This window comes from Ictalurus furcatus, chromosome 7 (assembly GCF_023375685.1).
Source record: "Ictalurus furcatus strain D&B chromosome 7, Billie_1.0, whole genome shotgun sequence".
Classification (NCBI taxonomy): domain Eukaryota; kingdom Metazoa; phylum Chordata; class Actinopteri; order Siluriformes; family Ictaluridae; genus Ictalurus; species Ictalurus furcatus.
Window position 1 is genome coordinate 5,013,634 of NC_071261.1, and position 144,179 is coordinate 5,157,812.

At 40.8% G+C, this 144,179-nt stretch overlaps 3 protein-coding genes across 4 annotated transcripts in view; 1 reads left to right on the forward strand and 2 right to left on the reverse strand.

The window, feature by feature from the left end:
* Positions 1-1,531: 1,531 nt before the first annotated feature.
* pappa2 (pappalysin 2) lies at positions 1,532-98,987 on the reverse strand. The gene is made up of 23 exons (XM_053627979.1): positions 97,594-98,987; positions 95,472-96,531; positions 85,918-86,063; positions 79,731-80,024; positions 76,938-77,130; positions 65,471-65,592; positions 61,972-62,154; positions 61,148-61,451; positions 59,178-59,306; positions 58,183-58,268; positions 53,824-54,017; positions 51,401-51,520; positions 51,162-51,303; positions 44,956-45,130; positions 39,301-39,463; positions 27,305-27,482; positions 16,518-16,731; positions 15,357-15,525; positions 14,999-15,131; positions 13,797-13,906; positions 12,426-12,497; positions 5,842-5,940; positions 1,532-2,133 (listed from the first exon to the last, which is right to left on the reverse strand). Exons 1-23 carry the CDS (start codon positions 98,504-98,506, stop codon positions 2,026-2,028), a joined length of 5,307 nt encoding a protein of 1,768 aa, XP_053483954.1. The 5' UTR covers positions 98,507-98,987; the 3' UTR covers positions 1,532-2,025.
* Positions 33,770-34,914, reverse strand: LOC128609502 (uncharacterized). The gene is made up of 2 exons (XM_053627982.1): positions 34,337-34,914; positions 33,770-34,264 (listed from the first exon to the last, which is right to left on the reverse strand). Exons 1-2 carry the CDS (start codon positions 34,892-34,894, stop codon positions 34,124-34,126), a joined length of 699 nt encoding a protein of 232 aa, XP_053483957.1. The 5' UTR covers positions 34,895-34,914; the 3' UTR covers positions 33,770-34,123.
* A 32,094-nt stretch (positions 98,988-131,081) lies between the features above and the next one.
* Positions 131,082-144,179, forward strand: part of cop1 (COP1 E3 ubiquitin ligase) — a 22,485-nt gene continuing 9,387 nt past the window's right edge. Inside the window, exons 1-13 of one of the 2 annotated variants that reach the window (XM_053627980.1) lie at positions 131,082-131,729; positions 132,563-132,622; positions 132,733-132,830; positions 134,761-134,825; positions 135,028-135,147; positions 135,707-135,775; positions 135,866-135,925; positions 136,013-136,107; positions 138,039-138,099; positions 138,230-138,344; positions 140,842-140,977; positions 143,631-143,774; positions 143,874-143,982. In XM_053627980.1, the coding sequence (XP_053483955.1) occupies positions 131,449-131,729; positions 132,563-132,622; positions 132,733-132,830; positions 134,761-134,825; positions 135,028-135,147; positions 135,707-135,775; positions 135,866-135,925; positions 136,013-136,107; positions 138,039-138,099; positions 138,230-138,344; positions 140,842-140,977; positions 143,631-143,774; positions 143,874-143,982 (1,413 nt within the window). In that variant the 5' untranslated portion in view covers positions 131,082-131,448. The remainder of the gene's footprint in view (positions 131,730-132,562; positions 132,623-132,732; positions 132,831-134,760; positions 134,826-135,027; positions 135,148-135,706; positions 135,776-135,865; positions 135,926-136,012; positions 136,108-138,038; positions 138,100-138,229; positions 138,345-140,841; positions 140,978-143,630; positions 143,775-143,873; positions 143,983-144,179) is intronic. The other variant, XM_053627981.1, reaches the window with a different exon arrangement.

Consider the following 144,179-nt stretch of genomic DNA (forward strand, 5'->3'; position numbering starts at 1 on the left):
GCTGCAAACGACATAGCTTGTGGCAGCTTTCCTGAGGAATCTTATCCCGTTCCCGTTGGCCAGTTCATGAGCAATGGCCTCCAGTTCAGTAATATTCTTGGGTTTGCGTGCTGCAAACACCTTCTTCAAATCCCATCAGAGATTTTCTATGGGGTTCAAGTCAGGTGACTGTGATGGCCCTGTAGAATCTTTCTGAACTTCTTCTGCAGCCAAGCCTTAGTGGAATTTGAGGTATGTTTGGGATCATTGTCCTGTTGGAAGGTCTAATGAAGCCCAAGCTTCAGCTTCACAGACGACATGACGTTTTCTCCTAGGATTTCCTGATACTTCAATGAATCCATCTCGCCTTCCACACTCTGCAGGTTTCCAGTGCCAGAGGATGCAAAGCAGCCCCGAGGATCACCAAGCCACTGCCATGCTCGACTGTGGACAGAGTGTTCTTTCTTCATTCTTCTTCCTCCAGACATACCGCTGATCCATTGTGCTGAGAAGTTCCAGTTTTGTTTCATCGCTCCACAGAACAGAATCCCAAAACTTCTGTGGCTTATTTATATGATTTTGAGTGACTTTTCTTGTGTTTTTAGGTCAGTAGTGGTATACGTCTTGGAGTTCTGGCTTGGAAACCTTCAGCGTTTAGTATGCGCTTTACTGTGCTCACTGAAACCTCAGTGCCCGTTGCCACCAAGTCTTACTGCAGGTCTTTTGCCGTCATCCGAGGGTTTCTCACAACTTTCCTTCTCAGAAATCTGCTTGCAGCCGTTGATAGCTTCCTTTTTCTGCCCTGTCCAAGTTATTTCATGCATTTTCTACCCCTAGCCAGTTCAGGTATTTCAGGTATAACGAAGCCCTTGATTAGTTGTGGATCAGGTGTGCTTGAGACGACACCTGTTTTACATATTTGTTCTGTTGTGAGGGATTTGAATAATTTTGAGACTGGAGAAATCATTACAAGTTGCATTTTCAGTTGAATTTGGGGAAACCACTTGAAACATTCATTGTGTTGAACTATTTCAATTGTTTTTGTTTTCTTTTGTTCATTGCAAACAGTTGGAATTCTGTAAATTTTGACAATAAACCCGGGATAAATAAACATAGGGATTGAATCATTTTGATTGCAGCTGTAAATGTATGTCTGTAGTTTATATAGATATGAAACAATATTAATTATGTAACTGATGAGAAATCTATAGCAAATCTAGATGTTGACAAAGCAGACTAATTTACTGAGTGTAGTGTTGAAACAAAAACTGATGCATTTGACAAGCAGTGAGCACTGAGGAGCACTGCTTCTAACTGTTTAGAGTAAACTGTCTCATTAATGTTTCTAATTATTTTTGGAAGTAAAGGTTCTCCACACCTTTGTTATCTTGACTCTTAAACTAGATATGAAAAGTGCATGGAATCATAGCATTGTTGTTTGACCATCAACAGCAGAAATGTAAATTGCACTATTAGTTTATTCTGTATTATTAAGTTAACTGATGAAATGCTCTTAAAATCACTTACAATCTCTAAAAGAATTAACCCAGTATTGGATTTGTATGTTGATTTTATTTTCACTGATACATCAGTAAAACCGTACATTTACAGAATGTTGTGTAAGAGTATGTCAGTTGTAATTGAATCTGCTTCTTTTCAAAGCATTCATGCATACACTACACAGGTCAGTACCATAATATAGGGTGTCTTCAGAACAGAGCATGTGGCACAAAACAAGCTAACACTATCAGTACAATATTTGTATATATAACTTTTAGATAATCTAGATATGGAAAAAAAAAAAAAAACATTGAGAACTTTTGTTGGGAATAAATCAGACAAAATGTTAAAGTAGGTCATATCTACACCCACGTAAATGTCAGAATCTCCAAATATATATTTACAGATTAGTATAAGATTGATTAGTGTAGATTTCATAAGTTGATATGTTTCAATTGTGCTGGTTTTGATTGTTGTGTCCCCATTTTCCACATTCTGTTCTCATCCTTCTTGTCTCTTGATTTTATTTTTTCCCCATTTGTCCTGTTATGGTCCTTGTGTCTCAAACTCTCCCATTCTTCCCTTGTTTTCTTCAGCCTCAGGGTCACGACATGTGCATTCGTCAAGGTCACAGTCCACCCCAAACTGGATGACCTGTCTCACATTCAGATACACATTAAGGGTTGGCCATATCAGAAACTAGTGCAGAAGTACTAGAATACACTTTGAGACTATACTTTGGGCCTCATAATCACACAGACATGGAACAGGTTAAAACGGTGTTTGAAGGATAGACTGTGATAAGATGATTTGGTTGCTGCTGTGTATTACCACAATATAACTGTAATCAGTGAAATATGTCTAATGACATCCAAAACTACAATGTGACAATCAGTAAACTGGTAATGGACATACTTTTTTGGCCATTATTCTACACTATGGATGTAACCGAATATGAATAGATTATTTGGAATTAACAGATAATGTGTCCTACATAATATCTACACTGATTGTTGTTGGGTGGTGGTTCTTTTTTTCTCTTTTTTTTCTCTCCTGACAGCTTCGGACTAGGTGTGTGCATCAAGAGGTGGATCCTGCAAGACTTATTTAAAAAAAAAGCATGAGGTTTCACTCTTATGTGAAGCTTTAAAATTACAGCTTGTAGGAAAATTTCTTCTGTATTTCTGTACAAAAGAGATGGCCTTGATTTGGGCTGCTTTCAGAATTATAACACTTAATCTTTGTGGTATACTCTTAAAAACATATGGTATATAATAAAGACTGGTTGGTGGATTGCTGTCTTTCCAAGAAGACAGCAATCCAGTCAATCTGGATCCAGTCAATTGTGGAGATCCAGATGCCATGCTTTCCTTTGATTCCCTGGACAATAGCAAACTAAACAGGAAAAACTGTGCCACTCTGTTACTAGGTAAGAATGTAATGAGGTAATAATGTGAGTAAAAGTACAATATTTATAATAATCCATGTGCAATTTAATGTAAACTCCTCTGGTTCATTACGTTAGTATTTGTTGAGTGACACAGTGGCTAGAGCTCTTCTGCCTGTTATGCCTTCTATGAATAGGTTATTAATGATTATATCATATAACAGTATAATGGGTTTACATGTTGCATATTAATTGACATCATAGGTGTTAAAAGCATACGTTAGTGTGCAGTGGTTTAACCCCTTAAAACACACACATAATAGCAGTTATCAATACACCAAAAAAAATGCTTTGAATGTATACATTCACTCACAGTTATCCAATCAGCCAATCAGGTGGCAACAATGCCATGCATAAAACCATGCAGATACAGGTCAAGAGCTTCAGTTAATGTTCACATGAGATATCAGAATGGGATAAAGGTGTGATCTCTGTGACTTTAACCGTGGCATGGCTGTTGGTGCCAGGTGGACTGGTTTGAGTATTTCAGAAACTGTTGATCTCCTGGGAGTTTCATACACAACAGTTTACACAGATTGGTGCGAAAAACAAACGAACAAAAAAACATCTGCAGGCTGAAACACCTTGTTGATGAGAGAGCTCAGAGGAGAATGACCAGACTGGTGTGAGCTGTCAGGGAGTCAATAGTAGCTCAAATAAGCACTCTTTAAAACCATAGTGAGCAGAAAAGCATCTCAGAATACAGAGTTCACATTTTACCCATTCTGATGTTTGATGTGAATATTAATTGAAGAACTTCACCTGTATCTGCATGATTATATGCAGTGTGCTGCTGCCAGATGATTGGATTATTGCATAAATAAGCAGGTGTACAGGTGTTCCGATTAAAGTGGACAGTGGGTGTAGTTTGCTAAATAAAACACACAGATTCTGAAAAAGTAAAGTAGGCTTATAACCATAATAGAAATGCATTAACATTCAGCCTAATAACACCACCATATTCCACAATCAGTGGTTGTGTGTGCTTTTTGCAGTTCTTCTCAAAGCAAGGCGGCTGTTTAGAGATTGCCACCTTTGGTTCATTTTCACTGTTCAATTTAATCTGTATTTTATTTTGACTGAGGCAACAATGGGGTTTGTTCAACTTGTACACACTTGTACTGTTTATTCAACAGTCAGTGTTTGTTGACAACTCTGGTGTGTAACCATTATTTCCAATCTGCTATCTCCCCTTGTTAAACATAGAACTTCCCATTCCAGATTTAGTCCCCCTTTGCCGTTATAATAACCGCCACTCTTCTGGGAAGGCTTTGCAGATTATGAAGTGTGGCTGTAATGATGTGCTGATTCAGCCACAAAAGTGAGGTTAAGCAATGATGGTGGGTGAGGGGGCCTGAGGCGTAGTCAGCATTCCATTTCTTCCCAAAGATGTTCAGTGGAGTTGAGTTCAGTGCTCTGTGCAGGCCACTCAAGTTCTTCCACACCAACCTTGGCAAACCATATCTTCATGTTCCTCACTTTGTGCACAGGAACATCGCCATGCTTTCAATGTCATGCTGCTGAACATGTTGGCTCAACTGCTACGTAATTATCAGCCTGGACAAGTTTTCCAGATATGGATGTAGACAACATCCTTGTGCTCCTTAAAAGAGTACTAGGGAGTATGAGAGTAATCGAGCTTTAAGGAGGGCTCTGTTGAGGATATGAGCTGAGTCATGTCATGCTATTAATTTGCAGAAAATCATGGATTGCTTTCTGGATGGTCACTGACTGAAATTTGTGACCAACAAGCTGTTTAGGCTGCTGTGTCTGGATCAGATTTGAAATCAGGTCTAACTCTGCCAGCTAAACACTGTGCTGGATTCAGCATTTCTGCACAGTCAGCACAATTGATGTCTGAGCCAGTCACTGGATCTTTAAGACGGTCAATATGCCCATTAATTACACAACATTATGTAGCCATTGGACCACTAGTCAGTCAAATGGTGTATTGTGTAATACACCAAGCAGATAGCACAGAGGAAGAACCTCTTAGTTTAGTTTCTGACTTTTGGAAGATCTCTGCATGCATGCACCCATGCACAAGAATGTAACCTGGTGGTTCACAACAGTTGACACCATGAGACTGAGTCATGTGAACTTTATAAATATACATATACAGGACATATAAATGCTGGCCAATCTCCTATCATTCATGAAACCACACAGATAATTGGTGAAACATCAAAACACTCATTACATCTAGCTAAACTCTTTTTGTTTTGTTTTGTCTCTATTGCAGTCTCTACTACAATACCACAAACTGACCTGGTAATTAGACTGATTCCTATCTGCATCAAGATTCCACACTATAATTCATGTGTGTTGTCATACCCATAATACCCTGAGCAAGAAAGAAACTGCTGGTCTAGGACTAGGTCACTCTCTCCATTCTCCTGTTTCAGCCCTCACTTCTGGCACTGATCCTAGACGCTATTAAAATTGAGTGCTGCTATCAACACGTCCGGCACTTTTCCACTGCCTGTGTAAACATGCAAGCGTCAGTTCCTGCTGGACCCTCGGTGGCAGGATGCTTCCACTCACTGTTTATTTCACTTTCTCTGCAACTGCTCATTAAAAAGCAGTGTTTTACAGTCTCCCAGGACGACTGACACCTGGCCTGAGCCTAATAAAAGTCATTTAGGCTGGTCATTTATTTACACCAGTGCCGCTTTCCCCTGAGCTCACTGGTCTTTGTGGGGGAGACTGACATTTACCTGAGCAGATATGAAAAAGAATACTAAATTGACTTGTATGAAAAAGTGTAGCCATAAAGCTTGAACTGCACCATGACATTGAGGAAGACAGAGCAACAGAATATCATTGAATGCCCATTTCAGTGAGACACAAGGTTTATTACTTTCCCAGCATGATCACTGTGTTAAAATGCTTCTTTTAAAAGGGTTTAATTTTACCTTTTTGGTAGAAAGAGTGGATGGACAGCAATCTCCTCCATCGTATTGGCAGTAGGCTCGGTTGTTGATCGTATCACACCAGCCATCTCCACCAAATGGCTTAGAGGAAAGATAATTAGCTTTAGAGACTATCATCTTTAAAACACAATCATCTTTATCTCCAGCAATAGCATATTTCTGTAATTTCCTGCAGCATTTTCAGTAAACATTTGTGTGATGATAGGCCACAGCTATTCAACACATTTATTTAAATCACAAATAACTGTCACCTGGGCAACATAACTGACTACAATGTTGTTGTTGTTTTTTTTTTTTTTTTTTACTTTTAGAGTCAGGGTTGTACCTGATTCCACAGGAATCCCCAGGAATAGTTGCTGAAGACTGTCATATCACAGCAAACCAGTGACTACATTTCCCATCCTGCACTGCGGCCTACAAACATGGCCGCCATGGACTGCAATTCCCAGAACACTCATTCATTCTAATCACGCGCACCTGCATCCAATCTTACCACAGTTTAAAAGGACTCTCTAGGCATTCACTCTTTGCGAAGTATTTAGTGTTGTCACCATACCAAGCGTTTGTAATATGTTCCTCATTTTGTTTCATGTTCATTGATCTTGTTTCTTGTTCTCGTTTCTTGCCTTGCCTAGTTTATACCTGCTTGCAGATCATCTGACCCATTGCCTGTTGTTTGACCACGCTATTGTCTCATGATTTGGATTTGTCTGCCTGCTTCTCCTTATTAAAAGCTCTTATCTGCACTTGCATCCGTCCTAACCCTCATTACGTGGAATACGTGACAAGGACTTTTTTTTACATGAACCACTAGGGCTATCTATCCATCCATCCATCCGTCCATCTTCTATACCGCTTATCCTTCCTTCAGGGTCACGGGGAACCCTGGAGCCTATCATGCCAATCAGCCTACCATGCATGACTTTGGACTGGGGGAGGAAACCGGAGTAAGCCATATATAATAACCACAATATATTAGTGTACTGCTCAATATGTGCTTGATTCTTTGTCTTCTGATCTTTATATTAGTCAGAAGTATGAAACATTATATTTCATAATATTACATTTTAATTTAAATTGAATGAAACAGCTGATAGTACAGGCAGTGTGTTGGTGTAGTGGGTAGTGTTTCTCCCCTTGGCTGCATAAGCTTCCTCCGGGTTCTCCGGTTTCCTCCCACCGCCTAAAAACATGCCAGTAGGTGGACTGGCAAAGATAAATTGCTCCTACGTGTGTAAGAGTGTGTGAATGTGTGTGCATAGTTCTACAGTCATTTAAAATAAATAAGTACACCCCAATGAAATTGTTGGCTTTTTTGACGTATTTGGACAAGCAAATATTTGATAATCTTTGAAACAGTGCCTATTAATAAAGTTGATACTTGAACAAAACCACAAGGAAAAATGAGCTTTTCAATCGTTTATTCAACAGAAATATAAATAAGTGATATTTTTCTGTGGAAAAAGTAAGTAGACCCTTGGTCTCAGAAGCTAGTATTGCCCCCTTTAGCAGGAAGAATTTCTTGTAGGCGTTTTGCATAATTGTCCAAGATGTTTGAGGGTTTTCTTGCATGTACTGTCCATTTCAAATCCCCCCACAACATTTCAGTGGGATTCAAATCTGGATTTGATTAGGCCATTCCATAACCCTCCATTTCTTCTGTTTGAGCCATTCCTTGTTAGATTTGCTAGTGTGCTGAGGATCATTATCCTGTTGAAAGGTCCACTTCTGGTTCAACTTTAATTCAAATCTCTTTTATATGATGCAGAATTCATCAGTGAATGCAAGTTGTCCAGTCCCTGATGCAGCAAAGCAACCCCAAATGATGACATTTCCACCACTGTGCTTCACAGTTGGTATGAGGTGCTTCTCCTGAAAAGCTGTCTTTGGTCTGCACCAAACATGTCTGCTGTTACTGTGGCCAAACTACTCTATCTTTGATTTGTCTGTCCAGAGCACATTATTCCAAAAGGCCTGGTCTTTTGGCAAACTGTAGTCTTGTAAAGGCTTTTTCCTGGCACACCTCCCATGCAGGTCAAATTTGTTCGATCTCTTTCTGATTGTAGAAGTGTTCACTTTGACACCAACAGTTGCAAGACTTACTAGTAGTTCCTGTCATTAAATTTTGGGGGTTTTGGATGCTTCTTTTGGCATCAGACGGTCTGCTCTTGGGCTGAATTTGCTGGGACGGACAGTCCTGGACAAATTGGCAGGCGTTTGAAATCTGTGCCATTTGGAGATTATTTTTCTCACAGTGGAATGGCATATTTCAAATAATTTGGAGATCTTTTTAAATCCCTTGCCAAACTCATAGGCATCCACAACCTTTTTATGAAGGCCTTACAGAACTCTTTACATATTGGCATGATTACACTACACACCTCAATAACAAAGGGAACACCAGACACTAGATTTGAGATGGGTATACATAAGACAGGTTCCACCTGCACTCCCTAAGCAGGTTCAATCTTGAACATCTGATTCGAATTTTATGGATTTCAAGGTGTGATAAATGTAGGGGTGTACTTACTTTTTCCATGTGACTGATATGTTTTTTGTTAAATTAGATTGTGAAAATTAGATTGTATCACCTTTATTAATAGGCACTGTTTCAAAGAAGATCAAATATTTGTTTGTCCAAATATGCCAAAAAAGCCAACCATTTCCATGGGGTGTACTTATTTTTTCACATGACTATACGTGATGAACTGGCATACCATCCAGGGTATATCTGTACCTCATGCACATTGTTCCTACGATAACCTCCAGATCTACTGTAACCCTGACTAAGATAAAGCGATTACTAAAAGAGACTGAGTGAGTGAAACTGAAAGTACAGCAAGTAAGCCCTTTGATGTAGGTTTCCATATCATATAATTGGAGGTAAAGACCATTTCTTCATTACTAAACTGAGATATATGTTCTTGTTTACACTGGTTAATTATATGACTAAAAATTTTAATAAAAACGTGAACTCTAAGTCATTATGAAAATATCACCGTGCTGCACTGTGCTTACTCGGGTCTTAAAGAGCAGTTGATTCAACTGAATATTGTGGTAGAGTGCCTAACCCCACCTCTTACAACTACCTATAACAAGGTGTGCTATGATCATGAAAGCAAAGTTCCACTATACAGGGTGGCCAGTTCAGCCACTATCATCCCTGCTTCAAAAGCAAAATATTAGCAATAACTTATAATTGAATGCTACCCTTTTTTTAACCTCCCACCACTTTCCTGCTAGACACTTTTCAACAACAAATCAACTATGTCAACTCCTCATGTTACACCTTGTTTTCAGGAGGACAGCAAGAGAAGGAGAGAGAGTGAAGAGTGAGTGAGGGAGGTATGTGTCTTCTTCCCCCTGATGTGTCATTTCTTGAATGTGTGCATTTGAAAGATAAATGTGTATATTCCAAGGAAGGTGAAAGTTCCAGACCACAGGGATAGAGCAGAATCACTGAGAAAACTCTCGGAGGGGGGTCTTGTCTAAATCTGAACTACTCCCCAAGCTTGGACCAGTGCCCTCGCTGCATGCAGAATTTTTGGTAGTCATCCTTGGAGTTTTCCCCAAAAGGTTTTTAAGCTTACCGTCTTATTCTCATGAAATCTCTACAATGAGCTCTTATACTTTCTTAGTAAAAGGTCTCCACAATTAGACTGACAATACTTTTCTCTTTTATTTTTTTGTTTATTCCATTTGACAGAAAAAAAAGTGTAGGTTTATTAATGTGGGTGGACCAAAGATGTGTCTAACGAAATCATTCAGCTTGGAAATCCTTGGTGCATCATCCAAGTGAAGATACATAATGATACATGATATATAAATAATAAGTAAGATTTTACTAGAAAACTACTAGCATCTGTTTCTGAGCCAACTGAATGTCATAGGTGTAAGTCCATAGTCTGAATATATAGAAAATGACTTTACAACTAATACCTCAATTGCCAGATTCTTAATGGTCTTGAGAAAGCAGATCACAGGACAGCCTTTGTGCATTTTGTGATTTTACCAGGAACTTTCCACTACAAAATTTAATACTTGCTTTGTTTCAAGGCTCAAGTTTAATGCCTATGGTGGTGCTTTATTTAACAGCTAACACATGAAGCCATTCAAGATTCTTATTAAGCTATTCTATTTTGTTCCAAGAGAAAATCCTACAATTAAATTTGAATGTACTGTATGAACTTCAGGATGAGAAGTGTGGAAAGTATACTTAAAATCTAGTATTTATAGATGTGGGCACCTGGGTGGTCCTTCACTTATTACTTCAATAGTACCTGTCAAAAAATTATGGACTAATCTAGCTAGTTTCGCTTATCATGGTATATTAACTGCTCTGCCATAAGCTTGGGTGTTTTTGTACGTTCGTAACCTGTGCCATGATATATACATATATATATATATCATAATATACTTCTTGGACAATATCAGAAAGCTCAGTTTGTTCCTTGTTCACCAGGGGTTTATGATAATAGTTTTAAGACCCCAAAATATTTATGTAATTAATAGAATTTTCTTAATTTTAAGTGTTCTTGTGTGGTATGGCCTGGCAGTCAGTAGTGTGACTTCTTAAAGCAAATCAAGGCAAACAGGTTTAGTAGTTCAGGCTTAAACAAATTCCAATGATAAATAAATCCAGATAGTAAAGGGCAAGGCATTTCTCAACTAATGTATATAAAGCCAAGCACTGAAACTTTTCAATATTTTACAAAGAGTATGCAATAATCTCACAGTAAGTTCTAATATAGTCTTATTATCAACAGAACCTTGCTTACTGAAGTAGAAGGACGTGAACACAAGAAAACACATGGCACAGCTGGAAGGCTGACCTAGATTTTAAGCTGTAGGTCTAAAAAATGCTTTAAAAGTATGAACACTTTAGAGCAAAAATAAATCTGATTGAAAAGAATCTGCCACAACAGACCATGTTTCTCATTCATTGCCTCTGAAAAGATATAAAGCACTGTAACTCGGTATTTTCCATGCCTGGAAAACTGAACAGGTGCTAACTAGTTTCCTAAATAGTTCAAGACTACTTTCAAGAAAACACTGTCAATGGCAACACTTTTTGATTTGTAGAAAAACTGTCAGTTAACTTGGCAAACCAGTGTCATACTGTATCATATCCTAAACCAGGTTTTCACTCTACATATACTTTCCACTTCCATGTCAGTGGCCAGGAAAGTGAGAGGCAAAATTGCCATGAACTGTGTTACACTTAACAGACAAAATTACACATTACCATCTATTTCTTTCATCTTTTGTCATGGAAGCAGGCATGCTAATCTCATCATTGCATAGTGACGGAATTAATAAGGCCATTACAATAAGCCTGAACATTTGACCCACATGCATGCCATTCAGATCATATGTTTAACTTGGCATCTAAGCACTGAGCTTGTCAGTAGCCATCTAAAGGGTTAGTAATCAGAAAGGCTACAAATGGAATTCCATGGATTGTGGGTGGAAAGAGAGAGAAGGTGTTTATACTTACATATAAACCACATTTAGAGAACCACAATTGTTTTCATTGTTTCTGATGGAGTGGCCTCCTCTGACATGCAGTCAGTCTGGGAGCTAAGTATTACTGTCATTAGCACAGACTGCAGGAAAATAACCACTGAATGGTACCATTATATATGGACATATAAGATTCTATCTAATCTATTTTGCAAAAGTAAATTAATTTTATACATATATTATTTACATACCATAATATATGTGAAAATGTTAATGCCAAAATATTGCTTAAAGCATAAAAAATGTGAGGTTTTAACTGCTTGACCATATTGGGGACCAAAACCTATTAATAGCCACCTGAAGAACTGTTGCTGTTCTGTTTATACTTACAGTATAAGAGAAAATACCAGTAAGAACAAAAGAAGAACCTCTAATAAGAGATTTTTGTTTAGAGCAAAAGCAAGTGTTTTCTCCAGTTGTTTGAGTGGAAACTTTAATTTAAATTTAACTGCAATGTTTATTTTATACAATCATATTTGGTCCGTTTGGGGAGGTTTTACTCATTCTTTAGGGCAGTGTACATGAGGCACTATAAACCAACTATATACAGAATTGTAGCTGATGTCTGTGCACACGGTTTAACTTTCTCTGTCTTGGCCAAGTCCCACTGAACACATTATTGGCTCTCAAAAATAAAACAATCAACCCCAGCCTTATCGCTCACGACTGATGATGGAGTTCTCCAGGCCTCCACTTTGAGCTGGTAGAACTCAATCAAAGTACTTGTTCTTTTCCAGCTGAAAAGGAGCAGATGTGGACCCTAACATAGTTTATCAAATTTTCCGTGGCACACTTGACATATCGGGCCAGTAAACACTGAGATGAGATCCAACTGAAAATCTCTTCAAAATGAAACATCATGAAAACATGAATAACCGAGATAGGTATTTTGCTCGAAACTCATAACATCAGAACTCCGGAAAGAGTCATTATATAAATGATAACTGTTCTGGTGTTTTGCAGACCTTGCCTAACAAAGTTTGTTTACAGTAGGCAATGCGGATTGTGGCTCAATACTTAACAAAACTCTAAATAAGACTCACCTCACATGACTGAATGCAGTGGATCTGTTCAGGATTGGGATGCCATTTCATTGTGCCTGTACATACAACGCTCTACACATACAAACACACACAGATGCACATCCACAAAGATAAAAAGACAAAGATCATGTCATTATCCATTCTTGTTATTGTGACTTTATATAACTGTATGAACAGATTCAAATCATCTTTAGTAGTTTCCTTCCAGCTGAGGCCACCCTGTATTAACTGTACATAGCAAGGACATAAAATTCTAAAAAGAATGAAACTATAAAATATATAGAAAACACTATTTTAAATCACTGACATTCTGTTGTTTGGACAAACATTTTATTGACATGACACAGAACAGCCATTCATAGCCATGTATGGAAATCAGATCTGTTCCTAACATAGTTTTGACATCGAAATCCTGGAAATCAGTACCTTATCTTCTTATCTTAGCATGGCCTTTACTCCAACGCTCTTACCCAATCTGCAAAAGTTTTGGATAACGTTCCTGGAAAGCACACTTTATGTAAGGGTGCTGAAGTATGGATGTAAACAGTGGGGAAAAAGCCTGATACCTTGAGAGACTTGAGTGCTTGGTGTGTGGTATTTTAATTGTCTTCTGTATAAACATTTCCACCAAAATCATCAGTTACAAATTGGTATGGAGACAAGTAGATGAAATTGGCCTTTAAAAGAGGAATTGAGAAGTAATTTTAGAGTAAAAAAAAAAAAAAAGAAAACTGGGCCAACCTATCATTCAGCTATATTAATAATATGACAATTTGGTTCAGGTTGACTCAGACTGTGGTACAAGGTCAAATGTTCAAATTCATAACTTGCTTTCAATCCTGAACCATGTCGACTAATGTAGAAACCCCTCTTCTGGAAAAGCAGTTTTAAGTCGTTTAACATCTCAAATATTCAAAGTTTATTTGTCAAGGCTCAAACTTGATTGTGTGTGATGTGTTTTCCTTTCACAAGTGGAGAGCATGCAATGTTATCAGGCAGGAGAGTCAAGCTGAGGATGAAAAACCTGGTCCCAAATTATTGATATGGTGAGAGCCGATTCATGTGTTGTATACGTAGTGTTTGGCAGCCCTTGATTTGTTAATCAAATCAATTATTTGGTGGGAAAAAATGAGACTCCTGTGGTCATCAGCACCCCATCACACCTGGCTTCAATTCATAGATTGTTGCTTAGATGCTAGTTGTATTTGGCTCGCAATGCTAAGAAAATGTTGTCAAATGGTCAAAATAGTATGACCAAAAAGAAGTACAAAAAAGTTTACATAAAGGTTTACATGAAGGACATGAAGACTGCTACTGAAATTGGATTTCAGGGTAAAACAGCAAACGGTTCCAAAAAGCAAACTACTTCACCTGAATCCTGGTGGGAATGACCCAGTGTTTGAGTGTATCAGCTGTAGAGTTTTTGGGCAACAGCACAGGGTCACTCAAGGGTACGACACATACTGGATAGCAGACTGCACCTGCCATGACACAAAGCAAGGCTTCATTTTAATCTGTTGAAAATATTCATGTGAACACACTGGGACAAAAAAATAAACATGGCCAGAACCAGATTCGGACTGGATCTGTGCTATGAAAGCTTGGCTGTCATTTCTAACATGTGAGACCTGACCAGTAGATCATTTATTATCCTACAAGGTGTAGGAATGCTTAGCAGGTAGCACTGCCACATCACAGCTCTAGAGTATCCAGTTTGATCCTGAGCTCAGGTTACTGTCCGTGCAGAATTTTGTATGTTCTCCCCATGTCCGCAAAAGTTTCCTCTGGGTTCTCCAGTTTCCTCCTTAAATCATAATGGTATGTGGAATGGCTAAGTAAAAAATTGCCCCTAGTTGTGAATTAGCATAAAATTGTGTATTCATGTTGCCCTGTGATGGACTGGCATCCCATCCAGGGTGTATTGCCATCTTGCACCCAATGTTCCAACGAAAAGGTTCCGGATGCACTGTGGCATGTTACTGAAGACTATACTTACTTCCTGACTATACTACATGCTTCCTTTGAAATACTGAATTAAAGTTAGGCAACAAATTATACTGTCACAGTAATTATGTGAAACAATCTGGTTCAATTATTCATTCATTCATGTTCAGTAACCATTTTACTCTGGTAAGGGTGGATCCAGAACCTATCTTAGGAACACTGGGAACATGCACAAGAAATTCCACACAGGCCGTGACCTGAGCTCAGGATCGAATGGAGGCCCCTGCAGCTGTGAGGCGGCAGTCATACCAACTGCACCACCATGATTCATTGCTTCAATTATTAACATAAACACAAATAAACAGGTCACATACCTGATGCTATAATATGTTTAATATTGAGCTGTACTTTGTTGTAATATGTTACTACTGATACTAAATTACATACACTTGCAATTTGGAAATTTTATACATATACCTGTTTAAGTTTTTTATTGCACATCAAAATTAGAACTGCAACAGTAAAATGTAATAGTGGTAACTAGAATAAAACTGAAATGGTGATTTAAAAAAAATAATAATAATAATTAATCATATTGTGGCAACATGCAGACATGTTTAAATCCTCACCAATGCCATAACCCTCATCACAGGTATACTCCACCATGTTAAGCTCCAGAGGGACCTGGCACAATCCTCCCATTGTCTTACACATTGAGAAGTCTTCAGTCCACTGCCCATCTTTTGTGCAGCGAATCGAGTACTAAAGTGATAACACAAGAGGAATAGTTTGGAATTTATTATGTTCACTCATCAAGCTGAGCTGCAAAATACCCCAATAAATTCTAGTTCAATTTTATTGTATTGTCTACATTGTCTGTCTACTGTAATGTCTACTGATGTGCTACACCAGTAATGTGAAGTGTGCAAGAATTGTTTGACACAATGAGTGAAAGTGGGAAAAACTGCACTATTAAGACAATTTTACCCTCTCAGTAGGGACAGGGCAGTGTAGAGTGCACACACTATCATAGTCCTGGTGGTTGGTACACGTGTACATGCCCTCAAACATGGCAGGCAGAGCAGGGCATGAGACAGGGGAACAGCCACCCGTCTGCCATCTGCCACCATCTAAACACTCCAGCTTCAGAAACCTCCTACACACACACACACACACACACACACACGTTACAATGATAATGGACACTTTTCCACTGACCTGTGCAGGACTGCTTCTTTTGGCATTCTATTTGAACTTAACCCTAATCTGAATCTCTGAAGAGAAAATATTTTAGCCCTTAATTTAGCATTTAAAAGTACTTTATGGTTTTAAAGCATGTATGGAAACTAACACAATAGACTAAACATAAATCTACATATTTTCCTATTACTGTGGATCATTTGCAACATAACGTGCACACAGACAGGATTGCGTGTGGACTGTTATAATTTGCCATCTGCTTATATTCCAAACTACTCAACTCCCCAATTAAAATGCTTCCAACTCAATGAACAATGTACCCTTTACCACAATGAACATTATGGGATAGATTACAAGAGAGATTCAAATTCACACATCAAAAAAATTTGGTAGGGCTCACTAATCACCAAGTCCTGACTGTAGAACTGTTTAAAGGGTAGGAACACACAGAAGCAATAACATCAGCTATGATATACTCTCATAATGGAATGCCTTTTAGAGTAAATGTGTCAAAGGTATTAATAAACAAGAGCATTTAAAACCATTTATTAGACCTGCTGGCCATGACTTGCAGCATGAATGGGCAATTAAAAGGGCTTTAGAGGTGTTCACATATTTTAACAGCCAGTTTAATTAGCCATAAAGCCATGGCAGGTGTAAATACTGGCCTCCCCTGACCTTGTTAAATGGTGATAAGCTGCACTGTGTAATCCAATTGGTATATGATTAGCCAGTTTGTACAAAAATGATGTTACTGGAGATATACAGATAAGAGTCTTGATCATATTTAAACTAAATGGCCCACATAAATTAGGTAGAATGTCATTCAGTTTATACCATTTGCCAATCCAACAGCTTCAAAATCCAGTGTAGAATCCTTGTAGATCTGGAAAAGGTAGCACCTGCACAAACATGTGAATGTGAAAAATGCTACACAGAAGTACTCACTTCCTTGGCTTTTTGGTCAGGGTACCCGTAATGTAGTATCCGGGGTTGCATTTGTAGCGACACACGGTACCCACGTCATGCCTCCTGCCATCGCACTGTGGCACCAAGAGCTTAGCATTGGGTACAGCAGGTGGACCCAGACACTCAATCTTACAATATGCTTCAGGGAACGACCACAGTCCATCCTCAAGACAGGCCAATGTGTTGCTCTCACCTTTAGTAAAATTAAACATCACAACTGAATATCACATCTGGAAGCAGGGAAATTAAAAAGGTATACAGAAAACCTGGAATGTTATGCTAGAAATTCAACGTCAGACAAATAACAGATTAATTTCAGCATGAAATTGTTTACAACACTATTTTCTTCAAACATTAATAAATGCAGCGGAATCTAGTTTTGTACTTTAAATTAAAATATATTTGGGTTTTTACACCATAATGTGAACACGCAATGCAAGCACATCAGAAGGTGAGGAATATGACTTAATGAGAGATGGAAATCCAAATCTGTTTTCTCTAAAATTTAATGAAGGACAACAGAACCTCATGGTAACTTGTACCTTATGTGGGATACACGCCTGAAACATGCCTGAAGCCATATGATGCTGGTAAGGTAAAAAAACACAAACTAATTAGAATGTATGAAAAGTTCTAAAGCAATTTTACTGGTCAATAAAAATATAATGAATCTCTTGTTTCCAAAAAAAAAAAAAAAACCTTATAAGGTGTACAAAGCGGAAGCACACTATGTAGTTCTGACTGAATTCATCAGCACCAAACATGGGTGCTAATGGTCCAATTTACTTTTGCAACATATGCAAAAGCACCAGCTAGAAACCCAAAAACCATCAACCTGTTAATTTCTCAAAACAATTGACATTAATATCATAAACAGATTTCAAAACCCTAAGATAACTGGCGGAGCAAATGTTGTTTATAAACATTCAGAGCAGATTCTTTTCTGGGTTGAAGTAGTAACATCAGAAACACAACATAGTATAGTCCAGCAGTTCTAAGTATACTGTCATATTGGTTTAAACTAAAGCTGCACCAAAACTAAATTTCTCAGCCGATACTGATAACCGATTATTCAGAGTGATATCGGCCGATACCGATAGTTCTGCCTTTTATACCTTCTTTTAAATGAATAATAATTAATTCCACAATTCTGAAAGAAATGCAAATAAAAACTTTATTCTCTCCATTTCAACAAGTTGTTTCACAGTAACTGGTCTCATAAACATTAACACATTACTCTAATTAACATTAACACATGAACTCAATTCTGAAGATTAAAGTAAGATTATTAATTTATTGAATGTTATTAATTTATATTAACATTGACTGAATTGTAAAAAACCTCCTGTTAGTCTCACATTCACTCTCCACAAACACAAGCATTTCTACTTCATCACTGAATATCAAACTGGTAATATATAATATCAACTTTTTATATATTAACATTCACTGGATATGAAATATACTACCCTACAAATATATTTTTCTGTGCAATATATATTACTTTCTTGTCAACTCATCTTCATTTAAATCTTTCAGCGGTGTACTGGCCCTTTAATTCAGTGCGAGTAGCACAACAAAAACTAAAATTGGACTCGACGCTGAAACTCCCGCTTCACTGCTACAGCATCCGGTGTAAAATTTGATAAGTGCAGAGATTACAGAGATTACAAACTGCAGTTCTGTCGTCATTCCACACAAGAGACGTCTTCTTTACACACAGCACGAATCCGATGTGTTTTCCCGCCCTCTTTTGATTGACAGGATATAATCGGCCCTGATCATCGGATGTTTTTAAACTATCGGCCATAGCCTTTATTGGCCAATACCGATTATTGGCCGATACATCGGTGCATCTCGAGTTTAAACATTTGGTCCTTTCAGTATACCAGCCAAAAATTAAAAACACATTTAATCTATAAGAAAAGTAGTTTTAAAAGGCTACAATCTGAAAACACATATACTCAGCAAAAAAGAAACATCCCTTTTTCAGGAGACTGTATTTAAAATTTTGTAAAATCCAAATAAGCTTTACAGATCTTTATTGGAAAGGGTTTCAACAATGTTTTTCATGCTTGTTCAATGAAACATAAGCAAATATTGCACATGCCTCTGTGGAACTGTCCTTAAGACACAAACAATTTACAGGCGGTAGGCAATTAAGGTCACAGTTATAACTTCGGTCAACAAGTTAGGACACTAAAGAGACCTTTCTACTGACTCTGAAAAACACCAGCAGAAAGATGTCTAGGGTGCCTGCTCACCTGCGTGAACATGCCATAGACCTGCTGCAGGGAGGCATGAGGACTGCAGATGTGTTCAGAGCAATAAACTGCAATGTCTGTAATGTACGATGCCTAAGACAGTGCTACAGGGAGACAAGAAGGACAGCTGATCTTCCTTGCAGTGGAAAATTACATGTAAACATGTGTCCCTCCAGATGTGATCAAGAACTTGAAAATGCCTTGGTGGAAGAGTGGAGGAACATCTCACAGCAAGAACTGACAAATCTGGTGCAGTCCATGAGGATGAGATGCTCTGTAGTACTTAAAGCAGCTGATGGCCACCAGATACTGACTGTTAATTTTGATATTGACCCCCCCTTTGTTCAGGGACTCATTATTCCATTTCTGTTCATCAAATGTCTGTGAAACTTCAGTTTATGTCTCAGTTCTTGAATGTTTTAATATTAATGCAAATATTAAGAAATTTGCTGTAAATAAAAGCAGTTGAATGCAAGAGGACATTAAATTTTTTTTGCTGGGTATATATAGCAGTGCTCATTCTGCTAGCTATTACTGATCTAGGGTGAGCTTCCAGAACATTCATAAGCTTGGAGGATACCTTTCTCTTCCTGAAACCCTTTCTAACTAATGAATTACGTTCAGAAATTAATGAGTAACCTGATCCATTTGAATTTATTCACTAAATTCACTTCTTTATTTCAAACTTGCAAGCAGTTCTAACTCTAAATTGCAGAGGCTGCTAATTTCAGTATACTGATCCAAATTAAACAAAATTTATTCAGGCAATTAGTAATGCTTATTCTTATTGCCATAGCTTTTTGCACTCTTTTTAATTGTTGTACACACTACAGGCTGAACATATATTTGGTTAGTCAAGCTTTTTGTGAACAGTTTTTTTCTTAGGTAAAGGAGCAGACAGAGGGATCACAGGCATAGAGTGTTATGTTGAACTGGGATCATTGCATGCTGCCCCAACCCCCCCCCCCCCCCATTTATTGTAGCTTTAGGAATACAATTGCCACAAACAGTTTTGTCTCCATCAGTGAACAATGGAGAAGTTCAACCAAACAGACATCATGTAAAAACTGCAATCAATTTTCCTTGTGACACAACTGCACTATTTGACCATGTAGTATTAGCACATTTATAAAAGGGATTTATTTATAATTGTACTATCCGGTGGCACCCAGATTAGGATAGGTTCCCTTTTAAGTCTGGTTCCTCATATCGTCTCAAGAAGTCTTTCCTTGCAACCGTTGTCTCTGGCTTACTCATTAGGGATATATTCATACATTTAAAATCTATATCCTGAATTTATATATTTCTGTAAAGCTGCTTTGGGACAATGTCAATTGTTTAAAGCGCTATACAAATAAAAGTGAACATAATACATAAAATATAAAGGCATAAAACATTATTAGTCATTTGTATGATTTGATAAAGTTTGATTATGAGGAAGTACTGTTACGTCACCATGTGGGAGGCAAGCGCAGGCCGAGCAGTGACAGAAAGGTGAGGCTAGCGTGAAGCGCAAAGCACACAGTCCGAAGCAATAGAGAGAATCCAAGACGAGATCTGGGAATCGTAAGTCATAAACGAGGCTAGAGTCCTTAAACCAAGAAAGTCCGAAGTGTAGTAGGAAGCTTGGTAACTTGCTCACGTTTGGGGAAAACTGAGCGTTACTTCGTGCCACGCTGTCGTTAACAAGGTCTTAAATAACCTTGGGTGGGGCACAGGTGTTGGCACTCAGTACTCCGGCGAACTTGAGTGTGGGCGTGGCTGGGATATGTAGTCCACGCCGGCTCGGTGGCCGCGAGTTCGCCGTGGTGTAACAGAGCCCCCCCCCCAAAGGGCTCACTCCGGGAGCCGAACTCCTCCGAGGCCGTCCTGTCCTCCGGGGTGCCGGTCTTTCTGGATGAGCCACATGGAAGTTGTCGCGCAAGCTTGCGTCCAGAATATCCCGGGATGGGATCCAACACTGATCCTCTGGGCCGTAACCCTCGCAATCCACCAGATACTCAAGTCCCCCTCTCCTGCGTCTGGAGTCCATGATCTCCCGGATGGCCCTCGATCTCTAACGGGTCTGGTGGGGCTAAGGGGCCTGATGTCACCGGCTTGAGGAGGGAGACGTGGAATGAGGGGGCAATGCGGCTGTGTTTGGGGAGGTCTAGGCGGTAAGTGACCTCGTTTACCCGTTTCAGGATTCGGAAAGGCCCGGCATACTTTGGTCCTAGGTTGCTGCCCGAGAGAGGTGCCTTGAAGTTCCTCGTTGAAAGCCACACCCTGTCCCCGGGCTGATAATCGGGGTGAGTCCCGCGGCGCCTGTCCGCCTTTCGTTTGGCAGTGCGGTAGGCCCGTACCAGCTGTTGATGGGCGCATTCCCAGACCTGCTCGCTGCGGCGAAACCACTTGTCCACTGCCGGGGAGTCAGTGGTGGCGGCGTTCCAGGGGAATAGCTGTGGCTGATAACCCAAGACACACTGGAACGGGGTTAGCTGGGTGGCGGAATGTCGCAGTGAGTTCTGGGCTTACTCTGCCCACGGGAGGAAGTGACTCCAATCCTCTGGGCTGGTGGCGCAGAAGGTTCGGAGGAACCGGTGGATCTCCTGATTGGCCCTCTCTGCCTGTCCGTTGGCTTGCGGGTGGTAGCCGGAGGTGAGGTTAACGGAGACCCCTAGCTTCTCCATGAAGCTGGCCCAGACTCGAGATGTGAACTGGGGGCCCCTGTCGCTCACGATTTCTTCTGGGATGCCGAAGTAGCGGAACACATGCTGGAACAACAGGTCGGCCATGGCGAAGGCAGAGGGAAGGGCCGGCAGTGGAATCAGGTGCAGGGACTTAGAAAATCGGTCCATGACCACTAGTATAGCCGTGTTGCCTTGTGATTCCGGCAGGTCTGTTAGGAAGTCCAGGGCCAGATGGGACCACGGACGTGCGGGTATGGGAAGTGGTACCAATTTCCCGACGGGTAAGGCACGGAGCGTCATTGAGTGGGCACAGGTGGAGCAGGATGACACGATACGCTGTACCTCCCTGGGCATGTGGGGCCACCAATGTTATATTATATATTATTATAATAAAAGCATTTTATAAGTGCGTTGGGCCCCCGGGTGTCCCGTCGCTCGCGTCGTGTGAGCCCAGGTGACAAGCTCCACGCGGTAACGTTCTGGCACGAATTGCTTCCCTGGGGGACAAGCTGCTGGGATTCATGACCTGGGGAGGCGAGATAGGGCTTGGTCCAGGGCCCACTCGATGGTGCCCACAATGGAGGAGGGGGGTACGATGTACTTCTCCTGATCTGCCAAGCCCTCAGGAGAGTTGATGCGGGACAAAGCATCAGCCTTTGTGTTCTTAGTCCCTGGCCTGTATGACAAGGTGAATTGGAACTGGGAGAAGAACAAAGACCAGCGTGCTTGGCGGGGTGTGAGCTGCTTAGTCGTCCTCAGGTACTCGAGGTTCTTGTGATCAGTGTAGATCATGAATGGGTGGTCGGCACCCTCCAACCAGTGTCTCCACTCCTCAAGGGCCAATTTGACGGCCAGGAGCTCCCGGTTCCCCACATCATAATTACGCTCCGTCGGGGACAGTTTTCGCGGGAAGAAGGCCACAGGGTGCAGCTTGGGTCTGTCCCCGAACCTCTGAGACAGGATGGCCCCCACTCCCGTCTCAGATGCGTCGACCTCCACGACGAATGGTCTGGAGGGGTCCGGGTGTCGGAGGATGGGGGCAGTGGTAAACGCCCGCTTAAGCCTCTCCAGGGCCCCCTGGGCGTGAGAGGTCCAGGGGAGGCGCCGAGGTTTCCCCTTTAGGAGGGACATCAGGGGTTGTGCGATCTTGCTAAAATCTCGGATGAACCGCCGATAAAAGTTCACAAAGCCCAGGAAGCGTTGCAGCTCCTTGATGGTTCGGGGCGTGGGCCACTCGACCACCGCCCTCACCTTGCTTTGGTCCATGGCGACCCCCTCCGGACTGATGACATACCCCAAAAACGTGATAGTGCGTTGATGAAATTCGCACTTCTCGGCCTTCACGTACAGCTGGTGTTCCATCAAGCGGAACAGCACCTCTCGGACCTGTTTGATGTGTTCCTTCAGGGACGTTGAGTAGATCAGTATGTTTTCAATGTACAAGACGACGTAGTGCCCAATAGATCCCTTAGGACGTCGTTGATCAGATTTTGGAACACTGAGGGAGCGTTAGCAAGTCCATATGGCATGACCAAATATTCATAGTGCCCAGAAGTGGTGCTAAAGGCCGTTTTCCACTCGTCGCCCTCCCTGATGCGGATCAGATTGTACGCGCTGCGTAAGTCCAGCTTTGTGAAGAAGGACACGGACCTCAGCTGTTCAAGGGCTGCGGGCACTAGTGGCAGGGGCTAACGGTACTTAACGGTGACCTGGTTGAGACCCCTGTAGTCGATGCACGGTCGCAGCCCCCCTCCCCTCTTCTCCACGAAGAAGAACCCAGCAGACGCGGGTGACGTGGACGGCCAAATGTACTCCTGTTGGAGTGCCTCTTGAATGTATGCGTTCATGGCCCACTGTTCTGCTTGGGAAAGCGGGTATACTCGACACCATGGCGGGCTGGCTCCGGGGAGGAGGTCTATGGCACAATCATAGGCCCTGTGTGGAGGTAGGCCACTTGCTCGTTCCTTACTGAATACCTCACGGAGGTCATGATACTCTGATGGCACGGTGACAGGGACAGGGGATAGGGGGCTCTCCACTGTGGTGGCGGCTACTGGAGCTGTGGGGCCCGTCAGACAGTGACGTAGGCAGTTAGGGGACCACCTGGTTACCTGTTTGGCCGCCCATGATATCTGTGGGTCATGGTGCTCGAGCCATGGTAAGCCGAGAATGATGGGGTGACAAGTAGATACCGTGACATACAGGACGATGGTTTCATAATGGAGGGCACTGGCTTGCATGGTGATTGGGGCTGTACAATGTGAGATGACCCCGCCTCCTATTGGGGACCCGTCGATGGAGTACACCTCTCGTAGCTGGAGCAGGGCTTGGATGGAGAGGCCGAGGGTTCGCGCTGTCTGCTCATCTATGAAGTTCTCTGCTGCCCCCGAGTCGATGAGCGCTGAAAGCACAAAGGATTTCTCTGAACATTCGAGCAGCACAGGTAACACAAAAGAACCTGCTTTGAGTAATTGGAACGCACTCACCTGGGGACGACGGGGTTTGTTGGTCGTGCCCTCCTCGGTTGATCGTGGCCTTCTCTGCGGGCACTGGCGAATGACATGGGTGCTCTCCCCACAGTAGAAGCACCGTTCCTCTCTGCGTTGTCTCTGCCTCTCCTCCTCGTGGAACCGGGCCCGGTCGAGCTGCATGGGTTCCGCTGGAGGTAGTGGCTCGGTGGGTACGGGATTCCACAGCGCGGGGCAGTTAGTGCGGCGAAGGCGGTCCAGCCGTACCGCCAGGTTGATGGGCTCGTCCAGGGTCAGCTGTTCACCCCGACACGCTAAATCTCGAACCAGCTCGGGGTTGAGGCCACGACGGAAAGCAGTCTTTAGTGCCGGCTCATTCCACCCACTCCTTGCAGCAATGGCGTGGAACTCCAGGGCGTAATCCACCACGTCGCGGGGGCTCTGCGCGATCGTAAGGAGCTCCTGACCGGTCTCCCAACCGTCTGGGTAATGATCGAATGCGCGTTGGAAGCGGGCAAAGAACACCGTTAGCGAGGGTCTGACCATGCCTCCTCGCGCGCACTCTGCCGTGGCCCACTCCAGGGCGCGTCCGGTGAGTAGCTCTATGAAGTGTGCCAACCGGCGTGCCTCCGGCATCTCCAGGTTGTTCTCAAAAAACAAAGTGCACTGAAGCATGAAACCCCTGCATCGTTCGGGCTCGCCGGTATAGCGCTCTGGTGTCGGCAGGGGTGGATAGTGCACCACCGGCGGGGCTGGTGCGAGTGCCGCATGCGCAGCTCAAGCAGACGCGTGGGGAGACGTGGGAGGAAAGACAGCAGCGGGGGGGGGTGAGGGGGTTTACGGTTTGCCCCTCGGCGACGCGGAGACACTCCAGTTGTTCGGTGAGGCGTGCTATCTGCTCGCGCTGCGGGCTCATCACATGACTTTGTTCTTGACCAGCGCGTGCCCAATCTGGGTTGCCCACTGCCTCCATGATAGGCAAAGTAAACTGTTACGTTACCAGGTGGGAGGCAAGCGCGGGCCAAGCAGTGACAGAAAGGCGAGGGAAGCGTGAAGCACAAAGCACACAGTCCAAAGCAAAAGAGAGAATCCAAGACGAGATCTGGGAATCGTAAGTCATAAACGAGGGTAGAGTCCTTAAACCAAGAAAGTCCGAAACGTAGTAGGAAGCTTGGTAACTTACTCGCGTTTGAGGAAAACTGAGCATTACTTCACGCCACGCTGTCGTTAACAAGGTCTTAAATAACCTTGGGTGGCGCACAGGTGTTGGCACTCAGTACTCCGGCGAACTTGAGCGCGGGCATGGCTGGGATATGTAGTCCACGCCGGTTCGGTGGCCGCGAGTTCGCCGTGGTGTAACAAGTACAAAGAATTTGATGCAGGCTGAAAGCTTAGATGGAGTAAAATCTGAAGTGAACTACTGCTCTACATTTGCTTTATTACTTTATTATTTTTCTATAATAGTTTTATAATTTCCTTTTGACTATTACTATTAATATTAACATTATTATGATTAATAACAACAACAGCAACAACAACAACAACAACAATAATAATAATAATAACAATAATAATAATAATAATAATCCAAAAGTATAGACCTAAAGACTTCAGTATTCAGGAAACCTGTTTTCAAAATATTATTGTTAAAAATATTCTTTCAAACGTCCTAAAATGAAGTGCTAGAATAGTTAGGGTACTCCTAGGGTTAGTTACTAAGTAAGTTATAATAAAATGGGTATACAGTCTGTAAAATAAAATTGATATTGAAATAATTAAAGCAAATCTGGGCTTAAAGGGTCCAGTGTTTCTTCAAAAATCAAAGTAATCAAAATCAGTGAGTCTAGTTACTCAGTGAAACAACGATTCCAATGAACACCAGAGATTTTAATCTCTGTGGGTGGCTGTGACTCAGGTGGTAGAGCAGGTTGTCCACTAATCATAGGGTTGGCGGTTCGATTCCCGGACACACACACAGAGTAAGGGAAATAAGTATTGAACGCGTCAACATTTTTTTCAGGAAATATATTTCCAATGAGGTTATTCACATGAAATTTTCACGAGAATTTGGTATTAACTCAAGACAGCCGCACATATACAGAAATCTAAACATTAAATTCAATAAATGAAGTTATGTGTAATAAAGAGGAATGACATGGGAAAAAAGTATTGGACAAGCTAACTGAAATTTATTTAATACTTAGTAGAGAAGCCGTTGTTTATAATGACAGCTTCCTGTATGAAGAAATTAATGGGCCGCAGTATTCAGGTATGACTTTGGCCCATTCTTCTAAACATATTGTCTTTAAATCTTGTTCAATTGGATTCGAGTCAGGTGATTGACTGGGCCATTCTAATACCTTGATTTTTTTCTCTGAAACCAATTGAGAGTTTCCTTTCCTGTATGTTTGGATCGTTGTTCTGCTGGAGGGTCCACCCACGTCTCATCTTCATCATCCTGGTGGATGGCAGCAGATTCTTCTCAAGAATCTCCCAGTAAAGGGCTCCATTCATTGTTCCTTCAAGGAGTGCATTGCCTATTGTTTTCTCTGTGACAATGGCACCTGCTGCCTCCATGTGTTTCTGGAGCTCTTTCTGAGTGGTCCTTCACTCTTGGGCTACTCTTCTGACTATTCTTCTGACTCCCTGGTCAGAAATCTTGTGAGGAGCTCCTGTGCGTGGCCGGTTGATGACGGAGTGATGTTGCTTCCACTTGAGGATAATGGCCCCAATGGTGCTTACTGGAAGATTCAGAAGTTTTGAAATACTTCTGTATCCGATTCCATCAATATGTTTCACAACAATAAGGCTGCGAAGGTCTTTGGAGAGCTCTTTGCTTTTACCCATCATGAGGTGTTTCTTGTGTGACTCCTTGGTAATGAAAAGCCTTTTTATAGACCATCAATTTACTAATCCAGCTTATATTAATTTGCACAGATAGGGGGTATAATTACTTTCTAACTACTTACGGATTTCAGCTGGTTCCTTGCCTTGGAGAACTGCTTTTTCTTAGCATGTTCAATACTTTTTTCCTGTGTCATTCCACTTTATTACACACAACTTTATTTATGGACTTTAATTTTGTAAATTCTTTATATTTGCAGATTTCTTGAGTTAATACCGAAGTCTGGTGAAAATTTCATGTGAATAACCTCATTGGAAATTTATTTACTGAAAAAAAAAATGTTGACACATTCAGTACTTGTTTCTCCCACTGTATACACCCCCCCAAATCCCCAGCTGAATGAAAGCAGACTTCAAGGATACATAAAAATATGTTGTGGATTAATAAAAATATGTAGAGGATATATAAATATGCCTAAACACAACAAGAAAGGAAAACATGAACATACTGAGGGCGTTACCTTGCAATGTGGAGGGTGAGTTGCAGGAGAAGGTGCACTGCTTGCCAAAAGTCGTACCCCAGGGGCAGGTGAAGGAGGCAAAATAGACGTGAGAGTTATCAGGTAGACCACAGTCCACTGGCTCACAGCTCACCACACGGTCCCAAACACCACTGACACAGTTCAACTCTACAACACTCTAAGAACCAAATGGAGACACAGACAGAGACACAGGATAATGTAGCTGATGACTGCTTTAAACTTATCATGCACCCTGATCCCTTGACCCCTGTTTATACCTATTAGACTTTTTTTTTTTTTTTTTTGTCTTATTGTGTATGTACAGTGTTGGTTCAAAGTTTGTGAACCCTTCAGAATTTTCTATATTTCTGCAAAATATGACCCAAAACATCATGAGATTTTCACACAAGTCCTAAAAGTAGATAAAGAGAACCCAATTAAACAAATGAGACAAAATATCATACAACCTCAATTCTGAAAAAGTTGGGACAGTATGGAAAATGCAAAAAACAAGCAAAAAGAGTCATATGAAAATTCAATTCACTCTGTACTATATTGAAACACATTATTAACAGATTATTCAATGTTTAACTAAGTTATTTTTGAAAATATACATTCATTTCAAATCTGATGACTGAAACGCACTCCAAAAAAGTTGGAACAGTCGACTGTTTACCACTGTGTAACATTACCTTTTCTTTTAATAAAAAAAGTAGTCGGCGGAGCTTCTGGACAGTGTTGATGTATGGCTTGTGCTTTGCACAGTAAAGCCTTAACTTGCATCTGTGGATGCAGTAGCGAATAGTGTTTACTGACAAATGTTTACCAAAGTATTCCTGAGCCCATGTCAGGATATCCATTACAGACTCATGCCAGTTTATAAAGACAGTGACGTCTGAGGGATCAGCGATCATGTGCATTCAGAAGTGGTTTTCGGCCTTGCCCTTTACGCACAGAGATTTGACTGGATTCCTTGAATCTTTTAATTATATTGTACACTGTAGCAGGTGGGCGCACGGTGGCTTAGTGGTTAGCACGTTCGCCTTCACACTGCCATGGTCGTGGGTTCGATTCCTGCGGCTCTGTGTGTGTGGAGTTTGCATGTTCTCCCTGTGCTGCAGGGGTTTCCTCTGGGTACTCCGGTTTCTTCCCCCAGTCCAAAGACATGCGTGGTATGCTGATTGGCATGACTAAAGAAGATGGATGGATGGATGGATGGATGGACTGTAGAAGGTGAAATGCCCAAAATCTTACCAATTTATCTCAAAGTGTTGGATTATTCGCTGACGGATCTGTTGACAGATTGGCGAGCCTCGACCCAACCTTGCTCTTGAAAGACTAGGCCTTTTTGGAGGCTCCTTATATACTATGATTAGACGATTGCCTCAGCTGTTTCACATCAGCTGCTTATTTCAACTGATCACATCGCTATTAGTCTTAAGTTGCCCCTGTCCCAAGTTGGAATATGTTGCATGGATCAATTTCAAAATAAACATTTACCTTCAAAAAACTATGCAGTTGATTAGGTAAAACATGAAATACCTTAGCTTTATAATTTTTTTGTTTAAATACAAGTCAAAGTGCATTTACAAATCATTCCTCTTTGTTTTTATTAGCATTTTCCTTACTGTTCCAACTTCTTCAGAATTGGGGTTGTACTTGGTCATTTATTTATTGAGGAAAATGATCCAATGTTACATGGCTGTGAGTGGCAAAAGTATGTGAACCTTTGCTTTCAGTATGTGGTGTGACCCCCTTGTGCAGCAATAACTGCAACTAAAAGTTTCCAGTAACTGTTGATCAGTCCTGCACATCGGCTTGGAGGAATTTTAGCCCGTTCCTCAGTACAGAACAGCTTCAACTCTGGGATGTTGGTGGGTTTCCTCACATGAACTGCTTGCTTCAGGTTCTTCCACAACATTTCTATTGGATTAAGGTCAGGACTTTGACTTGGCCATTCCAAAACATTAACTTTATTCTTCTTAAACCATTCTATGGTAGAACAACTTGTGTGCTTAGGGTCATCGTCTTGTTGCATGACCCACTTTCTCTTGAGATTCAGTTCATGGACAGATGTCCTGATGTTTTCCTTTAGAATTCACTGGTATAATTCAGAATTCATTGTTCCATCAATGATGGCAAGTTGTCCTGGAACAGATGAAGCTCAAAAGGCCCAAACCATGATACTACCACCACCATGTTTCACAGATGGGATAAGGTTCTTATACTGGAATGCAGTGTTTTCCTTTCTCCAAACATAACGCTTCTCATTTAAACCAAAAATTCTATTTTGGTCTCATCCGTCCACAAAACAATTTTCCAATAGCCTTCTGGCTTGTCTACGTGATCTTTAACAAACTACAGAGGGGCAGCAATGTTCTTTTTGAAGAGCAGGGGTTTTCTCCTTGCAACCCATGCACACCATTGATGTTCAGTGTTCTCCTAATGGTGGACTCATGAACATTAATATTAGCCAATGTGGGTGTGACTTTTAGTTGCTTAGAAGTGACCCTGTGTTCCATTACGACCTCGTGGACTATTACACGTCTTGCTCTTGGAGTGATCTTTGTTGGTCGACCACTCCTGGGGAGGGTAACAATGGTCCTCCATTTGTACACAGTCTGTCTGACTGTGCATTGGTGGAGTTCAAACTCTTTAGATATGGTTTTGTGACCTTTTCGTGCCTGATGAGCATCAACAACTCTTTTTCTGAGGTCCTCAGAAATCTCCTTTGCTCATGCCATGATACACTTTCATGCCAAGATACACTTCTACAAACATGTGATGTGAAGCTCAGACTCTGATAGATCCCTGTTCTTTAAATAAAAGAGGGCACTCACTCACACCTGATCATCATCCCATTGATTAAAAACACCTGACTCTAATTTCACCTTCAAATTTACTGCTAATCCTAGAGCTTCACATACTTTTGCCACTAACAGATATGTAATATTGGATAATTTTCCTTAATAAATAAATGACAAAATATAATATTTTATCTCATTTGTTTAATTGGCTTCTCTTTGTCTACTTTTAGGACTTGCGTGAAAATCATATGATGTTTTAGGTCATATTTATGCAGATATATAGGAAATTCTAAAGGGTTTTCATAAACTTTCAAGCACCACTGTATACCATTCTGTTTGTCTAGAGAATTACTATATGAATACCTAAGTCACTACTATTAACTACTAATGAATAATGGTAAATTAATCAGTAAGTAATAACGTAATAGTTTGGTAGATCATTATGAATGAAGTATGCATGCACACCATCTGGTAACTCAAATATACATATATATCTTTCTCTTACACATATACAGTATAATGCTGCACTTAGAGCGAGTGTATAGGAAAAACAGCCAAGAGCCTCATAGCCAGTGTGTGTGTGTGTATTACACACCAATTTAATCATATGCTCATATTTTTATTTACTATTAGTTAAGTTTTTTTTTTTATGTCTGTTCTAACAGAAAAACATAAATATTAAACCAGAATAAGTGCCCATCGATACACACACTTTGTTAAAGAGATTTTATATAGGACTTGTTTCCTTTACACATATAAAATGTCATGCTAAATGAACATGAAAATGAGTTGGGGGAAAATGTTAAACAGTCTCTCTATACGCTGTTAGTTAACAATTAAAGCTTTATATATCTGCTCTAAATACAAATAAATTCAATAGGTAAAACCATCTATTTTGCTCACTTGCACATATAAGATGATGCACTTATAGCAGGATGTCTAGGAAAATAAAATGTCAATAGCGTGATTTGCCAGAAGGTTGTACTAAGACAGCGCTGGCAATTGACCTACTACTGGCCTACCTGAGTTAAGGAAATGGCTCACTCCTGGCCCAGGTCTCATTTAACTGACCATTATCAATTTGTAGATGTAAATAGTGACTTCTCTATGCATACTAAAGTAAGTTTTGGTGTTCCACAAGGCCCTGCTTTAGACTCCCTGCTCTTTTCCCTATATATGCTACCTCTGGGTACAGTTATCATAAACATGCTATTAGCCATGCCAATAACACACAGCTGTATGTTTCATCAAGGCCAGATGACAGACACCCGATTAAATTGAGTAAATAAGGGAAATAAGTTGACATTAGACACTGGATGCTGAGTAACTTCCTCCTACTTAATTCTGACAAGATAGACATACTTCTATTGTGACCACAGGCAGCTCATAGTAAGATTTCTGATTACATAGTAACTCTGGATGGCCTTTCAGTTACATTATGTGTAGCAGGAAGACCTTGGTGTAATTGACTCCAATCTCTCAATTGAAGCTTATGTAGATAAAATTACTAGGATAGCATTTAGAAATATTCCTAAGATAATAAATATGATGTCACTACAAGATGCACAAAAAATAGTCCACATTGTCCAGAGTGTAGCAGCCACTAGAGTCCTTACCAGGACAAGAAGATATGACTGCATCACCCCATTTTATCCACACTGCAGTGGCTCTGAATAAAACTGATTTTGTTTAGTGTATTGTATTGTGTTATATTGTATTAATTATGGAATACTACTAATTACCTAAAAAAACACTTGAAGGACTCACACCATAGTACCTGTACCTGCAGTACAAAAGATGCAGGCTCTTTGTTGGTACCTAATATTGAAGACTACAGCAGGGAACTGAGTTTTGTCTTACAAAACCCCACAGTTAAGGAACAGCCTTCCAATTAGTGTTTGGGACTCAGAGTTTTTTTTTATCTTTAAGTCTAGACTGAAAATCTACATATTTGTTTTCAAGCCTTTTCGTAATAGTTATTCAATAGAAATAGGTTTTGAGCAAAGTTAAAGGTAGCAGCACAGACCTGGAGGGTTAATGGGCATAGAGCATTCTGGTAAGCTGTGATGTTTGGATGCTATTGCCCCCCACTCTGTTCACTCAGGTTTGATAACAGTGTATTGGTGGTGCACTTTATGTCCCAAGGAGCCCTCATGCCTGTGTTCATTTCTTGCTCTCCCTTTTAGCTATGCTATGCTGTCGTAACTAGTCCCTGCTTGCACACAATGAACATCCTCTTAAACCACTATAGGACAACAACATACCTAATAATATGTGCTCTCTCTCTTTCTCTCTCTCTCTCTCTCATTTTTTTTGCCCAATGAGATGCTGGTGATCCTGCCTCCTTCTTTTCTCCAGACCTGCCTGGCCCATCCTGATACTGTACTTCTGCTTGGAGCCTCCTTCACCTGACAATCACTTGCTGTTGCTGAGGATGGCTCCACATGGCTAGCCTAAAGTTTGTAATAAGATTCCTTTGGATGGTACCACCTAGAAGAGGATGAGTTCCCTTTTCTCTCTGGATCCTCTCCAGGTTTCTTCCTAAGGTCATCTCAGGGAAATTTTCCTTGCCACCATTGCATCTGGATTGCTCATTAGGGATCTAAATCTAAATCCATATCCGGATTTCTATAAAGCTGCTTTGTCCATTGTCAAAAGCATTATATAAATAAAACTAAATTGAATTCAATCGAAGGTGAGCATACTGAACTCTACTGACAACTGGGAAATACTGAAAATTACCACAGAGCACATGGTTTGCTATGAAGTATCATTCAATCTGTAAAATGTAGTAAATGTACACATCTGGTGTGCTCCATGTTTACATTTACATTTATTCATTTAGCAAATGCTTTTATCCAAAGCGACTTACAAATGAGAAAATACAAGCAAAGCGATATATCAAGCAGAGAACAATACAAGTAGTGCTACCATACAGTATCTATTAATTGAGTTCTAGAAGAAGCAAAGTGCACAGAGTAGAGGTGTAAGTGCCAGGGTAAGGTTTTTGTTTTTTTTTGTTTAGGGGTTGGTTACGTGTTCCCGAAAAAGGTGGGTCTTTAGCTGTTTTTTGAAGATAGTGACAGATTCTGCGGTTGCCATGTTGCCTCTTACAAAGGTACAAATGTCCAAAAGTGACACTCAATTCAATTCAATTTTATTTTATTGGACTTTTAACAATGGACAATGTCACAAAGCAGCTTTAGAGAAATATGTAAATTCAGGATATAAATTTTTACATTTATAAGTGAGCAGAACTTGGTTGAACGTATTTACAGACTCTGGCGTGAGCATAACTTGGTTGGTCATGTCAGCAGACTTGGACATGAGCAGAGCTTGGTTGTCCGTGTCAACAGACACTTGGTTGGTCATGACAGCAGACTCTGGTGTGATTGGAGCTTGATTGTTCATGACCAGAACTTCAGGCATGAGCAGAACCTGGTCAGTACTGACTTTGGCACCGACCTGGGACAGGAACTTGGCGTGAGCAGGACCTGGGTTGGTAGTCTCCTCGACCTGGGTCAGGAATTTGGCATGAGCAGGGCCTGGGTTGGCTGTCTCTTTGACCTGGGTCAGGAACTTGGCATGAGCAGAGCTTGGGTTGGTCGTCTCTTCGAATGGGGATAGTAATGTGTCTTGGGAGGCCGTCTCTTTGACCTGGGACAGGAACTTGGTGTGAGCAAAGCTTGGGTTGGCAGTCTCTTCGACCTGGGTCAGGAACTTGGCATGAGCAGAGCTTGGGTTGGTCATCCCTTCGACCGGGGATAGTAATGTGTCTTGGGAGGCCATCTCTTCGACCTGGGACAGGAACTTGGCATGAGTAAAGCTTGGGTTGGCCATCTCTTCCACCTGGGTCAGGAACTTGGCAAGAGCAGGGCCTGGGTTGGCCGTCTCTTCGACCAGGGACTCTGGAGCTGAGACCCCCTCATGGGTCTCAGACTGAAACTCTTGGGCTGAGGTCTTCACGTGGACCTCTGGTTAGAGCTCGGTGGGTGAGACCACCTCATGGGTCTCAAGCTGCAGCTCTGAGGTCACCACGTTGTCCTCTAGGGTGAAGCTCGGCGGGTGAGACCACCTCATGGATCTCAGGTTCAAGCTTGGGTTCTGAGGTCGCCACGTGGACCTCTGGCTGGAGCTCGGTGGGTGAGACCACCTCATGGGTCTCAGGTTCGAGCTCTGAGGTCGCCACATTGTCCTCTGGCTGAAGCTCGGTGGGTGAGACCACCTCATGGGTCTCAGGTTCAAGCTCTGAGGTTGCCACGTTGTCCTCTTTCTGAAGCTCAGGTGCTGAGACCTCCTCGTGGGTCTTAAGCTGGATCTCTGAGGTCGCCACATTGAGCTCTGGCTGTAGTTCCGCAGGGGCTTTCTTGTGTAGCAGTTTGTCCAGCTGCTCTTGAAGCATCTTTGAGCAGAAAAATGCTTCCTGGAGACCTAGCTTCTTGCATGTAGGACACCGCAGCGGAGCCTCTTTCCAGTAGCCCTCAGCCATACAGGTCGGTGCTACCTCCACCACGTTGGCCGGAACCTGAAACGGAGCTGCAGATGCTACCTGGTCCACGCACTCATAATAGAGGTGGAAAGGTATGTCAGCCATGTTCATCCCATTGAATCCCCTCTCCAGTAAATCCAGGCTTTTTAGTTGCCCTGGCTGCATGAACTCTTGCAGAAAAAGTTCAGCAAATTCACTGACGTTATTGAGGGCACTGGACCCTGTATGGATCAGCTGCACCACCCAGTCATGGGCCGGGCCATAAAACCAGGACACTAGAACCCCAGCCACCATTTCTTTACAGGCTTGGGATGTGCCAGGCTAGCGAAGTACACCTGGCTGTGAACCAGGAACAACAACGGGTGGCTCTCCAACCCGTAAGTCTCTATCGGGAGTTCTCTGGAGAAACTGGACTGATTTGTATCGTGGACAGTAATCCGTATATTTACTGCTGTGATGCTCTCCTCGTTCTCCTGCTGCATCCATGTTATGGCTGAGTATTCTGTCACGTCCCAAGATGTAAGGGAGATTAGGATGGATGCAAATGCAGTTTAACAGTTTTATTTAAGTGAGACACAGGCAGATAAATCCAAATCGTGATCCAAAAACATAATCCACAAACAGGCAAAGGTCAGGCGATTGGCAAACAGGCATAAACGGGGCAAAGCAGGAATCAAGGTCGCGGTCACGGAAAACAGGGTCAAGATACAAAACAAGAAACATAGAACTGGGAGCGGAAAAACCAGCGTGGACTAAATCTAAAGTTGAACCTAAATAACTCTAACAAGGAACCTAACATGGACTATAACTAAGACTATGACTATGACTATACCTATGACTATCTATCGTATCGAATCTAAACTAATACTCCACGCCGTGTGCTGGGAGGCGCGCGGTATACATACAAACATAATCAGCGTGTTAAGTGCTGACGGCTGACACCAATCTAGACACACGCTCATACAACAGCCAATGACAGAACAGGGAGGAGACCTAACATAACAAATGCACATGTCCATAGTAAACAATGTCACGTTTGTCAACATTCGAAGAGTGAATGTGACAATAAGTTTATTCCTAATGAGCAAGCCAGAGGCGATGGTGGCAAGGAAAAACTCCCTGAGACTATGAAGTACTCCATTAAGTACAGCTCAGAAGGGAGCCATAGTGAGCACTGAATAGCATTTAAAGGACTATTATGTCTATTGTGACTATTTAAATATGATAAATGATAAATGATATAAATTGAATAATCCATCTAAGTTTTAGAAATTGACCAAATCATATTTTGGTCAAAAAACATCCACCAGCCTGCCTGATTATTTAAAAGTAAATTAGAGTGTAATCAAGGACAAAAAAATATATATATTGTGAATGCCTTTACTAGTCATTTTATTTCTGCCGGTTTAATTTAGGATTTTAGCAATTTAAGGGAACATAAGATAAAAGGAAATGTGGAAGCTCTTTCATGTTGTCCTACTCAGATGTTCACTTTTACTCCTATTTTAGTCACACAAGTTTATAAAACCCTATCAAATTTGGATTGTAAAAAATCAGCGGGGTCTGATAAAATAAAGCCTTATTTTTAAAAAAATAGCTGCAGATCTTATAGCAGAACCTATCACTTCTATTTTTAATTTGAGTCTAACTTCAAATGTCATTCCTCGGGCATGGAAATCATCTATGGTTGTCCCTTTTCTAAAAGGTGGAGACCCCTTTGACATAAATAACTATTGTCCCATTTCAAGACTCTCGGTGATGGCAAAAGTACTTGAGTCTTTTTTTAAATGATCAAATAAAACAGTTTTTAACAGAAAATAACATTCTAAATGAACTTCAATCAGGCTTTAGATCAGATCACAGTATTATTACAGTAGCCATGCTAGTTATAAATGACATTATAAAAAGTTTACATAGAAGTCGGCTTTGTGCAGCTTTATTTGTTGACCTGTTGAACTCTTGTTGCAGAGACTTAGTTGTTTAGGCTTCAGTGAAATGGCTCTAAATTGGTTCAATAAATAGAAAGAACGCATTGTGGCTCAGTGGAAGATTCCAGTTCAACAGAATTAACAGTTAATAAAGGTGTTCCACAGGGATCTATTTTAGCACCAATTTTATTTTCAATTTATATAAATGACATAGGTCAAGGGACAAATTCAGCTAGAGTATACGCTGATGACACAATTGTTTACACAGTGCACCCTCTTTGAATCAAGCCATTGAGCTTCTGCAAGACTCCTTCTCGTCATTGCCTCTGTCACTGTCAAAATTAAACTTGGTTTTAAACTCTAAAAAAACAAATACATGCTCTTTATTCGTCGTCACACTAAAGTAGTTGTTCAATATATTTTAACTTTAGAAGGTGTTACGGAACGAGACTCGAACAGGAAGCAATTGCAGATCAAGGTCTTTATTTACCACTATGGTCAATCTACAAGAAACGGGAAACGAGGTCAACACGTAAACTAGAAAAGAGGCATGAAACATGAAACTTAACATGTAACCTATAATACTGCGCGAAGTGCACAGCAATGCGAGGGCTTTAAATAACTAATGACATTTACATTAAATGCCTACAGCTGGTAACAATTGAACACACCCTCGCACTTCCGCCAATAACTAAACAGGGAGGGGACAGAACAGAAACCAAAACAAGTGCACATGTCCATTGTAAACAAAGTCCTCTCGTCCATGCACACTTAAAGCACGTGCACGCGCACGCTCCGTGCACGTGGCCGCCGCAGCGCCATCTGCGGGCGAGATCGTGACAGAAGGGCTTTGTATAGAAAGAGTGAATTGTTATGAATTGTTATAAATATTTAAGTTTGATGAAAAATGTGGTTTTAACACACATACTGAAAATCTTTTAAAAAAGCTTAGACCAAAAGTAGACTTCCTTTTTCGTTTAAAGAAATGTTTTTCTTTTGAAGCTCTTTCCTTTCAGTGTTGGATTAGGTTGATATGATTTATATGCATGTGACTCTATCCTCACTAAAAAAAAAATGGATTGTGTATACCATTCTGCATTACACTTTATAACGGGTGCCTCCTCACGCACTCATCATTGTACCTTGTATGAATTTGGTAGCTGGTCCTACTTCTATCAAAAGAGAAAAATACACATGCTGTTGTTAGGTAAATTACCTAGTTATATCTCCAGTCTTTTATCTCATTACACCTGTAACTATGGCACTAGATTTACTACTAGAATTCTTTTAAATGTTCCTAAGGTACATTCACAGCATGGTAAAGCTGCCTTCTTTTTTTATGCTCCCTGGTTATGGAATAAGCTGCAAAGTATTATAATGCTGGAAACACTCCCATCTTTAAATACTTTTAAAAATCTTTTACAGACCAACCTGAAGGAAACATGTACTTGTTTTAAGTAATCTTTGACCTGCAGTCATATGAGTGTTGGATATAATTTTATTAATGCGTCATTTGTTTTGTGTGTTGCATTTTATGTATTTGTTAAATTGTTGTTTTTTTGTGTGAAACTATTTGTGCTGCCATTTTGGCCAGGACTCCCTGGAAGAAGAGATTTTATATCTCAATGGGACTATCCTGGTAAAATAAAGGATAAATAAAAAGGAAGAAAGTGCCTCTTGACCTGGGTTCAAGTATGATTGCACAATCACATCCTTTACCCAATGGGCTAACCTATCTTTGCAAAGCACTTTATAGCCACTTTATAGCTAGCTGGCAGTCATTTCTACGTGCTTGTGAGCCCTCACTGGACACATCACTGGCAAAGTCTCATCTTCAAAAGCAGATAAGCTGATATTATTACTATAGCAAAGTACATTACTATACCCAACATATATTTCTATTACATTCTATTACAAGTGCTTTGTAGTCTCTATCAAAAACAAATACTCATGTTATTCCAACAGGATACAACTGAACAGTTGAAGTTAATGATTATGGGTCTTGCACAAGAGCCCATGGCACCATGGTGGCACTGGGAATTGAACTCACAATCTTCCATAGCCAAAGGCCTTATCCACTGAACTACCACATCCTGCATATGTAATGCTAGGTTCAGCCACAGCATGAGATGTTTGAACTCTAGTTCCCTGCACAGACACTGCATGCTGACCATTTACACACGCAATTCCCTGTCTAGTTGTAGTGATGGCCAGCAAAAAAAACCCTCTAAGGTGAGCGACAATTTCTATGTACATCTTCTGTTGGATCAACTGCCAAGTTGCACAAATTGCTTAGCACCAATTCCAGAGGTAAACGGTCAAACAGATTAAAAAACATTAACTGTGTGTAAGGGATATACTGTATATCAACTGTACTGAGAGAGAGAGAAAGAAAGAGTGAGAGAGAGAAAGAGAAAGTAGGACTTTCAAATGTTCCAAGGATAAAACACAAAAATGGTGAGAATGTTTTAAATGTTTCAACTCTAGCACTAAATGTCCCCGCCACAACAAATTCATCAACCAACTCATGATTGACTCATCAATCTTAATATGCAACTTGAAACATTCAGTCATTTATTCATTGGAAATTCCATGTGTCTAAATTTTATTATCTGTATGTATTTTAATCATTTATATATTCATATTTATACAATTTATAGATTTTTTTTCAATATTTATTTCAGATGATTTTTAAAAGTAAAAACATACAAAAAGTAATTAATAAATTTAAAAAATATATATTATATTCTCAATATAAAGCTGTTTCTGTACCTGTTGAGGACGAAAGCCCAGGCCACTGAGCACGTGCAGTGTGTACCCTCGGTGGCAGGTAATGGAGCAGTGTGTGGGGTCCAGAATGGGGGTGCAGTTAACTGAAGCATGCTCTACTTTCACACCACTGCAAGGGTCCACAGTGCATGGCCTGTGCACACACCTAATAAATAGACATACAAGCATTTTATATTTCAGTCCTGTGGATGTCCCTAGAACAGTATTTGGATAAATGGTATATGGAGATGCCATATTCTTGCATTTTTGTGTTTTCCATAATCATCCACATCTCATTCAACTCACTTAACAAGCCATTTATAAGCCCTAACCAATGCGATTTTTAATAATAAAAACATGCTTGTATATGTAGCATGCACATGGTACAATGCTACTTCCTTTCATTCCAGACCACCAGGGCAGTTTCCTTCTGAACTAGTGGAGGCCTCATATCAAAGTTGTAAGGGTTCATAACACAGAGCCTGCCAGACAATAACAGAAAACACTCATAAACAGTACCAATGGCATACGTTATCGAGAATGAAAATCACTCAAGTGCTGATACTGTCGTTGTTTAGGATAAGAATCACTCAACATTCTGGTACTGCTCAACAGAGAGCAAGAATCACTGTTACTAATCACAGAGCACCTGGGCTGTGATGAAACATCTGTAAAAATGGTAGTTGGTGAGCTCCATGTCGACACTTCTTAAGAGCAGTGCGGTGTCAAAGAAGTAATTGACCTCGTGGTGCTGGAGCAGTTTATCACCCAACTACCGGAGGGGACTACGGAACGGGTCACTTGACGAGGCAGTCCAGCTGGTGGAGGGCCACTTGGCAGCAAATACTAGGGGCAGGCAAGTTCTCCCTTCGTTCCCCCATATTTCCCCTTTCTCCCCGGCCTCCCCACTCCCTGCACCATGGAAACAGGGGCCATTTCCCTTGAAACCAGTTCCCCAAACCCCAAATTCCCACTCCCTCTCCCCCTGTGTCCCCTCAGATCAAGCTGGGATGTATTGTATACTGATAAGTGTGCAAAAGGTACAGACCATGCATTGGTGGTTTGCAGCTGTAACCAGACCTCAATCCACCAATGCCTGGTTCAAGGTGAGGCATTGGGTAATGCATAATTAGTGAAGGTGAGGTGTGTGCAGAAATATCCACTAGTGCCAGTCATCATTAAATTCCAGGAGCAAAAAGCATAGAGTGGAGGCAGCGGTTAGTCCTCACCTCACCCATCCACTAATTTTGTGGACATATTGGCCAGGGTTTCAGGCAATAGTGAGAAATGTTTGTGGATGTGTCCTGCAGTAGCGGGAATGAGCACAGCATTGGCTGGGGAGGCAGTGCCGGAGGCATCGACATCAGGGGGGGACAGGGGGTGGGGAGTTGGAGATCCACTCTTGGTGGAGATTCCCCTCTAGGATTTTCCCTTGAAGCACGAGACTCTGAAGCATGCCTTTAACCAAGTCACAGTAATTGATGGTCAACAAATCCAGCCTAAAGGCTCTGGTATACTTTTTTTTTTACGTTTTATTCACAAGTGCGCACAGTTGTACACATAGCCTTTCAAAGTATACTCCATTTGACATGTACGCGTATACAGGCGGTCGACGCATGCGCATTACGACAATTTGCACTACCCCTCCAAGCCTAGAGTCAGTACAGAGCATTAAAGGACGACAATGAAGAAAAATCACAATAACACAAAGAACAATGCTTGGGAAATCTCTCGCCATCCATATACAAATCCTTATACACTTTAAGGCTAGAATTATATAAATGCAGATACTTTCTGCACTCATTTCCATCTCTCCTTTTATTCCATTTTTTCTTCAACTACCTTGACAATCAACAGCCCTGGGTCACTGTTGCCACCTTGTGGAACAACTAAATAGTGCAAAAGAATTAAATGTGCAAGTGCGACCTGCGCGTACACAGTAGGCGCGGTTAGAAACATCGGGTAGCGCGTGTGCAGTACGAGCGTACTCGGCTGATGAAGAAGTTTGCGTCACGTGTATTGAACGCTATTCCTTGCATATGCGTAATATGTGAAGCACACTTTCTACTTTATGTTGCACTAACCCACCTGTATTTTGCAATTATTAAAGACAGATAATACCGAGTGAAGCAGGACACTCAGGCAGAGGAAGAACACAGGAAAAAGTATTGAACACTCTAACTAAAATTTATTTAATACTTAGTGGACAGATTCTTTTCAAGAATCTCCCATTAAAGGGCTCCATTCATTGTTCCTTCAGTTATATGAAGTCTGCCAGTACCATGTGATGAAAAACAGCCCACACCATGACGCTTCCACCTCCAAACTTCACTGTTGGAATAGTTTTTTTAGGGTGATGTGCAGTGCCATTTCTTCTCCAGACATGGTGTGTAGTATGAGAGCCAAGAAGTTCAATTTTACAATCATCTGAGCAGACTACACTCTCCCAGTATTTCACAGGATTGTCCAAATGAGTTGTAGCAAACTTTAAACGAGCTTCGACATGCCTTTTCTTTAGTAATGGAGTCTTGTGGGGTGAGCGTGAGCAGTGGAGTGCATTGCCTATTGTTTTCTCTGTGACGATGGCACCTGCTGCCTCCAAGTGTTTCTGGAGTTCTTTCCGAGTGGTCCTTGGCTCTTGGGCTACTCTTCTTCCTATTCTTCTGACTCCCTGGTCAGAAATCTTGTGAGGAGCACCTGTGTGTGGACGGTTGATGACTGAGTGATGTTGCTTCCACTTGTGGATAATAGCCCCAATGGTGCTTACTGGAAGATTCAGAAGTTTTGAAATACTTCTGTATCCGATTCCATCAATATGTTTCACAACAACTTTTAGAAAAGTCAACACAGTGTCTAAATTTGATGCATACCCAATGCCACACATTGACTAACTGCTTGATCGGTATGGTGAAGCTTGCTCTAATTCAACACCGGATTTGAGAAAGGGATATTGGCATATCCCCTTAACACCAATACCTCGTGAGAAAACTGCCTTTTCCACTCTGTTTGGGTTACATCAATAACTGACCCTTCCTTTTGGGTTGTTTGGAGCCCCAGTGATGATCCAGCAACTCATGGACAGAGTCCTCCATCTTCATGCTGCCTATGCTGCAGCCTATTTAGAAGACAGCATTATTTATAGTAATGTCTGGCAACGGCACATTAAAGTATCTGAGGGCTGTCCTAAGATCGTTGAGGCGTGCAGGACTCATAGCAATCCCAAAGAAGTGTGCTAGTGGACAGGTGGAAGTATGATATCTGGGCATCCACTTGGGCCATGTTCCAGTGTGTCCAAAATTGATAAGACCACAGTGATTGCAGCCTGCCAGAGACCAAAGACCAAAAAGGAGGTGAACAGTTTCTTGGGCTGGCTGGCTATTATTGTAGGTTTGTGCCTAAATATTCAGATGTAACCAGACTGCTGACTGAGCTGGAGAAAGTGAGTGGTAAGGATCACACACCTGTGTGGAATTTGGCTAATGAATGTGCTGTGTTTCAGTAAGTGGCGACAAGGATAAAGAGGAGAGAGACAAGAGCCACGGGAGAGAGATCTAAGCAGCACAGAGCTGTGTGTGTGTGTGTGTGTGTGTGTGTGTGTGTGTGCGCAATAAAATAAAATAGCTGAAAAGCAAAAGTAAAACAAAGTAAAATAAACAGCCCCTGTTGAGTTGCCCAAGCCTGCCTCCCATCTCTTCATTCCCGACCCAGCCCAGGAATGTGTCACAACACTATATGGACAAAAGTATGTGGACACCTGATCAACACACCTACAGTATATACAATATATACAGTATATTCCTCAATCTGTTGCCACAATGTTGGAAGCACACAACTGTCTAGAATGTTTTGTATGTGGTAGTTTTAAGATTTTCCTTTAGGGGCCTAGCCCAAATCTGTTCCAGCATGACAATGCCCCTATACACAAAATGAGGTCAATAAAGACATGGTTTGCCAAGGGTGTTGTGGAAGAACTCGAGTGGTCTGCACAGAGCTGTGACCCCAACCCCATTGAACACCATAAGGAAGAATTGGCCTTCTTGTCCAACATCAGTGCTTGACCTCACTAGTGCACTTATGGTTGAATAGGCACAAAGCACCAAAGACATTTCCCAAAATCTAGTGGAAAGCTTTCCAAGAACAGCTGAGACTGTTATACTAGCAAAGGGGGACCAGTTCCATATTAATGCCCTTGGTTTTGGAATGGGATGTTCACCAAGCACATATGGGTATGATATGAGGTGTCCACATACTTTTAGCCATAAAGTGTATATCTGTATCTTGCATTGGTTCATATGACAGGTCCCATTGTGGGGCCTCAATTTTATATGAAAAGCTTATACAGTTAGGTAAGGTTTTGACTATTTTATGCACTCCTCTCAGTAAACTTTCAATCTGTCCCTGTTGGTCAAACAATGTTATCATATATAATTTTGGAGCAGACCTAGAAGAGACACTTCCAATCTACTCCGTGCAAGCTCCAAGACAGTGTTCACAATGCAAGATAAAGAGTTTAAGCCCATTGTTTCACATACAGTGGCTGACCCTTTTGAGAACATTAAATCGGTCCATTTTAGTACATGCAATAGTAGTGTTGGATTTATATGCTTGATTTATATGCTACCACAAATGGAGGATACTCACACATGGGCAGTCATAACCACAATTTGTGTTTTTTTGCATTTGATCAGCAAAATCCAGTTTCAGTTTTAACATCAGTCTTAATATCAACCTGCAGAACATTCACCATTGCTGCTAAGCCACACTCCTGTATTACACTCTAATTATCATACACCCAAGCTCTGCATAGAATAGCAGCCAATTTTTGTTCCTGCCACTGCAACACATGAAAGGAGCTTACCATTTTCTTCTCAGTAAGCACAGCAATTAATACCTGCTGCTTAATTCAGTCCTTTCTTTGGCAAGGCAGTGTCATAAGAACATAATAATTACCCAGCAGTACTCCTATAGCCTGCAAGTGCTTGTCCAAGATTCCTGGTACCAAACAATTTGGCCATTGATCATGTCCATCAAATCCATCAGGCCTTAACACAGGCTTAGAATATACAGCTTGCCACCCGACAAGAGGTTGGGAAAGTTGACAAAGTTGACAATAATTCACAAGTTACAATTTAATATTATAACCTTAAGAAGTCAGTAGTTATTCTGCATTCAGTGCCCACACTGCTACACACTGACTCAAACAATAGGCCAGCAACAGAGTCAACTCTGATGAAAATAGTAAGTCAAATACTAGAATTACCATCATCCATGATGTGTGTCAATTCACTCTGATTGTGCAGATTTAAAAATAGAGTGCTATACCCAACATCTTTGAGTCCATGTTCTCAAGTCCACAACAGGATTCCTCTGTGGCAAGGAAACAAGCAAACTGGGCTACTCCACTAGTTTTGAAGGAAGCCACTCTAGAGGTCTGTAACTAAAGGATGTAGAAGGTTGTAATTGGGAACCACTGTTTTAGGTATTTTGTTCCATTCAAATCAAATCATGAAGGTATACCATTGTGAACATTATGGCATGGCTGTGTAAAAACAATTAACTGAAGCTGCAATTCAGGTCTGACATTTTCTGAGGGTAACATCTTAAAGGCATTGTATGTGAGCGTGTGTGAAGACGTGGAAGAGCCCACCCTCAGCGCACCCAGTCAGGGCGAAGGGACTGAAATGGCAGGATGTACGCAATGCCACCCCTAGCACAGCCACATGAACAGTGGAGAAGTTCAGCAACAAAGCAGCTGTCTGGAAGAAGGGCATGCTGAGGTTGTGGGTCACATTCACCACCAAGGGGTTACGTTGACATGACAGCTCATAGGTACCTGCACGCACACGCACACACACACACACACAAACACACACACAACTGTAACTATGGAGATAGAATAGTCTCAAAATGTATACATTTATAGAAGCCAATTCACAAATGCGTAAGCTAATTTACATTCACATAAAACAATCCACATAATCAAAACCTAATTCATATTGACAAAATATGATTTACAAATGCATAAATAATTTTACATTCACAAAGCATGACTCACAAATGCAAAAACACAATTCATAAATACACAATTGTGTTTGTAAATTTCTGAATGTTTTTTACATTTATGAATGAATTCTTGAATCTACGGAAGCCCTAAGTTGCCATACATTATTAAGGTTTTCTTTCTTCTTATCTTGTGATCTCGACATAAAAAAGTAGTTTTCTCGTGATCTCGACTTAATTTTCTCATGATTTTGACATAACAAAAGTTGCTCCCTTTCAAAGGGAACTCAACGTTGCATGAGCTTCACGCTGTTGGAAGCGCCCTCGCATGTGACCGGTATCTGAAGCTTGGGTAACATCATGCCGTGATCAGGTGATGTGGCAATTAAGTGTGTAGCGCAATAAAAAATGGCATCTGTGAACCACGCTGTCTTATTATCTTCAGCGAGACTGCATGTCGGTCATTTGTGTAATGCTTGCAAACGCTTTTCATTTCCTCTCTATCTTTTCAAGAAAAGAAAGAAAAATCTCTTTACTTTTCTGTCCCTTTTTTAAAAAAAAGAGAAAAATATGAGTGAGAGTGTATCACGCCTTGCTCCCGTTTAATCGGGGGGGACACTTGCTGTGTAAACTGTCTAAGGGTGGAGCATGCCAGGGCAGCCCTCAAGAGGTCTGATGGTACGCCTTACAATTAGGCAGCTCCGCTTGTGGCTCACTCTCTTCTTGGCTGAAGGGAGTTGGGGTTCAGAGCCTTGTGGATCTGGGCCGGCCACTGCTGAGGCAGCCAGCCAGCTCAGGTCCTGAGGATCTCACATGGATCTGGAAGAGGAGCCAGAGATGAGCGATGCTGTGCCTCTTGCTCTTTCTTTCTTGCTCTCCGACAGATTTTGAAGCTTGTGTAGTGACTCCTCCTTCCATTATGGAAAGCCGAAAAAAACCCCAGAAGGGTTCCATGAAGAACCAGAAGGGTATGACATTGCACCAAAAATGGAGAGCAGCTCTCAAACATATAAAGAGCTTCTTGAAGTGCAGGAACAGGAAGTTGCTCACAATAGGCTGGATGAGTGCTTTCTCCACAGTGAAAATAAATCACCTTCACACTGCTGAAAGCTCCCCTTTTTTTCCAGACGTGCATGATCAAATACGACGCTTCTGGGGAAAACCATACACTAGCCGTATTTATAACCCTGCAACATCTGATTATTCGGGCATCATGGGGAATAAATGGCACAGCTATTAAGCTATGCCAAAGGTGGAGGAGGAGCTTGTGAGCTACCTCTCGCCATTGACAGCAGTTAATTGAGTGGTGCAAGGCCTATGCAGCAGCGGGTCTTGCTTGTGGGTCACTGCATACAATGGCAGTGTTGCAGGCCTACCAAGCAGACCTGCTGAGTAAACTCGACATATGGCGGCATTCAGATAGTTCCTTCCCGTCATGTTCAGTTTGCCAGCACTAGTGCGAGGGAGGCACACTGTGGTGGCCACAGTTGCTGCCTGCTAATAGGCCTGATCTGAGAATGATTATAAAGGCCAAGCAGTCAAAGAAGGAGTGGTCCTGAGGGGCCATGGAGGGACGTATCAGAGGATGTGAGGTTATTAGGGCGGTTAGCCTCCCCTAGCCTTGGCTGTCCCAAGTTTTCAGTCTTCTCTGGTCAGCGAGCTGTCACAGGGCAATGAAAATCTGATGCTTTACCTTTAACAAAATGTGGAAGAGTAAATGTCACTAAAAGACCATCTGGCTTTGTGGAAACTACTGCCAAATGTGTCTCCATGGGTTCTGTCTAAAAGGGCGGAGGGAAAGTTTTTGTCAGTGAGTGCAATGTACAATCCAGGCAACCGTAATGTTGGGGCAGACATCCTGTCAAGGCAGGGACTGAGGCCCAGGGATTGGAGGTTCCATCCATAAGTGGTGGAGTCCATATAGCGGAGGTTTGGCCGAGCGGAAGTGGATGTGTTCCCCTTGAGAAGACAACACACTGCTCGCTGTGGCTCACCCTCACTTCTCCCGCACCATTGGGGCTTTTCCCACAAGTTCTAGCTAGAGTTCGCCAAGACCGTCTACGTCTACTGCTAGTAGCACCTTATTGGGCAGCTCAAATATGGTTCTCAGAGATAATATCCCTGCTAGACAGCACTCCTTGGGAGATTCCTGTCCACAGGGATCTACTGTCTGAAGCCAGAGGGCTGATTTATCATCCTCAGCCGGAACTGTGGGTCTGGCCCCTGAGGGGCACCAGCTCATAGATTCTGGTCTCTTTCACCTTAGGTCGTAGAGACCATGATGAATGCTAGAGCACCATCCACGAGGAAATTATTTGCGCTCAAGTGGCAACTTTTTGTCTCGTGGTGTGAAGAACATCAGCTAGACCAGTAAACTGCGCAATAGCTACAGTCTTGGAGTTCTTACAAGGACGTTTCTCAGCAGAGTTGGCGCCTTCTACAATCAGGGTCTATGTGGCTGCCATTTCGCCCAGCCAAGCCCCTACTGATGGAACCTCTGTGAGACAACATCCTCTAACATTGAGGTTTAGAGCATGTTCTAATATAGAGGTTTAATGCGTGGTGTCAAGTGGCTGAGGCCCATCTGCAGACCATGCATACCTTCCTGGGACCTTTCTGTGGTCTGTTCTGGAAGGTCTGTCAGGTGCCCCATTTGAGCCCTTAGAGTGAGCCTTAGAGAAGCTTCTGACTCTAAAGGTAGCTCTTCTGCTGGCCCTGACATCTCTCAAGCAAGTAGGATATCTACAAGTTGTCTGTGTTGCCCCTTCCTCCCTTGACTGTACCCCTGGATTAGCCAAGGCCTTCCTATATCCTAGGCCAGATTTTATTCCTAAAGTGCCTATGTTGCTGCCCAGCTGGTAGTGTTGCAGGCTTTCTGCCCTCCTCCGTTCCTCATACTGGAACAAGAGAAATTGCACCGACTGAGTCCAGTAAGGGCTCTCTGTACTTTTGTCCACCACTCCGGCCAGTGGCATAAGTCAGAGCAGCAGCTGGTCTGCTTTTTCGGTGACAGTAGAGGTGATGCTGTGATGAAGCAGGACATCTCTAATTGTATAGTGGAAGCGTGGTCTCACTACACTTCTGTGCCTTAGGGCTCATTCCATTATGGGGGTCACCTCCTCGAAGGCTTTGTACAAAGGAATTTCCTTACAGGATGTGTGCGCTGCGGCAGGGTGGTCTATGCCACACATATTCATTCAATATTACAGCCTGGATACACATTCTACTCCAAGCTCGAGTGTCTTGCAGTGACCCTCGGGCTCAGATCTTTTGAACAGGCCATGCCCTCAGTATGATGGAGTAGGTATTCTCGTTCCCACAGCCTGAAGATCACGCAACATTGAGTCCCTTTTGAAAGGGAATGTCCATTTTACGCATGTAACCGTGTTTCCTGAGAAGGGGACGAGAAATTGCGTAGCTTTGTCATACTGGGGCATGCCAGTGAACTGCGTCTTCGCTTCAGATAATAGAGGTTGATGGCACGGTTCACAGGTGCCGTTTTTATATCACACGACATGCTTAATTGCCACATCACCTGATCATGACAGGCCTATAAATAGGCATGATGATACACATGCTTCAGATACCAGTCATGCGTGAGGGCTCACGCAACATCTCGTTCCCTTCTCAAGGAACAGGGTTACATGCATAACCCAGATCTTTTCTCATGATCTTGACTTAATTTTTCTGTCTACTGGCCATCCATTGTCCTGAAGTCAATGGGTTTTTGAACGAGTTTTTGGTTAAATGCCTGAAATAAGGTCTTTGGTTAACACAAGCTCAAGATATGTTCACGTTTTATACTATGCCATAAAATACGTCAGTAATACCCCACTCAGGATTTTGTAAAAAGCTTTTACGTGTCTTGAAAAATACAATTGATAACAAGTGGCTAAATGGTACTACAGAGGTTGTCGGGGACATTATATGTCATCACGCCGATCTGGAAATCTCATCTACTACAGCCTCATTGTGTTTATACTCGCGCTCTTGCAAACTATTCCAACTCAAACTTTCCAACTTGTACATTTATCAATTTATAGTGTTTTCCAATTGTAGTGTTTTTTAAATAAAGAATGAAAGAGGTCTCAGAAGCTTAGTGGAGGTGAGGTTGAATTCATGTGACTGTGTTGTAGTTCATTTATAGCCTAACATTAGCTTTTTACTTCTGGCGATTGTATTTAGGCTTCAAACTTCATAAAAGTTGTGTTCATTTGTGAAGATTATCTTAAGAAACGAAACATGTAAGAATCATTAAAAGTTTATTTTCTGCAATAATCCTAAAGGCAATGGAAAAATCCGATTGGCTTTTTGTCGAGGGAATCGGGGTGATGCTAACTAATGGCCTACAAAAATATGTTATCTCTGATCTCTGCAGGATTGACGACTTCCACATTAGTGTCTGACATTTGAGAAGGGAACACCCACCCCTCTCTCTTAATGCGGAAAAAAAGTCCATCTCTACAGTGTGCAGTTATTGCATTTATGATGGCGAAGAAGCCGACATGCATGTAATACCAGTCCCATTCACAAAGCGCAAGATTTTCTCTGAATAAAATTATAGGGTGACAAAACAGCTTTTGGTTATGTCAAGATCACGAGAAAATCAAGTTGAGATCATGAGAAAATTACATGAAGATCATGAGAAAACCTGCGATGGACTGGCACCCTGTCCAGGGTGTACCCCGCCTTGTGCCCGATGCTCTCTGGGATAGGCTCCAGGCTCCCCCGCGACCCTGAAAAGGAGTAAACGGTTGAAGAAGGATGGATGGATGGATCATGAGAAAACAACGTTTTGTTATGTCGAGATCATGAAAAAACAACTTTGTTATGTCAAGATCACGAGAAAATTAAGCTGTGATCACGAGAAAACAGCAAAGAAAAAAAAATTCATAATGCATGGTCGCTTAGGGCTTCCGTACGAATCTGCATTTGCAAATCGTATATTGCTCAAGTGTGTACATAATTTCTTTTTTAAATCCGATGTGACTTTTCAATCCAGCCAATTATAACATGCTTTGCTCAACGCTTTGACTCAAGAAGCATAACTATGCGTGTCTGCTTCGCAATGTGCCTTAATTGCCTAATGTGCCTAAGTGCACAGAGACAATCGCGTTTCATCATTCCAAGATGGCGGCTGATAACCAGACTTCACCTTTAAGTGATGAAGTTTTTTTTTTTATAATGAAGTGTGGCATTTACAAGGCTAGAAAGTGTAAAAATCAGGGTAGAAAAGTTAAAAACACATTGATTTATGTTAGTAGCTTGATAATGAAAACGTAATGATATATCTTTCAGGTTATTATTTAATGATAGATTCCTTGCCATATTTCATGTTGGTGCATATGAATACAGTCAAAATGCTGTGGGCCTGCTTTTTATAGCACCTTTAAAATTGAACAGCAAATGAATAAAAATACAAAACCTTTGTTGAGTGCTCATTTATAATCCAAACAAAAAAAACATCTAAACTGTAAAGGTACATGTGGATTTGAAATCCTTTCCAGTTAATCCAAGATGGAATTTAAAGCATGTCTCTATGCCAAAAAATTATTAAGCAATATGTAATTCAAGGTATATTAAGGTTGCTCTAAAATAACTACAGTAAAAATAAGTAGATTAAATTATAAATAAGAGATGGTCCATAGTTCTGATGGTAGAGGCTAGCTAACCCCTCTTAAACTGAGTGATACTTATAACTATAAAACAAAAGGATAAGTTGTTACTGTCACATCTCCATTTTTTATTTGACTCACATCAGAAAGATCACCAAGCATGTGAATGTTTTATATTGCTAATAGTTAAAATTATATAATATCTTTGCCACACTCATTTTATGTGATTGAATGGTCTGTGAAATGCACCAATTGTGTGGTTTTTGTCACTAGTGTCACAGAGTTGGATAGACACTGTTTTCTTGCACTGTTCTCCAGTGTTCTGTATTTCTCCATCATAGGCCAGATAGATGAGAATGGAGGCTGCTACCCCAGGCCGCTCGAATTCCACCTGACCAAAACACCAAGAAGGGGAAAAACTGCAGTGAGCTCATTTAATCTTCGTGTTCTCTCATTCTTCTAAATTTTCCTTCAGTTGTAGTACATACCCTGAGCCAGACAGGCTGCTCCTGGACATGGTAACTACTGAAGTGAGACAAGACTGTGCAGGGGACCCATGCATCACGCATTAGTGCGTCATTCATTTCCACATACTGAGACCTGCACATCTAATAAAACAAAATATCTTATTTTATAATAATCTAACCATAGGAACATAATAATAACATAATAACAACCCCAATTCTGAAAAAGTTGGGACAGTATGGAAAATGCAATTTCATTTGAAAATTCAATTTACCCTGTACCACATCGAAAACACATTATTAACACATTATTTGATGTCTTAATGTGTGAATTAAATTTATTTTAAAAAAATTACACTCATTTCAAATCTGATGACTGCAACACATTAAACAAAATTAGGACAGTTTACCGTTTACCACTGTCTAACATCACCTTTTCTTTTAATAACACTTAAGCGTTTGGGTGCTGAGTGAAGATACCAGATGTTTAAGTAATTAAGCAAGCGTAATTTTCCCCCATTCATCCATTATGCATTTCTTCAGCTAAGCAACTGTACAGGGCCTTCGTTGCCTTATTTTGCGCTTCATAATGCATCATACGTTCTCAATCCGAGACAGGTCAGGACTGCAGGCAGGCCATGCTAGCACCCACTCTCTCTGCTTACGCAACCATGTGCTTGTAATCTGGGCAGAATGTGGTTTGTCATTGTCCTGCTCTGGATGGCAGCGTATGTTGCTCCAAAATGTGTACATATCTTTCTGCATTAATGCTGCCCTCACAGATGCGCAAGTTACCCATGGCATGGGCACTGACACCATACCATGACAGATGCTGGCTTTTGGACTTGATGCCAATAACAGCTTGGATGGTCCTTAACCTCTTTGGCCCGGAGAATATGACAGCTGTTTTGTCCAAAAACTATTTGAAATGTCAACTCGTCGGACCACAAAACACGATTCCACTGTGCTACTGTCCATCTCAGATGAGACAGAGCCCAGAGAAGTCTGCAGCACTTCTGGACAGTGCTGATGTATGGCTTCTGCTTTATATCGTAAAGCCTTAACTTTCCTTTGATTAATTAAAAATAATAATTAAAGATTCCTTGAATCCTTTAATTATATTGTGCTCTGTAGAAGGTGAAATGCCTAAAATCCTACAGATTTGTCTTTGGGGAATGTTGTTCTCAAAGTGCTGGATTATTCAGTGATGCATCTGTTGGCAGATTGGCGAGCCTCGACTCATAATTGCTCTTGAACGTCTAGGCCTTTTTTGGAGGCTCCTTATATACTATGATTAGATGATTGCCTCACCTGTTTCACATCAACTTTTTCGGAATTGTGGTTGTAAATAATAGCAGTAACCTCCCCATTCGATATACATTGCATTACGTAGGGTAGACTAGGGCCCTGGAGTACCCCCTGTCCTGCACATTTTAGTGTTTTCCCAGCTACATCACACCAACTTAAACTCAGGAAGGGCTACTAATTAGCAGATTAGTTACATCAGGTGTGCTGGGAGCTGAGAAAATGTTAAAACTTGCAGGGCAGGGGGTTCTCCAAGACCACAGTTGAGAACCTGTGACACAGGATGTAGAAACTATTATTTCATACCCTATGTATTTGGGACTCAAGCAAACAATAAATGAATCTGTTTAACATCTGAGCATTAAGAAGTCCCTGAAAGTGTCAAATGGTGTTAATCTGATTAAATTAGCAGATTGAAATAAACAGGTATGTAAGTATACCCATATGAAGAACAGACTAAAGTCGATCCCTTGTTAACCCTTAAATGCATACCTCGGGTCGTTAGCGACCCTGGATATCATTCACGACCCTCCCCCTCGTTCATGTTTTCACATTAGACCTCCACCTTCTTAGTATTCCTCAATCTATTTATTATCAACAACAAGAAAAAAATATAAAATTGTCGAATAATATCTGATTTTATAATTAATTTATTTTAAAAAGTCTATAAGGTCCCTACCGACCCAAGGTATGTACTGTAATAGTGTAAGTATATGTGTCTGCGCAACAATATTGGAGTATATATTTTTATATGTTTATTTACAAATAAAATGTCAAAATATAATGAAATATGCTGTATTTTATTATTTTGTAATTGTTAATAAAACATTAGGACAGTTTTATACTATTGGGGCAGTTTAGAAATCCATCCGCTTTAGATATAAACTCGAATATCGACGTGAATATGTAATAATGATTGGTGAAACATACATGCATTTAAGGGTTAACAGTTACACAGACTCGGAGGTACTGCAGTGGGAACCACAGTTAGTGGTGGAGGTGACTCAGAGCAGGCTAGTGGAGTGTGTGGTGTGGATCTAGTAGTTCTAAAGCATGTATAAGTGATTTAAAGCTAGACTGTGAACTGCTTCCAACTAATTATTACAAAATTGTTAAGAGTTGTGCATAGCATTGTACATTACCAGACTGAGATTGGGCTCCCCTGTTGCAGACAGTGCAGGGCACCGCCAGTCCTGATGGGAAGCTGTTGCACTAGAAGCCCATTGGTCAATGAAGCCATTTGGGGTAAAGAAGCCACAGTCCTGAATACTGAAGCCCCTCTCAAATTCCTCACACACACCATCACCCTCATAAAAGTAGCAATGACTTGGCTGACCTGAGAGAACAAGAGAGCACAAGTCAATTAACACCATTCTCAATGCCAAAACTAATTTGGTTTGCACTGCTCGGCAGGTGTAAGGTAAGGGATAAGGTGTGGGGATCCTTTACATGGGGCAATTTTCATACCAGTTCAATAAACCAATTAAGTTGAAAAGGGGTATGAGATCATAAGTTAAAAAATAGAGTAAAATTTCATTAAAGCACTTTAATAAGGATGAGGTGGCACAAAGCTCAACCATAGAGAAAAAGAATGTCCACAACAACAATTTTAATGTTTATAGATCAAAACTCCTTTACAGCTGGCACATGTAAATGAGTTAAACGCCCGGTAAGAAGATGGTGAATCATAGATGAGGTGATTGATGAATGGACTCCAGTACCAAATTAAAAACACATCCACTCCATGAACATTGGCTGATTATCTAGACTGCGTGTGTATATGTGTGGGAGAGGGGTCACAGAGTCATTCCAGAACTTCTGTTACTTGTTTCTGTTTTTCTTTTCTTTTTTTTTTTTAATTCAAAACCTCAGTGGTGCGATACTAATGGCCCAGGGTACCCTCATGCCTGTGTAACCTTTTCTGATTATGTAGACTGTAAAATACCCCTATTCATAATATCATACCAAACATTCTGTATACTTTCAATACATTTTCAACGATCAAACACATTCAATGATCAAAATCTGGTGTCACTCGAAATAGGCTGGGTTATGAGTCTGGTTTCCGAGTCTGGTTTCTCTCAACATGTCTTTCTCATCTTGTCATTATCATTAGGGATCTAGATCTACATTCCAAGTTTTTAATAATTTTATAAATGGTATAAGCCTGTATGAGTTCTCTAGTACATTTACATTTATTCATTTAGCAGATACTTTTATCCAAAGCGACTTAAAAATGAGGAAATTCAAGCAAAGCGATATATCAAGCAGAGAACAATATAGTAGTGCTACCATACGATGTTACAGAGTAGAGGTATAAGTGCCAGAGTAAGTTTTTTATTTTTAAAAAGGATAATGTGGGGTTGGCCTTTTAGGGTTTAGTTAAGTGTTCACGGAAGAGGTTTTTTGAAGATAGTTACAGATTCTGCGGTCCGGATTGAGGTTGGAAGTTCATTCCACCACTGAGGGGCAGTTAGTGTGAAGGTTCTGGAAAGGGACCTTGAGCCACGCTGAGTAGGTACTACTAAGTGTCGGTCATTGATTGATCGCAGATCGCGTGAGGGAACTTAAGCCTTCAGGAGAGAGTTGAGATAGGAGGGTGCTGTTCCAGACAAGGTCTTGTAGGTGAGCATCAAGGCCTTGAATTTGATGCGGGTGGCTACAGGAAGCCAGTGGAGGGAGATGAAGAGGGGTGTGACATGGGTTCTCTTGGGCTGGTTGAAGACAAGGTGTACTGCTGCATTCTGAATCATCTGAAGGGGTTTGATGGAGCTGGCTGGGTATTTGTAGCACAACTGAGTACTGGTACTTATTTAAACTGTTATGTTAAGTTTTGTGTCTGTTCCTTCTACAATGATCTTGCACTTTCTAACAGATTATTTTTTAACATAATTCCTTCTCTGACACCTCTACAAAAGAAAGATCTGGCAATCTCTGAGGTGTGAACTTCATGCAGATAATTTTAATATGAATGGGCCACTCAGAATATCAACATAAATATGTATACTGTACATATATACTGTTTTTTATACAGTGAGGGAAAGAAGTATTTGATCCCCTGCTGATTTTGTACGTTTGCCCACTGACAAAGAAATGATCAGTCTATAATTTTGCTGGTAGATTTATTTGAACAGTGAGAGACAGAATAACAAGAAAATCCAGAAAAACGCATGTCAAAAATGTTATAAATTGATTTGCATTTTAATGAGGGAAATAAGTATTTGACCCCCTCTCAATCAGAAAGATTTCTGGCTCCCAGGTGTCTTTTATACAGGTAATGAGCTGAGATTAGGAGCACACTCTTAAAGGGAGTGCTCCTAATCTCAGCTTGTTACCTGTATAAAAGACACCTGTCCACAGAAGCAATCAATCAATCAGATTCCAAACTCTCCACCATGGCCAAGACCAAAGAGCTCTCCAAGGATGTCAGGGACAAGATTATAGACCTACACAAGTCTGGAATGGGCTACAAGACCATTGCCAAGCAGCTTGGTGAGAAGGTGACAACAGTTGGTGCGATTATTCGCAAATGGAAGAAACACAAAAGAACTGTCAATCTCCCTCGGCCTGGGGCTCCATGCAAGATCTCACCTCGTGGAGTTGCAATGATCATGAGAACAGTGAGGAATCAGCCCAGAACTACACGGGAGGATCTTGTCAATGATCTCAAGGCAGCTGGGACCATAGTCACCAAGAAAACAATTGGTAACACACTACGCCGTGAAGGACTGAAATCCTGCAGCGCCTGCAAGGTCCCCCTGCTCAAGAAAGCACATATACATGCCCGTCTGAAGTTTGCCAATGAACATCTGAATGATTCAGAGGACAACTGGGTGAAAGTGTTGTGGTCAGATGAGACCAAAATGGAGCTCTTTGGCATCAACTCAATTCGCCGTGTTTGGAGGAGGAGGAATGCTGCCTATGACCCCAAGAACACCATCCCCACCGTCAAACATGGAGGTGGAAACATTATGCTTTGGGGGTGTTTTTCTGCTAAGGGGACAGGACAACTTCACCGCGTCAAAGGGACGATGGACGGGGCCATGTACCGTCAAATCTTGGGTGAGAACCTCCTTCCCTCAGCCAGGGCATTGAAAATGGGTCGTGGATGGGTATTCCAGCATGACAATGACCCAAAACACACGGCCAAGGCAACAAAGGAGTGGCTCAAGAAGAAGCACATTAAGGTCCTGGAGTGGCCTAGCCAGTCTCCAGACCTTAATCCCATAGAAAATCTGCGGAGGGAGCTGAAGGTTCGAGTTGCCAAACGTCAGTCTCGAAACCTTAATGACTTGGAGAAGATCTGCAAAGAGGAGTGGGACAAAATCCCTCCTGAGATGTGTGCAAACCTGGTGGCCAACTACAAGAAACGTCTGACCTCTGTGATTGCCATCAAGGGTTTTGCCACCAAGCACTAAGTCATGTTTTACAGGAGTCAAATACTTATTTCCCTCATTAAAATGCAAATCAATTTATAACATTTTTGACATGCGTTTTTCTGGATTTTCTTGTTGTTATTCTGTCTCTCACTGTTCAAATAAATCTACCATTTAAATTATAGACTGATCATTTCTTTGTCAGTGGACAAAATCAGCAGGGGATCAAATACTTTTTTCCCTCACTGTACCTGTTTTTTGCTCATAGAAAATACTCTGTAGTTGATTTCAGTCACAGCGCAGGTTGGCTCAGTGGATTTAATTGAGTAATTTCCAGTCTGTCACAGAGCATTGACACCAGTCATCGATCAGTCATCAGACATTAGTCAGTGATTAATTAATAATTAATATGTACTTTCATATATAGAAAATGCATTCTATGGCATATGAACACATTCTCTGCAGACAGAAGGCCCTGCAGACTGAAATGCTATGTACTGTATGCCTAAACTATACCATCTGTATAGCACGAGAGTGACATGAAAAGATGAAACATGGAGAAAAAGACATTTTAATGGTTTAAATTTAACCATACAAACACTGACAGAATCACTTGGCAGTGCAAGGATGGCCTATAGAGACACTGAAAAGTAGTAGAATACAAAAAGATAAGATGTATTCTCTTGCCAGACACTTTCCAAGTTGCTTTCCCTGGGACTTGAACTCTGAACCCTCCAATCAGTAGCTCAGAGCCTCAACCACTAAGCTAACACAATTCATTTGTTGAAAAATCTCCCTTTGAAATCAACCCAATTCACGCCCTAGTGTCCAAGATTAATAAGTAGGTGTGCCTTCATGGTCATGTTCTCTGTTTTCCTATTGCCTCAGGATTTTTGTGCCAAAGGGCTAGGTGGTTCCTAAGAAAACAGCCTAGACTTATTCAAAGTCTTTTCTCTTGAAAAAAATAAATAAATAATAATAATAAAAAATGGCCTGAAACATAGCAACAACACTTTTGTACTTTCTCAAAGTTACGCTCAAAAAGGTGTCTGCTTAACTTTGTTATGAAAGCTGGGAATCGTTATTTTCATTCTTTTATTGCTCTACTGTCCCTCTGTCACTCACCCACACAGTTGAAGCCTGGCTCCATGCTGCATTTTTTGGAGCAGCCATCTCTGTCCAAGAGATTCCCATCGTCACACTCTTCCATCCTGCACAAGGAGGGAGAGAGGTCTTAGCTGGAGATTACTTTAGCTGGAAATGCTATGCACAGAAACACATTAACTTTCTTTCAAAAACTTTTATTATTATTATTATTATTATTATTATATAGTACTTACTACTGACAGCATACATCCACAACAATGGTAATGGTAATAGTGATCGAATAAAAAAAAGGAGGAAAGAAAAAGAAAATCAATGGCTGTGGGGGGGGGGGGGGGGCAAATGATGGTTGTGGTGATGGTATAAGTGGTGGTGTGGCAGTATGAACCAGTTAGCTGGCTAATCTGCAATTATAATAGCCTCTTGAATGCAACATCTCATAAATTAATATTAAAATTTTATTTAAAATGAACTTTTTTTCTCTGAATGATGCTATCACACCTGCTTTTTCCACAGATATGTTGTAGCTACACAGCATGTCCATTAAAACTGAGTCATGCTGAACTGTTTTAAACACTTCACTGCATTTAGTGATTAAAAACATTAATATTTAGTTTGTGTCTGTTGAGTGCCACAAGTGGGAAAATATTTTTTTGCTTTGGTCTGGGAATAAGTAACCTCTCTGAAGGTGTGCACACACTTTATTCTGTTTCTAACCTTATTGGTTTGACATGAATAAACTGTCTATGGCAATGCAGAGTTTAAATATTAACTCTGAACTGAATTACAAAAATGAAAATAGTGATATTGCATAACAACCTTAATGCAAAGGGACTGGACAATGGTGATGGCACATTTTTTTTGTAACCAGGGGACAGCATCCTCTCACCTTCCTCTCAAATTATGGTGGTGCTGTAAAAATGTGATTGAACTAAGCTATATGCATTATGTGTGGCTTGACAAATCATATTAAAATTCTCCAAAATGAGAGAATGTGTTTTTCAGTATCAATGTACCCTTGTAGTTGTCCATCTCCACAGAAAGGGTCTCCATGGGTGTAGACCAAAGTAGGAGAGAGCTCGCTGTGCAAGCCTTCGGCCTCCACCTGGATCCTGTACTCATACCGCATCCCTTTCTGTACATCACTATGAGCATCTCAACACAACCAGACATACATAAACAGACACATGCACACACATGCAAGAAGACATCATTTCAAAGTCATCAGTTAACACACAAGACAAAAGATTTTATTGATTCAACTCCAGAGCATATCTTTAGCATTCTCAGAGGACGATCTAACCTTGTGAACATTGACCTCACAATGGCATAGATATCAGAGTTTATTGATTTTTTTCTAATCCTTGAAATCTCAAGGGTTTTTCACCCATAGCTTGCTTGATTTCAGATGCTTTTCCGGCCAATAGTAAGGGAAGCTTTTTGCCGGTATCTCCTGTTACTCCTCAACAAATTGCCCTTATTAATTATGCATTACTTCCAGAGCTGGAGAGATAAATGGTGCAATTTCTGTCAGTGACAAGGTTATTCTGTGACACTCATAATACCAAGAACGTTCCAACTAGAAGGGGCTATTTCAAGACCGAGTGACTAATAATTCTTTCTACTACAATACCACGATAACTTGCATATGATAATTCACATTAAGCCAACGGATACAAACTGGGATTAGTCACTGTAATAAAACCCTATTAAGGTAAGTAAAGAATTTTATCTAGGACACAGATGAATTTTTGTTTCCAGCTACATTTTAAAGAGCATTTCTAAAAAGTCAGCAAATGGATGTGTACTAGCATGTTAAGTAGATTAACAGCAGGTTTGTTTTCATTGTAGACCTCTTGGTGGCAGTACAGACACTTCCTCAGTCCTCTTTCTTTTTCTCTCTCTCCCCTGAGACATGAATGACAGGACACTTATCACACACTAACAGTGATGAGTGATGTGATGGTTAGTTGATGGCAAGAGTGAGCGAGCGAGCGAGAGAGAGAGAGAGAGAGAGAGAGAGAGAGAGAGAGAACTCCAAACCATCCTCAGTTGTTTATTCTTTCTACTGGTAAAATGATCACATTTGGTTTAGATTCCAGAATTTCCCTTATCCTTTTACTTTCTGCCTCTCTGTCTTTCTAATTCCTAGTTACCTCCTCAACCCTCTCCACACAACTTTATTCTCTATGATTTTTTCCATCTTTTTGCATTTATAGGTTCCAGTGGAAGGAAATTTGTTGGAGATGAAACAGACTTTGCTCCACACCATTAATGACTGTTTTGGCCTATTGAAAGTGCTCAAGGAGAAATAAACCAGGACCCTGTTGACATCTTCACACTCAAAAAACAGATAAAAAAATGTCATGCAAATTCAGGAGCACTGGGAAGTTCCATAATTACATTGTTAAATGGCATTAATGAATAATAATAATAATAATAATAATAATAATAATAATAATAATAATAATAATAATTTATAATAGGCCCAGAGAGAGAGAGGGTAGACAATTATTTTTAAATTTTTCCAAAAATATATTTTCATAGATAGATAGATAGATAGATAGACAGACAATAATGTAGATAGATCTACAATATAAAAAAGCAATTTCAGCAGGAGCTTAGAAAGAAACGTTTCATGTGCATGTGGCAGTTGGCCAATACATTTTTCTTCTTGAAAATGAACTTTTACTCATTTAATTTTTAATTTATTTTTTATTCACTGATTATGAAATATGATTTTATGGAAATGATATGGTGGCATGGCTGACAGGCTGTAATCTGTCTGGAAATAGCATTTTCAAATGTTCTGATTTATAGATTAATATGAAATAAACTTTCTGCCAAAATGATTAACACATCCAATTGGAATTGACGGCTTGCATTGCATTGTATACATTGTGTGTTTGTGTGTGTGTGTGTGTGTCTGTGCGTGTGTGTGTGTATGCGTGCGTCTGGGTAAAGCTGTCAGCATCTTGCATCTTACCTGTCTGTGTATGGGGATTGTTTGAGTGTGACAGAGCCCCTGCCTTCCTTTATGGGTGGAACTCGTAGTACATGGTAGATGAGTGGTCGACAGACAGAGCAAAGAGAATTCTGGGGTCGTGATGTCAGCAGCACAGCATCAACCTCCAGTTTCTTATCAAAGGTGGAAATCTTTACAGCCTTTACTTTCTTGTTACTGGTGGCACGCAGAGTCAAAGGAATATCACAAAAAACATTCTGGGGGCCAGTGTGAACTGATTCACCAGTCTCCAGAATGAACTCCAGATCAGAGATCGCCTGAATGCCTATTAGCACAAATAACAACCAATAAAGCATAACAATGTTCCAAAGAAGGTGACTTATATATGATAATTAATTTCTCATGGAGAAATTATTAATTAACTCATTCAGTGCACAAGGTTGCATTGGTTTCCTTTGGTTTCTAGTTAAAAAATGAATTATGTTCCACTATTTCACACCCATTTCTATTAAACATTAATTTATCAATGTTTCCCATTACACTCTCAATATAACAAAGCCTAAATATTACAGAAATTAAGTTTAACTAAGATGTTATCTTTATTAACAAAAGTGTTTATTCCTGGATGATATATTTGAATGTACCCCATTAAGGTGATGAATTAAATACAGTACTATTTAAGGCATGTAAATTAGGAGCGTTTTGTAAAGAGTCAAGCTAAGAGTCAGTGGAATCTTGAAAAGACTAAAAAGATCTAAATATTACATATAAAATAATAATAATAATAATAATAATAATAATAATAATAATAAATATGTGAAAATAGTTTTCAGTTCAGAACTCACTGAAGGAGATGTAGGTGATCCACACAGTTAGTGTGTCTGGAACTACTGCATACTGAAAGTACAACTGCAGAACACATCCTCCAGTCTGAAGACACTGAGAACTCATATTGGCCTCATATAGGCTGAACTCAGGGCTCCAGGAGTGCATGCTAGGTTCACACGGCTGATACACATCAGGAGCACCTATTACACACACAGAGGCATACCCACATACTTTTATTTAATATGGTTCCTATTCCCATTGAGCTATAAACACATTTTTTTTTTAGAAATAGTAGAAATTAGCACAACATTAATTTTTTCATGTTTTCCTTTGCCAAAAAGTGTCAAACTTTCATTGTAATTACACCTAACCTAAAGCTGGACCACACTTACCACTTCACATGCACCACATACCACTGTGCAATGATGGTGATCACATGCAACTCTGATGGCCAAAACACAGCCACAGATCCACCTTGATGCAACCATGTCCTAAACCAGAGCTTAAAGCTGGTCCACTTTTTTGCCCGCTTTGTTTGACAAATTGCCATGGCAGGCAACGAACCCTTATGTGTCTAGCGTAAACAGAATTTGGACAGGAATTCTCTGCGCTGTCAGATAAGCAGAATGTATAGGAGCTGTCATGCCAATGTGTATTTATGGATGGAGGCAGAGCAAATATGGTGCAGAAAAGAGATAAAGGGGGGTAAGAGAAAGAAGAGTGGCATTCGGGGTGGGGAAATGTTGGGGGTGGGAAGAGTCTGGAAAAAACAGTCTTGGCAGAGTGTGAAGCATATTTCTCCAGATCTCAAGGCACAACCTGGCCAAGGCACAACATGGCAAGCAAAATGGATTGGCAACTTACTTGGGAAGAACAAGATGTGAAAAAGTAATTTATTAGTGGGAGCTAATGTGAAAGTCTATGTGAGAGATTTAAAATAATCTATTAAAGTGGGAGCTAATGTCTGTATGAGAGAGAAAAAGAAGAAGAAGGAAAAAAGAGTTACTTCTTCACCAAAGAAATAAGCAGTCATTCTGGACACACACACACACACACACACACACACTCCTAGTCTCTAAACCAACAGATTAAATGGTATTCCAGTATGTAGCACATCACTTCCAGCAGCGCTGTAAGGCTCAAGTTAACTCTAAAACAAGACAGACAGATAGATAGACAAAAAACAGACAGGTAGGTACAGACTATTGGAGAAACAGGCAGTTAGAATGACAGGCATCTGGAGAAACAGAGAGAAACACAACTTGAGGTACAGCCAAACATCTGGAGAAACAGAAAGACAGACACCTGGATATGCAGATAGACAGCTGGAGAGACAAACAAGAAGCTAGAACTAAAGAAAAAGCTAGACAGCTAGAGAGCAGAAGACAGAAAAAGAGACAGACATCAATAAAGACACAAAATCCAGTACAATGGAATAAAATGGAATAAAATAAAATGTGACACTGGTGAGATAAACTGCTGTCTAGGCAGATAAAAGGTATGAAGCCAATCATAGAATACAGTAGAAAAATGAGATGCGTGAACAATTAAATGGAAAAAAAAAACAACGGCTTTGTTGTTCTGTTTTGCTGGCATGGTTTAGGTTCATTTGTCTCCTCAGAGGGAAGAGGAATCCAATGATTAAACATTTCTCCCCTGATGGGAGTGGTCTCTTCCAGGATGACTCTGCCTCTAGCCACAAGGCACGAAGGCTCACAGAATGAGGGACTATCTTTTAAAATAATCATGTTCCTCCATCAGGTACAGATCTAGAGACTTATTAGAAATCATGACAAGGTGCACTGAAAGTGTTCTAGTGGTTCATGGTTGCTCAAAACCTTACTAATATACTTTGTGATGTTTTCTCCTTTAATTGGTCACTCGTATATAAAATAGAACTGAATAGAGTAGACAATGGAGACATTCTGGAGAGACATAAAGCTAGAGAGACAAATATACATACATACATACATACATACAGGAGAGCCAGACCCTTACAACTATGTTCTACTGCACCCAACATGGCCTCGAGTCTGTATAGCTGCATGGCCTCAAGTCTGTATAGCTGCATGGCCTCGAGTGTGGAAGGTTAAATGCAGCCAGCCAAGGCAAACCATAAAAACTCAATTGGTGAGATAAACAGAGCGAGGTCAGAATTAATAGCTGTATCAGATGCAACACAAATGCCCCCTCTGGGAAAAGTACTGTGGCAAGATCTGCGTACACATGATCCTTCCTTCTGTTAGCAACCTGAACCATGTCCCTGTTCTTTGCAGCTGTGGCCTAGTGCGCTCCACACACACACACACACACACACACACACACACACACACACACACACACTTACTTTATAGAGCATGCTGCCTATGCACGACAGCTATCCATAAAAGAATAATGCATTACAACTTTTCAAATCTCAAAGAAAATGTGTTTATAACACTTGGAATGGATGGGGTTAATCCATTTGTTTTACTGCAGCATTCTCCCAAGCCTTATATCATGTTATACAAACACTAATGTCATTTTAGTTGAAAAGTCTTTTCTGAGGTGATAAACAGACTGGCAAAATAATTCACATTTAGTAATCACTGTATGGTTTATCACCTGTCTAAATATAAAGCCCAAACAATAGGTTGTGTTAAATTTATTACAGACCTGAAGCAGTGCCACTAAATCATACTTGCCATATCTGAAGATACTCCAACTCTAACATTGTTAGCATTTCAGTTCTTCATCTTCAGAAATTAATGCCTTGTATCTCATCAATCTCTTTTGAAAAACAAGATTTGAATCCAAAAACTACTCTGTGCTACATGTAAATGGAAGATTTTACGCTTAACCGCCCTCGTGGTAGTGTGTTTTTTCAAGGAACTCATGTATGAGGAGAGGATTTCCACAGATCTGCCTCCATGTTTCAAATGTACATACTCATCCATGACATGTCAGTGAGTGGGCAGCAAACAGCTAAGAGAGCTCTGATTGGAATAATCAGTAACATCTGCTACATGAAGAATAGAGCTCATAAGTGATACAGGATAAGCTTAGCTTTTTATGACAAGCCAGGTGTGGAAGCTACCCAATATTACCAAAACTTGAAGCTATGCCAATTCCTTTCCTTTTTTCAGCACTCCAATGGCAAAGACAAGAGAGTTCTTTATCCTGGCAATTATTATTTAAGGATTTATCCCTTAAGTTTTTCCAGACTTCTCAGGGCTTGCACGCACCTGGCCAGGAGGATCCTCCTGGCAAGCAAGCCTGCAAAAGTGAGAGCAGCCTGAGCTTTGGATCCTCATTAATCAAAGAGCTGGTATTGTTTTTTGAAATTGTTCAACGTTCGCGGCCGAATGGCGTGATCTACTCAACACAATTCATATGTGAGTCAGGTTTCAATTTTCAGACTCCCTTGAGACGCATGACACGAAACAGGACCAGGAAGGTCTAAGGATGGTTCACTTGTGTTACACACTAATGGATCAAGGATCATCAGACTAAAGAGTTCAGATCACAGATACTCACCCACAGCTTCTTCAGGTGTCCAGTAACCACTGCTGTCACAAGAATGGGGTGAGGTGGCCTTGTAGGCATACTGGTGGAGTGCTCCATGTTCATCACACAACTGACAGTTCACTCCCTCCTCCCTATACATACACACACATAACATTCAGCTAGAGAACACACAATCATCAATATCTGAAATATCTAAAAATCTAAAATATTTTATTTAGATCAGTATTCAGACCCTTGTCTAAAGGCATTCGAAATTGATCTCAGATGCATGTTGTTTGCTTTGGTTATCTTGAGATGTCTATAGAACTCAACTGGAGTTCACCTGTGGTAAATTCATTTAGAAAGGCACACACCTGTGTGTGTCCCAAAATTCACAGTGAATGTCAGACCAAATTCCAAGCCATTAAATCCAAGAAACTCTCTGTAGACCTCCAGGGTCAAAGAGGAATACAGTGGATATAAAAAGTCTACACACCCCATTGTTAAAATGACAAATTTTCTTTAGGAAAAATATAAAATAAGATAAATCATGTCAGAATATTTCCCACCCTCAGTGTGAAATTAAGTGAAAAACAATCAGAAACATTTTAGGGAAAAATAAGAAAAAAAAAGTTACGATAACTTGGTTGCATAAGTGTGCATACCCTTTTATAACTTTTAATGCTTAAACCAATCACTTTCAATTTCATGTTCAATAGTAATTATCATACAGCTGTCATTAATGAAATTACTCTGATTAACCCCAAATAAAAGGTGAAGTGAAAAACTGAAGTGGACTGTGTACAGGAGATGCCCTCTTAATATGATGGATATAGAATGTTTTTTGCAAGACAGAGAGGGAAGATATTGCCAAGTCAAGATGTACCATACTGATTGACCCCAAAAGACTGAGTGGTGTAATAAATCAAAAGTTGCTTAAACAATGTATTAGTTTAGGGGGGTGCACACTTATGCATCTAGGTTATTGTAAATTTATTATTCTTTTTTCCCAATAAAAGTTTCTGATTGTTTTTCATTTTTATTTGTATACTTTCAATTGCATATTAAAGGTCAGAAAAGATCTAACATGATTAATCTTAAAGCTACATTACAGAACTTTTTTGGATAAAAATGAATAAAAATCAGTTATTGAGCAAGTATATAAAAAAATCTGTGGTCAAAACTGTCTCCTTACCTTACCCCGATTCACAACAGTTAGCTTATAATAATGATTTATAAATTGAGCTGACAGGTCAAATTTTGTGAGAAATGTCAGTTTGACATCATTTGTCTTTGCGTGGTTATGTCATGTCCGTAAACAGAAAGAAAAACAGCTCTCTACTATATCGCGCGTGCGTGCTGAGGATGGTGGAGTGTTTGTAGCTTGTTCTTACATCAGTTGCTTAGAATTTAAACTTGTCATCTAGATGGCTGCTTTTAATCTGAATAGTTCTAAATGCAATCATCTTTGACGTCTGGCGAATCACCTGTTGTCAAAACCAAGAAGTCTTGAACTGCGAGAGCCTGCAGTCAAAAAGGGAAAGCGACAGAGTTCACGCAGAGAAGGCCTTTTTTCTGCTGAACAGGTAAGACATTTCAGTGGCTCAATAGGTTAGCTAACTAGCTAACTAGCTAACATTAGCACACTTGTTCACTTGATTCAGCTAGGTATTTATTTTCCTATGTTTATTTTGCTATCCATGCCACCTCCGTTGTCAATATACAATCCATACGTAAAGCTCAAACCATCAGATTCATCTTCGCAGAGGGGCAGTGCTGAAGCACAACCCACATAAAACATAACTCTGCAAGAAACTTGCAAGAGAGATTTCAAACAGAGATGGTGATAGAGAGGCAAAAGTTCACTACTGCAGCTTTAATGTCATTCTTTTATTTTCACAAAAACCAGGCAGGAGTGTGTAGACTTTTTATATCCACTGTAAATGGTCTGCACTTATATGAGCTTTTTTAATCTTAGTGATTAAAAAAATCTTAGTTCGACAAAGCACTTTACACTGTTTCTCATTCATCCATTTACACATGCACTCACACACCAACGGTAGCAGAGCTGCAATGCAAGGTGCTAGCTTGCCATTGGGAGCAACCTGGGGTTCAGTGAATTGCCCAAGAACACTTCGGCATATGGGGTCATGTGGGCCTGGAATCGAGCTGCCAACCCTACGATTAGTGGACGACCTGCTCTACCACCTGGGCCACAGCCGCCCAAGATCCGAGTTGTAGAGTAAGTTTTGAGTTGACAAATCCAGCCCAGGATAATTAAGGTTAATACACCGGTTATCAACTCTCTGAGTCAAGCCTAATTTTAACCCTGAATCAATGTTTACTCATCGACAAACATCTCAGAAATATTAGGCCTTTAAAGCAAAGTGGCTAGATGGAAGCCACTCCTAGGTAAAAGGCATATGGCAGCCCCTCTTTGGGCTGAACTGCATCTGCTACTTGTTACAAAACCAGGTATTGCTCCTAAACTTGCTAATAGCATCCCTGTGGTGAGTATGGTGGTGCCAGCATCATGCTATGATGGTGCTTCTCAGAGGGAGGGACAGAAAGACTGGTAGAACTGAGGGAAGGATGAATGCAGCCAAATACAGATGACCTCAGATTTGGGCAAAATTTCACCTTTCAGCACAACAATGATCCAAAGTATGCAGCAAGGAAAATGCTGGAATGCCTCCAGTGCAAATCTTGGAGTGTCCTTGAGAGGACTAGCCAAAGCCTAGACTGAACCCCATAGAACATACTATAGCCTGCAAGGTTTTAGACATTTTTGGACAGACTGTTTTTACCATAACGTTTTTTAAAACTAACTTAGTACTTATGAACTAAGATTCCTAAGAAAGTGAGCAGAAAAGCATGTCAGAACATACAACACATCGAACCTGAGGCAGATGGGCTACAACAGCAGAAGCCCACATCAGGTTCCACTCCTGTCAGACAAGAACAGGAATCTGAGGCAATCATGGGCACAGACTCTCGCAAACTGGACAGCAGAAGATTAGAATTAGATTCCTGTTCTTGACTGACAGGAGTGGAACCTGATGTGGTCATCTACTGTTGTAGTCTATCCACCTCAGGGTTCGATGTGTTGTACATTCTGAGATGCTTTTCTGCTCACTATGGTTGTAAAGAGTGCTTATTTCAGATTATTGGATAACTTTCATCAACAAAGTGTTTCAGCCTGCAAACCATCTGCTCACAGGAAACACAAAGACCAAGATGGCATCACGGACGGCTGCCTTTGTGTGTTGGTGTGCTTTGTTTTGTCTTGTTTTGTTTGTTTGCAGTGGACCAGGAAGGCTGTGGAGGATCTCCAGGCATGCTTGGACTGCATTGACTAGGATGTATTCAGGACTGCTACCAACAGTCTGGATGAGTACACAGAGGCTGTGACATCATACATAAGCTTCTATGAGGATAGCTGTGTACCATCACGCACCAGGGTGAGTTACAACAATGACAAACCCTGGTTCACAGCCAGACTCAGACAGCCAAGGCTGGAGAAGGAAGTTGCATTTAAGAGTAGGGAAAGAATCAAGTTTAAAGTGTCAAAGCACAAGTTTAGCAAGGCAGTGAGAGAAGCTAACCAGCTGTACTCTGAGAAACTACAACAGCAATTCTCAGTCAATGACTCTGCTTGTGTCTGGAAAGGGCTCAGACAGATCACAAACTGCAAACCTAAAGTGGGGACTCTGCTAACAACCTACATGTGGCCAATAGCCTGAATGAGTTTTACTGTCACTTTGAAAGACAATGGGTTTGTCCTGACACCATCCCCTGCGACACCAGCCATCAGCTTCAGCTCCAGCCCCCCAGCTTCACCACCTCCACCATAGTAGGGGCTGGGGCCTCTCCACAGCTGCACACCTCAATTGCTCCCTCCTTTTCCTCCCTTCTTCCCCACCACAAGTATGACTCTCTTTATCCTGGAGAGAGAGGTTAAGAGAGTCTTCAGCAGACAGAACCCCCACAAAACAACTGGACCAGACTCTGTCTCTCCATCCACCCTGACGTACTGTACTGATCAGCCGTCTCCAGTGTTTACAGACATCTTTAACACATCACTGGAGATATGCCATGTTCCAGCCTGTTTCAAGACCTCCACTATCATCCCCATCCCCAAAAGCCCAAGATCACAGCACTTAATGACTACAGACCTGTCGTTCTGACATCTGTGGTAATGAAGTCCTTTGAGTGCCTCATGCTGTCCTACCTCAAATCCATCACATATTCTCTCTTGGACCCCCTGCAGTTTGCCTACAGAGCCAACAGGTCTGTAGATTTTGTAGTTAACATGGCCCTCCACTTCATCCTCCAGCACCTGGACTCCTCAGGAACCTACTCCAGCAGGTTTGTGGATTTCAGCTCTGTTTTCAACACAATCATCCTGGCTCTGCTACAGGACTCTCCCAGCTGAGTGGGCTTGATTCCACCTGCAAGTGAATCATAGACTTCCTGTCTGACAGGAGGCAGCATTTGAGACTGGGAAAATATGTCTCTGACTCCTGGGCCATCAGTACTGGTTCCTCCCAAGGCTGTGTTCCTTCTCCTCTACTCTTCTCCCTTTACACCAACAGCTGCACCTCCAGTCAGCAGTCCATCAAACATATGAAGTTTGTGGACAACACCACCCTCATTTGGCTCATATCGGAGGGGGATGAGTCTGCCACAGGTGGGAGATTGACCATTTGGTGACCTGGTGCAGCCAGAACAACCTGGAGCACAATACTGTGAAAACAGGGGAGTTGACTTCAGGAAGAACCCAGCCTCACCCATACCCATCCTCCTGTGTGACTCCCCAGTCTATACTGTGAACTCCTTCCATTTCCTGGGAACTATCATCACCCAGGACCTCAAGTGGGAGCTGAACATCAGCTCTCTGATTAAAAAAGAGCACCAGAGAATATACTTCCTGTGGCAGCTAAAGAAGTTCAACCTACCAAATACAATGATGGTGCACTTCTACACCTCAATCAGTGAATCCATACTAACCTCCTCCATCACCATCTCGTATGCTGCTGCCACTGCCAAGGACAAGGGCAGACTGCAGCAGGTCATTCACTCTGCTGAGAAGGTGACTGGCTGCAATCTGCCACGCCTTCATTACCTGTGCACTTCCAGGACCCTGTAGCGGGCAGTTAAGATTGTGGCTGACCCCTCACACCCTGGACACAAACTTTTCAAGGCACTCTCCTCTGGCAGGAGGCTTCGGTCCATAAAGACCAAAACCTCATGCCACAAAAACAGTTTCTTTCCATCTGCAACTGGCCACATTGGCCACCCAGGACCTGACATGGTCTCTTATCCACCTTCTTGGACATGGACATTAACGAAAAACCCCACACTATTGTTTCATATGTGTTACATTAATGCAGACAACTCAGACTGCTATACTGCACCTTCTCACTTCAAACTGTGAGCATTTGTACAATCTTAACTAATGTTAATGTCTCTTTCTTTATATTTTTGCATCATTCTATGTATTATTTTCATAATTTTCTCTCTTTTAATTTCTTATCTTATCTTGCAAATGTTTATCTTATTAATATTATTTTATTTCTTGTATTTTACTGTTACTGTTAAGCACCAGTAAAACAGGACAAATTCCTTGTACATGTAAACCCATGGTACTTGGCAATAAAGGTGATTCTGCTTCTTCTTCTTCTTTTTTGTTTTTTTGCATCATTCTGTGTAAACACTTGAGACTGTTGTGTGTGAAAATCCCAACAAACATGTCATGATTAAAGTCACAGAAATCATCGGGGTTACGCATGGAACCCTGTTCCCTGAGAAGGGAACTCGTTGCATTTAACATAACACTATGGGAGCGCCCTTGCGCTTGACCGGTACCTGAAGCTTGTGTAACATCATGCCTATTTATAGGCCTGACATGATCAGGCAATGTGGCAATTAAGCACGTCGCGTGATATATATGGCACCTGTGAACTTCGCCGTCAGCCTCTATTATCTGAAGTGAAGACGCAATTCACAGGCCTGCCCTGGTATGACAAAGCTACGCAATGTCTCGTTCCCTTCTCAGGGAACAGGGTTACATGTGTAACCCATACGTTCCCTTTCAAAGGGAACTCAACATTGCATTTAGCATAACGCTATGTTAACGAGAATACCCACTCAGTCATACCAAGGGTATGGCCTGTTCAAAAAGACCCAAGCCCAAGGGTCACTGCAAGACACTCAAGCCCAGGGTGGAATGAATATCCAGGCTGTAATATCGAATGAATGTGTGTGGTGTAGACCACCCAGCAGCAGCACACACATCCTGTAAGGATAGCCCTTTGGACAAAGCCTTCAAGGAGGTGACCCCCCTAGTGGAATGAGCCCTTAGGCCCAGAGGCATAGCAAGACCACGCGCCTCATAAGCGATAGAGATTGCTTCCACTATCCAATTAGAGATGCGCAACTTTGACACAGCATCACCTCTACTGTCACCACAAAAGCAGACCAGCAGCTGCTCTGACTTACAACACTGTCAAGAGCGGTGGAAATAAGTACAGAGAGCCCTTACTCAACACAGCAGGTGCATTCTCTCTTGTTCCTGTGTGAAGAACGGAGGAGGGCAGAAAGCCTACAACATCACAGGATGGGCAGCAGATGTAGGCACTTTAGTAATATAATCCGGCCTAGGATATAGGAAGGCCTTGGCTAATTCAGGGCAAAGTCAAGGCAGGAAGGGGTAACAGAGAGAGCTTGTAGATCTCCTACTCGCTAGAGATGTCAGGGCCAGCAGAAGAGCTACCTTTAGAGTCAGAAGCTTCTCAGAGGCTGAGTCTAAGGGCTCAAATGGGGCCCCTGACAGACCTTCCAGGACAACAGAAAGGTAGGTAGGTAGGCAGGAAGTTATGCTCAGCCTCCAGATGGGCCTTAGCCGCCTGACACCATGCATGAACCTCAAAGTTAGAGGATGTTGCCCCACAGAGGCTCCATCAAGGAGCCAACCCCGCTGAGAAACGTCCTTGTAAGAACTCCAGGACTGTAGCTATTGCGCAGTTCACTGGGTCTAGCTGGCATTCCCCACACAACAAGACAAAAAGTCGCCACTTGAGCGTATACAATTTCCTCGTGGATGGTGCTCTAGCGTTCAACATGGTCTCTACAACCTCAGTTGTGAGAGCAGAATCTATGAGCTGGTGCCCCCCAGGGGCCAGACCCACAGTTTCCATAGTTCCGGCCAAGGGTGATACATCAGCCCTTCGACTTGAGACAGCAGATCCCTGCAGATGGGAATCTCCCAAGGAGTGCCATCTAGCAGGGATATTATCTCTGAGAACCATATTCGAGCTGGCCAATAAGGTGCTACTAGCAGCAGATATAAACAGTCTTGGCAATCTCTCGCTAGAACTTGTGGGAGCAGCGCGATCGGGGAAAAGCATACAGATGCGACCTCGGCCACATGTGCATCATGGCATCCAGCCCTAATGGTGCGGGAGGAGTGAGGGCGAACCACAGCGGGCAGTGTGTTGTCTCCTCAGAGATGAACACATCCACTGTCACTTGGCCGAACCTCCGCCATATGGACTCCACCACTTGTGGATGGAGCCTTCAACCCCCGGGCCTCAGCCCCTGCCTCGACAGGATGTCTGCCCCCACATTCCGGCTGCCCAGAATGTGCATTGCACTCACTGACAAAAACTTTTCCTCTGCCCAGAGAAGAATTAGTTGCACCTGTCTGTCACAACTCATTCCAAATTCATGGCCATCATTCCAAATACTGCCCACAGTCTCACCACAACGAAGACGTGAGGAAGCAGTGTCGCAGGAAGCAAAGTCGCAGGAAGCAGAAAGCAGTGTCACAGGAAGCAGTGTCCCTCGAGCCAATGCTATCTTTTCTAAATCTCTTTATATACTTTAAAATATATATATTTTTTTTACTTTTATAACGTTTACAAATATCACAGACACTATTTTAGATAAAAAACAATTGTAATGTTGCGCTGTTGCTTAGTTTTCATTGGATCTTACAAACATCCGCAACTAGCTTGTAGCCCGCTAGCATCACCTTACCTCTAGCCTTGTTTACATTTCACATTTATCTCATTTACTGCTGTTTTAAAGGAGAATATGTCGGTTGTTTCTCCACTTTTGAGTACAGATGAGGACTCGCTCGAGCTGCAATGGTGCTGTTGGAACTGGAGGCCATGGCGAAACAAATCCGCAGCCTACTCGACAAGCAGGCCCAGCTGAACGAGCAAATAACTGTGCTGGAAACATCTTGTGCTACTGCCTACACGTCCAAGGTAAGCACACAGCGTGGTATTACCACTCCCAGCCCCTCTATGCCATGTGTTTCTCTGTGCAGGAACCGTGCACCCAAGACGTATCTAGCCCAGGTCTCCGTCACGCCGACACACTACAGACCTTGGGTGCTCCAGCAGCGGAAGGTGTGGGCCATACCCCGGGCGAGGACCTCTTCACCTCCGCCATCCCCAGTTTCGAAATTCCAACCAGGAACCGCTTTGCCCCTCTCCGTGAGACCAAACCAAACACTGTGATCATCGGGGACTCCATTGTGCAGAACATCCGCGTTGCTTCATCTAAAGGTAAGGTGCGCACACACTGTTTCTCTGGTAATTGTGTCCTTAATGTAGCTATGCAGGTACCCAGGATCCTGAAGAAGGACGAGAGCATTGGAGCAGTCATGCTGCACATGTGGGCGAATGACATCAGGCTGCGGCAGATGGAAGTATTGAAGAGGGACTTTGGCAGCCTGTTCGAGACGGTACGAGGCAGATTGCCCACCACGAAGATCAAAGTCTCTGGACCTCTCCCCACATACAGACGTGGAGCTGAAAGGTTTAGTAGACTTTTCGCTTTGTATGACTGGTTAATGACTGCTCTTTGTCAATAATTGGAATCTGTTCTGGGAACGTCCTAGGTTGTTCCATGCTGATGGCCTGCACCCCAGCAGCCTCGGAGTGGAACTCCTGTCAGACAACATCTCCAAGACGCTACACACCATGTGACTACCTGCCATAGGTACAACTTCCAACAATAACAACACTTATAATAATCAATGTTCAATTAATAGTTCAGCACTTGTAGTACATTCTATAGAGACTGTGTCTGTTCCCCGAGCTAAAAAATACATAGAAAATTTCAGAAATTTTTTTTAGCAACCTAACTAACATTAGCACCTTTGATCTGAAGCTAGGACTGTTAAATATTAGTATATCTCTTACGACTAAGGCACATATTGTTAACGAAATCATTACTGATCAGGAATTTAACAAAGTGTTTAACGGAAACTTGGATTAAACCAAACGAGTACATAGCATTAAATGAAGCCAGTCCTCCTGGATACAATTATATACATCAGCCTCATTTAACTGGTAGAGGTGTTGCACTCATTCATAGTCAAAATATAGGCGTCACACAAAAACCTAGTCATAAATTCAACTTCAAGTTCTTTATACCAGTATAACATATGTAGCCATAAAAAACAAGTAAATTCCTCAAATTATTATTTGGAGCCATATACTGAAGTCCTTAGTGAATTTGCAGATTTTATCTAAAACCTGGTTGTTTCTCTAGATAAAGCATTAACCGTTGGTGATTTTAATATTCATTTTAATAACCCGGAAGACCATCTGAGAACAGCGGTTGTGTCCATCAGAACGTAATCAATCAGAATGTAATAGGACCCACTCATAATAGTGGTCACACTCTTGACCTGATACTAACATACGGATTAAATATAGAAAATATTGTAATATTTCCTCAGTCTGAAGTTGTCTCAGATCATTATCTTATCTCGTTCATAATACGTATTGATCATAATATTTGCACCTAATACTAAGATCATAATATTTGCACCTCGCCTCGCTAACGCGCAAAACGTACTTTCACATCAGCTACTGCACAGAGCTTCATCAATAACCTTCCAGAGACATCAATTAGATTTGGATCGTCTGATCCCAGGGAACTCGATCTTATCCAGATATGACGGGCTGTTTGCTTTCCACCCGTGATGAAACGAGAGCAAGGCATAATATACTTTCTGAATTCTATCTCGCCCAAACTTTTTTCTCTTCTCTTTTTTAAAAAGGGATAGAAAAGTCAAGAGATTTTGAGAAAAGATAGAGAGGAAATTAAGCGTCTTTTTGTTTCGTTACACAAACGACCGACATGCAGTCTCGTTGAAGATAATAAGGCTGATGGCATGGTTCACAGGTGCCACATATATATATATATATCATTTGCATTTACATTCATTCATTTAGCAGATGCTTTTGTCCAAACCGACTTACAAATGAGAAAATACAAGCAAAGTGATGTATCAAGCTGAGAACAATACAAGTTGTGCTACCATATAAGATCCATTAATTGCGTTCCAGAAGGTCTTGTAGGTGAGCATCAAGGCCTTGAATTTGATGTGGGTGGAGGGAGATGAAGAGGGGGTGTGACATGGGTTCTCTTGGGTTGGTTGAAGATGAGGCGTGCTGCTGTATTCTGAATCATTTGAAGGGGTTTAATGGAGCTGGCTGGGAGGCCCGAGAGAAGTGAGTTGCAATAGTCCAGTTTTGAGATAACAAGAACCTGGACTAGTGTAACCTGTTCGGTGAGGTAGGGTCTGATTTTCTTGATGTTGTACAGAATGAACCTACAGGACCATGCAGTTGTTGAGATGTGGTCTGTAAAGGTCAAACTGTCATCAAGCATCACCCCAAGGTTCCAGACCATCCTGGTTGGCTTGACTGTGGTTGAGCCGAGCTGTACAGTGAGATTGTGGTTGATTGAGGGACAGGCTGGGATGAAGAGAAGCTCAGATTTTGCCAGGCTGAGCTTAAGGTGGTGTTCCCTCATCCAGACCAAGATATCCGACAGGCAAGCAGAGATACGTACAGAGACGGTTGGATCATCAGGCCAGAACGACAAATAGAGCTGGGTGTCGGTAGCATAGCAGTGGTATGAGAAGCCATGAGACAATCACCTGCCCCAGAGACGTTGTGTAGATAGAAAACAGCAGTGGACCCAGAACTGACCCCTGTGGAACGCCAGTTGTGAGTTGCTGAGTTTCAGAAAAATATCACGCAACGTGCTTAATTGCCACATCACCTGAGCTTCAGAAAAATATCATGCAACGTGCTTAATTGCCACGTCACCTGATCATGGCAGGTCTATAAATAGGCATGATGTTACACAAGCTTCAGATGCTGGTCGCGTGTAAGGGCGCTCCCATAGTGTTATGCTAAACGCAATGTGGAGTTCCCTTTGAAAGGGAACACATGTTTCCCCATTCAGATGTTTGATGTGAAGTTCTTGATCTGTATCTGCATAGTTTTCATGCACTGTGCTGCTGCCACATGATTGGCATAGCTGCACAAATGAGCAGCTGTACAGGTGGTCCTATTAAAAGTGGACAGTGTATAGGTTTACATTAACTGTGGAATTATACATACTAAATATATTAAATGATAACTGATGTTATTTTGTATACTATGCTTGTTGACGGTTACCTCACCTTTGCATGAGAGGTCCACTAATTGGATGCAACCAGTGAATGGACACAGAGTCATCATCTTGGCCAATCACCATTGGTGGAAGAGGAATGGGAGTGGGCTTTCTGTCTTGAACCCAGTTTTTGTACACCAGGTCAACGTAGCAGTGCATCCGAGCTACTTGGTTTGGTGTGAAGTGGTTGGTGCAGTTATCATCTGTAAGTTTTAAAAAGTGGAATAAGTTTTTGCTTATTGCATATTGAATTTAATATGATGATTCCCATATTGATTCATTGTCTATCAGTCAGTACGTTTACATGAACAACAATAATTCGATATTAACCGGATTAAGACAATACTCTGATTAAGAAACTAGCATGTAAACAGCGATTATTGATTACCTTAATCTGACTAAAGTCATACTCGAAGTAAACACAAATCAAATTAAGACGTGTGGAGTATTCCTGTTTTAGTCGCATTATTGACATGCATTACAGACATGTAAACACCTTAATCACACTATTAACATTGTGTGGGAGTTTTCACCGCATTTTGCGACAGGACACGTACACACACGGCAGTGCTCAACCATTTTACGGCAAACAAGAGATCACGGCTGCTCCGAAACTGCGTACTTACCTACTATATAGTAGGCAAAATACACGTATATAGTAGGCAAATAGTAGGTAAGAATGTGGTTTCGGATATAGCCCATGGCTTCAAGCAATCGTCTATTTGCACGTATAGCATGACAAATAATTAACTGCACTTGAAGCTTTTGTAAAATTAAAACTGAAACACCCAAAACTGTATACGGTACCATAACGAGGATGAACTGTAATATGTGAAATTCTGGAGGGAACGTCAGACAGCGTGGCGTGGGAACGTAATGACGTGCCGTTAATCCATTTGTTCTATAACATGGAATAGTTCTAAAAGCAACTCATGTAAACACCTTAATCAGAATACTGTCTTATTCCGACAGATTATTACTGTCCATGTAAACATAGTCAATGATTGATTATTCAGATATGTCTTATCTATCTCAGCAATCAAGCTTTAAGATTCACAAAAAGGTAAGGTACAGTGGATATAAAAAGTCTACACACCCCTGTTAAAATGGCAAGTTTTTGTGATGGAAAAATAAAATTAAACCAAGATAAATCATGTCAGAACTTTTCCCACCCTCAGTGTGAAATTACAATGTATAAAAATAATTAAAAAGTAATTATCATACAGCTATCATCAATTAAATTATTCTGATTAGCCCCAAATAAAGATCAGCTGTTTCTGTAGGATTTTCTTAACATCTTCTTGGTTTCATCTGACTGCTGAAGCCATGACCTGCAAAGTGCTGACAAAGCCTCTACAGGGTCTCAATGTTGAAAGGAATTGATCAGGACAGGGGTACAAAAAATATCCAAAATGTTATATGTACCATTGAATACCATGAAGGCCATCATCAACATTCATCTAGGTCATCAAATGGAGAAAATGTAGCACCAAAGTGACATCACCAAGAACAGGACGTCCCTCCAAAATTTACAAAATGACAAGACAAAAACATACTAGGGTGGCTACCAAGAGACCAAAGGCAAAATTAAAGGAGCTGCAGGAATATCTGACAAGTACAGATTACTCTCTGCATGTGACAAAAATCTCTTGTATTTTGCACATGTCTGGGCTATAGGCTAGTGTGGCTAGGCGGAAGAACTTTCTCACAAATAACATCCAAGCCCAACTAAATCACCCCAAACCATGTAGCAAAATGTGTTATGGTCTGGTGAGACAAATTCCAAAAGGTATAATAATTCCATTATTCTAAAAAGGTACTTTTGCTGCAAAAAAAGCACATCAACAAAAGAACACCACACCCACAGTGAAGTATGGTGCTGGCAGCATCATGCTTTAGGGCTGCTTTTCTTCAGCCAAAACTGTCAATCAATGTTTTTGAATGGCCTAGCCAGTACCCAGATGTGAATCCAACAAAAATCTATGGGATAACCTGAAGTGGGCTGTGCACCCTCACAATTTGATGGACCTAGAATGTTTTTGCAAGAAAGAGGGGTAAAATATTGCCAAATCAAAATGTGCCATCCTGATGGACTCCTGTCAAGACTGAGTGGTGTAATAAAATCAAAAGGTGCTTCAGCAAAGTATTGATTTAGGGGAGTGACACTTATGCAACTGGGTTATTGTAGTTTTTTCTTTTTTTCCCCTTATAAAAGTTTCAGCTTGTTTTTCAATTATTTGTATACTTTGCAATTGCACATTAAAGGTGAGAAACACAACACAAGACAAAAAGCACAAGATAAAATATGCTTAACAAGGTAGGCTAAGACATATGCAAAATATGTGCAATATTAACAATAGTTGAAAGCATCATGCAACTATTTTTATTAAAGTAAAATTACCAAGTTATTAAGATTTAACTTTTGTTTTAGCTGAAATAAAGAGCTTGTTCCTAAACAAGCTGGTATTCAGTAGTCATTAACATGTGTCAAAGCCTCAAGTCAGGCCATAAGCTCTATGTAATTAAGTAATTTTAATTGTAGCAATTGTTGTCAGTTCAGTTATAACACCGTAGATTTGAGGCTGTGTAGCTATGCTTAACCTTCATGTTCTGTTTACTACTTAGCAATGTTTTTAAATCAAAAATCTACACAAAACATCTTAACAAGATCAAGGAACTTCCTGATAGCAGGTGTGAAGGAAATGTAACATAGCCTACAATCATCTTTATGTCTAATATTTATGAGGTATCTATTCTGTGTTTCTTTTTTAGAAATATTAGATAACAGTTTAGCCCTAGTTACCTGTATAGCTCATATAGTTGTTGTAGGGTGTATTATGATACTGCATAGATCCACAAGTGTCATTGACCAGGCCAGGGTCTTGGCACGCTTTTGACTTTGGGGTTGGAGCAGTGTCAGCACAGAAATCTCCAGTTTCCATGGATGCTGTGGTCTCTTGACATGGGTCATCACATGACTCACGCTCACTCACCCCCTTGAAGACATGGTATAGTCCAAAAATGTGGCCCATTTCATGGATCATGGTATTATTGTGACCAACAGTGCCAAAATAGGATGGGTTCAGTATCATTCCACCTAGAAAAGATAGTATATTCATACTTATTAAGAAGATAAGTTTTTATTTTTCATATCCAACTATTGTAATAAAAAGATAAACTAATATTTATGTGTATAGTTGCTTAAGATGCAGACAAACATGCAGCCATTTAAAATGACCTTTATTTAAACTTCTGAAATAATTTACATAATTGGAATAATTTATGTAAAATAGATGGTGCTTTTATGTCAGTTAAGGCCAAACAGCTATTTTGTGACTAATTAAAAACAAAGTTGGGTTTGCATGGACATCTGTAAAATTCCTTCAGGAAGACTTTGCAACCACATCCAAGCCATTTGAGTATAGTCGATCCATTAAATATTAGAGAATATTAGTGATATTTGAGAAGTTCCCATGTTTTGCAGAAACAAAGATGGTGAAATCAAGCTTGGCCAGACATGTCTGGTAGACATGTTAGTAGTTGCAGTAGTTGCGTCGGTATGATTTAACATAAATTGTTTGAGTTGTCAGTTTGACTTTTTTCCCCAGATATAGACATCAGGATCCTTTTTGCAAATAATCAGGTGATTTATCTGGGTTCAAAAAAAAGAACAGGGCACTTGCCCTAGCCTACCAATTTTTAGTACCTAATCTCAACCATTATCTTTCATGTAGGTCCTACTACAGACAATGACTGTCCTACATGGATATTTTCTGGATCAACAAAGAATGTTTATGTTTTGAAAAAAGAGGGCTATTAAGACCTGAAGCCCTCCAAAATTATAGGCACTCTTCATGATAAATATATTTTTTAAAATATAAGGATCTTGGTCCACTTCTCTGTGTAGAACATTTTATGCTCCTTTATATTATTAGATTTGTGCATGTGGACTTCCCTCACATGACAGGTTTTTAGTAGGGTTGAGATGAACATGGAAATTCACTGATTTTGTGTTTCTTCATTCTGAAATAATGAAGAAATGAATGAAGAAAATAATATATATATACCATGAACAATGATACATAAACTACATGCTATATTTTTGTCTACAACACCAATTTCAAATATTTAATCATACACCTTCAGATCAAAAGATTTTTAAGATCATGAGAAACATTTCATTCAAGTGTCTCCAAAATTTCGACCGGTATAATATATATATATATATATATATATATATATATATATATATATATATATATATATATATATGTGTGTGTGTGTGTGTGTGTGTGTGTGTGTGTGACTGCAACAACTCGTTGTCAACGAATCTCATTATCGATTAGTTGGTCTGCACATGGCACGGGGTACATTTACTCATTGTGTTACTTCTGTTCCGAAAACATGCATCGGAGTGTAAATACTAAAGTTGTGTCCCAAATGATATACTATACACTTACACTATGCACTATGCAGTCCACGGTCTAGTATGTGAATTTTAGAAAGGTAATATCATCTCAAATAGAACAAGCGTTTTTACTAACTGGAAGTAATAGTCGCTTCCTAGTCGATGGCGCATGATGTCATATGCACGTAAGGTGATGCCGCTAGCTTTTGCAGATACCCAGAGTCTATATATATATATATATATATATATATATATATATATATATATATATATATATATATATGATATATATATATTAGCGATGCACCGATACTAAATTTCTCAGCCAATTATTAACGGATTATTCAGCGTGATATCAGCCGATATCAATAGTTCTGCCTTTTACTTTTAAATGAATAATAATTAATTCCACAATTCTGAAAGAACTGCAAATAAAAACTTTATTCTCTCCATTTCAACAAGTTGTTTCACAGTAACTGGTCTCATCAACAGAAAACACCTTACTCTAATTAACATGAACACATGAACTAAATTCTGAAGATTAAAGTAAGTGTTGTATATAAAATATACATGAAATAAACACGAGGGAGACCTAGTATGAGTAATATGTAATCTTATTGAGAATTCACTGGGCTGGTGGACTGTATGAAAGCAAATATGAAAGAAAATTATAAACCAGAAATACAGAAAAATGAGAAAGAAGCTTACTCATAATATACTTGGAGGTGGGGAAGAGTCTTGTCTCACAAGAAAAAGTCAGGAGTAATACAGACGAAGGCCTTAATTTTTAAGAGAGAACCAAGAGGGGCCATTTATAGGGGTAGCTGAGTCACGTTGCACCCGCGAGATAACTGTGAGACCAAGGTCTCTCCGAAATGTTGTGTCTCGTACCTCTTTCAAACCTAATGGTGTTCGGAAAAGGCTCTTTTCAAAACATACTGGTAACTTTGATAAGCCCTTTCTAAAACAGAATGGTAATTTTGATAAGCTCTTTCTAAAACACATTGGTGTCTGGGTCATCCTGACCCTAAGAAAACTGTATAAATAGAAGAGCTTCAGCTCTGGTTTTTGAGATCGCATTTTGGGATGTCTCAAACCGTGTGGATCTCGTGTGGTGGAACGGAATGAATAAACCTGGACCCTTGCTTCTTCTCACTCACGGCTGGTGTCTTATTTTTCTTTCTCCAATTGAATATGTGAGTATCTGTTTCTATGTTAAGTGTCTTCAGGTAATAGGCAAAATTTGAGCCAGCATAAGATTATTAACTTATTGAATGTTATTAATTCATATTAACAATGACTGAATTGTAAAAAACCTCCTGTTAGTCTCACATTCACTCACCACAAACAAAAGCATTTCTACTTCATCATTGAACATCAAACTGGTAATATATAACATCAACTTTTTATATATTAACATTAACTGGATATGAAATACAAATATATTATAATATACCTACAAATATATTTTTCTGTGCAATATATACTTGATCTCATCTTTATTTAAATCTTTCAACAGTGTACTGGCGCTTTAATTCAGCACAAGCAGCTCGGCAAAAAAAAAAATTTTTTAGACTTGACGTTGAAACTTACGCTTCACTGCTGCAGCGTCCAGTGTAAAACTTTTAGCAGTTCAGAGATCACAAACTGCAGTTTTGTCTTCATTCCACACAAGAGATATCATCTTTACACACAGCACAAATTCGATGTGTTTTCCCGCACTCTTTTGATTGACAGGATATATATATATATATATATATACACACTGTATAAATTAAATGGTTACTCTAATTACAGAAGTAAGTTCTTACCAATTAATTGTGTTAGCCAGATAGACTTTAAATTTAGGTATCATCTTTGATCCCTCCTTCACCTTTGAAGCTCACATAAACTCAGTTTCTAAAATTGGTTTCTTTCAGCTTAGTCGCATTGCTCACCTCAGTCTCTTCATTAGCCTTAAAGGCTCTGAAACATTGGTTCATGCATTTATATCCTCATGTCTTGCTATTGCAATGCTCTCCTCATTGGTTTACCTGCTAATTCTATTGCTAGGTTGCAATATATTCAAAACTCTGCCGCTAGACTTCTTACACATACCAAGCACTCACCTCAGATTGCTCCAATCCTGTCTGAACTGCTTTGACTACTGGTTTCATGTCGCATTAAATATAAAATAATCCTGCTCACATTTAAATCACTTCACGGTTTGGCACCTTTATAACTTAGTGAACTGCTTCTTCCCTACAACCCAACCCACTCTCTCAGGTCCTCTGGGCTCGGACTCCTCTCTGTCCCTAGATCTAGTCTCTCTGCCATGGATGGCAGGTCTTTCAGTGTAGCTGCACCCAAAATCTGGAATTCACTCCCTCTGACTCTTCGCAGCATCACATTCATCTCAGAGTTCAAATCCCAATTAAAAACATATCTGTTTTCTCAGTCAGTGCGTTTACATGGACAACAATAATCCAGTATTAACTGGATTAAGACAATACTCTGATGAAGAATCTAGCATGTAAACAGCAATTTTTAATTACCTTAATCCGATTAAAGTCATACTCGAAGTAAACACAAATCGAATTAAGACATGTGGAGTATTCCTGTTTTAGTCGCATTATCGATGTGTATTACAGACATGTAAACACCTTAATCACACTATTAACGTCGTGTGAGAGTTTTCACCGCATTTTGCGACAGGACACATACACACACGACAGTACTCAACCGTTTTACGGCAAACAAGAGAGCACAGCTGTGTCCCAAACCACGTACTTGTCTACTATAGGCCTGTAGTAGACGAAATACATGTATCTCGGGTACTGTATAGTAGGTAAGTTCGCGATTTGGGACGCAGCCCACGGTTTCAGGCAGTCGTCCATTAGCACGTACAGCATGACAAATAATTAACTGCACTTGAAGCGTTCATAAAAAAAAAATAAATAAAACACCCAGAACTGTATACGGTACCATAACGAAGACGAACTGTATGTTGATACGTGAAATTCTGGAGGGAATGTCGGACAGCGTGGCGTGGTGACATAATGACGTGTGGCATTAATCGATCTATGTTCTATAACATGTAAAACGGGTACATGAAAGGGGTATTCTAAAAGCGACTCATGTAAACACCTTAAACACAATATTGTCTAACTCCGAGTAAGGTCAATAATTAGATTACTGCTGTCCATGTAAATGTAGTCAGTGTTATCTGTCCTAATCTGTTGCTGTGTATTTTTCTCAGTGACTGTACTATCTGTACTGTGTATTTCATTTTCTGTACTTGATTGCTCATTGCTTTTCACATTTTGTGTTAGTCCATGATTGTTCACTGTTTATGTATCATTGTATTACTACTGTAAAGCGTCCTTGAGCTCTTGAAATGGAGTTATATAAAATAACATTATTATTATTATTATTATTATTATTATTATTATTATTAGCCTGTTTTTCTAAGGTCCCAACTTCAAGCTGCTGCCAAAGTGATCTCATTATCTAAAGTCATAACTGGAGAAGCCAAGCTCAAACTGTCTGATTACTCACCACAAATCAATAGGAGGTGCACTTACATAAGAGGCCTTCCCATTATGTAAGTGCATTTCCATTCTCTGTTAATGAGCTCAAAAACATAGCAACAATGAGAATCATAAAATCAGCTGGCAGGTGAATGAAGGTTGCAACAGGGCAAGAACACATCTTATGTTTTCGTTTGTTTGTTGACCCAGGATCATTTTCTTCCCTTTGTCATGCACCTTTCAGTGGAAGGTCATGATTAAGGGCAATCTGCAGGGGGAAATCTCTGCGTGTTGCAAGTGTGTTCTTTTATGCCCAGGATTACAGCCCATTAATCTTGTAAAATGCAAGAACTGTGAACAAGGAGGAAGCAGGCAGAAACTGTTGGAAGGGAATGTAGAGGAAAATAAACGATTTGAAGTGATGGTGACGTATATTTTTGCGGCAACAGGAATGAAAAAGCACAGTGGATGAATATGTGTAGTGTAAAATGATAATATAGCATGGTTAGTGGAAGGGTCAAGAGGAAAAATATACTAACTTAAGCCTAGCTCAGTGCTAATCAATCCTGGTCTCAGGCCTATATAAATATGTGTGTCTTTACCCTGCTGTAACATACCTAACCTTACAAAGGGTTAGTATCCATACTTGGCAGTATCTTAATGACAAAAGTTTTTAGTCTTTAAGGTAAATTTTGGAAAAGAAATTTCTAATACTGATTCAAGGTAACTTAAATCTCAATGAGGTTTCTTCACTCAGTGTCAGTTTTATTATGTGGAAGATATATGGAATGTTAATGCACAAAATATCATATATTTATATATATTAATATTCACAATTATTATATTAGGGATATATAAGGGAATGAAAGAAAGTCATCTGACTATGCTCCAAGGACTGGTAAAACATCTTCAAGAATACAGCATCTAGTCCAATGACCTCAATATTAACAAGTAGACACTAAAATAGATTAGAACTGAAAAAATGCTAGTCCTCTTTTAAACTATTATTGTATCAATACTTAACAGTTAGACCATGTGTCATAAGACTTTTGAAGGAGTCTGGGGGAACTCACCTTGGTGTGTAAGGGCCTCCTTGGCCCATGGCCATGTAGCAGCCCCAGCAAGTTCCTCTTGAGCTGATTTGGCAAAGAACACATTCAGGGTGTCCGAGCTGTTCAGGTGAAGCAACTCCTTCAGTTCCTTCACACTCAGGTAAGCCCTGGGTTAGAAAGATTCAGTTACAATCAGCTGCTTATGGGGAAACACAGGTTCTACTAACAGACATTGAAACTTGTGAGATAATAATTTTCCTAGAATAAAGAAACGATGTCCTTTTCCAAGGAAATGCTAGGACAGTAATTTCTAATAATATCCCTTCAAAAGACACCATGCACACCAAGGACACTAGACTACTGTAGATGGTAATACTTTCTTAATCTTCAGGATTAGCATGTATCTATTCTGGCCCCAACATATTGTTGAATTTAGTGGCCTCTAGAGGTGCAGTTGCAGCATGTTGCTGCTATTCCACAGTTGTGCACACTGAATCACACTGGGGAAAGCAAGCTGACCTCTATTTATATCAACACTTTAACTATTAAACCACTATTTAAGTATTGATTTGATTGAACAGGGTTTGCAGTAATCAGGCCTGATTGCGTCTAGTCCAGTTCAACCCCATTATGAATGCAGCTTCAGTTTCATTTGGGGACTTAGTAACTACGGGGGCAAATACATTTTCACACAGGCCCAGTTGGTATTGGATAAAATTTTTGCTTCAGTAAATAACATTATCATTTACAAATTGTATTTTGGGTTTACTCAGGTTGCCTTTGTTTTATATTAGATTTTGTTTTAATTTCTGAAACAATTTATATATACAAAAAAATAAATAAATAAAAATAAAAACCCAGAAGAAATCAGGATGGGGCAAATACTTTTTCACAACACTCTACATAGAAATTAGTTGACTGTGCTGCATATAAGCACTAGGGTTGTTGCGGGGTCAGATTTTCATAGTTAGTCATGGAATATGATTGGACGGTTATCTTACTGTTGACTTTTTTACAGTACCAATTAAAATGCATTTCTATCTTTTCTATCTCGCACAGCCACTCTTTTCATCTTATAATGGCAATTTGATAAATACTGACAGCCTAATAGATTTTATGGCAAACTTGCACTCAAAAATTGACTGAAAGCTAGGGTAATGTAATTATAACTGGACTCTTTCTGGGATTTGAATCCCAATCAGACTGTGTATGTATTCATCTGGGAAGATTACACTGTATTTTACCTACTATTAAATGTCTAGTAGAAATAATCCCAGGTAATATATTATATCCCATCTGATTTGACATGTTGCCAAATATTCTGTCATATCCTTTTGGGAAAAGAGGTTGTGTGTTTATTTCTTCAGCAGACACTTCATGTAGCACCCTTTTCTATCTTCACCTGCTGAAATTGTTTAAAAGAACTTGTCAGAGAAGCAATGATTGAGGGTTTTAGGGAAGCTGGTACAAACGTTCCAGCATGACAATGCCCCGTGCACAAAATATGGTCCATGAAGACATGGTATTCCAAGGTTGGAGTGGAATAACTCGAGTGGCCTGCACAGAGCCTCGATCTCGACCCTACTGAACATATTTAGGCCTCCTCACCCAACATCAGTGCTTGACCTCACTAATGCTCTTGTGGCTGAAAGAGCACAAATCAGCACACCACGCTTCAAAATCTACTGGAAAGCCTTCACAGAAGACTGGATATTATAAAAAAATATATATTATAGCAAAGGGCAGACTAAATCTGGAATGGGATGTTTGAAAAGTACATATGGGTGTGATGGTCAGGTGTCCACAAACCTTTGGCCATATAGTGTACATTATAAAAACACTCCCATCTCTGTGATTTAAACAGAGATCATCTCTCCCATACAAATCAATCGCAATTAGTACAGATGTTCTCTGACAACAGAAATATGTCTAGAAATCTTATGCCACAGAACGAACAATAATTAGGGGATTTTAATCTTTTTGTTTCCTTTTGCTTTATATATATATATATATATATATATATATATATATATATATATATAGTACATTTGTACAAAAATTTCATAATAAATATTTATTTTAACTTTCACCATAGGCTCGTGTAATTTATGTATGATTGACTAATATCATGAAACAGTGAAACTGTAATATTTTTAGATTACGTTATCATACTGTGAACTCAGTGAAATCTTGGATTTAATTCCATATGGCTGTTGTTTTTTTGTTTTTTTTTTTTGAGATTCACACGCCTCTTCTATTTAAAAAAAAAAATCCCACACCTTGCATGACAGTCTGTGGTTCAGTGTGACAGCCTCAGCACAATAATGCAATAGTGACATGCTTCTTCCCATCAACTCTCACAACTACGAACCTCCCTCCCTCTTCTCTGAGGGAGGGAGGTTTTACAAACGTTATTTACTGGTCCACAGAACAGACAGGGTATGCAGCCAGTTTTAGATCTGCGTCATCTGAACCATACTCTTTGGACATACAGGATGAGGATCTTGATGCTCAAACATAATTGTTTCACAGACTCAGTTTGAGAATTGGTTTGTGACTATAGATCTAAAAAAGTATTCCACTGCCCAGTCACAGGACGTTCCTGAGGTTCGCGTTTGGAGGCAACACGTATCAATATCAGTTCCTCCTTTCAGTCTAGTTTCATCCCCTTGCACTGTCACAAAGTGCATGGATGCCGCACTGGCTCCTTTGCGACTCCAGGGCATCCACAATAATCCGCGATAATTCTAGCGCAGTCCAGTAAGTTGGCGATTCAACACCGAAATGTTGTTCTTGCCCATGTGAGGAGCTTGGGGCTCAGGTTGAACCTTATCCAGTTGACAGTGATTTTTCTAGGGATTATATGGGATTTGATTACAATGAGGGTGTGTCTATTCCCAATATGTGTAGGGCAATCCTATCAACATTGAGCAAGATAAGCTTAGGTCTGGGCATCCCCCCAGTCTCAGTGGAGACTATTGAGGCTTATGGCATCAGAGGCCAATGACATACCACTGGGCCCATTGCACATGAGACTGTTCAGTGGTGGCTGAAAGTCGGGGGATTTATCTGAGGATGAAACCCTTGAGATTAATCAATGTCACACCGCGATGCCTACATGTTCTGAGAACTTGGAGGTGTCCCCGGTTTATAGCCTCAGGTCCCACTCTAGGGGTGTCTCTTTATTGTAAGATGGTAATGACAGGCGCCTCCCTCACGGTCTCTGGAGCGGCCCTCATCTAGTGTGGCACATAAATCGTCTAGAGGTTTGGGACATACTCTTAGCACTGAATTCCTTCTCCTCAGTTGGGAGGTCAGCACGTGTTAGACAATACAGCGGTGGTCTCATATCAACCACCAGGGAGGATTATGTTCACAACCCCTGTTCAGGCAGACTCAAGTGCAATGTGCATTCCGGGTAAGCAGAATGTGGGGGCAGACATCCCGTTGAGGCAGGGGCTGAGGGGATTGGAGGCTCTATCCACAAGTAGGCGAGTCCATATGGCGGAGGTTTGGCCGATTGGAAGTGGATGTGTTCGCCTTAGAGGAGACAACACGTAGCCTGCTGTGGTTCGCTATACAAGGGAGTACTGCCTACCATATCCCCCACTCTCAGTCTCTGTGGATTTTGTATGTTGCAATGCAGAGATGAGGACTGACCCAGGTTTCCCTCTCAAAACATCAAAAACTTGGAGAGATCACCAGCCAAGTAGTGGAAATTCAAGGCCCCTATCTTAGTCAGAAAAGCAGGTTTAAGATCTTCAATCCTGTTTACTCTAAAAACTCCACTGAAGATACTAACAGACAATGCCCTATCCATAAAAAAATATTTCACTTAAAACGTGATGAGGACTTATGCCAATTGACAAAAGGGATTTTTTGCAAGAGCATTCCATATGCTTTAAATGCTGTGCTTCAACTATTCATCAAAGAAATGTAAAGCAGTTCAGAGTGCAACAGTAATCAACACATTTTAGCTTTACTTGCAGAACCAGTACCTTGGACTCTGAAGGGGTCCAACACACCAGCCCCAGAGCACAGTGGGGGCACAGTGAAACTAGTCCAACTATAGCTGTGTGTGGCTATGCAATCTGTAGGGAGGGACTCCAAGGTATGTAAGATATACTGTGGCACAACAGATACACCTGGAAGATGCCATCAAGTTTATGGTGAAATCGGCTAATGGAGACATACACCTTCAACTTCCAGCTTGCATGACAGGGGCATCATCCATGCAAAGAAAAGATGATGAAATGGCAAAACAATGTACCCTATATCCGACAGTTTGATTTGGGATGGGCCATTGATGTCTGCTTAAGTTGTGCTCACAAAAATTCTTGAGAATGGGTGACACAGGTTTTGACAAACCTTAGCAGCAGCTCTGTGAAGGAGAAATTCCTTTTTTTCATACCTAGCCTTACTAAGTTTACATTTTTTAGTTTTACTGTGGCACAGTGTTTTAATATTAAAAAAGCTTCAGTTCTTCTGTCCGTTTTATTTCTGAGCCTATGTTATTGTGGAATAACAGACCATTTTGTAGCATTCATGGGGCAGACCTGCGTTAACAGATATGGCAAACCAGCTCAAAATTGGAGGACAACAGAGTGTGTTGGTTACCTGCCCAGCTTTGGGGTTTAGTACCCTCGGAAACCAAATCAAAGAAGGACTGCAGTCCAAATCTTTTGCAAATCCAAGCCTGTTGCAAAATTGGCTGACATTCAACAGGTGTTTTATAGCTTTCTAGTCAGAGAAGATCACTGACTACCTCTGCATTCTATGGACTTGCACCACCAGCTTGACAGCAACACGGGATTACCACATGAAGGTCCATGTTTTTGGCAAACATTTCTCACCAGCTGTGTTGACTTATGGCCTTAAGCAAGCAGCTATGGAGGGAGAAAAGATCTTTGGTGTTGAAGCAAGGCAGTCTGTAGAAAGACACTTCTATTCTATTCATTTTTTACTTATATAGCACTTTTAACAATCTACATGGTTACAAAGTAGATTTACAGAAATCCCAATATACAATTTATATTTGAATGAGCGAGTCAGGTAATGGTGACAAGGAAACATTACATAAAACGACAAGACGAAGAAAGCTTGAGCTGAACCAGACTCAAAAGGAAACCAATCCTCTTCTTGTTGACACCTTATAATATTATTATAAATAATTTATCTTCTGTAACTGTGTACTATAGAGTCAAACAGTGCTAATTGTGTTAATAGGAACTTAAGCATGAGCATCATTAGAGTTTTAACTTAAAGTCTATTGTATAAAACTTCTATGTTTGTGATAGTCTTTTTCAGTATAACAAATGCCACTGATGTGCTCAGTCCAACATTAGAATTCACAAGATTGCTTCTAATAGCTCAGAAGTCAAGAGAAATTTCCCCACAGAAGATCTTGCCAAGGGCCTACAAGACTTTGATGTTGGACAGAAACTTCCACAAATGATTGGTATTGTTTGCTGTATTCTTGTTGCAATCTTCTACCGCTTGCTCACTCATGAAGTCCTAACAAAACGCTCCTTACTCAGTAGGCTGGCGCACTCCCTGCATCCCAAGGTAAGTTTGATTACAAACTCTAAAGGTCTGAAGGCAATCTCTTCAGACAACAGTGTGACAATATGAAATGTCTGTATTTACTTTATATACTTCTGTTATTGTCTGTAAGAAATTAGACATTTTCATAGTTGTTTGTGTATAGAGAGCAGATCTGTTTAAATAGTAGCCAATTGGCTGCACTAACACATGCAGTATACTGAACTGTAACAGTGATGTCTTGAACTTAATTCCGCATGGCTGTTGTTTTTGCCATTTCACACACCACTTCCATTAAAATAGGCCTAAAGCCAGCTCACACCTTGGGCCTCTTTTTGTAAGTGTTTAGCTCACTGCATAGCTGTGTACGCAAATGCATAGTGAGGGCAGAAGTGTTTCAGTTGGAAAAAGGGGATCTTGGTTTGCCCCTTTTCCACTTGATAGATTAACTTTTTTATATTTTTACAAAGCTCAGTTAACAAGAATCTGCAGTAAACAGTAACAATCTGGTCTGAAACAATGGGTAAATGAACGTTTAATGTTGTTTCCTTGACGTGTTAATTTTTACAGCAGAAACGTCCTCAAATAAAATAGGGTGTTTACGGCATTAAAAACTGACGTTTTATTAGGCAGCAAAATCCCTCCTGTTAAACCCAGAAGAACCCTCATTTTATATTCTTAAAACTAAGGCAAAGTTAAAATAGAAGTATAAAAAGACTGTTAATTTCATTTTGTAATCATCAGTGGTGACCAGTTATATACCATTTGTATTCAGTCTGTACATAACTACTAGAGTAAAGCTTGAACAATTATATGCAGAAAGCATGGATTTTTTTTTTCATCTCCTGAATAATTTCACTGTTTTACTTTCCTGACAGTTAACAACAGACATATTCATAAAATTAATATCTCATGTAAGTAGCACCTTTTATTCCTCCAGATTCTGCCCAACCACAGCCTCTCTCATGGCTGTAAAACAATAACATGGGGTTCATCTAAAATATAAAGCTAACTTTTTTATGTCACATGTAATTTTAATCCTCAATTGCTTTCATACTGGAAAGCCTTTTTACCTCCTATCACTGCCCTGGTGGTTTGAGAAGGTCCAGGTCTTAATGGCCTTTTGTAACATGCCAGAAGGTCTACCTCATTAGCCAAACCACCTACCATTCCCTGGACCCACTCCATCTTCCCCTGGAAGCATGGTGCTTCTAACATTTAAACTTATTATGTAAGCAAACAGTGGGTCAGTCTTTTGGAACACTTCAATTTCCCCAAACTGTCTCATATAGTGCCAGTTTCGCGGAATAGTTCAAAATTTATTAATTTCACAAAAACAGGCTTTATCCATGCATGTCTGTAACTGATATGGACATTAAGTCAAAATCATAAAATGTGCATATTTGTGTATATTACGTAATGCGTATATTTAAAATGTGCATATACAACTTTGAATGCTTTATCCATCTACTTCATGCAAAGCTCCTGGAACAAGACATTAAGTAAGGATCAACAATAGCCTTTTTAAAATTTTTTTTTTTTTTTAAAAAGGCCTTGTTTAAATTGTTCACTGAAAAACATGATTGAAAAACAAGATGAAATTATGGATGTGCCCTATTGTAGACTAATGTACCATCCATGGATGTACCATATGTATGGTACTAATGTACCAAAATGTATTTCGCTCTCACACAAGGTGTTCCTGGGACGGTCGCCCAATCCGAGTTATCCTGTCCAGGATAAAGTAGTTAATGAAAATTTATGAATGAATGAAATGATGGATTAACAAAGGGAGTGCTCATAGAGTAGATTATTATATGCCATTAGCATTAATGCAATATTGCTTTCTAAAAAAATAGTGATGATATGCCAATTTAGTGTCTGTATAATCAGCAATTTGTTCAAACTTATACAATACAATCTGCTGATCAAAACTCATCATCTGATCATCATGGGTGCTAAAATCAACTAATCATACTAACCAATGGAAACTCAAGGCTTAAATGTCCAAATAAATATGTTCTTCCTTTGTTCTCATTTCATGTCAGAGCATTACCAAAATGCTCCTGTGGATCTCCGGAGAACCTTGCCCGTGCTTGAACAACAAATTTGCATAGCGACTGCTTTTGGTCACACCCAGCTGCAGATACCTGAACAGTAACTTGCCCAGTATAAAAGCAAACTTGCAGACCTTCTCATAAAAACGTAATTTATACTGGAATCAAAATGTAATCCCTATATTAATTCTCCTCACTGTTGCACTGTTCCAACATGGTCAGGTAAATTCTGAAATTGTTACTTCCTTATCAGCATGACTGTGAACCACTTTTCCATCCTGTTGTTTCACTCTCTTCTCTTTCTCTACATTCCACTTTCTCTATTGGTCTCAGAGAGTCTGCTTTCGACTTTTGCTTAAGACCTGCTTTTGTCATCTTTTAAAGTGTCCCAATGCAAAACAAGCAGCAAAATGTTTTTCAGACCACCATCCAAGTGTATCACTCAAGCTCCATTACTCGCAGTGGGAATTCTGCAAGAACAGATAGGCGCCTTCAAAAGTAGAACTCTTTGCCATAAGTTGTTCATGAAACTGAAATATAAAACTGCAACAGACCATAAAACTGCAACAGCTGGCTGCACGAGGGCCACAAGACCCCATGGCATAGTATGTCTGGCACTGCACTTTCAAACGTGCACTACTGCAACGGTCTTACGTCACCTATGACATATCATGCAGAATGACAATTTAAGATTTAGGGATATTTGAGAATGATGATATTTACATTAAGAATTAACCTGAGAATAAGAGATGAGAGGAAAAGGGGAAAAGAGTTCATAGTTAATACTGTACATAATCGGTCTTTTCAATGGTCTCATTATGTCTACTGTATAAATAATTATTTAGGCACATGCCTCATAGTGTTCGGCTGTTGTAAGATTTTACATATGCATTTTATAAACTCAAAATAAAAAATAGTGTAACCGCACAGGGCATTTACCTGATGCAGAGCTGTATATTCAATCAAACTACAATAAAACCTTTTCCCCACAGCTGAAGTGTTTCTACCTATATGGGTTCTCTTTTTAATTTAAAATTTTTTTTTTTAAAGGAAAGAGATACCATGGCTAGCCAAATAAGCCTGCCTGTCACAGAGAACTCACTGAGATTTCTGGTTTTGTTGTTTAGCAATATAAAGCATATCCTTTGGGTTCCGTCCACATCCATGTTTTTCGTGCTTTTAAAACAGTTCCAGAATTTCACATTAGTATGCTTTGCTTTTTGTGTAATACAAAGTATTCTGACAGTCACAAAAACACTAAGGGAGTATTCTTTCATGACAAGATATCACCTTTGCTTTACTTTAAAACTCAAAACATTTGCAGACCCAAGCAGGGGATAATCAAAATTTGAAACATCAAATCCTCAATAGTTGTTTTTTATGCGTTATGAAGACATTGTGAAGTGTGCACCCCCATTTTTAAAGCAAACTCTATTCAAAGCATCTTCAACCCATGCCAAAGAGAAAAGACAGTTACACCAGATGATGCTGTGAAACGTATAGAAATGCAGATGCATTGACTGGCTACAACGCCACCTTGAACTTCCCCTTGCTGTTCACATCTATCTTTATTCAAGTTGTGGCCGGTATTTTAATTCTGACTTGAATATATGTACTTTTTAATTTGTGTTGCACCATTCTGAATTCTTTCAAGACTTTACTGCAGTCCTAAGCTGTGTTTCTTGTTTTTGTTTTCATAGCTGTGTAATTGTAGTTCTTAGCTTGTGGATATAAATTAGGATTTCATCTGTTTAGAATCAGCCTGTGTTTTTCTAGGATTCCATGAAAAGCCTGAATAAAGCAACTCAGAATGTCCATCCATTACAGGTGGTACCACTTGTTACAATTAGGCAAACATTTAAACTATATTTGTTAAATGGTCTGTATTCAGTTTTAATTCATCTCTACATTATGCCGTGTTATTTTTATGAGATTACCGTCTATATTGTATGTATGTCTGTAAGGACTGAAATTTACCTTTCAGGTGACTCAGGGTCAAAACACGTTCTTGTGACATCAGTGACCTCTGGGTCACAGCAGTCACCATCATCATAGTCATAGTGGATGGTGTTACATTCAGGCTGACACACCCCATCGCCCCTCATCCAGCTGTAGCAGGTGCTTGGACGCAGACAGTCTCCTCCATCACGGCCTGTGAGTGGGTGATCACACTCCCGGTCACAGTGACGATCTCCCACCTTGGTCATATGGCAGTTGCTGAGCACAAGGCGTCGCCGCAGTGATGAGTTGTACACATTAATTATGCTGAGCTCCAGTGTCAGGTTGTATGGTCCAAAAGCCTCTTCCAGTGCCTGCTTCTGGGAAAGAATCTGCTGCTCTGACACAGTGGGATTGCTACCATCATCATTGCACACATTTACCACACGGTATCGTAGCCTCTTAGCAGCCCGCAGCTCCCAGTTCTGGTTGTAGCTCAGGATAATATCTGGATTGTCACAAATAGTCACACCGCATGGAGGAGGCAGGAAAGGTGAAATCAGCTCCTGTTCTGGTGCTGGTAAGACTACAGTGGCTGGGTGTTGGCGGTCTTTATATGGCACCCATTTTTCCTCCATCATGGAAAAGTCAGCCCAGAGTTCTATCAGGGGGTTCTGTTTCTTTGAACGCCACACATCACTTTTAAAAAGCTCACTCCTACTGCGAGCATGATCCCACAGGACAACACCTCCTAGATAACCTCGAAAGCCTTGTTCAGAGTTAGAGAGGTTACCTCCCAGCAAAAATGTGCGACAGCTCTTGATAAAAGGGCTGTACAGATCACCAGACTGCTGTGTGCTCTCTTTGACCTTGGCACCATCTATAAATAGAGCCATCCGGTGGCCATCATACCTGGCAACCACATGAGTCCAGGCACCTGGCTGGTAGTGCTGATGTCCAGCAAGAGTGGTGGATCTTTGGGCACGGTCTGTACGAAGAGTAAAGAAGAAGCAGCTATCTTTTTTCCCCATGGGTTTGGAAGTCCGGATGCCAACAGACCACCCCTTTTCACTGTGGCTGGTGCAGTTGTCAAACACACCTTTATAAAAATAAAAAATAAAAAGAAGTATGCATAATGGTTTAGCACATATAAAAGGTTTGTCCATTGCCTGTGCTTTTAAAATTGGGATTAAGTTTTTCTGAAAATGTTGAAAATTTTAAATGAATGGAACAAAGTCACCGCTATTCCCAGCTGCTATTTGTAATGAGTAGTCTGGCCTCCAGATGTTCACAGAGAAGGACAGAGAAAGGGCAGGGAACCCCTTCACCCACCCCACACCCACTCACATGAACACAGACACTGTGCTCCCTGAATACTGGAAAAAGAAAGCTGGCGATCCTAAACAACGCATCATGAAGGGCACAAGGCAGATACAAGCCAAAAGGTTTCATTCATTCAGACATTCCACCTTGAGCATAGCATGCTTGCATGTGTGGCCACATACATTTAATTCCATCTGTCTAATTAATCATTTTTATGCTGTATCTTCAGTTCTTCACATAAGAGGTTTAAAGTGTGGACAAAGTAAATTCTCAGATCATTATTCAGTTATTAATTTTAAACCATATTATCCAATAACTGCTATGAACTTGTTTTGTGTTTTTGAACACATTGAAAAATGTGTTTTCCCTCTAGTGGACCGCGTGATTTATTACACCTGGTACGCTGTCTGTGTGTGTGTGTGTGCGCGCGCGCGCGCGTGTGTGTGTGTGTGTGTGTGTGTGTGCGCGCGCGCGTGTGTGTGCGTGCGTATGTGCGCGTATGTGCGCGTGTGTGTGTAAGGGGGTGGGGTGGGGTGGGGGGGGTGATATAAACAAAGTACATTTATGTTTTTTTCTGAAAACACACGTCCTTTTTCCTTACAGTAATCATACAAAGCCATATTTAGGATCAAGTACAATTGCAATAATGGATCATTTCCAGTAATTAAATAATTAAATCCAACTCCAAGGTGCTTCAGAACTCCTGAGAGTTCTTCTGTTTGGCAAATCCACAATCACTTGCTATATCACAATCAAGTGAAGATGTGGGCTGTACTCACATAAGCTTGCATACTACACACAAATGAAAGATTCTGATAATGCAATACAGAGTACCAACCTGCTATAAGGACTGGATTGTTCTGACCTCCCTCAGGCTTGACCCATAGTTCTAGTGTGAAGCTGGAGCGAGGAAGTTCCACTCCAGCTGCTGGATTCACCTTCAGCTGCTCCTTCTGACTAAAATACAGAGCCGTCATCCACTTCGGCGGGACATGGTGGATCTTGGCACGCAACAATTCTGTACCCGATCTGTTCTTCCCCTCCACCTCCCCAGAGTAGTCCTCATTCCCATCCCCTAAATGCTTGTTCCCTTCACCGGTGAACTTTACAGGGCTGCGACGCACTCTTCTTACTGAAGAGGAACTATTCTTCCTTTTCATCCATGTCCTAGGGCTTTGGAGTTCTGCCATGACTGATGCTGATTTAGAGGTTTCACTGCTTGAATTTGCCTTTTTCAGTGAGAAAAACTGTGCAGAGTTGTCAGCATATGAGGAGTCCAGTGCTTCTTTCGGTTTTGAATGTGTCCTTTGGTTAGACCTGTGTGGTAAACCATCAACATTTTTTTCTTGGCTGCACCTGTCCCGTGACTCAGGATCAGAAGAGAGCCGCACTCCATTTGCTTTAAGTAGCGAGTTATCACCATGTTTTTTTTGGTCACCATTTTCATCACACATTCCAGGGACATTGCTTCTGTCAGAACTGTATTCACCTGAGCCGAAGCCTGTGTTCAGCGCTGATTTCAGACAGAGGCCTGGCAGGCGGATATACTTGCCTGGCATGCCTGCTAGAAGATAGTGTCGGGCTGCAGGGACATTGAGGCTGACCGAGCCACACTGCTCTTCAATAGTCTTTTTCTTAGCCTCTTTCAGCACAAGACTCTGCCTATAGCGCTGAATGTGGTCTGACAGAGCTGTGTTTAGCAGCCATGTGTGGAATATTACAAGAATGATGGTCAGTAGTCTGATAAGCATTGTGCAATTAATTCCTCTGCATAATCAAATCATTCAATCTGGAAATATCAGTTTGAGGACGGGTTCTTGTATTATGTTGTCAAACACCCCACCAGTAGCAAAACAAAAATAAACTACGAATAATATGAAGTCAACTCTACTAAATGATTACTAAATGTCACCAAGAACATTTGAGCGAAAAAATTTACACTGCTGGTGTGTTATTGACTGAAACCATCCTAATATCAGACTACTAAATTGAGGGAAATGTCTTTCTGTTGATTATTTCGAGAAATACTGGTTAAATATAAAGGTGAATATGAATTATTGTTTCTTATTGTAACTTATTCTACGTTGGGGGAAGCCATTTTAACAGTTATTATTGAGTGAAAATCGATTATATACAGCCTACACCTTGATTTCTGAGCCAATGTGAGTTTTTTTCCCCTCCACTCAAAGCAGTTTCACTGGATTATCTTCTCTAGCACGCATTTCATATATATATATATATATATATATATATATATATATATATATATATATATATATATATATATATTTATTTATTTATTTTTATATACCGGTTTTATTTACCTCTCATATCTATGTAGATTTTTGTAGAAATCTGTTCTGGTATCAGTGCACCGTGTCGGATGATAACAATTGGCTATAGCTGTATAAAGAAAGCCAAAACACCTCACGCTCATACGCGCGCGAAATATGTCACCTGTTAAGGCGTAGCATCACTGGACTCAAGGAAAATTCTCTACGGTGTTATAGCTCTTAAATAAACACATAATAATAATAATAATAATAATAATAATAATAAAGGATGCTATCCGGTTGTTTGGTTATATGGAATCTAAGGTTAAGGTTAGGTTTATAAGAGGTAGCCTGTCGCCACTTTTCACGCTCTCTCCTTCCGTCCTGCGTGTTCACCACACCAAGGAAAACAAAAAGTATCTTGAGGTTTCATTTGACCGCACAGGAGAGGGGAAAAAAAAGTAAAAGCTCTGACCATCCACTCAATAATTTATTAAATAAGCCGGTTTCCAGCGCACGGGGACGCAAGAAATAGAGTCTGTTGTCATCACTTGTTTCTCTTCAGCTGGTGACGAATGGCACGCGCGTGATTCTCAGTCTGTACAAAAAAAAAACAAACAAAAAAAACAACAACAACAACAACAAAAAAAAAAAACCTTCGACTTTGAAAATATGAAGGATGAGGTTTCCAATGACAATACCCTTTTCAGGATACTTGGGTTTGTGCGTCAGCTGCTCTTTGCCCTGCGTATTCCTCCTGCATCCACTCCTGCCGCCGAGCTCTCCCTCAGGTTTTTTTTTTTTTCTTTCCCCGTGAAGCTCAAACTCACGCGCTTATTTGGGTTTTATCCGTTTCCACCGTATGACGTCACACAGAGACGCCCCCTCCTCACCCTAGCACCCACCCATGTCTCGCACTTTCACTCAGGAAAGCACGCGCGCGTTCAAGCACTGATTCCCGCTGACATCTTCCCTCCCTGCACTGCTCTCACACAAGACACACCACATCTGTTTGACATGTGAAAAGGGAAGCAGTGCTGATATACTGCCCGTGGAGGGAAAAAAAAAACAACAACAAAAAAAAAAACAACCCGAATGTCCAAAAAATATATTACAAAACCTTATGCATCACCTACATCAATGGGCTGTAGATATGTCTTTTTTTTTCTTAACAGAAGAGTGCTTGGGTGAACATGAGATAAAGGCTTCATGCAGACCAGCCCCAGCCTGCAGGACTCAATATTTCCCAACATATTCAGTTTCAGCTTAAACACTTAACTACTGAAAGCTAATGTGAAAAAACACTGTAATATTAATGAATGAATTGGTAACTGTAAAATACTCTATGTTCGATTGTAACAGGTGTTTGAAACAGCCTTCTTGTGTTATTGCTGAACACAATCAAAGAGAGTCCAGTTAAAACAAAATGATCTTTTTATGACAGGTAGATTGTTTGTAGAAGTTTACATCTTTAAACAGTATGTACAGGATTTTTGCTCAGGTTTTATTAGGGACAAGCTCAGAATGGGCGATGGACCCTATTATTTTCAATAGTTTACTTCTTCTTCTTCTTCTTCTTATTATTATTATTATTATTCTGCCATGGACTATGGCAGCCCATAGAACCGTACTGTAAAAAGTTGTGAAATTTTTCACACCGATAGAGGACAGTCTGAACTGTAATCACAGCCAGTTTGAAGTATCTATCTTAAAACCTCTAGCGCCACCTCTAGGTGGCGCTACCTCTAGGTCAAAAATTTCACTCAAGTTTATACTAATAACTTTTGAACTGTAAGAGCTAGAAAGAAATAAAAATTTTCCTATGATTCCTTGGCTCATGTCGAGTTGAGTGCATATCATGGTTTTAATTTCCACTGACTAGATTTTCTGCCATTGTTAATATTCTGAAAACATACTTTTTCAAACTCCTCTTAGACCGTTTGTCCAATTTTGACTAACATGGACATGAGGGTATATCTCCATAATGCTTTAGCATATTCATACAAAACTTATTATTTGTCATAGTTATCATGACTTGAGAGTGCCTGCTCAGATACGGAACAGCGCCACCTAGTGGTCATGAGATATGAAAAAACATATTTTTGCGTATAATTTCTGAACAATTTGTCATAAAAATCATTCCATTGGTCTCATTATATTTAATGGGGTATACCAAGTTCAAAGATATTAAAAATTCCTATGTCGGCCATTTTGGTTGTCGGCCATTTTGAATTAGACTTAAAATGCTGTATTTTACAAACACCTTGGTATATATATCATTATGAAACTTGGTATGTGTCTTTGTCAGCATGCCGTGAAGGTACTTGGAAGGTTTCAGGGCAGCACCCTTTCTGGTCAAAAATTATAATGAAATTCTGAAAAATGGTAATTGCTTTTGATAAATTTTGCCTACTGTAATGAAAGTCTTATTACATTCTTTGGTCATGCTGAGGACAGAGATACCAATTTGCCATAGTCGGCCAAACTTCCTGTCCACCATTTTGATTTTCTTTAAAAACCTACTTTTTCAAACTCCTTCTAGACCGTTTGTCCAATTTTCACAAAATTCGAAATCGATCATCATCACATGATGCTGGCACAAAGTTATCAAAAGCTTTTGAAAGACCAAACCATTCTCAAACAATACGCAAACGAATTGGTCATTGAACATGCCAAAATGGATGTGAGGCTTTATCTCCGTTGATCATCTGCACATTCAGACCAAACTTAGTACCTGTCATTTCCATCATAACTTGAGGGTACCTGCTGTGTTTATGGACCTTGGTGAAAAATAATAATGCAATTTTAAAAAATGCTAATATATTTTGATTACTTTTGCCTATTATAATGACACTGGAAGTGATAGATTCCATGAGTCATACCGAGAACAACGATAGCATTTATGCCATGGTCAGTTCACTTGCTGTCCGCCGTTTTGAATTTTGTGAAACCTATTTTTTGAACTCCTTTTCACCAAATTCAATTCAGATCATCTTTTAGACCATGCTGGCAAAAAATGATGGATTTTGTGTTCATATACTTAACTGTTATCATTTAACGCATCAACAACTTTGATGGCTTGATGCCAAAACTATTCAGAAACTCTGTCTCTGCAAGGCTTTGGCATATTGACACCAAACTTTGTGTGTGTCATTGAAACCGCACACTGACCACATCACATCAATTTGGTCACAGCATCACCTATTGATCAAATATGATAAGCAATTAAATCATATTATAATTGATTGTATTCATGAAATATTCAACCATTTGCATAAAATCATATAAAAATGTCTAAAATTGCTCTTTCTTACAGTTGGACTTGATGCACCCTGCCATGCTTGTTTAGCTCCTTATTTAGACTCTTCAGTGCTTGGTCCCTTAATTGCTACTTGCAGATATATTTTTTATTTTATGACTGTTGCAGTCAAAAATCCTTGATATTGCTGTGGCTGTTTAAAATTTGCATTTCAATTTGTTAAGTTTTTTGTGCTCTTTTTGTGGAAAACTACTTGAATTGCCAAAATTGCAATTGCATGACAATTTTCATTGACAGTCGAATCAATGCACACCTCCCACACCCCAACGCATCAGCCCAGCTCCTTGCATCAAATCAACTCAGTTTGAATTCAGGTGGAGGTAGCGGTTTTAACACAGACAGACTGTTAGAGAAACATAGTCAGAAAGGATGTGTTAGTATCCTACACACTTTTTGTGTTATTACTATTTCAAAACATGTTGTGTTAAATTATCCAATAAATGTGTTAAAAATATATATATTTCACATGAGTGACCAACACAACATGTGTTAAATTATTGTCCAATTATTGTCCAATGTGGACTTGCGCTACTGACACCATCATTCAACTTTGAACTCACCTCAAGGTTAACGTGGCAAAAAGAGAGGATGGGGAAAGGTTTTAATGATTTCCACTATCTCTGTAATGTTGGATGACCTAATTAGGTTGTGCAAAAAATTGGTAGTGAGGTGCTACAGGCAGGAAAATAAATATTCACAAGTCAGCTAGATTTTCGTGGTGAGTCTACAGAGCCATTTTGTTCATTGGGAGAGTGGAGGTCACATTTCCAAAATTACACAATTTGGGATTCTGTAACACAATTTCTCAGTTAAAGCCCAAAGGCATTTATTCATATTTTGTAACTAACAACTAACCAACACTCCTTTTGCTCTTTTACAGCTTTTCAAATGGAAGTGATTGGGACTCTTGTCTTCCCAAATGGCAAGGAGATTTGCATCAACTCCAATTCTTACATCTGTCAATTTTTTTTAAAAATGATTTTAATAAATGTCACCTGAATTTCATGCAATTGTTTGTTTATTTTGTGAACATTTTAGTAGAATTTTTATCATACAAACAAATTGCATTTTAGGATCATTGTAGGGAAAAAAGTATAAACAACACATCTGTGTTATTTTTGTGTTATTTTTTTGTAACACATCTTTATGTGCAAATGTTTAATATGCAGCATATGTTAAATGTACTAACACATTGACTGTGTTAAAAGAAACACAAAATGTGTTGTCCTTAACTAGCCACGCAGGTGTGTTAAAAATGAACACATGATTGAGTGAAGGTTCGCATCAATATATTTATCTATAAAACCATTACTGTGCACTAGAAAAAGCAAAAATGTGCGTTAACAGTCCAGTTTACATGACATTAAATGCACCTCTATCTTCATTAGCTTTGGCTTACTTGTTTGTAATGCTCACTGTTGCTCACTCATAAGTTGGTTACTCAGTTTTTTGGATGTTTTAAACCTCTCCTTTGATCAAAATCTCCTTTGACCACATTAGCAGCTCTAGCAATACATTGTGTAAAATAAAGGAGATACCATCCATCCATCCCATCCATCCGTCTTCAACTGCTTATCCGTTATCGGGTCGCGGGGGCAACAGCTCCAGCAGGGGACCCCAAACTTCCCTTTCCCAAGCCACATTAACCAGCTCTGACTGGGGGATCCCAAGGCGTTCCCAGGCCAGTGTGGAGATATAATCTCTTGACCTGGTCCTGGGTCTTCCCCGAGGTCTCTTCCTAGCTGGACTTGCCTGGAACACCTCCCTAGGGAGGCACCCAGGGGGCATCCTTACCAGGTGCCTGAACCACCTCAACTGGCTCCTTTCAAAGCAAAGGAGCAGCGGCTCTACTCTGAGTTCCTCTCGGATAACCGAGCTCCTCACCCTATCTCTAAGTGAAAGGCCAGCCACCCTCCTGAGAAAACCCATTTCGGCCACTTGTACCCGCGATCTAGTTCTTTCAGTCACTACCCAGCCTTCATGACCATAGGTGAGGTTAGGAACGAAGATTGCCCGGTAGATCGAGAGCTTTGCCTTCCGGCTCAGCTCTCTTTTCATCACAACGGTACGGTAAAGCTCCCGCTGCTCCGATTCTCCAGCCAATCTCCCGCTCCAATGTCCCCTCACTCGTGAACAAGACCCCGAGGTACTTGAACTCCTTCACTTGGGTTAAGTACTCATTCCCTACCCGGAGTAGGCACTCCATCGGTTTCCTGCTGAGAACCATGGCCTCAGATTTAGTGGTGCTAATCCTCATCCCAGCCGCTTCACACTCAGCTGCGAACCAATCCAGTGAGTGCTGGAGGTCACAGAGCGATGATACCATCAGGACCACATCATCTGCAAAAAGCAGCAATGAGATCATCAGGTCACCAAACCGCAACAACTCCCTACCATGACTACGCCTCGAAATCCTGTCCATGAATATCACAAACAGGATTGGTGACAAAGCGCAGCCCTGGCGGAGACCAACCCCCACCTGGAACGAGTCCGGACACAGCTCTCGCTTTGGGCATACAGTGATTGGATAGTCCTAAGATGGGAACCGCTCACCCCATACTCCCTCAGCACCTCCCACAGTAAACCCCTGGGGACCCGGTCATACGCCTTCTCCAAATCCACAAAATACATGTAGACCAGATGGGCATACTCCCAAGTCTGTCGTTCCACGACCAGGACGGAATCCGCATTGTTTCTCTTCAATCCGAGGTTCGACTATTGGTTGAACCCTTCGTTCCAGCACCCTGGAGTAGACTTTACCAGGGAGGCTGAGACGTGTGATACCCCTGTAGTTGGCGCACACTCTCTGGTCCTCCTTTTTGAACAGGGGAACCACCACCCCAGTCTGCCACTCCTTGGGCACTGTCCCCAACTCCCACGCAATTTTAAATAGGCATGTCATCCAAGACATCCCCTCTACACCCAGAGCTTTCAGCATTTCTGGACGGATCTCATCAATCCCCGGGGCTTTGCCACTGTGTAGTTGTTTGACTACCTCAGTGACCTCCACCAGGGAAATTGACAATGATCCCCATCAACCTCCATCTCTGCCTCTGCCATAGAGGGCGTGTTAGTCGGATTCAGGAGTTCCTCAAAGTGTCCCTTCCACCATGCAATTACTTCCTCAGTTGAGGTCAACAACGTCCCATCCTTACTGTTCACAGCTTGGATGGTTCCCCATTTCCCTCTCCTGAGGTGGCGGATGGTTTTCCAGAAACACCTTGGTGCCGACCGAAAGTCCTTCTCCATGTCCTCTCCAAACTTCTTCCACACCCGCTGCTTTGCCTCTTTCACGGCAGAGGCTGCAGACCTTCGGGCCTGTTGGTACCTTGCAACTGCCTCCGGAGTCCTCCGGGATAACACATCCTGGAAGGCCTCTTTCTTCAGTCGGACGACCACCAGATGGTGATCAGTTGACAGCTCTGCCCCTCTCTTCACCCGAGTGTCCAGAACATGCGGCCTCAGATAAGATGATACGATTACAAAATCGATCATCGACCTTCGGCCTAGGGTGCTCTGGTACCACGTACGCTCATGAGATTCCTTATGTTTGAACATGGTATTCGTTATAGACAGTCCATGACTAGCACAGAAGTCCAACAGCAAACACCCACTCGGGTTTAGATCAGGGAGGCCGTTCCTCCCAATCACACCTCTCCAGGTATCTCCATCATTGCCCACGTGCTTGTTGAACTCTCCCAGCAGAACTATAGAGTCCCCTACTGGTGCCCCATACAGGACTCCGTGCAGGGTCTCCAAGAAGGCCGAGTACTCTGAACTGGTGTTTGGTGCATATGCACAGACAACAGTCAGAGCCCCCCCCCCCCCCCACACACACACACACAACCCGTAGGCGTAAGGAGGCGACCCTCTCGTCCACCGGTAATAATAAAGGAGATACCATGTTGACATATTTGTTAATAATGTGGTTTATTTGACATTTTCAAAGGGTAAAAATAACCCTGAAAACATTAACCCATTTATGAAATAAAATTAACCCAACATTTTTGTAAAAATGAAACTATCCTTTGGGTTGAAAAACAACCCATTTGCTGGGTTAAAATTAACAACCCAACTTGATGGGTTAGTTTAGCCCAAAATGTGTTCTGTCCTTTATTAACCATCCATTGGGCTAAAAATTACCCAATTTGGGTTGTTTTTAACCCAGTGTTTTTTTTTTTTTTTTTTAGAGTGCAATCAGTTTAATTCTAGAATACCACTAATCTGTAGATTGCTGTGTATACACAAATACCATCAAGTCTGATCCTTGTAGACCAACATTAAATCTTACCTCCTCCCTCTCAGACATAGAACAAATGTAAACTAGGCTAGTACAGGCAAAATACTCAGGAGCGACTTGTGAGCAGAGATGGGGCAGGACAACATTAAGAACAATATAACATCAAGCAAAGGTAAGTCGAGAGGTGATCACATTTGACTTGACTATCTTGTGATTTTTAATTTTTTTATTTTTACAGTGACTGCATAATAGGCAGTTCTGAGTCACTAAGACTTGAATGGCGTGGAGTTAATTTTCTGTACCAATTTTCAACAAGAGAAAAGAAAGGTGTGGTCTGGTTAAAAAAAAAAAAAAAAAAAAAAAAGCAATCCCACAGCACAGATGCCTTACAAACCATACAGTTCCCATAGTTGATCAACTGAACATCTCTGACATAACACTAATACCTCACTGTTTAACTGGCTTCATTTGTGAAGAAATTTAGCTTGTCAGTCTTTCAAATATTTTTTTAAATGATGTTTTTATTAAAATCAAGCATTATACTGTAATTTTATAAACATTTGGTGCAATTGTGATAATTTCCTTTTTGCTGATAACTGTATTCCAAAGACACATTAACAACCTAGCTGGTTAAGCTTGCTAGACAACAGTACAAATTAACTTGCTGATAACATCCTTTATAATAAGGGAAAGAACTGAAATCTATGTACTAAAATGATTACAATATTGTTGTTGTTTTTATTTATTTATATAATTTACCTTAAAGTGGATTTTTAAAAAGAAATTCCACTATGTTCGATACAGCTGGCCTGGTTCCCATTGTCACAGTGTGTGAGATGAACACAGAAGTGGCAGTATTATTAATTGTCCTGTCCACTGCTCATCCACACTTATAAACAAAATGTTCATAGAGCAAGTCAGGGGCAGAATGATTCCTTCCCCAGTGGGCATCTTTTAGCGCTTTTAGCACTTTTAGTCTCTTTTAGCGCTTTTAGCATTTTCAATCATGAGGTGCAATAATAAATCTTCCAAGCTATACGGGGTGCCAAGCACCCTGCCCCATGATTGCACAACTTGAGCAATTCAGTAGAACATCAGCCCCACTTTCCCCTATGCACCACTGAAAATACTGAGAGTCAGAGACATCATCAGAGACTATCATTCAATTATTTGATGCAAGGTTTTTTCAGTTAATGTCTTAAAATGCTCTTTCAGAATTCTCACAATGGATGTGAATGGCATCCTTGACATCTTTTTCATACTTGTGGTTCAAAAAGTCTATTTTGATATCATAACTGCATGCATTTCTATGTCTTGTGAAAAGCTATGGGGATTCCTTGGTAAATAGCTGAAAGCATGCACTAAAACAGTTTAAAGCTTTACCTTTACATTTCCAAGTATGGTATTTGGCAGATGTTCTTATCCCGTGTAACTTACAGAAGTGCTTTGTAGACTCTATCAATAAACAAATCCTCATACCGGTTCACTAAGGTCAGGAACTAAGAGCATCATCAGTCTAAAAACCCTGTTGGGGAGGTTAGGTACTTTATTTTAAAAAATATGACAAGGATTTTTTGTTTAAATAACAAAATACTACTGTAGTTTACAGTATTTAGTGAAGAAGTGGGTCTTATGGCATTATAATTGCACTTAAACCATTGTTTATAACAATATAGTCTAAGACTCTTCCCCTAAAGACTCATTGGACATGCATCATATCCTTTAGGAAGTAAAGCTCCCAAAGCTATGCAACATGCCATATATTACAAGAGCAGCCCATTTGTCCTAGCTCAGCCAATCTGCTGTGTCACCATGTATCACTGACTGTGCTTCACACCCTGCTGGAAGTGTCCATAGATTAGGGGAACAAAAGGGAACCAAATGCATCAGAGAATACATTGTGTGAAGTGGTAAAGGGGACAGAGTTCAGTAGCTGAGTCTTAAAGGTGTGGGGTAATGGTTCCCCTTATGAATCATGACATATGCAGTATGTTATTCTGGTTCTTCAAGTTTTTTTTTATGTTTTTTTTTTATATATCTTACTTAATAAGAAATACCTTGTGTATTACCAAATTTTCCAATGTCTTATTTTCAGTTTGGTTCAGTTTATAACAGCCCTGAAATGGCATTCAACAAGGAGATGCATGTGGCATAGACTAGCAAAGGAGTGGATTAAAAAAAAAACTATTATATTAAGTGAATAAATAGATAAAATGATCTATAACTAGACATGATACCCACATGTAGACATGAAATCCACATGTTAAACAAACTAAAATTCTTGTCATATTTTTAAAAATACCTTGGAACTAGTTCTACAGCTGTTTAATTTCCCAAATATTACAAGATTTTGCCCCCACTGGTTTTGTCAGGCTCAATTTGCAAGCTCAGGGCACCTGGCAGTTACAGTGGGGGCCCCTTCAGGGGGAGAAAAGACTTTAACCAGTGGGAGGTATGAATTTCGCAACCAGCCCGAGAATCCTCCAACTAAACATTCAGCTTTAAGAGCACTGAGATCCAGCTGCAACTTTGTGAAAGAAAAAAAGGGGGGGGGAAAGGTGAATGGTAGCTCCTAGAACCCACCTCCCCACAGTAAAGGAGCTCAAAGAGATTATCCTGCATTTGAGGTGGCACAATGCCAATCCATTTTGAAGTGACCATAAAATGCAGTTAGGAAGAAAAAAAAAATCACAAAGAAAGAAAGAAAGAAAGAAAGAAAGACTTCATGATAATTGTAAATGTAGTAAAAGTTGAGCAGGATAACTGATTTTTAACTGATATGTGTGTGCAAGTTTTCAATATATACTCACCGACTACTTTATTACAAATATCTGTACACCTGCTCATTCATACAATGGGCTGCTTGCACAAACACTATATACAATAGAAAAAATTCTATTTACAATTAGGCATGGTTCCTTCATTTCTGGTTTGTTCACTACACTTATATGATGGAAAAAACTATGAAGTTAAGAAAATACCTATTAACAGAAACAAACACCCAAGCTGATGTTAGCCCACACAGTTAACTGAAAAGTAGCTTAGAATGAAGCTAGTCACTGAGATTAAATTTCCTCCATTCTAATGTTTGATGTGAACAGCAACTGAAACTTCTAGCCTGTATCTGAATGATTCATTCATTGTGCTGGTATTGCATGATGATTGGATAATTGCATGCATGAGAAGGTGTACAGGTATCGCTCAATGGTTAAAGGCTCTGGGATACTAATTGGTTGACAGTTCAAGCCCCAGCACTGCCATGCTTCTGGTATTGGGCCCTTGAGCAAGGTCGTTAACCCTATCTGCTTCAGGGGTGCTGTATCAAGGCTGACTTTGTGCTTTGACCCCAGCTTCCTAATAAGCTAGTGAAGAAATAATTTCAATGTGCTGTAATGAATATGTGACAAATAAAGGCTTATTATATTAAAGTGGCTGGCAAGTGTATATAGATGTTTAACTGGGTTGAGAATTGGAGACTTTAAATGCCATTGTGTTTGATTTACATCCATCAGGATAGAAATGTTTCCTTATACGATAAAGGTGATCACTCAGGATAAATTTGTATTGATTTCCAATCAATGCCAGCAAAATAACTCTAGAGAATAACATGTAGCATGTAGCATGCAGGCTTACATGCCTCAGTACTATAGGGGTTTTAGGCAGATTCTGTATTTCGTCTTGGATAAACATGTCTTTGAAGATTTTATCCCCTCTGTAGGAAATGACTGGACCCTTAACCCTCTAGACCCCACAGCAGCCTCTGCAGGCTGCTCTGTGTATCACTAAAACATACAGAAATATACTGACAGTATTTCTGACAGAATAAAGTGCAATTCCAGCGGTCTTCTTCATGAATTTCAGACAATTATACATTTACTTTGCTATCATTATATCTGTGTTTTCAGTTAGAATAAACAAAAATTGTACACTTTAATGTGATTAATGCACAAAGGTGGTCGAGACTTAATAGCTTTCAGGACATCATTCAGTTGTTCAGTTTGACAAACAGATGACTCGTACAGCATTTTTGTTTGTTAGACAGTGGTGTTAACACATAGATACGGTTTTACAAAATTGTTTGGCAAGCAAATTGCAAACAGCAATCATAAAAGAATGTTAGTTTTGTGAGATAAATCAAAGTGAGGTATTTTCCCTGCCTCATCACCTACTGTTAATGATTTTATATTTTGATACTAACTGTTTTTATTATTAGAACTTTTTGTAACTGAATATGCAATTGACTATTTTTTTAAATAATCAACTCATCTAAAAATCCTGATTCAATTACAATAGCATATTTAAATCACAAAGATGGAATTTGAAAAATGAAAATTGTCATGTATTAACGAGGGAACTCTGGACTTCATTGACCAGCAGCCACTGCACCATACTCATCAGTGTCACATGACCACTTGCACCTGATTTACGTTTTGGTTAATGAGCACACTAGTATATATATATACCACTGTTTGCACTGCTTTCTTTGTCTCACGTTATCGTCTTTCCTTGCTTTTGTCTATGCTACTGTATTTAGTTTTTGCCACAGTATTTTTTATGTTTGTTGTAGTGTCCTTTGTTTGTGTTTACTGTTTATTAAATGTTTGAAGATCTGCACTTGCATCTGAATTAAACTTTGTATCGTGACAGAACATGAGACCTATAACAACGGAAGCAGCAGATCATAATGAAATACCTGGGCTTCACTCTGCCACCCATGTTCGCGGAGAACTGTTCTACGCTACGCCAACAGGAGAAGGAGAACCAAGCTGCGCTACGTAAGCAGCAGGAAGACATGGAGGAGTCGCGGTACAAGTGGGAGCCTGTTAACTGGACTGGCACCATCTCCCATCCTCCCTCACCTATTATGGATCTAGTCCAGAAAACGGAGTCAGCGGAGAACGTAAGTCAGCCTACCTGCTCGTCTGAGGATGCCACTCAGCCTTTCGGATCAGCTGAGGACGTCACTCAGTCGCCCTGGTTGGCTGAGGACGTTGCTCCATGTCTCGACATACCCAAGTACTCCCTTCTGTTTGCCAACCCCGCGCACAATGCTGCTGTGCTTGCCTGCTCTGCTGAGGAACTCGTCCTGCGTTTCTGCACCACTGAGGGCATCACTTCGCTTTACCGCTCCACTGAGGAGGCACTCCGCTTTTCTGCCCGGCTGAGGACATCGCTCTGCCTTCCTGCTCAGCTGAGGACGTCGCTCTGCCTTCCTGCTTGGCTGAGGATGCCACTCAGCCTTTCTGTTTGGCTGAGGACGCCACTCAGCCTTCCTGCTTGGCTAAGGACGCCGCTCTGCCTTCCTGCTCGGCTGAGGACGTCGCTCTGCCTACCTGCTCGGCTGAGGATTCCCTCCGCTTTCCTGCTCGGCTGAGGATGTCGCTCTGTCTTCCTGCTCAGCTGAGGACGTCGCTCTGCCATCCTGCTCGGCTGAGGTCGTCGCTCTGCCATCCTGCTCGGCTGAGGTCGTCTCTCTGCCATCCTGCTTCGCTGAGGACATCACTCTGCCTCCATGTTCTGCTGAAGACGTCGTTCCTCTTCTTTGCTGCGTGCCGTATGTCCCTCCCCCTTCCTGCTCCACGGGGGGCATTGTTTCCCCCTCGTGCTTCGTGGAGAGCATCGTTCCTCCTTTTGGCCTCGCGGAGAACCTTGCTCCCCTGTCTGGCCTCACGGAGAACCTCGATCCCCTCTATGGCCTCGCGGAAATCTTGGAGCTTCCCTTGGGCCTCGTGGAGAACATCGCTCCCCTCTCCTGCCCTGCTGAGGAAGTTGTCCCGCTGTCCTTCCCTGCAGACGACGTCGCGCTGAGCTCCAGCCCCGCTTAGGACGCCACTCTGCTTACCCGTTCTGCTGAGGACGCCGCTCTGATTACCCGTCCCTCTGAGGATGCCGCTCTGCTTACCTGTTCTGATGAGGACGCTGCTCTGCTTACCTGTTCCGCTGAGGATGCCGCTCAGTCTCCTGGTTCCACTGGGGACATTTTGCCCAGGGGGCCAGGACCGCCAGAGGGAGGGAGTGCATTTTGGGTGTTCGGGGGGTTGGGGGGTTCTGTCATGTATCAACGAGGGAACTCTGGACTTCATTTCCCGGCAGCCACTGCACCATACTCATCAGTGTCACATGACCACCTTCACCTGATTTATGTTTCGGTTAATGAGAACACTAGTATATATGCCACTGTTTGCACTGCTTTCTTTGTCTCATGTTATCTTCTATCCATGCTTTTGTCTATGCTACCATATTTAGTTTTTGCCACAGTATTTTGTATGTTTGTTGTAGAGTCCTTTGTTTGTGGTTACTGTTTATTAAATGTTTGAAGATCTGCGCTTGCTTACATTCAACTTTGTATCGTGACAAAAATAGCACGTAATAATTTGAAGATTTAGTTGAATCATGTTCATTTGTCGACTCATTTTTGAAGCCAAAATTGGCAAAATATCTGATTATATGAAGTAATTGGGTTAATTAATGTTATTAATTACCCCATTAACATTGTTTTTAAATGCCTATTTGTATACGTCAGTGGACATTCTTTTTTTGTCAGCTTTCTTTGGTTACTCATGTTTAACGAGAGGTTTATTTGAAAGCATGCTATAAATAGTTCATAATTAAAATAGTTTAATTGTCAGCACATTTATAGTTTAATTGTTAGCACATTTGCCTCAGACCTTTAGGGATGAGGATTCAAATCCTACCTCCGCCCTGTGTGTGTGGAGCTTGCATTTTCTCCCCGCACTTCGGTGGTTTGTTCCAGGTATTCCGGTTTGCTCCTCCAGTCCAAAGACATGCGCTGTAGGCTGATTGTCCGTGGTGTGTGTACGATTATGTTCTGCGATGGGTTGACTCCCTGTCCAGGGTGTCCCTTGCCTCATGTCCCGAGTTCTCTGGGATAGGCTCCAGGTCCCCTGCAACCCTTTGTAGGATAAGTGGTACAGAAAATGGAGGGATGGATGGAATTGTTTTACAATCTTACACAATAATGTAGGCTAATAATTCAAGGCACCCTTGTTTATAGTGGAATGTTGATTCCTCTCTAACTTACAATTTAAAGTAGAAAAAACCCTGAAAGTGTTTATACTTGTCTATGTCTGCTTTCATTTTAGCTAGAGTTTAAATCCACATCACAATAATATATGTTTTGTGGAACCTGACAGTATTAATGCATGCTTTATACACACTTGCATACACCTCTCTTCCAAAATGACACAAGCAATAGTCTTTCAAGACTAAGTGATCAAAGACTTAGTATGGCTCTGGTGGCAAAACACAGAAACGCACATTACTTTGTCCCGAACAAAGACACACAAGGGGTTTAAATAATTAACTAAATCAAAGGTGGTAACACAAAACAGCTGAGACATTAGGAAATAACCAATAACACAACAGGGCTGGAGACAGGACAGAAATCAAAACAAAACACCTTCCAAAAGTAAACAGTCACTGAAAACCCGGAAGCGCACGCTGTCATGCTTCGGGCAGTGCATATGTGCAGCACTCAGCACGAGGGGAAATCTGTGACAGCATCCTCCACAAGGGCCAAAAAACATTGCCCCCTACAAACCCCCCCCCCCCCTTCCCCGGGTCTTGACCCTCTGGACAAAATGTCCACATAGCCCTCCAGATCCTGAGGCAGGCATCATCCATAGAATAGCTGGTTCCCTGAGAAGCCAAGGAGCAGACATGAGGCTGGGGCAGGCTCACCAGGATCATGGGAAGGGGGGGGGGGTTTGTAGGGGGCGATGTTTTTTGGCCCTTGCGGAGGATGCTGTCACAGATTTCCCCTCGTGCTGAGTGCTGCACATATGCAAGACTTGGGAGGGTGCACCATTAGCCTCTGGCATGAGCGGAGTTTGGTAGGTCTCTTTGTCGACCTCTGGCTTGAACATGTCGTGGTATGCCGTGACTTTAGTCTCCGGCATGAACATGGCTTGGGAAGTCGAGTTGTCAGCTTCTGGTGTGAGCTTGACTTGGGAGGCTTTGCCATCAGCCTCAGACAGGAGCTTGACTTGGTAAGCTGTCTTGTCGGCCTCTAGCAGGAACATGACTTAGGTGGCCATCCCGTTGGCCTCAGGAGTGAGCAGAATATGGTGGGCCATGTTTTGCCGCCTCAGGCATGAGCAGAGCTTGCTGGGCTGTCCCATCAGCCTCAGGCATGACTAGAGCTTGGCTAGCCATTTCATCGGACTCAGGCGTAAGCAGAGCTTGGTTGGCTGTGTCATCGGCCACAGGCGTGAGCAGAGCTTGGTTGGCCATCTCGTCGTACTCTGACTGGAACATGTCTTGGTGGGCCATCTCATCTGCTTCAGGCATAAGCAGAGCTTGGTTGGCCATGTCGTCGGCCTCAGGCAAGAGCAGAGCTTGGTTGGGCATGTTGTCGGCCTCAGGCATGAGCAGAGTGTGGTGGGCTGTCTTGTCAGCCTCTTAATGGAACATGTCTTGGTGTTCCGTCTTGTCAGCCTCTGACTGGAACATGTCTTGGTGGGCCATCTCATTGGCCTCAGGCAGGAACAGGATTTGGCAGGCCATCTTGTCGGCCTCTGACTGGAACTTGGCATGGTGGGCCGTTTTGTCGGTCTCTGACTGGAACATGTCTTGGTGGGCCATCTCGTCACCCTCAGGTGTGAGCAGAACTTTGTTGGCCGTGTCGTCATTCTCAGACATGAGCAGTGCTTGGTTGGTGATGTTGTCAACCTCAGGCATAAGCAGAGCTTGGTTGGCCGGGTCATTGGCCTCATGCATGAGCAGAGCTTGGTTGGCCGTGTTGTCAGCCCCAGGCATAAGCAGAGCTTGGCTGGCTGTGTTGTCAGCCTCAAGCATGAGCAGAGCATGGTGGGCTGTCTTGTCAGCCTCTAACTGGAACATGTATTGGTGGGCCGTCTCCTCAGCCTCTGACTGGAACAAGTCTTGGTGGGCCGTCTCGTCGGCCTCTGACTGGAACATGTCTCGGTGGGCCGTCTCTTCGGCCTCTGACTGGAACATGTCTTTCTAGGCCATCTTGTCGGCCTCGGGCAGGAACAGGACTCGGTAGGCCATCTTGTCAGTCTCTAGTGTGAACAGGACTTGATAGGCTGTGCTGTCAACTGGAACTGAACCTGGGAGACAGCCTTGTTGACCTGTATCAGTATCAAGGCTGGACAGACCACTTCATCAGTCTCACACTGTGGCTCAGGAGATGAGGTCGCCATGTTGACCTCCAGCTGGAGCTCTGCAGGGTGGACTACCTTGTGGGTCTCAGGCTGGAGCTCTGGAGATGAGGTTGACCTCCTCACAGTAGGTGCTGAATGGCTTTGCAGGTTCGTTTGTCAGACTGCCCCCCCCCCCCCAATATTTTCTAAATTAAATTTAATGTCTGTCTTTCCATAGATCACCCTCATAACACAGATGAACTCTGCCACGCTTCCCAGGCCGAAGTTGCCTGTGGCAATTAGGAGCTCCACCCATTGTCGAGCCGGAGCAATGAACCGGGATAATAGGACCTTGAGCCACTGTCTCTCCTTGGGCATGGGGTTCACCAGGCTCTCAAAATAAAACTGACACTGGAGAAAGAATCCCTTCAGAGGGCTTTCAAAGCCCCCAAAGGAAGCTGGAACACCTAGGTGATGCCACTGGGGAAATCGTACAGAATTAAATGCTGGCATGAAGATCACAGCATGATGCTCTATTCGCTCTCCTGCTGCATCTATGTTATAGGCGAAGTGTTCTGTCATGTAATGGGATTAATGCAGGATGCAATTGCAGTTAAAGCTTAATTAGAAGAGAGGCAGGCAGATAAATCTAATATGAAAGGCAAAAACAGTGAGGAGTAAGGCGATCCGCAAACGGGCATAAACAAGACATAAATGAGAATCAATAACACAAATGACGAAAACAGGATCAAAATCATGGCGGAAAACACAAAAATACTCAATACTTCACGCCGAACAAAGACACACGAGGGGTTTAAATAATTAACGTAATCACAGAGGGATAGCACAAAACAGCTGAGACTTTAGAAAAGAACCAATACATAACAGGGGTGGAGACAGGACAGAAACTAAAACAAAACACACGTGCCAAAAGTAAACAGTCACTGGAAGCCTGGAAGTGCACGCTGTTGTGATTCAGGCAGTTCATACAGGCTAAATGCACTGGCACTCAGTGCGAGGGAAAATCTGTGACATCTTTCATCTAGTTTATACCTTCCAAATGCAGTTGTGTTGTCTGCATTAGGGGTGGGCGCAGCGCAAAACATGCCCGATGTGTGAATCATTCTTTTGGATTGTTTTGGATTGTTTTGGATCATATAGATCCTTGCTTTCAGGAATTTCACAAAAGATCTAAAACACTATTTCTGTAGAGCGACAGCCTGATTGATTTGTCATAGGTATGGAGCTCAGTTTTGCTTTTTGCACTAATGCAAGAAGACGGATGCAAGTGCAGTTAAAGCTTTTATTGAGGAGAGGCAGGCAGACAAATCCAAAATCGTAGGGCAATATCAAGGTCACAAAACAGGCACAAGGTCAGGCAATTGGCAAACAGGCAAAACAAGAATGAAAACCAGATCAAAAACCATGAAACAAAAACAAGGATCAAAGGCTTGGTATGGCTCTGGCAGCAAATTACAGAAACGCACAATACTTCACTCAGAACAAAGACACATAGTGGTTTAAATATGCAACAAATTCAAAGGTAAAAGAAACAGTTGTGAATAATGACACATGAGGGAGACAACCAATAACAAGACAGGAGCTGAGACATAACATAAAACATAAAACACACGTATCAAAAAGTAAACAAAGTATGACAACCCGGAAGCACGCGCTGTTGCTCTATGGGCTGTTGTGCTATGGGCTGTTGCGCTATGGGCTGTTGAACGTTCTGAGTGCTGGAGCGAGGGGAAATCTCTGACAGAGATGTGTTTATTCATCAATTAAGAAATCTATCATCTAATCACCATGTTTAGTATCTAGTGAGTCAAATCAAACATTTGCTGCTTTATTGTATGTTATTATAATAGGCCACTTTATAATTTACACACAAGATGAATGAACAAGGTACAGTATATTCTCTATTTATTAATATGTTTATTTTTATCCAGGTCAGGGATCTGGCAGCCATTTTGCAGTTGATCTGGATCTTATCTTGGGAAACTAGGCATGAGGCAGGAATACACCTTGGATCAGGCACCATACACTCACACATTTGCACTATGCTGCCATGTTACTAATTAATATTACTATATTATTGATTCAGCATGTTGCATTTATTTAATTCCATATCCCTCTAGTTTATGTGCAATATATAATTTAAGTAATTATTTTTAATAAATTATCTAAACATTAACATACTAAAATATAATATATTAAACAATTCTTCTGTTTTATACATATCCCAGGGAGTTTCCCTCTTGCTTTATGGCTAACTAACTACTCTGTCCTGAGTTTTATCACATGGTTTTAGATTCAAGATGTCAGTTAACTTAAATAAATCAGCTTGTAATTGTCTTTTTCAGATTTTTTTATTCACTGTTTTGTTTAAACCAATGATTAACCCTTTAACTCTTAAAATTCTCAGGGATTTTCAGGAGTTCTTGCCTTCTTTTAAAAAGGGAAGCAGTTTGCTGAATGCCTAGAGGATTTTAAAGTTTTTTACAGTAAGTATGATTTGAACCACTGATAGGATGATAAGTGAGCACCAAAGAGATTCTCTCTCTTAGCAGTAGAATATTTAAAATCAATGCATCTGTTCCCTCAGCCCCTCATTTATGTCTCAGTACTTTTTAACAAGAAATTAAAATTTCAAGCAGTGCTTGTGAAGAGTTGCAACGTAAGTAAGTAAGAATGAGAGTATGCAGAATTATAATGGATTTTGTTTTTTAAATAAGAATCTTCTGACTGCACAGTTTACATTTGCAGCTTCTGGGTGATCTGGTCGCCAATGGGTTAGCATCTATGAATACTAACTAGGTAAATCCCTTCTAGAGGGGTTCTAACTTTCCAACCTAATCTCATCTTAATTTATAAAGCATGTTGAGTACATTGGCCTCATGTTAAAAAGAAGTCTGGTCAGAGTTCTAAGCACAACATGATATATAACTGTTTGAAATGGCAAAGCTGGTGTGCTCATCTCTAACTGAGACGCCAAACTGGCTTGAGCTTTATCAATACAACTTATCAAGACGTTTTTGTGCCATCTCCTTGGAAGGTGAGCCAGCGTTAATGTAATTAACTCACAGTTAGAGAAACAGCGTAGCTTTGCCAAAATAAATGCCACAGAAGAAGCATTAACCTTGATAAAAGTTAATTTTGCCTATGACTCACTGTGAAAATAATATACTGTAGTTAAAAGTATGAAAAAAATATGGGTCTACTCATCGATTCATCCATTAAAACAAATTCTGGCAATTCTTTCATTTCAGTCCAATTTTTTTACCCAAAACAAAAACCAGAATGTACAGTATGTCACACAGACACACTCTGTGTAAGTAAGCAAACTGGTACCAAGCCTTCAGACTATGTCAGCTCTTCCATGCCATGGCATTGGATTTGCTACCTGCTCTTTTTTGAAATTGGTTGGGGAAATGGTATCTTAAGCAATGTAATTGTGTTCGAAGAAAAAACAACTCGGCTAACGATGTGATCAGAGATGTGATATTGTAAATATTTTGTGATACCTTCTACTTAACAGATGTAATCTAATACTTTTTATGTGGTCTATTTATTAATTGAGACATATATAATTTATTGACCACTCCTATTATTATCGAAAAAGGCCATACTTTATAAAGGCTTACATGCATGCACTTCAAGATGAGGATTAAGCTTTTCTATGGGTAATGATGCCCCCTACTGCAGCAAGAGAGAATTTCAGGAAGTGCTGAGTTTGCAATCTTTATTATGCTCTGCTCTGTGAAATATGTATGAAATAGAAGTTTTTCACACACCTAAACATGTTGTGCTACATGTATATTTTTTATAATCATTTACTGCCATGTGATTTTGTGTTTTCAGTACATGCACAGTAATTGTCTTATAGGATACGTCAATAGGATTCTTATTTTATGTACCTGTTTTGAAACCAGGACATTTTGCCTTATACACGTGTGGCAGTGGGGTTCAACTGGCAGGTAAAATGTGAGGATTGTCACCCATGTCTTTTTGCTGCCAGCCTACTTGTGCTTTTAGTGCTTGCTGTCAGCCAGAATAAGAGTGAGTGGCATGGCTGATGGAGCTTATTTTCACACACACACACACACACACACACACACACACACACACACACACACACACACACACACACAGACAAATACACACAAATGCACAGAGCATTATCTTGACCTTGCTGCTGTGGAATAAAAGTGAACCTGGAACTCTGCTGAAATTCCACCTGACTCCTGAATTTTCCTACACACCCATACATACCTGAAACCCAGGATCAAGGAGGACTCAGATGCCACCATGGAAGCCTCCCCACTCAGTGACATCATAAAGTCCCTTACCAGAACCTGCTGCAGCCCTCCACATCTCCAGCTGTGTCCCCTGCAACTGACCCACACAGGATGGTCACCAAGATCGGGAGGCCTTCACTGAGCTTTTTGAGCGTGCAGCATCAGAGGATGAATGGGCTGTCTGACATTCATGGGCATACCCTTTGCTATTGGGGGAAGCCTAGCTTGCTGCCCAGTAGATGTTGCCACGGACGTGACTGGAGTATCTGAGTGTCAATTGGCAGTACTGCAGCATGTCAGCCAGATACCAGAGGAGCCCTGCTGACGCTTCCGGTCACTGCAGCACACTGAGGTCGGCTGCCCCTTTACCTACAGGCAGGATCTGAAGGAGTCCTGTCATCTCTGGTTGCGGGCAGTGGAATGGGACGCAGAACAAATCATCAAGCTAGTGGTACTGGAGCAGTCCTCGCTTGACTCCTGACCTCAGTCCATCAAAGCCTGACTCAGGCAAAGCATTGGGAAATCTCGTTTGTACTGTGAAGGTGAGTTGGGTGCATAGGAATATATCTGCTGATGCCTGAAATTAATACATGTCTGGGGCCAAATGTATAGTGTGGAGCTGGTGGTTAGTCCCAGCCTCACCCATCTATTCATTTTGGTAACAAATTGGCCAAGGTTTAGGAAAATGTTCAAACTTAAGATGGTGGATGGGTCCTTGTCAGGCCATTAGAGAGATGCATGTGAGGGTATTGCTTTGTGCTAGTTCTGGTGGATTATACAATGTGATATACAGAAGTAGTGAATTGTTGTACGAAATATTTCCTGCTGAATTATTATACAGACACAAGCCCTATGGCATCTTCAGCCGGGTACACACTGTGCGATTTTTAATAGTCCTTTGCAACTGTTGTTTGTCAGACTGTACGAACATGATCCCTACTGTAAGACATGTCACACTGTAGGCGAAAAATGGATGCACGCAAGAAGACACATAGGAGTAGGAGAAGCCACACAACAGGACTGTTCCTCAAATCTTCTGACACTGCCAGAATTTAATTGGAGGAAAAATTTGATCGCAACAGCCATTAATCGGCTGTCAGGGAATACATCAAACTAGCGATCAAAGACTACAGATTTTGGCCTAAGATTATAGGAATCTTTTAGGTTTCTCAAAATTTGTCTCAGACGACCAAATCATGGCCAAAATCATACAGAGTGAACCCAACTTTAGACATCATTAAGGAAAATTGAGAGGATTGATCTTAACTCCAAAAGTAAAAGTGGACATGAGAGCAAAACTCCATACCTTGGGTCACCTAACACAGGAGATTTTGCATCAGGCCCAAGAAGGGCAGTCCCGACTGTATAACAGAGACCTCAGCTATGGGCAGTTGCATAGGGAGATAAAGAGTCTGTATTACTTCCCACGTTAAGTTCTAAATTACTCGCGAATGGCAAGGGCCCTTTGAGGTCACATGGCGAGCTGGGGAAGTGGACTATGAGGTCAGGCAAATGGATAGAGGTGATGCACTACAAGTATACCATCTCAATCTTCTTAAACCATGGAGAGTGGTGGTTCCTTTGGCTATGGCGACGATGGTACCGGAGAGAGAAGAGCTGGGACCGGAGGTGCCTTTAAAAACTCGGCTCATTCCAACCCTGCCCCAGGTGAAGCCCTTTTCTCTCCATCTCAAAGATCACAGGTAGCCATGTTGCAAGGGGAATTTTCCAATGTGTTTTTTTTTTTTTTTACCTGGTCACTCAAAACATCACAGAGCACCACATTAAGACTCCTCCAGGTGTAGGGGTACACAGCTGTCTCTACTGATTACTCGAACACAAGAAAAATGTAGTTCAGGATGAACCCAAGGCTATAATTGACATGGAAGTAATTGAGGAATCCCATAGTAATTGGAGCATCCCTGTTGTTCTGGTGGCCAAGCCTGGTGGTTCTGGTTTTATGTTTTGTGGACTTTTGACAAGTCAACACAGTGTCTAAATTTGATGCATACCCAATGCCACACATTGATGAACTGCTCGATCAGTTAGGCACAGCTCACTTTTATTCAACACTAGATATAAACAAGCAGATTCCGTTGACGCCAATCTCTGGAGAAAAAAAATGGCCTTTTCCACTCTGTTTGCATTACACCAATTTGTCACCCTTCAATATGGTTTATTTGAAGCTTCAGCGAAATTTCAGTGTCTCATGGATAGAATACTCTGCCTGCACAGCACATATGCCACTGCTTATTTAAAGGATATAATCATTTACAGTAATGATTGGCAGCAGCATTTACAACATATGAAAGCAGTTGTGAGTTGTGGCAAACCCAAAGAAGTGTGCAATTGAGTAGTTTGGTGTCTGTGCTTCCACTTGGGCCATGGACAGGTGCGTCTCCAAATTGATAAGACAGCAGTAACTGCAACCCGCTTAAGATCCAAGACCAAAATTGGGTAAGGTTGTGGGCAGAGGGCTGGGGGTTGTTTTGTCCCAGGTGGTGGAAGGGGAGTAGTGCCCCATGCTGTACATCAGCTGGAAGCTCTCATAAAGAGAGAGTAAATACAGCATGATTGAGAAGAGGTGTGAACCCATCAAGTGGGTGGTCCTCACATTCCCATATGATATACTGTGGCACCCCTTTACCCTCAGTTCCAATTGTGAATTGCTCCAATATCTCCACTTCATGAAGGATGCCAATGAGTGGCTGCAGCCCGGGCGGGTCTCTGACCTTAGTCCCTGACTGTGGTCGAGCGTCAGCTGAGGACGGAGAGGAGGAGGGTTGAACAGGCAATGCATGATGATTCTATGTCTTATTACAACCTACTTATGTGTGTGTCTTTGCACTTTCACTGACTGCTGTCTTCCCTGTGTTTAGGCTATCATATGTCATTGGAACTGCACAATGCATATTTTCATGTTCCCATCACCAGAGAGCATGGATGCAGGTTCAGGACTGCAACCCAGCAGTTGAAGAGAAACTCTTGAATGCAAGAGCTGCTAATACATGTGCCTTGTATGGTAGAAACAGTTCTGCAAAGAGTCTGCATTTCCTCATTTGGTTCCAGTGCACTGCTGGTCCCTACTAGCTTTCCTACAGTGTCTGCTAGACAGTGGAAAATACCAGTCTACAGTCATTGCAGAGGTTAACAACATGGTGGGTGGTGTCTTGCTGGGGGCTCATGAACTTGACACAGCTTTCCTGAAGGGAGCAAGGCACCTTTGTCCACCACATCCCCTCATGAGATTGACATGGGATATCCCCTTTGTACTGCAGTGCCTCAAGACCTCCCCTTATTTGCCCATGCAGGATGCTGAACTGAATTGGCCCCTCCAAGCTTTCTGTTAACAATCCTTTTAGCAAAAAGAATTAAATAACTACATGTCTTGGGGATATGCATGTGTTACTGGCCAGATACCTCCAGAGTGACCTTGGAGTAATGATTGAACCTGGGGAATTGATTCACTTTGCAGCATTCCATGGAGAGGAGCCAGATAAACATTCTTGTTATGCCCTGTATGTACCCTGCTTTACTATTTCAATGGGGCAGTGGCAATTTCTTCATCAAATCAACTGTCCATCTGCCATGGGGGCAAGCCAGGAGGACACCATCACCTTCACATACAGATGGGCTGGACACCTAACCCCTACTGTGAAATGCTATTCTATGAGGAGCATCTCCTCCTCATGGGCATTACTAAGAGATGTATTTTTCCAAGTCTGCACTGCTGCTCCCTGGGCATGTCAGTGTATCTTCTACAGAATCTACAAGTTTAACATCACCCTAGCCAGTGGCATGAATGTCGCAGTCATCTTTCCAGTCTGCCCTAACGTGGATTTGCTCATGATATTGTTGCATAGATTATCCATGTCATTCTCAGTGCCCCTGGCAGTTAACAGTGAAATAAAAATATTGTTTCCTGTCATTATGAACAGCACAATCTGTTAGGAACTTGACTAGAAGTTTCAGTGAAACATTCAGTACGTTCAAATTGACAACAATAATCCGATATGAACCTGATTAAGATGATGCTCTGATTAAGAAACTAGCATGTAAACAGCGATTATTGATGACCTTAATCCGACTAAAGTCATATTCGAAGTAAACACAAATCGAATTAAGACGTGTGGAGTATTCCTGTTTTAGTTGCATTATCGACGTGCGTTACAGACATGTACACACCTTAATCACACTATTAACATCGTGTGGGAGTTTTCACCGCATTTTGCGACAGGACACGTACACACACGGCAGTGCACAACCGTTTTACGGCAAACAAGAGAGCACGGCTGCGTCCCAAACCACGTACTTACCTACTACAGTATATAGTAGGTGAAATACATGTATATCAGCTACTATATAGTAGGTAAGTACGCGGTTTGTAATGCAGCCCACAGCTTCAAGCAGTCGTCTATTTGCACATACTGTATAGCATGACAAATAATTAAGCGCACTTGAAGCGTTCGTAAAAATAAAAAATAAACCATAACGAAGACCAACTGTATGTTTATACGTGAAATTCTGGAGGGAACGTCGGACGGCGTGGCGTGGGGACGTAATGACGTGTGCCGTTAATCCATCTATGTTCTATAACATGTAAAACCTGTACATGAAAGGAATATTCTAAAAGCGATTCATGTACACACCTTAATCACAATATTGTCTTATTCAGAATAAGGTCAATAATTAGATTACTGCTGTCCATGTAAAAATAGTCATGATTGGATGCCAATTAAGCAATTTCGCGTGAGCAAACATTGCTGTTGTACTTGGTCCTAGACATAAGGCCGCAGGCTGACTGCCACAGGTAATTACAGTCATGCTGAAATTCACTACAACAGAATGATTGTAAGTGTGATATTGCTTTGAACAAAGAAATTTATATTGAGTAACTGATATTTCAGAGACAAAATTTTGTTTATTTTTGCTCTGTCAGTGGAAATAGTTCACAAAAAGCCACAGCTGGATAGAGTGTTGCACATACTGACAGACAGCCCATATTAAGGGTCGTAAGGACTGTTATATAGTGAACAAAGACAAGTCGAGTGATACAAGCAGTAAAATTGATCAGTGCTATTATACTAAATATCAGCGCTCTTGGTACATTTTTGTCCAATCAAATTAGTGGACAGGAACTAACTGTTGTTTAACGGGATTTATATCCATTACTATGTCATAAGGTCATTTTGTGACTTTCTGAATTTGTCTCAACATATGTGTACAAATACATATCCTTTAAGTCATAATGAAAACAGAAAGACCAGAATCGTATATGTAGTGCTATTCAACTGGTGGCTTGTGGGCCAAACATGGCCCGTTTATCACGTCAGACTGGCCATCTGATCAGTTCTATCCATCCATCCATCTTCTATACTGCTTTATCCTTTTCAGGGTCACTGGGAAACCTATCCCAGGGAGCATGGGGCACAAGGCAGGGTACATCCTGGACAGGGTGCCAATCCATCGCAGGGCACAATCACTTACACATTCACACACTACGGACACTTTGGACATGCATGCATGGACATACATGCACTTTGGACAATCAGCCTACCATGCATGTTTTTGGACTGGGCGAAGAAACCGGAGTACCCGGAGGAAACCCCCGTAGCACGGGGAGAACATGCAAACTCTGCACACATAGGGCCACGGCAGGAATCGAACCCCCAACCCTGGAGTTGTGAGGTGAACGTGCTAACCACTAAGCCACCGTGTGCCCCCCTGATCAGTTCTATTTACTAATAAATTAATTAAAATAAATGTTAAAAATCCCAAAAAACTGCAATAAACCCAAATGATCTAAACCTCAAATAAGAGAGCCGAGATGTCCTGCATTGATGTCACCAGCCAATCATAGCTGCTTTTCAAAGGAAAGTAGTTATTTTCTCATCCGATTTAACCGACAAAATCAATAAGATAAGATAATACTTTATTAACAGTAGTTGCATTAAAAAAGCAAGAGACAGGTGAACAAGAGAAAAGAGGAAAAAAAACTGTTGGAATAATAAATGGCAATTTTGTGATGTAGTTTAAGAAATGAATGATCCAAAATGTTTAAAATTATAATTGTGTGTGTAAAATTTTAAGTGGATTTATTTTTATGTGATGTATATGTTGCAAAGATGCAAAGAAAATGAAATGAAGCACATAAATACTAAAAGCACATTTTTTTCACTTTTGATTTGATTAGCTTTTGCAATGTTGTGAAATAAAAGTACTTTGCATTTATTTACATTTATGTCACAAAAATAGTGGAAAAGGACTAAATCTATTATTCCCATCAGCCACTGCACCTAGTCACAAGTCTGGTTTATCTGATTCACGTTTGGCTCATTAGTACGTATATATGAATAGATATGTTCTGCACTGCACTTGTTTTATGCTTTGTTTGTACTTCATTAAAACGTTTGAACTTATATTCTGCATCTGCAACGAATGTTAGTGATGGGGAAACGAAGCGTCATAGAGCATTGAGGCTTTCCCCTGACTGTTCCGGGAAAAGCTTCAGGAGTGTTGAAACAGCGCCATCTGGTGAATAGTAAAAAATAAAGCAGCCAAAAGCCTGTGGACGAAACTCTATCGAATGAAGCGGCCACCACACACTCCATAGTTAGTTTCAATGTTATGTGCACAAATAAAAGCCTAAGGTGTGTGTGTGTGTGTGTGTGTGTGTGTGTGTGTGTGTGTGTGTTGAATTTCTCCCTCTGATTCTTTTACCCACTAAAGTGTGGCAATAAATGATGTATGAACTCATATATTTCAATATGATGTAATGGAAGAATAATGTACACATATGACTAACAGAGTTGCATATGACAAGTATTTTGTCTGAAAATATTTGTACTCTTCATATTACTTGCATGACTGGGTATTTAAAAATGTAGTTGAATGTGTCTGAATGAAAATCAGTAATTTTGACATGGACAAAATGATCCATTCAGAAGTGTGGGACTAAAATGTGAACAAGGACACTGTGTGATGGGATCATCTGCTTATTAAATGTGCTTATGAGACTTGGCAGTGATAGTGCTTGTGTAACTGTGGGAATGACAGAAAGTTGACAATAAAGTTTTCAATTATTTTTATTGAGAAATAAGAGCTGTTTGACAGTGTTGGGGCTGAGTCTATATCTCCTCTTTGACAGTACATCCCCTGCTTTAGAGAAGACTCTTTCACATGGTACCGAGGAGGCTGGTGTACAAAGGAACTGCAATGACAAAGTGTATAGATGGGGGTACACATATTTCTGTATTTTCCAATATTCGATTGGATCTTCTGCTCTTTGAATGTTTGTCTTTGTCAGGTATCTCTCAACTTCTACTGTAGCATCATCTGTGGCATTTGAGCTTTGTCTGCTCTGGTCCACAGTACTGTCCAACAGGAGCCAAAGATTTCCACCTAAGATATGTGAAGGGGAATGAATTTGAATGGGAATGACTGTACCTGCACATTTACTTAATACACTGTATCACACACCAACACTCAATAACTATACAATAAAATAATATTTTATTTAAAATAATAATAATAAATAAATAAATACTTAGGCTTGGTGTAGGCTGTTGAGTTGTGGATGGTGGTTCTGTTGACCGAGTGCTTGCTGATGTCGAAGGTCTTTCATCTTTGGCACTGTTGACATTTGCACATTCTGCTTTTAGCCATTTGACAGCCTCAGTCATTTTATCTGGGTTGAGGAAAACCAAGGTTTTAAACTTTGGATCCAGCAAAGCTGCCATGTTCATTTTGCTGACCGACTCCATATTCCAGATATGTTCCCTCAGATGCCTGATGAGGTTTTCAGTTAATTACTTTGAGATGTCCATGGTTAACCTATGAAATACAAAATGAGTTACTCAAAGCTGCAAAAAAAGTCATTCTCAAAACATTGATTACTTTTATTTATGAGTTATTTATTATCTAAATAAATACAAATAAATAGCTGATTTGTTCACCCTGTAAAGACTGGTGAATCATTTCTAGTAAAGGAATGACTGTCATGATTTCCCCACGTGCAAAGCGCTGAAACACGTGGTGTGCTCTGAAACCCAAAGCGTGCGCACAGAGTGTAAGCGCACACTTCCAGGTTTGTCAGTGACATTGACTTTGTTTATTTCTGACACGTGTGTTTTGTTGTGATTTCTGTTCTGTCTCCGCCCCTGTATTGTCATTGGTTGTTTCCCGTATGTTTCATTAGTCTCAGCTGTTTGTGTTTCACCCTGATTATGTTTAAACGTGTCTCATTATTTGGCACAAAGTATTGCATGAGTTTTCCGTTTACCAAGCCTTTGTTCATAGTTTCATGGCTCATAGTTTTCATCTTGTTCTCGGCCTCATTGTTTGATACTTGTTTAGCCTAGTTTATGCCCGTTTGCTGCTTGCCTGACCTTCAGCCTGTTTTTGACCACATTATTGATTCACGATTTGGATTTGTCTGCTTATCTCCTGTCTAATAAAGGACTTATCTGCACTTGCATCCATCCTTAACCTCCATTACGTGCTTATATGATAGAATACTTTGCCACACTATGGATGCAGAAGAATTTTTGAGAGGTCAAGAAGCCCTTTATGTAACGGAAAAGCTGAGGTGGGAGAAGGAGGGGAAATTCTCCCTAATTCGAGCCAACCCGGAGTGGCTCGACATAGTGTACTCCATCATGGGGTATGTCAAGGGGGAGCCTTCCAACCAGGTTGGAACCATCTCCCACCGTCCCTCCCCCATTGTGGATCTCACCCAGCCTGCCGAGTCGACGGAGAAGGTTGTTCAGCCTCCCTGCTTGTCTGAGGACACCGCTCAGCATCCCTGTTCAGCTGAGGATGCTGCTCAGTCTTCTTGTTCAGCTGAAGACGTTGCTCCGTCTCCCAGTGTGGCCAAGAGCTCCGCTTTTCTTCCCTGCTCCGCCTCGGACATCACTATGCCAGGCTTCGCTTCGGACATTGCTCCACCTTCCTGCTTGGCTGAGGACATCGCTTTGCCTTCCTGCTTGGCTTAGGATCTCGCTTGGCCTTCCTGCACGGCTGAAGACATCGCTCCTTTTCTGTGCTTCGTGCTGTATGTCGCTCCCCCTTCCTGCTCCACGGAGGACATCGCTTCTCCCTCATGCTTCACGGAGAGCATCGCTCCCCCCTCTGGCCTTGCGGAGAACCTAACTCCCCCTCTGGCCTCGTGGAGAACTTTGCTCCCCCCTCTGACCTCTCACAAAACATCGCTCCTCCCTCGGACCTCGCGGAGAGCATCACTCCCCCCTCTAGCTTCATGAGGAATGTTGCTTCCCCCTCAGGCTCCATCTTGAGCTTCGTACTTCCCTCTGGCTGTGCTGTAGCCATCACTCCACATTCAAGCCAGGCCGAGGATGAGGAAGGACCGCTCCACACCTGAACCTCAGAGTGCATGTCAAGCATTCTCTGTCCAGCCTCACGAAGGATGAGAGACAATGGAATTTTAAATGCTTAGCGACATCTGGTCTGAGACCTCCTACTGAACGGATTATGCGCTTGGGGAGCTGTGCATTAAAGGGGGGGGATCTCTCATGTAAACAGCGGACTACAACTACGATTCCCATCACCTACTGCACCTAGTTACATGTGTTTTGGCTTATCCTTCTATCTCACGGCATTCTAGTCCTGGTTTTTGTAAGTCTTGTTTTGTTTTGTTTGTACTTCATTAAAATTTTTTACTTATATTCTGTATCTGCATCCGTCCTTACCTCCATGATGTGACAATGTACATGTATTGCATTTGGCAGATGCCCTTATCCAGAGTGACTTACAGAAGTGCTTTAAAGTCTCAATCAATAAATACATCCTCATACGGTTTCACTAGGTCAGGGAATAAGAGTACTATCTTAAAACCCTGTTTGTTAGTATAGTATGAAAAAAAAACACAATTTAAGTACTCCATGAAGAGGTAGGTCTTCAGTCATTGTTTGAATACTGCCAGTGACTCAGCTATTCGGAAATCTAGGGGAAATTCATTCCATCACCTAGGTGCCAGAACAGAGTGGAGCCTTGATGCATGCCTTCCTTGTACCCTGAGAGATGATGGGTGTATCGTTGCAGTGCTAGAGGATCATAGGGAGCATGGTGCAGTGTGGGGTGTAAATGCTTTAATGTATGCGGGTGTTGGTCTGATTTTGGCTTTGTAGGCAAGTGTGAGTGTATTAAATCTGTTGTGGGCAGGTAAAGGAAACTAGTGGAGGGAGTGTAGCAAATGGGGTAATGTGGAAGAACTTGGGAAGGTTGAAAACAAATTGTGCAGCTGCATTCTGGATCAGTTGCAGAGGCTGAATGGCATACAGAGGCAGACCTGCCAGGTGCGAGTTGTAGTAGTCCAGTCTCAAAATGACAAGGGACTGAACAAGCAACTGAGCGGCTTCTGTGGATAGAAACGGTTTGATATTCCTGTTGCTGTAATGTAGAAACAGTCAGGAGCTTATCAGTTTAACAGCGTGAGACGAGAAGGACAGTTGATTGTCAATGGTTACCCCAAGGTTGCATGCATTGACAGAAGGTGAGAGCTAAGTGTTGTCCAGGGATATCACAAGATCCTGACATGGAATGAACAGCAGTTCAGTTTTGCCGGGATTAAGTTTCAACTGATTAGCTGTCATCCATGATAAGATCTCAACAGAAACATGAGTGTCTGAGGGAGGAAATAGCATAGCAGTGGTATGAAAACCGTGTATGAGAACAGTGGACCAAGCACTGAGCCTTGTGGGACACCAGTGGAGGGTCTGCATGGAGCAGATGTAGATCCCTCCATGCCACCTGATATGACCATCCTCCAGGTAGGAAGCAAACCATTGGCATGCTGTTTCAGGAATTTCAAGACCCTTGAGGATGGATGAGATAGTCTTGTAGACACGAGTATGTAAACTTGTCAAGTTTACATACAATTAACGTGAACAATAATGGCACATAGAAAATGTTTGGCCGGCATATAATGTGAGGTTGAATAACTGGCCATCAGAAAAATGGAGTTGGAATCTGTGCTTCACCTGTGACTATAGAACGGACAAATTCGCCTCCACACCACACGGTGGCAGCAGAATAATATCTCTGTGGTCCGTCCCGGTTGAAGTTGTTCTTCTGCGGTGGATTGAAATGTGTAAAAACAAAAAACAACAAAAATAACCTGCAGGTTGTTAACAAATATCGTTTCAGTAATAAACGCTAGAGTTTGGTTGCGCGGTTCACATTCGTTACCGCTTTTAATGATAATTCTCCATTGAACGTGTTAAACAAACAAAAACCCCGTTTGGTGGTAACAACCAATGTGACGACTCTTAACTCATTCTTTGTGGGTTAACTGGCTAATACATAAAGCAGCTAGCATTACCCGCCCGGATGCGGTGAAAGCGCCTGGGGAAGCTAACGGCAGCGCAGCTTTTTGCTACGGACGGGCCTCGAAAAGGAGTTCGGAGGCACACTGAAAGATGTCAGGCTGTCGGCAGCAGCAGCAGCCCGGTGCTGCTTCGGGATCTGTACCGGGAACGAGCTCTGCGAGTACGGCAACTCCTATCATTGCTAGTAATGGGGGGAGCAGCGCTAATGCTAATGGAAGTGCCATTTCTTCACGAAGTCTCGGATCCGGGAGCGAGGCGCAGCTACTGGGCGCACAGAGACCCAGTTTATCCGGCGCCAACTACAGCAAGAAAAGACCTCTATATAACGGTCTTATTAATCCATATGAAGATAAGAGTAATGATTTTGTGTGGTGAGTATCTCAACAGCTCCTTGTGTGACTGATAAGAAAATAAAAATAAAAAATCAGAATCCAAACGTCGTTTCTTGGCAGTGAGTTGCAGCAGCTACTGAACTAGCTCAACTCACTGCTTATCACTTAGATCCTTATTCTGTAGAAAAACCTGTCTTCTTTTTTTCTAAAACACGTTCGATCGACATTATTTTCCTGTTTACAGCAAGTATTTTAGTTGTGTATTAATGCCAGCTAGTAGTAATGATCCTACTCAGCTCGCTAACCAGATATTTACATTTATTCATTTAGCAGACGCTTGGAAATATTTCCCCAAAACTAACGACATTTTCGAAAAAAATAAACAAACAAATAGGTAGAGACAGAGATGATTTACTCGGGATACTGCAGCGGAGTGTTTTAAAGTTAGTTGAGTCTAACTGATATTGTTTGAATAATGCCACATTTCATTTTGTGCAAAATATGTTCGAACACCAGTTCGCCCCATTTAATAACTGACTAATGCCACTTTCTCTGACTTTCAGTGAAAGTCAGCTGATCGAGCACTTTGTATATTTGTACACGCCTCCTCCGGTGGAATATTATGTTTAGGGAGTAATTAGGCCCATCTTTATTTCTGATTGAAGTGAACATATAGTGTACATCTGATTTCATTCCCTGCTCAACTGAAAGGTTGGAAAGCTGGTTAAACTGCGTGTCATGTCGATTTAGATTTTCTACGTTGTTGTCCGTGTGTGTTTAAGACTAGCCACTTAAATAAATAAATAATAAGAAGAAGCTTTTAGTGTCTGTGGATGAAAGCTAAGTACTTCCTCTTAAATTCTCTGTTTCAGTCCCATATGTTTTGACATGATAGAGGAAGCTCATATGACTAAATGTGGTCACAGTTTCTGGTGAGATTTTAAAACCCATTCTTTTACTCTTCATGGCTATAAAGAATTCATTTTGGTGAAGTATCACCTTCGTAATTGATGTGGAGTTCTTTCTTGCCTTTTACCTTCAGTTACAAATGTATACGGCGGAGTTTAGAGGACAGCAACAGGTGCCCGAAATGTAATTACATTATTGACAATGTGGATCAGCTGTACCCCAACTTCTTAGGTGAGTGCATCGTGGAACTTATTTATTTATTTATTTATTTTTTTATGTATTTATTTTTTTTACACTCTTAGTTAACTCTTTCTTACTCTTTATTGGTTATTTTATTTATTTATTTATTTTAGTGTTTTGTGTTTAAAAAAAAAAATTTTAATAAAAAATTTAACCCAGTTCTCTATGTTCTATGAAGTGCACGTGGACACCGGCTGTGTCTCCGCACGGAAATACGTTTCTATTGCTTCGTCTCTTTCTCTCGTGTGAGTGGTGTCAAAGGCATCTTGTGATCTGATTGCACAGTTGACTTCTGGAGGTGGTCTGGGACACGTGTCCACATTGTATTTGTATTGTGAATGGTAACGCATCCTGATGTGTCCCAGACAACATCAAAAGATCACCTAGTCTCCAGTGTTTATCCATGCTGTTGAGGCACATAATGAATTGATTTGTTCATTTGTCTCCAGGTTGATTTTCTTTTTAATATTTGGTCTGTGACTTGAGACATTTTCCAGACATTATGTATAATATCTCAATTAAAAGTAAAACACTTCTATTAGAAGTTAAAAGCTCCAGAATTCTCCCTTGTTTAGGTTGCCCAGAAACTAGTTAGACTTAAAAAGTGGTATCTAACTTAATTAATATGATACTATTTGGCAACTATCTAGTTTCCTAGTTAAGTAAATAAGTACTAATGGAGTATCCTTTTCAAACAACTTTTCTAATGTGGCGTGCCATGTTTGTGCCCTAGATAAAAAGTCAGCTAATCATTCCTGCATGATGTTCTGTCCTTGCATCTAAAAGATATTATTCCAGGCTAGCATCTTTATTTACTGGTGACCTCTTGTGCTTGTTGTACTAGCAAGAGAGAAATTAATTTGACTGTTTCACCAGTGTCATCCTGTGCCTGAGTGATCCTGGTTTAGAAATGTTTACGTGTTATCCGTACCTTAATCCACCTAGTGAAAATCGTTACACCAGCTGACAAATCCCTGCCACTATGCGTGTAATGATTCAGAAGCACCTCTATAGTTGCAAACTCGCATCGCGTCACCAGCAAGTGCTGTATAATATGGTGAAGCTCCTGCTAGTCCCACTGGGTTTATTCCGTATTACATTCTACCCAGAAATACAGGCTTACGGGTGGCGACATTCTAGCGTTTTATTGTTGGTTATACAACAGTGCATTATCGTGCTTGATTGCGTATAAAAAATTAATGTCGATGAATTTTTGCAAATTTACTGTAGGTGATTGTCAACTATAGTAGCAGCCCTAGACTTACTGATTGGTAGGTACAAAGACTGGTCACATGTGTGGTGCAATCTGGGAAAATCTGTGAAATATCATTTAGCTGAATACTGGCGAATGGCCAAAACATCCACAAATGACAAAAAATAAGGACTTGACCCAAGTTGGGATTTCCTGTCTGTAACATGCTTTGAACCTCTAGTTTAAGAAAACATAAACCTATTTCACCGTAGGGCTGTAGAAATGACCTTGCCTATGCTTTCTGCAGGAATAGGGTTAGGTAAATAAGGTGCCAGGTTACCCAAACATGGCTGTGCATCAGTCAGGCTGTTTAAAGATTTAAGTTAAGTCGCTAGTTTGTTGGTTAAGTGTGATTTCCTCATGCAGTAAATGTCATGCTTGCATCACGTTTATGTGCCATAGCGTAACGAACGTTAGTCTAATAGATGCAGTTTGTAAGCAATCTAAATACTAGCTGTCAGATTATCTGTGGCTCATGCACCTTTGCTACACTGTAGAGGTGGCATCAGAAATGCATGCAAATAGTAGAAAATATCCACATTTCACCTTGTTTGCATGCTGCCATGAAAAAGGGGTTTTTGCTTGCTATGGCTAATTTAAGGATATCAGGAGGGCATTAGATCAGCACATACAGGCTACAGCATGGATTTTGCATAATTTGTTTTGCAGTTAACGAGCTGATCCTCAAGCAGAAACAGAGATCCGAAGAGAAACGACTAAAACGGGACCACCCTGTAAGTGTGTATCAGCATGTCCTTTCTATAACAGCGCTGGAGTTTGTTTCAGACATGTATTGTATATGACGTTTTTTAGTCTGAGAATACTACTGAAAACTAAAAGAAGCATTGACATACCTATATTTTAGGTAGATAAAATCATAATGCGGTCTGTATTTGAATAACGTGATGGGCAGTAATTAATGTGCTGTGTTTATAGAATGGAACCAAATGGCAGTTTTTCCAGGATGTTCTTGGCACAGATCAGGAGCATCTGGATTTAGCAAATGTCAACTACATGTTGGAACTGCTGGTGCAGAAAAAGAAGCAGCTTGAAGCGGTTGGTATACCTTTTTTAAGGCGTTTGATTGAGGTCTGTTTTTTTTCTTGAGTATCCGGGTCATTTTGAAAGGTCATAGGCTCAGTGACCTTGTCTGATCTTATGACCTTATTAGTTGGTGGTGAAATGGACAAATTGATGTCTTAAAGGTCACCACAATTGGAAATGATGTGACACAGCACCAGTACATTTACTTTTACCTGTATTCTGTTGGGATGTGCTTTTATTCAAACAGACTGCAAACGCACAGAATTAGGTCTGGGTAATGTGGCAATCTTATATCATAATATGGGTAATTTCATATCTTCGAAATGATGTATGTCACAATGTATTACACAATATATATTACATAAGAAATTTCGTTTCTGCTCAGTGTCTGAGTTGTCGTAGCCCAAACCACATCCAAACAACAGAAATCCCTCCATCTTTTTAGGTACAAGCTCCGTGTCTATAAGTTGGACTGATATCTGAGTGTTGTGGGGAGTTTTGCTTTGTGTTACACTCCTCCATGCTTGTCTTTTTTTAAAGTCTGTTCTCACGCATGTGTTTGTTTCTACAGGAATCACAAGCGGCTCAGCGTCAAATCCTGATGGAGTTCTTGAAAGAAGCTAGGAGGAATAAGAGAGAGGTAGTTGTGATTCACATACAATGCATCCATTAGTTCTCAAACATGGCAGTAACATAACAGGAGACATGACATTGTTCTTTTCTTGCATAGCAACTGGAGCAATTACAGAAAGAACTGAACTATTTGGAAGAGGACATAAAGAGTGTTCAGGTAAATTGAAATTGTTGAGGAATGGCAATGTGGTCATTGATAGTTGTACTATTTTTAAGCTCATAGCTAGGGATTGTCTCTCTCTAGGACATGAGTGGGCTGTACTCACCAGTTATTGATATGGACCCCAATTTGGACAGCACTGTTCCCCAGTTTGGAGAAGCACACTCTCCTGCACCCAGGTAAGGCTAATCAGACCCTGCAGTGAAAAGAATACTTACATACTGTACTTAAACTAAAGACTACACATGAAGGTATTCACACCAAGACAGTGAAGGTTATGGGTAAACATACTTCCCAAATCTTACCAAATACAGTGAAATGACAATGAATTCTTGATTAAGCAAACCTCAGGTGAATATATATAGATATATAAATAAAACCAGAACACAGAGGAAGACGGGGTGATGCATTTCAGTGAAATATTGCCACAAATTATTTTTAACGGTAAAACCCAGCCTGAATTAACTGGGTCATTATAAATAATAGAGATGCACTGATGTATTGGTTGATAAAGGCTATTTTTCATGCTATAGGCCGATAGTTTAAAAACATCCGATGATCAGGGCCGATTATATCCTGTCAATCAAAAGAGGGCGGGAAAACACATGGATTTGGTGCTGTGTGTAAAGATGATGTCTCTTGTGTGGAATGAGGACAAAACTGCAGTTAGTAATCTCTGTAATCTCTGCACTGATAATATTTTACACCGGACGCTGTAGCAGTGAAGCGGGAATTTCGGGTCGAGTCAAATTTTTTTTTTTCGGTGCTACTCATGCTGAATCAAAGGGCCAGTACACCGCTGAAAGATTTAAATGAAGATGAGTTGACAAGAAAGTAGTATATATTGCACAGTAAAATATTTGTAGAGTAGTGTATTTCATATCCAGTGAATGTTAATATATAAAAAGTTGATATTATATATGACCAGTTTGATGTTCAGTGATGAAGTAGAAATGCTTGTGTTTGTGGAGAGTGAATGTGAGACTAACAGGAGGATTTTAGAATTCAGTCAATGTTAATATGAATTAATAACATTCAATAAGTTAATAATCTTACTTTAATCTTCAGAACTGAGTTCATGTGTTCATGTTAATTAGAGTAATGTGTTTTGTGTTTATGAGACCAGTTACTGTCAAACAACTTGTTGAAATGGAGAGAATAAGATTTTATTTGCATTTCTTTCAGAATTGTGGAATTAATTATTATTCATTTAAAAGAAGGCATAAAAGGCAGAACTATCGGTTATCGGCTGAGAAATTTAGTATCGGTGCATCTCTAATAAATACGCTATATGGCCAAAAATATGTGGACACCTGACCATCACACCCATATGTGGGTGTACAAAGACATTTCAGGCAATTGTGTGCCTCCAACTTTGTGTTGATTGTTTGGAAGAACTCAAACTAAACCTGCAGTGGTTATCTGTTTAAAGTCCCAGCAACACTACTTCAGCTGGTACACCCATACCACTGCAACACCCACTAAAATGTCATGACCTTGAATTAGCATGGTTCAGTCACCTAAATAACGTCTGGAATTCCAGCTCTGACTGTTGATTAATGACAAAGCTATTGTCAGTTAGCTGACTAGCTTGCTGATTAGCAGTTGGCCAGTTGAACATGCAAGCCGGTTGAGCAGGGGAAGGGGATAGGCACCTGATGCTCATACTCATAAGTTGCTCATAAGTTCCTGGTTCCACCTTTGCGTCTGGCTTGCTCATCAAGGATAACGTTATACGTTTTAAATGTATATCTGGAATTGATGTATTTCTGTAAAGCTGCTTTTTGACAGTGTCTGTTGTTAAAAGTGCAATGCAAATTAAATTTAATTGAACTCGTACACTTCAGGACATTTTCAGAATTGCATATTGATAGTCTGTACTTTTAGCAAAATGTAAATGTTTGTCTGATTGCATTCCCAACCCCAATATAGTTAAAAAAAAAAAAAAAAAAAGGGCTTTTAGAAGAAGTTATGGATTTAGGACATTTGCAGCAGCTGAATCAAATATATAATCAGATCTAGAATTTGAAATATTGTCTGAAGAACAAAGTAAGAAAAATAATCTAGATAAAGAGAATTGTTGTTTTCTAATGCAAAATTTTTTTTCCAGCAGTAGCATCATTGAGCCCACTGAGTATATCCAGCCTCCGCAGTTTGGAGGAAGCTCACAGGTAAATTTCCTAATAATACAAAAGTCTTACATTATTCCTAGTTTAGATTGGCACATTATGAGTTCTTTTTCATTACAGAATATATTTACGCGAAAGTCTGACCATACTGTTTATGAAATTTGTCCAAAAGGGTAAAAGACAGACGTCATACAATAGCACTCTGGCCTCTCGGAGAAAGAGGCTAACTGCACACTTTGAGGACCTGGAGCAGTGCTACTTTTCCAACAGGATGTCTCGAATCACAGGTGAGCATGCATATTTCTTAAAGCGCCAGTGAGTACAGCCTTAGGTTGGTACACTTGGTACTGTCGGCTTCAGAATTATAGGCACCCTTGATAAATATTGGGTTATGAAAAATGTTAGGGTTAATTATCTTACGCTCATACTGAAAAGGAGAGAAATCTAAGCTTTAATTGAACTTGTGTTAAGACAAAGAAAAAACACTCAAGTATATTTTTTTTAATGAAACACGTTACAATTATTGGGAACCCTAGAAATTCTTGACAGTAATGTATGTAACTGATGCATGTTTTCATTTATATTTTACTTTTATTAACTTCTTTAAATCTAAATTAAGACTAGTATTTAATTTTCTTGAGAGAACACGTTAAAGATGGTAAACAAGGCAAAAATGTGCTCATTTCAAATCCACCTGTGTCCAGTTGTATGCTTGCACAGTAAAGATCACTGACTTTGGGAGTTCTTACTAAAGACCTGCCCCTAAAGCGTTGAGATGAAGTTGTTGGGAGCAAAAAAGCTGGGGAAGGTTATAAAAAGGATCAGCAATGCTTTGAACCTTCCTAGGAGCTCTGTGAAATCTATTATAACAAAGTGGAAAAAACGTGGCACAACCCAGACGCTACCAAGGTTAGGCCAAACTGAGCACCCAGTCAAGAAGGGAAATTGTAAGAGAAGTGTCCAAGAGGCCAGCTACGCCACTGAAAGAGCTCACTGGATGAAATAGGAGAACCTGTGCAGACATCAACAATGTCATCGGCTCGTCACAGTTCTGGCCTCTGTATGAGAGTGGCCAGAAGGAAGCCACTTATGAGAGGCTAACATAAAGGTATGTTAGAAGGCATGTGACAAAATCCGAGATTTTTGTGGTCTGATGAGACTAAAGATATTTGGTCTAAGGGCAATGCATTATGTTTGGTGCAAACCAAATACAGCCCAAAGCCCTGGACACACCATTCCGACAATCAAGCATGGCTGAGGTTCCAATCAACAAGAGATCTGTATTTATATCTGAAAATTTAGGTTCCAACAGGAAAATGAACGAAAGCACAGGGTAGAAGCTACAAAGGAATGGCTTGAGGGGAAAAAAAAGGAGGTTTGTTTTGGAATGGCCGAGTCAAAGATTTTCCAATTGAAAATCTACAGCGTGACCTGAAAATTTCTGTTCACAAATCACCATCTAATTTGAGTTAGAGAAAGTATGCATTGAATAATGGAAGAAAATGCGAAAATTGAGACAATGGAGACAACCCAAAGCTGTAATTTCTGTTGAAGGACAATGCACCAAGTATTAAATATCAATTAGGGTGTGTGTGTGTGTGTGTGTGTGTGTGTGTGTGCGCGCGCGCTTACCATCCACTTTATTAAGAACACCTGCACATTCATGCAGTTGTCTAATCAGCCAATCATGTGGCAGCAGGGCAGTGCCAAAACATCATGCAGATACAGGTCTAGAGCTTCAGTTAATGTTCACATCAGAATGGGGAAAAACTTTGATCCTGTGACACTAACCGTGGCATGGTTGTTGGTGCTAGATGGGTTGTTTTGAGCATTTTAGAAACTGCTGATCTCATTGGAATTTCACAAACAGTAGAGTTTACACAGAATAGTGCAGAAAACAAAAAAACATTGAGTGAGCAACAGTTCTCTGGATGGAAATGCCTTGTTGATATGAGAGGTCAGAGGGAATTGGCCAGATTGGTTCAAGCTGACAGAAAGGATATAGTGACTCAAATGAGCAGTCTTTACATCTGTTGTGAGCAGAAAAGCATCTCAACATGCACAACACATTGAACCTTGAGGTGGTTGGGCTACAACAGCAGAAGACCACATTGGGACCACACTCCTATCAGCCAACCACAAGAATCTGAGGCTATCATGGGCACAGATTCTGTCAAACTGGACATTTGAAGATTACTGGAAAAATACGAACCCTTCTCTTTTCCCAGTCTTCCAACTGTCCAGTTTCTGTGAGTCTGTGCATATGATAGCCTCAGATTCTTGTTCTTGGCTGACAGGAGTGGAACCTGATGTGGTCTTTTGCTGTTGTAGCTCATCCACCTCAAGGTTTGATGCGTGGTGCATTCTGAGATGCTTTTCTGCTCACCACAGTTGTAAAGAGTGCTTATTTGAGTTACTATAGACTTCCTGTCAGCTCAGACTAGTCTGGTCATTCTCCTGATCTCTCTCATCACAAAGGTGTTTCAGCCTGCTCTAGAGACTGTTGTGTGTAAAAATCCCAGGAGCTCAGCATTTTCTGAAATATAAGAGTCCATCTGGCACCAGTACAGAGTCACAGAGATCACTTTTTTCACGATTCTGATGTTTGATCGGCAGCCCATCCATTTTTAATATAGCTTATTATTAAAATGGGAGATATATAGTTTGTAGTAGTAAATGATTTGACGAATGAATATTCAGATGAATAATCTGACAACAGTGCATACATGAAACATGCAGTTTTAGTCTTGTGTTTGAATATAAGCCTGTACATACTTTTTACAGATGACAGCAGGACTGTTAACCAGCTGGATGACTTTATGGAGTGTCTCTCCAAATTCACACGTTACAACTCTGTACGCCCTTTGGCCACTCTGTCTTATGCAAGTGATCTCTACAATGGTTCTAGTATTGTTTCTAGGTAAGTATTTCTTCATATACACCACCTCATATTGGTTTTTTAAATTAATTAATTAATTAATTAATTTATTTTTTGGCCAATGTTGCTAGTAAGTATTGCAGGTAAGTATTTAGCAGCCAGAGCAAAGCTTGAGTTCCTTCTACAATAATTAGAGCCATTCAAGAGAATAAAAATGCTTAAACGATTCCACCTAACCTATTGAAGAAAACCACGCACCTTTCTTATCAACAAATCATCCTCATACAGTTGAGGCCAAAAGTGTACATACACTTAGGCTAAAGATATTCATTTCATGTTACTATACATTCACAGTTTATATATATATATATATATATATATATATATATATATATATATATCCTTAACCACCACATTTCTTTTGGCAAGTCAATTAGGGTATCTACTTTATTCACCTCAGAGGTAATTTTTAAACATTTGATCAGCGACATATTTATTTCAGCTTTAATTCACTATATATATATATATATATATATATATATAATATATATATATATAATATATATAATATATATATATATATAATATATATATATATATATATATATATAATATATATATATATATATAGATATATATATATATATATATATAGATATATATATAGATATATATATATATATATATATAGATATATATATATATATATATATATATATATATATATATATATATATATATTAAACTATATCATTATATATCCACTATATATTCCAGTGGATCAAACGTTTATATACACTAAAGCTGTCTCTTTAAACAGTCTGGAACAGTCCAGAAGTTTGTCATCATTTTTAAAAGCTTCTGATTGGCTAATTGCATAATTTAGGAGTTCATAGGGAGTGCACCTGTGGCTTTAAAAGGGCCAAACTTTAGAACCAGTGCCTTTTAACCCTTGATACTATGGGAAAAGCCAAAACCTCCAGAATAAACTGTTCCTCCACAGGTCCGTTTCCTTCTTAGGAGCAATTAGAAAAACAACTGAACGCCCCACAGTACCATAAAAATTGTATGCAAATATAAAAAAAACAGATTGTCACACTGCATCGTATGGGAAATTAACTCTCAGGAATGAACAAACACAGGAACTGGTGAAGGATTTGGAAGCATCAGATACCAAAGTATGTGCAACTACCATTAAGAGAATCCTGCATCATCATGGCAATAATCTTCCTTCATATGGGACTGTGTAGCCACAGACTGTTCATATTGCCCATGCTGACCCTTGTCCGCCGCTGAAAGCACCTACAGTGGGCACGTGAGCATCAGAACTGGACCATGGGCCAATGGAAATTGGCCTTGTCTGAAGAAATGTGTTCTTTTGCATCATGTGGACAGCTGGGTGCCTGTGTGTCTCTTACCTGGGGAAGAGATGGCACCAGGATGTTACTTTATCATGTACCACCTACCTGAACTTTGTAGCAGACCAAGAACACCGTTTCATGGCAATGGCATTCCCTATTCCCTAATGGCATTGGTCTCCATCAGCAGGGTAATGCACCCTGCCTCATTGCAAATTGTTCAGGAATAGATTGAGGAACATGACAGGGTCCAAGGTGTACACTTGGCCTCCAAACTACCCAGACCTCAATCTGATCAAGCATTTGTGGGACGTGCTGGACAAATGAGTCCGATCCATAGAGGCCCCACCTTGCAATTTACATGACTTAAAAGATCTTCTGCTAACGTCTCGGTGCCAGATACCACAGCACACCTTCAGAGGTCTTGTGGAGTCCATGTCTCATTGGGTCAGAGCTGTATTGGTGGCACAAGTGGGACCTACACAGTATTTGGCAGGTGGTTTTAATGTTATGACTGATCAGTGTATAGTAACATGAAATGTATGGAGTTGTGAAAAATTGAGTTTAAATTTGAGGCCTCAACTGTATATAGATTGCATTTTTTTTTTCTTTGAATTTCTCCCAGTCTCTGGGAACCACAGTTTTATATAGATTAGTTCGTTCTTGTTTTCAAGTTGTTACGTTTCATTGTATCAGTGACTACCCAAGGCTTGTTATATAACCTAATTGAGTAGCCAACTTTTAAAAAGACTTTTAAACTTTTTTAAAAAATCTTGTTTTCATTAACAAATCATGAAAAATGTCTTAATGTGTGTGTACATTATGTATTTGGTTATATTTGTGGGGAATTTCATCAGCTAAATTCTGTAGAAAATATTATAGGAGAAAACATATTAAGACACCTAGAATCAGTCTAGAGTAGCCAGTCAACCTACCAGCATGTTTTTGGGAGGTGGGAGGAGACCAGATAACCTGGAAAAGACCCTCACAGTTACGTGCACGACACAGAGAGTAACCTGGGCTCAGGATTGGACTTCCTTAGAGAAAACTCCAATAACAGAATGACTTCTTAACAATATCTTAATCACAAAATGAAGACATGGCAATTAGTGATCATAAAATCATCAAAGCAAACGTTAGCTATGCTACGTTAAAGAACATGCAAAAAAAAAAAACCCATAAATCAGGATCTCTTATTGTCTACAACATGGGCAATTGAAAAGGGCATAACTCTGAACAATTCAGATCCACAAAAGAAATGGAAGTGAGCAAATAAAGAAACTTGAATTACACCTTAAGACATGCAACCTTTCAACACTTGTAACATCTCTTTACAGCATTGAGTTTGACCGTGACTGTGATTATTTCGCCATTGCTGGTGTCACCAAGAAAATTAAAGTTTTTGAGTATGGAACAGTTATCCAGGATGCTGTGGACATTCATTATCCTGTCAACGAAATGACATGCAACTCTAAAATAAGGTGCAACAATTCTCTCGGTTCACATAAAAATATTTCAGGTAGACTGTCAAAACATAACTGATGGAAATCCATAACCTCTCTCTCTCTCTCTCCCCTCAGCTGTATCAGCTGGAGCAGCTACCACAAGAACCTGTTGGCGAGCAGTGACTATGAGGGAACAGTGATTCTTTGGGATGGGTTTACAGGGCAGAGGTCAAAGGTTTATCAGGTACATTGCCAACCTAAATAAAATATTCTGTATGCATTGATGGTCAGCTGTAGCCACGTTTTTTTGATACTTTAATCATAGTGTATAGTCACTGTAGTGATAGTGTAGTGTCAATTTTGGAATTGATCCAAACCGGATCAAGGTCACAGCAGAGTCAAATGTCCTGTTTGAAGTATATTTTAAAGATATACAGTGAG

Coding starts and splice junctions, on each gene's coding strand:
- pappa2 (XM_053627979.1), bottom strand. CDS start 98,506: ATGCTTATCAGACTACTGACCATCATTCTTGTAATATTCCACACATGG. Junction 80,025..85,917: donor GGAGGCCCTTACACACCAAG/GTGAGTTCCCCC, acceptor TATCTTTTCTAG/GTGGAATGATACTGAACCCA. Junction 77,131..79,730: donor CAACTATATGAGCTATACAG/GTAACTAGGGCT, acceptor TAAAACTTACAG/ATGATAACTGCACCAACCAC.
- LOC128609502 (XM_053627982.1), bottom strand. CDS start 34,894: ATGGTGGCTGGGGTTCTAGTGTCCTGGTTTTATGGCCCGGCCCATGAC. Junction 34,265..34,336: donor TTGAACCTGAGACCCATGAG/GTGGTCTCACCC, acceptor GAGACCCATGAG/GTGGTCTCACCCACCGAGCT.